Below are 129489 nucleotides of genomic sequence, written 5' to 3' on the forward strand. Positions count from 1 at the left end.
TAGTCAGTGAAATATTTTATCCATGAGATATTTAGTCTGTGAGATATTTTGCCTGTGAGCTGTCAAACTGAGGCCTCCATTCTATAGCAAGACCATGTCGTCCAGTGTTTCTTTCAGACTTTTTCTCTGGGGGAGGGGAGTGGGGGCACTTTTTAAAACTTTTGTGGTGGGGTGGACTCTAAATATTTTCCGGGGGGGGGGGGGGGTAAAGTAAATATTTTCCATATAAATTCTACTTAGTTTGGAGAAAGGGCAGTAGACTCCACCCCAAAAATGATCAAGTACAGAAGTGGTTATTCTCAACCTGCAGTTCCCCTAAACATTTCGTTTGTCGTAAATTACTTCTCGGCAATCCGTCTCCGTAGGCCTCATTCCATTTGTAGGCAAGCGGAAAAAGTTGCTAAAGGCTACGTCTAGAATATGAATTCTCAAACACAATAGGCAGAGATCTGGATTAGGTCAAAATTAATACAGATTCTTAATACAGTTAATCTCTATACGACTTACTTATAGTGAGTAGCTCAGACTTTTAAAACGTATAAAAAATGTGACGTTTCATGAGGCATAAATACAATATATTATCTTTTTGTAGACTATATTTCTGAGCACCATAAACACGAAAATATAATTTTCTTTGGCGATAAAGATAAACCTGAACCAAGGTTTGATTTCTTGCATAATGACGTCACACATTAAAAAAATCTTGGTTGAAGAAAAGAATATCTGAAACAAGGGGACGAAATCGAAAAATATATACATCTATCTTTTAACCAGTACCTGTCCCCTCCTCTCATCGGAGCATATGCCCGAAAGAAACCCTGTGTCACACACTAAATTCAGCTGGGTTTTAAGCCACATGAGCTTCAACTAGAACAGGGGTCTCCAAACTACGGCCCAAATGCGGCCCGCTCTTATCCGGCCCCGCAGAAAAAAATGATGATTTAAGTGAATCCTGCTCAAATTACGTGGACGTTGTGCTTTTATCGATATCAATGTGTTATCAATTAATACATGAATGAAATATTTTTAAAAAATAATTGACAACAACATCCATGTTTTGATTTTTTAAAATTTGGATCTTGAGTGTGTTGTCGGCCCCCGAACTGCTATTTGATAGTCAATGCGGCCCTCGAGTTGAAAAATTTGGAGACCCATAACCTAGAACAATAAAATAACTTATCCAATACAAAATATTGATATAAAAAACTACCAACACCCACAATTTTAGACTGATTAGTTTTAATGGTTAAAAATGCATCAGAAATGTAATTAATCAATCAGAAGACATTAATCCCACACATCCAACTGATTTGGACATAATACCAACACAACACAGAACTCATCATCTTCTTGTACAAATCAGCATGCAAACAAACAACAATCATGTCATCTATCAAATATAGTGACAAAATATCAATGGTGACAAAATATCAGTTGTACAACATGGAAAATAGAAGTTTATAATTATTTTATAAATTTGTTCACAATACATCTTTTATGTAAGTTTATGACATGATACAAACATAAAATCAATATTTCATTACACAATCATAAATCTTATTAAAAAAAATAGTATTCATTAAAACTACAGTATTTATATATTCAATGATAAAAAATACAAAATACAACTTCCACAAAAGGTTTTGTGCTGTTTACAGGATTATTACTTCAGTTCTCATTTTAAAGAAAAAGTTTTGACCAAAAAATAGAACACATCTAATTACATAGCATACAAGTGCTAATACTAGGTCAGTACTAGCAGTGAGGAAACCGGGATTTAGAAAGCATCATCCTGAGGTAGAAAGAAAGCACAAGTATTTTCTCCAAGATGCTCAAAATCTGGGGTTGAAGATAATTGTACTGTTGTAGCATTTAATCATCAATGGTCCTTATAAAAACACTGGCAAATAAATAACAGGCCTGCAGAATCATATCAAGTTATTCTTCTTCTTAGTCCCGCTTGTGCCCAAGACACATGGGGTAGATGAAATAGAGTTCATCTGATTCATTTACCTCGGCATATGAAGGGATAGTGTGGTCAGCACTATGCCCAGCCGCCTTTACTATCCCTAACGTGATGTAGGTACCCATCAGAGCTGGGTGGACTCAGGGACGTTCCACTGATTTGAACCGGATTTGAACTCGAGACTCTCGGGTTAGCAGTTTAGCTCTCTAACGCTAGGCCACGCGGTATTACTGTGGTAAAACAGTTACAGTTAAGATAATAAAATCAAAATTAATAGCCTTAAATCCATTCTGCCACTGTTTTAATAAGCACCTAATCTATGTACACCATTTTCATCATTGTTCATTTTAAATGTTTAATCAGAATTTTAAAAAAAGTCAATTTTAAATGCTTGTTAAAAAAAACATCAAAGACTACACTTTACATATCACGTATGAAAAAGCAGTACGTACATTGCAGGAGTAAGTTAAAATTAATACTAGAACAAGGGATGATCATTGAAACATACACACCCTCATACACAACAAGACTATGCTACAAGTAATACTAAAATAAGTGATGGGTTCATTCAGATAGTCAAAGCTCTCACACAAATAATTTATTGTTATAAATATACTCAGCCATGTTCATCACAGTAAACTTTGTACACATTTACTTCAAGGATGAATACACACTTTACAGTTATTACAGTAGTAAAATCTATTTGAATGCAAGTTTTCATTAAGGACATCACATTTAGAAATTAAAAAAAAAATTCTCAGAACAGTTAACACCAGGGGAGAGATAAATAAACACTACTTAATAATTCAAAATTCTTTTCGAAGTTCTGTACATGACTTTTTTCAAAGACAAAAAAAAAAAGGGTGAATAGTTCTTTTTTTTTTTAAGTAAAAATCTTATTTATATACATTAAAATAAAATTTAAAAAAAAATTGAAGAAAGGGATCCAACAAAAAAAATAAAATAAAGAAACAAACATGTTGTCTAATTTTTTTAACAAAAAAAAAAAGTTATCTATAGAAATCTCAAGATAAAAAAATTCCTTTTTATAAAAAATAATTATAATTCATGTCCAAAAAGTGTGAAGCATTCGCATCAAGCCTATCTTGTATTCCCACCCATTCCTCTGTGGGGTGTTACTAAGCTTTCCAGCTTCTCAAAATGTTTTCTGGCATTCTTTATGTTCAGCTGGGTTGCTGCAGAAGCTGTAACATAAAATGTCATAGAAAGACCTCATAAAATTTCAGAACATTTTTCTATTTGTTCAAATGGGTTAATTGAGTGCAGGGACAAAAGCTTCCTAGAAAAACCACAGTGCAATTTGTTTTTAAAAATTGGTTACTTTTATTTATGCAGTAGAGGGGAGAATGACTATTCAGAAGATGAATGGTCAAACTTGCTTTCACATTTAAAAGAAGTGCTATTTCATATTTATAAAAGTATTTATTTTAAGTATTTCCTACATATTTAATCAATTCTGATGAAATAATTTTCTACATGTTGTTGTCAGTAATTCTCTGGGATTGAGTAGGCTGATCTTAAGATAATATTTGGGGCTAATTGAATAATGAATAAACAGTGTGTTTAGTTTCTAAGGGTAATTCTTGAAATATAAGTAGAAATTTAAAAGAGGTCTTGCATACCCTAAACCTAATTATCAGCAATAACCACTATATGAATGTGTAACATTGGCCTATAAAAAAACAACCCCAAATCTACTTACGAATAGATGTGTCAGACATGACTACCATAACAACCATGTTGGGGGTGAACATCTCAATGAATGCAGCAAAGGAGGAGTTACGCACTTCCATACTCTCAAAGGAAGCCCCAATCTTGCTGCAGCTTAGTTTGAATTGTTTGATAATGTTGCTGATTTTCTCAAACCTATGGACATCTTTGTGCTGCTTTCTTTCACAGTATGAAATCACCTACAATTTAAAACAATCAGCAAATTAAAATTTTAATTAAATATTGGCACATTCTGAACATTTACAAAACTGATTTTTAGTTTCATCTAAAAACAAATTAAGAGCTAAATATATTTTTTAAATGCTTTTAATGTTACATTAATGTCACATTAATTATAATTTCATGTATGACATTTGTGAGGAATACCCAAAGAATGGGATCAATTTTGATTAAGCGACAAATATGCTGAAACTTTGCTACAAAGTTATAAGTATTAAGCAAATTATACAGAAAAAAAGTTTTATAAGTACTGAAAGTATTTCCGTATCTTCCCTTATATTAATTAATAATAATGTAAAAGTGAATTAATATCATGTAAACTACAAAAGGTAAAACAACTCACTAAAAATGTGGCTTTTTCAAACAATAACACTTCATCAGCATCTAAAATTTCAGCAAAGTTGGACAGATTTTCTTCTAGTTGTTGGACATTTGGAATGAGTTGATAAACAATGGATGACCAGGCCTGAAAATTGGGGAAACATGTAAAAAAAAACATCATAAAAATACAATCAGCATGCAGACTAAGTTAACAGGATAGTCAATTATTTTTTACCTTATACAAAGTTTCATCCCAGATAGATGTAGCGAAACAGGTACAGTCAAGTGGTTTTGATAAACGTTTCAGGTCTTCCTGGCGTTCATTAAAAATCTGGCAGAAAACATACAAACCATATTAAATGACCACTAATGTGTAGAAGAACTCAAATAAACTGAAAGAACAAGTCAGATTATATGATCTAGACACTATGCAGGCAGGTTTTCTTAGTGTTCATTAAAAATTTGGCAGGATTTGAGGACAAAACAGAGAGATAGTATAAAATGAGCTGTGTAAATATACAAGTAAGTTGAGTTGAAATAGATTCTGCTGACATTGAGCAAGAGATTGGTCATGTTAATAGTTTTAAGCAGCTTTTTTCCCTGAGACAATCTACAACTGAAAAGTATGGCAAATGAGAGACCAAAAATGATCTGATGGAACACAGTAGAAAGATTCAACATAACATAGCCGCATTGAACAGAACAAGATTAAAGATCAGTTTATTGAGCGCCAAATAGCAAATAATAACAAATAAGTTAGATCATTCAATATTAAGAGGGTGTGCCTTGGTTAGTCAGTAAAGCCCACGGTTGCTAAACAAAAAAGGTCCACAGGCTGATCAGGCTCAAAAGCTGGGGATAGCAACCCATCTAGCTGTGAAAACTCCAAAATCAAACAACCACTGCCTTGTAGTTTGTTCTTGGATGGACAAAGGCTACTGAAGCAAATCCAAAAAGAAAAAAAAATACAAAAGGCTGAAATTTGAGTCAACTGCCTATATGACGCATCACAAGTTGACATGTAATACTTTATTAAGAAGGAGAAAATTCTATCCAACATGACACTTAAGTACGAAGTAGGAGATATGTTAAATAAAACACTGTTCAGGTAAATATTTTGTAGAACGAAGTCAGCTTTCAAAACAAATGAAACTCACAATTTCTCTCTGATCATCCTGCACCAAGTCCATCTTGTGAATAAGGCAGAAAATTTTGGCCTCTGGTGAGTTTTGTAATATGGCCTCTAGGCATGACTGGTAGTAGTGGATGTCTTTCTCAAGCTCTCGGCTCTCAACATCGAACACATAAATCAAAACCTCGACATTACGGAATATGTTGTCTCGTTGTGAGGCAAAATAGTTCTCCATGAATGCTTCCTGTCTGAAAGACAAATTTTAAACAAATTCACATATTGCACAGGTGTTACTGAGACTGATAATGCTTGACAGAACTATATATCCCATGCAGTATAATGTTATACAGTTAAATGAATTCCCTACTTTAGTATTTATTAATACTTAGATTCAAAGTACAAAATTTCTATACATCTGTTAGGGAAAGTACTCAGCATAGTGCTCGCTTATATAATATATCAACAGAAGTTACAACGACTGGATTAGTGAATGCAGTACCTGTTTCTGATAATTCAATCATACTTACCCACCACAATCCCACAGATTTAAGACCAAATTGCCTAAAAATCTAACATGTGAATGTTCCACATCAACTGTAAAAAGACAAGTAAGCTTATAGATCACGAGGAAATATTTTAAAATATTACTTAATTTTCTTGAATATAATTGTTAGCAGTACTGATGCTGACTTAGCTTCTTTAGGCACAAAAGTAAAATAAGTATGTTAATTCTACACAAGCATATGAATATATTTGACATTACTAGTTTGAAACAAAGAGAAAAAGATGACAAAACATACTTGTGGCTCCAAGTCTTCTGGTGTCTCTTGCAATGTAGTTAGCAAAGATAATAGACCTCATACTGGTCTTACCAGACCCACTCTTGCCCATCAAAAGCACCTAGAAAAATGAGAAGACATTGTACTAAAATGTTTTATTGATGGTCATTCATCATCATCATTTCTTTGTGGCCCCTGGGGAGCAAAGGGCTGCAACCACATATCTCCAGCGGACTCTGTTTTGGGCTACCCCCTTTATTTGTGCCCATGTGAGCCCAGCTGTTTTCGCCTCTTCTTCAATCGTTCTACTCCATGTCTTCCTTGGCCGACCCACCCTCCTTTTTCCCTGGGGATTCCATTCCAAAGCATGTTTTGCAATGTTTTCTTTTACTTTTCTTAATGTGTGTCCGATCCATCCCCATTTACGGGCCTTGATATCTGTCTCTAATGGCTGTTGCTTTAAAGTTTGCCACAGGTCTTTGTTTGATATTTTGTCTGGCCATCTAATTTTAAGTATATGTCGTAAGGATTTGTTTACGAATGCCTGTAGCTCATCAGTATTTGTCTTCGTAACCCTCCAAGTCTCTGAGCCATAGAGCAGCACTGCCTGCTCCCCCCCCTCCTTGTTGATCACCATTGATAAACTTATAATTAGATCATATTTCTTGATATTGCATCAATGTACTGGTCATGACAATTTTTAACTCAGTGCCTTTCTCCTTAAGGGAAATAGAAACAAATTTTAGCCATAACAAAAGGGTTTGCCTATCAAATGGTCTCCATCAAGGATTCATTTTTCAACTATATCTTTCCATGTTTTTGTTTGCCCCACTTCATCCCAATATATAAAACCCATGTGCGCACTTCTCTCTCTCTCCGCGTGTCCCAAGCCTAAGATATCAGTATCTTCAGCGGTATACTGAGAACTTAATGATACTGACTTTTTTTGAAAATAAAACAGTGGATGTTTTAAATGTATAAACTAAATTTTATTTAAAGAAATAAAATAAAATGAAGCAATATTCTAATGTTTTTAACTTGTTTTTAATTATGCAACTGGAAAAGTGTTTATGGTTGTGACAAGAACGCAATAAACAAGGACATCACATGGCACATGTATAGACTAGGGGAAGAACCACCTTTTATTTGATACCAATTTTATTTCTCTAATTTAATCGGTAGCCTAGAAAATGATTTGTGAAAAAACGCATTTGTTTTTAAATGGCTAAATGATATGACTGAAATTCAGTGACACTGTGGGTTAGTTTTTAAGGAATGTTGTGACGTGATTGATCCTTCACCGCAGTTCAGCAGTAATGTGTCGTACTCCCATTCAAATACACGGCGGGCAAAATGCGCTTAGTTACCTGTTGTCTTGATCAAGTTATTATTAATTATTATTTGTATGTTTTGTTTTTATCCTGCATGTTTTTTAAAATAATCAATGAAATTATTTTATTAGGAAGCAATATAAAATTTTCTATAGTTTACAATATTTTGAGTAATATTAAATAAAGCAATTCACACTTTGCTTACTTTTGTTATGCCCTGCTCGATATCTCAGCGATTAGAACATTGTTTTAAACAAACGGAATCACTTTATCCTCATTTCCAGCAGCCATCATTACCATGACGATGGTAAAAAAAAAAGAGGTCAAGCGACAACCTACTCTATAGTATGGAGTTTAGGATCTACGGATACATTTGTCAAAGCAGATAAGGTAAGGGAACAATATGTATTTTTAGGTATATGGCGCTATACTTAAAACAATATGTAATTATCGTATTTTACAGATATCCATGAAAATCTTAAAATGAACATAATTTTCAAGAGTAAAAAAAACCCAGTTATGCTGAATAAGGAAGGGCCTACAACGACAAATCTTGACAAGCTCAGATAGCAATGGTCTTGCTATGACGTATGCTATACGCCTACACTATTCTCATCTAAACCAATCTGAACTCAGAGTGACCCTAGCTAGACGTATCGGTATTTTTCTCGTGCTGGCGAGAAAACGTGAGCGGGCGATTTATGGAGCAACCTAAATCTAGAAAAAGATATAGAATCTATTAAAAAAAAAGACACTTGTGCAAACAACTCAACGATAGAAAATTAAACTTAGTTAACTACACTTTACTTCTCACAAAAAGGATAGCTTAGAACCAGTATCTAACCAAGATTTGGGAGATATGACGTTCTCCACTGGGCCACGATGTCTTGCGAAATTTTGAAATATTTAATGATTTTGTATATAGAGCTAAATAGAGGGTATTTTTAAAAAGCGACACATGAACTAACGCTAGCAAATCCACATAACTAATTACAATAAAACAACAAAATAGTAGCAAATCCACAAGAAACTGAAAAATCAAATAAACATAAAAAGTATAATTTTTATACGGATTGTACCAGTGCATAACGAACTTAATGCCGGTTCTGAATAGTGGCCAGGCTATAGGGACCCGGGTCCGAATAGCCACTTAAAACAAAATTAAAAATCAGCCTAATAAAAATAGGCCCTAAAGAAGTAATGTTTTCCTGATGTTTGTTGTGTTCATTACATTAGTTTAGTCAGTTGAAAAATAGACTGAAGTGGAGGTGAAAATGAAGTGGCAAATAATTACACAAAATTGGAGCTTAACAGCCAAAACAACAGGTATAGTCGGTATAGCATAGCTCGGTAATCTATCGTTTTGGGTACGTAAAATCGCCCGCGATTTGTAATGTGAAAAACAGGTGACTCCTTAAATTTTAATAATTATTTCACATTTTGAGGAGGATTTATGTTTTAAAAAATTTAAAAATGTTTCCTTGATTCATTTATGTACCTGTTTTTAAACAATTGAATTAAAACTTTTCCGTAATAAATGAAGACTAGCGATGTTTCCAACAGATGCAACCATGCTCATTTACTGTAGCAGCCATCTTGTCTAAGTTTTATTTTTATAAGCTTTTAGCGCCAGATTCAGGGGGAAGCCACTCTATTTTACAAATGGCTGCTGTTTATATAGCAAATCTTGCTCTCAGACACTGCTGTTTAAAGTTAATTTCTGGCCTATATCGATATATTTAGCCATTGATTTAGGTTTATTATTCATTTATCTATAATATTTGACACAAAAGTATGACAATATACTTCTATTAAAGCCTTGACAATGAGGTAACGTTTTCGTACATAAAAAGCCGCGGGCGATTTTACATACCCAAAACGATAGATTACCCATAGCTCAGCCTTAGCGAGCTGCAACATCAGCAAAAGAATGATGATGTGAAAATAAAATATTCCAACCTCAAGCTTGTTCAGTACTCAAGTCTATGAATTGACACCAAAAGGTCGTAGATTAGCATCGCGCAGCGTATGATTGGGCTAACACTCGATTACACTCAGGCCTAACCAAACACTAAACACTGGTCTGAGGTCCGAGTTCGGTACTCTGACGGGCAAACTCCTCAAATTTGGTTGAAATTCAGAGTAAATTAAATCTAATTTTAGGCTAAATATCGTTAGTTCTCGGTATATTTGAATAAATTACATTCATGTGTAACTGTAATAACATACAATTACATTTAAAATGTCAAATATTACCTTCTTTTTCATGATGTCTTGATTTTAAAAACGGTGCAAATAAATCAATATTCGGTGTCACTGACTTCTGTCAGCTGAATGGTTCATCTAATGACCGCACTACGAGAGGTATAAGTATTTTACGGAACACAGCCTTGTCTAAGTCCCGGAATGTATGTAATCTATGTCTAGTTTATAATCATATGTAAGTACTGCAAATTCGTGCATTTCACACTGATAATACAGGCCTACTGTGCAGATTATTTTTATGCAGTTTATTCAATGTGAGGAACATGACAAAGAAGTATGTAATAAATATGGTTAATTTACTTTTCAGCTAGGCTTGTTGATTATTATTGAAAGATTCTTATCGACTAGTTTTGACAACAGTGTAATCAGTAAGCTTAGTAATAATGTATAAATATATATTATATATATATATATATATATATATATATATATATATATATATATATATATATATATATATATATATATATATATATATATATATATATATGGCATATTAAGTACAAGTTCTAAAATAAGTATAGTGTTCCTACTTTGCGGAAAATCAGTTTTTGCTATGGGTTTAAAAGAGGGAACACTGTAATTAGTTTTAGTGCATATTAATTAATGTGACAATTAACACCAGCTTGTCAAGTCACAATTATAATTGCAAATCCACAGCATTTCTCCATTTATAATTATCAACAGTAAGTTATCAATGTAGTCAAAGATTGCTTAAGAATATCTAAATATTTATGCCCATGCAGTTATGTGCCATAGGACTGCATTTTATTTATTAGGTAAATTTTGTTGTAAAATAGTATTTGCATAACAATGGAAAGTGTGTTATTTAATTAATAAATATTTATCTCATGTCACATGAACTCACTACATTTATATTTTATTAAATCACATTTTTTTTAACTTTTTCAACAAGTTATTTTGTGGCCCCCCCCCCCCCCCCCTCTATTATAATCATACTGCATACCAGCATCTGAGTATGACCTTCTTAATTTTTTTTCCCTTAAGTCACTTAGTTCCTTCATATTCATTTGTTGATTTCACCTCTACCACTACTTTCACACTTTCTGAAGAGGGAAATGGGAACAGAGAAAACCATCTATAATCAGTAATCATTTCTGAAAATAAAATGACTACACTTTTTCACGTTTTGTTATAAGAACTAAAATTAACATTCTTTTCAAAACCAAAAAGATAATATTCTCCTAAAATTACAGTATGCCATAAACATTGTTATCTGTTACTATTATTGCTGCACTTACCATATGACATATGTCTGACCTTAATACAATAATAATAAAAACACTTGTCACAAAATACAACACAGTTTAAGTGGTAAAAATTTCTTTTTGTATTCTTTTATTTGAATTATGTAAAGTGGAAATTCAATCAGGTAAGTAAAACACTGAGCTAAATTTGTTATAATTTTGAGAAAAAATAAAACACTTTCAGTGTAAAAACAAAAACAACAATAAAAACCACTCCATTTTGTCTTGTTTTAAAATAAAAATGTATAACTGCAAACTAGAGTATGTCCTTAAAAAAATGACAAAATACTAAAAAAAATTGCATAAACATTATTTTAAAATTTAGTAATTTCACACAAGTCACACAAACACATCTAAAATACATAAATATTTGTACATGTAAGATGACATGGTAGTACAAATTTAATATTAATAAATTTCAGCATTCAATAAACTTTACTTAACATTAATTTACATAATATTAATATTGAAGTTGTATATAGCTACATATCTTGTCACTGTCTGAAAATGAATGAACATAAAACAGAACAGGTGATGAAAATAAAGACCTGAGATTACAATAGTGGTTTAATACTCTTGATATGTGCATACAAAAATAGTATGCTTTACATGTTAATGTTTATAAAGAAAACTTATAACGACTTTAAAAACTAATACAAAATATTGATAAACTATCACAACATATTTGCATAGCATAACCAAATTAATTTCTAAAATTACAAAAAGTTTACATTATTAGCAATGTAAAAATAAATTTTGAAAATTAAATTAATGAGAAGATACAGTGTGCAATAATAACAGTAAAAATTATCTTACTCATGCATATTATTCTTCATTGTGATAGAGTCGCGCTTAACATAGTTACATTCGTTAAAACAGTGTTTATAAAGCAAGGAAAAGGGTATTTAACTCAGAAAATTTAGATTTTGAGAACCTCTGATTCCAACTACATCTATGAAGGAATTGTGTAGCTCAAATGAAGCTAGCTAGAATAGACGTATAGGTAAATGCATTTGTCACCTGAGTCAACAGGATTTACATAAAGACTAGAACCCAAGATTATTACTAAATTTTACTAATATTCCAACAAAATATGTTTTATAAGTGGGCATGTAATCTTATGAACCATTTGATAAATACATAAATAAGGAAATGTTCTGTCATTATCAAGCCTCTAACAATACAACTTTGTTTTTATTTTTGACAAATAAAGTTTGGAAAATAAAAACAACCAGAATTATGCAGACATGAATAGATTCATCTCTTGCATTCAGCGTTCATAGTTACCTAGAAACAACATCAAAAGTGTTAGTCTTTCTGCTAACATCATACAGAAAACTAAAGTTATTCCTCAGGGTAAATAGAAATTGCCAGTGTTAAGATTTATACAAGCAGAATGGAAATGGATGAAACAAAGCAGTGAATTTGCTTAATAAACCAAGATTTTAACAAGTAGAATGGCCCTGAATGAGACGACAGAAACATTTGTGTAAAAGACTCCATGAAGGTAAGCCCAAATGAGAAACGTTGACAGGAAAGACACATTGCTATAAGGCATTTGAGTTTATAGGGGAAAAACTTTACATTACATCATCATATATGGAAGATAAGAAACACAATAGGTCAAGTTGTGGGTAACTTCATAAGGAATTAGCAGAATTGATAAATGCTGTTTGCAGAATTTTTTTTGCTTAATCCAAGCTAACAGATTTCTTAATTCAGAGCTTGAATCCCAATTGAACTTGTTTGATGTGATGAATTTTTAGCCATAATGTTAAGACGGGCTCTAAATTTGAATGTCATTCAAAGTTGACCCACTGTATTTCTGGTATTTAACAGTCTAGTATATCCTTCCGTTACATTTCTTTTTCTTAAATAACTGCTAATTTTGCATGCTAAAACAAAAATCATCCTGTTTCTTCATCACTGGATTTTGAGTGTTTTGGAATAAAATACTGTGCTAAATTTATATCTTTGTTATTTTTATAGAGCTTTATAACACCTTTCTTGAGTTTCTGAAAATAAAGTTATCAAATGTTAAATGCTGAAAACACTATATAATGATTTGATTTTATGGTACCTAAAGTGTTAAAAAAGAAAATTCATTTCAATATTTTAGGGCCTGAAGCTACACTAAAAATTTGCCAATAACATAATAGCTAAAATGTATCCATTAAAATAAACATTTAAAAAAGTTAAAGCTGAACTTACTTTATCAGATATCTTGAATTGATCAACTATGGACTGTGGAATATTTTGTGATCTGTCAAGTATATCAGTGTGCATGGGATTTGATCTATGCACTCTGAAAACTGCTGTTACACCCCTGTAAAGAATAGATGAACACAAATAGTTTTTTACTCAGTGTTTCATTCTGCAATTATTAATTATGTGTGCATACATTTTTTAAACGTAAATAATTTACAAAATGAAACTAAACATACATTAAGCCTAAATTTTAATGAAAAGAGCATCTGAATGCAAGCCAGAAATAAGATGTTGATCATTGGGGACAATCAGGTCTTGCTTGGAGAAATAAACCAAATTTCATTTTTTGGAATAGTTGGGTTACTTGAAGTAACTTCAACATGCATGAAATTTGTCTTTAAAAATTTGTTAACACTAAGTTTTAGCGACACATCCACATTGCAGAGCTTCTTTTCTAGTGAAATTAAGCTTGCTTTTTGTTAGACATTTATGTTCTAGTTTTTTAAATTTAATTTTTCTTTCCAGGTGGGTAAATTTGATCAATCAATTGTCCCATAACCCTAAGGGGCGTTGGGACACTACAGCTGACTTTCATAACTCTTTGTCACATTTCTTGGTCTGTTGCTGTTTAAGCAATTATGCAACCGACAGCCCAGTCCACTCTTTGATATCCTCCATCCAATTTCATCTTTGTTTGACTCAGGCCTTATCCTCTAACAATGTTTCCTGCTTTAATTGTGTTTGATAGGCCATTGACAATGCTTAGAAAGTTCTCAAAAGGACCAGTGATGCTGGTGATTCTATAGCTGACCTCTTTATTTACATGATCTGTGTATGATCCCTAGAAGTCTGTGCAAACATCTCATTTCTAGTGCCTGGAATTCCGCATTGTGTCCATGCCTCAGATCCTTATATGAAGATGGTATGACCAGTGACTGTCACAACAAATGTGTCTAAGTACTCTGGTCATTTGGACAATTCTGGTAGTACTTCCAGCTAAGTTCCCTTGTCAGACAAGCTGACACCAAGGTACTTATAGGAGTAGCCCTCCTCTAATCTTTGACCTTCTTCTTCTTCTTCGTTCTTAATTTTTAGCGTTAGAAGGGATCGAGCCTTATCTGCCAGAGGGTTTGAACTCGAGACTTTTTCGCTTTTATCAACCATGAGCTTTTTGCTGACTCGACCACGCCTCCAACACAATTAAGTATACGTGTCAACTGGTTATGCGCCATTGAGACCATTGACTCCGATTTCAGCCTGCTTTTCTTTTTGGATTTGCTTCCATAGCCTTTATCCAACCAAAAACAAACTACAAGGCAGCAGTTGTTTGATTTTGGAGTTGTCTCTCCTAGAAGAGTGGCTGTCCCGAGCTAATGAGCCTCATCTGCCAGAGGGTTCGAACTCGAGACTTTTCGATTTAGCAACCATGAGCTTTACCAACTCGACAACGGCAACCAATCTTTGACCATTTACTTCCATATCTCCCCAGGGGCGGATTAAGGTTGGGCGGGGCCCCGGGCTGAAACTTTCTGGGGGCCCCTGATATATATATATATATATATATATATATAGATATATATATATATATATAATCCTAATCTGCATATTATTCAAGATAATAATGGATTATTTATAACTTATAGGAACATTCGACACCGATATTTACAAAACTGTTAATTTAGAAAGCTGTCAATTGTGTTCAATGAGCGGTAAATTGGATACAAACATCTAATCTTCTTCTTCTTCTTCTCTTCTTCTTCGTTCTTAATTTTAGTGTTGGAAGGAATCCCCTCCAACACAATTAAGTATACGTGTCAACTGGTTATGCGCCATTGAGACCATTGACTCGGATTTCAGCTACTTTTTTTTTTTAATCTGTTTCCATAGCCTTTGTCCAACCAAGAACAAACTACAGAAGATGTTTGATTTTGGAGTTGTCTCTCCTATAAGAGTGGTTACCCCCAGCTAACGAGCTTCATCTACCCGCGGGTTTGAACTCGAGAAATTTCGGTTAAGTATCCATGAGCTTTACCGACTCGACCACGCCGATCCCCTAACATCTAACCAATATGTACTCATTTTTAGCATAATTATATGTTGCCCCACCCCACTACCACGACTCACACACTAAAAACAAACACAGAGAGGCGAGATCCATCCGCTGCGTCAGCAGTACTAAACATATGACTGTTTACTTTAGGCCTGTAGAAGCTTTAGACCTCTGACCATCAACTAGCCAGGTGCCAGACGGTAGGACTATGTCCCGCGTCTGGTGGTGGGGGAAGTAAAACCTGGATAGAGCCTACGGATGAATAAGCGACCAACATATAGTGTTTCAAACCAACATCTTCGTGAGACTGATTTAGTCCACAATTTCCTATTTAGTTGGAGTTCACTATGTCGAGGCCTGCCCTGCTGATGGGAGTCAAACTCCTGAGCCACTATATGTGAACTGCAGAGGCGTAGCGATGGGGGGGGGGGGGGGGGGGGGGGGGCCAGGGGGGTACATATGTCCCCGGGCGCCGACATAAGGGGCGCCAAAATGGGTTGTAAAAACAAATTTAAATGTCATTTTAGCTTCATTTTTGCATTATAAATAGTTTGAGGGGAGGTGCAAATCGAAATTTTGAGGGGGGGGGGGTTTACAAATCGAAAGTTTGCTCTCGAGGGGGGCGCCAAATTGAAAGTTTGTCCCCGGGCGCCGGGAAGGGTCGCTACGCCTCTGGTGAACTGTCATTCACCTATTTATATTGGGCATGAGAAAGCTGGAAATGCAGACTAACATTGAACAAATATAAATATACGTGAGAATATTATAATGTCGTTATAGAGAAGACAACAAAGACTGCTGGCACTTGTTTGCATGCAGACGCAAAAGGAAAAAAAAAGAATTTCAAACCACTCTATGTAGGAAATTATTAATAACATACAGAGGTTAAACAAGGCCCAACTAAAAACAGTGAGCACGACATGAGCGTAAAAAAACAACACCTCCATCCTCTTTGGTGTCATCCATTTATGAGGCCCACAAAAAGTTGGATTTCCACTGGCGTCCACTTAAAGAACGTCATTCCTGGTTTGTACATCCGATATTAACTTTCACTAAAATTAAAAGCCTATAAGTGTTTTTAAAAGTTTAAATCATAGAGTGTTCACACCAGATTCATGTCATTAATGGGTCAGAATTCGACCACTGTTTGTGTTTTTAACTCTCAAAGTAACCCAATTTATTGTCATAAGCGAACGCTTTCCGAGCTGTATTTATATGAAAGTATGTGCTCGAATTTGATATTTTGAACAAAGATTAAAATAAACTTGTGATTCATATATTTAAACATTGGCTTTTATAGTAAAAAAAAAAACCCAAAAATTTCACTTTAAAGGGAAATTTACTATGATTGAAAAAGGAAATTTGGGGGCCCCCGAAAATCGGGGGCCCCTGGCTGCAGCCCCCTCAGCACCCCCCTTAATCCGCCACTGTATCTCCCATAATACAATTTGGGTTGTTTGTCATGAGCTTCATCTTCTCAGCGTTGCTTACCATATCATAAGTTGTTGATGTACTGCTCAATCAGGTATACTGATTTTATCAATTATCTTTCACTGCCTGTCATGAATTGACCTAAGAAAAAAAAAACTGTTGCAAACTTATTACTATTATTAGTAAAGAAAATACAAAATAAATGACCACTTACTCATTTTTAGATGGATCTGGCTCCAAAGTAAAAGTAATATTGTCACCATCTTTGTGGGGGAATTTGTATTGCAGTAACAGTCTTTTAGGTTTTTCATCATAATTTATGTCTAAAAAATTGAGTAATAGCAATAAGATTCTATATTTTTTACTGAAATATCTAGAAATAGAATGCTAGAATGGTTAAAAAATGTTTTTTTTTTTTGTATTGAGATAAAGGTCAAGACTTATCATAACACAAAAATGAGGCCTACATATTAAGATAGAACAAGAATATAACATATTCAAGGACAAAATTTCTGCTGTGATGCTTTAATTCATAAATAAGACAATGCATATTATTCATAAATAAAGCAATGCATTCTTTGATTATAATAATTTCTTATCATTAGGCCTACTTATATTACTTACCATCAACTGGATCTGCTTTGGATCCTATAGGAGTAACACCTGAGGCCATAACTAATTACTTCTTGCTCCTACTCCTATGGTCAAGCTTGGCTGACCGCTAGTTTGGGTTCATGACTGACATTTGCATTCTGAAAAAAGTCAATTATAACATGAAGAGTAAGAATATATTTTCAAAAAAAAAATATGTGCACACTTTTTTCTTTGATTATACACAATAAACAGGCCTAATAGTTTTATTTTACTATATTAGTATATTACCCATCACAAGAATTTTAGATCAGTACTGTAGAGATTATCATTAAAATAAACGAACAGTCAATTAGCCTACATTTTACAAAAGAATATATAGTACGAGCCGACCCGCGGCATATCATACGCCGGTATTTAGTTGTTTTATTTTCTACTTTTCAGTAATTCATAATTTGTGAATTCGACAGTACCAACGCTGCCACTGAAAATATTTGCTTTAAAACACTATCAGTAGGTCGTTAAGGACGATACTACCCCCACCCTCCTTTCCCCCAACCCCTACCCTACACCCCCCCCCCTCGTGAAAGCAGCCTCCTCTTAGTTACCTCCCCATAGTTTAAAATCGTTTCAGACTAAATTATCTGCCCCTAATAGCCGTCACTAAAACCTTACAAATGTAAATATTTAGCGTGAACCACAGCTCACCAGTAGACTGATCTAGATCTATTACTAGATCTAGATATTACTAGATCTAGATTATTTTAGTATCAATGCATTTCAATTAAATTATAATCAGCAGGGGTGGACTGGCAGTAATGTTGAGGGTTGAGTAAGGTGCCCCAACCCAGACTTGAATTTTCATGGTGCATTTTTTTTTAAAATTCCAACCACAAGGGCCAATCAGGCCAATGCCTATAGATTCTAGATAAGTAAAAGCCTATAACTACAAAGTCAAATTAAAATACGGCCTAATACTAATACTCTAATAATAAATCTAGATCTAGATCTAATACGTTTTAATAACAATAGAAGATCTGGCTAGACAAAGATAGAAGAATAATTCACTGAATTTTTCGTCCTGGTGCCCCCCCCCCATTTACAAAACATAATTTAAATTAAATTATTAATTAGGGCCTAAGGCCAGACCAAAAAGAGTTCTGGAAGAAAATCTTACCACTCATACAAAGACAAAATATTAGCAACTTTTTATGCCCAGTCAATATTCAAAGACAATACTCTTAAATATTCTAGACTAGGCCTAGATTCCAGTCATCGTTCATCTTTCTCTAGTAAACATAACAGTGATTTAAATTAGAGTAGTTTCCCTTGATTATCCTTTTTAACTTGTGCTTTAAGTGTAAGTGTACTGTCATGTGTAATGGGGGATTGTGTTTACTTTCAGTGTTTCTTTCTGACTTTTTTGTCCGGGGGTAGGAGGAGGGCACTTGAAAATTTTGGGGAGGGGGCGGACACTGGTACAAGTATTTATTTTCTAAATTCCATTTTGTTCGGGGAGGGGGAGGGTAGGTAGATTTTCTTCTTATAGGGAGAGGGCAGTTTTCTCCCCAGCAGGGGTCGATCGCCAGTTAGATAGGCCTACTATGTTCTCCACACAGCCATGATGTCCCATTTATAGTGCCATATCAATTTGTCAACACTTTGTAACGACGAGGCGGCTTCACAATTCGAGGACAACAGTTGATTTCTCAACCGATTTTTGTTTTCAGTTAATCCGAGTAACATACGCTCAACGGGCGCCAAAATGCCCTAGCATGTTTAGGTTGGAGGATGTGATCGTGCAACTTGTGATTCCTGTCGATAGTTAGTTGATGCTTCTCTAGCAACTTGGCACAGGGGACAAACCTGGTCCGAAAACAAAGTTGTTGCCGGGGACAGTGTTTCTTCCAGGCATCTCTTCAGGGGAGGGGGGGGGGGGGTCGGCGAAGAAAGTCGTGTACCGCTCCCCCCGCCCCCAAAAGAAATCGAATTTATATACAAAATATATACTTTTAACAGATAAGTCTGGAAGAAACACTGGCCGTGAAGGGGACCAAAGCCTGGTTTCTGGTCCCAAGACCACGTGGTTTGCTGAGTAGACGAAACTATTTAAAAGTATGCAGAAGTGCCCGCTTGTGTTATTTTTCCTAGGCTCTTTTAATGATACTAAACGCTTTATGTTATAGTATTTATCACAAAAAAAAAGATTATATGAGACTCTTAAGGGACTAGCCTAACCCACTGCACGAAGGACGGCACTGCAAGAGAACATCAATTTATCTCTGTTCTGTGACGTTTGCTCCAGTTCAGCAGAAGAATAAACAATCACATTTTCAAGCAATAACCTCTTGGTCTCATCGAAATAACGACCACGGTAGTCTTCTCATAATTTCCAGAATGGAACTTTTTTTTACGTCATCTACTTCCAATCATAGGTACGACTTGGTCTGGTGGTAGAGCTCGACTGCTAGTCTGGACGTCACCTTCTTATACTGTTACCATGATGGTCTTGAGTCCGGATCTCGGTCCGGACTTGTAACCGTAGGACATTCTTGAGTCCACCCAGCTCTAATGGGTAGGCCTACCTGACTCACGTTAGAGAGCGTAAAGGCGGCTAGTGCTGACCACACCATCCCTTCATTTGTCGAGATAAAGAGACCTATGAACTCTTCTTCGTCTGCACTATGGATGTCTGGGTATGAAATGAGAACTATGCTTAACATTATTCCAATAACAATGAATAACCTTCAGAAATATGTAATGCATTCCAACCAAAAAATAAATTAACACTACGTGCATTTAAAGTTAACTCTTGCGAGCTATTTTAATTCACAAATTTCCACTAATTTTCACTCTTGTAGGTTAAAGCTTGTGTTAAAGAAGGAATTTAGAATTGACTATCTAATTAGTCATCACGGCCGCATATTGAAAATGTGCAACTTTTTAAAGTTGGTACAAACACACTAAAAATACACTAAAACTCACTACAAACTCACTACAAACACACTTATTTTCGGATGAGGGATGAGGCCTATTGTAATGTACTCATACGTATACCAGATTTTGACAGTGAGTTCGCAGTGATCACCGACGCGTCTTAGCAGTTGTAATGAATATAGTGCGCTTTCTACAAAAGAGGAACATAGCATAGTGTTATCAAACAATTGCATCTCAGTTTCAGAAGGTAATTTTCTATACTGCACAAAGACCTGCTCACATATGCATACGTGGGAACTGAAGCAAAATCACTAAGAACCAATCACAGACCGGGGACCAAATGCTGGCACAATAAAAGTGGTGTGAAAATAACAAACTATTATGTAATTCTAAAAGTCATAAAAGTTCAATTTCTTTCACCAAACGATAATACAGATTTAACTGTAAAATAATATGACTGTTTCTGACATTTCCTTTAACTTAAACAGGAAGTTGGCTGATCGCCTTTAACCAGTTCGCAAAATAGCCGAAATCAAGAATGGTAGAGGTTTTGGTCAATGTGCACATCAACCAGCCATTGGTCGACTTTGCGCTTTGACCGTAATATATATATATATATATATATATATATATATATATATATATATATATATATATATATATATATATATATATATATATATATATATATATATATATATATATATATAAATCACACTGAAATAAAGACTAAAGTGCGTGCGCCAATCGGAATGACCTATTTTTTGAATGACTCTGCAATTTAGAGATCTTAATATAAAAAATGTGTACTCCTAATAATTCTTTTTATCTTGTACTTGTACAGTACAATTAGCCAGACTACTAAGAGATAACTCGCAAATGCTGGAATATCATGTGTTTGTGTGTCGTAAGATAGATAACGGGTAGCAAAATCAACAGCCCAGCACAAGTTATACGAAAGCTATCACAAAATGTAACTCAATCACCCACAAAGGTTCAACTATTACAAGAAAATTAAATACTTTTTCAAATAATTTAATTACAAAATCAAATTTCCAAACAATGGATAAACTTATATTTTTTTCCACGGAAAGTACACTTAAAAAAACCCCCACATGATTAAAAAAATAGTTTAACTTTAATCTTTGACAAAAAAAGCCTGTTATCATTTGAGAATCCCCGCTGTAATGGTTAATCAGATAACACTAAAATCACATACTTTGCGAGATATAGCTACCTAGCACGCGGTTTACGTGAAGCGTATGTCAGCGTGTAAAATCCGTAATATCAAGTTCGCATCATTGTAAATGTGCGTCGTGTGATAAGATAGCAAATAATAGATGCATATGACGGTGTGAAATGATTTAATAATTTAGTGTTAAGTTTATCCTTAATGTGATGTGAATATTTTAGCGATTTAAAACAATACTATATTATACATTGAAAAATGTTAATATTTAATATTTAAATAATTTGTTTTATTATGATGTTGACTTGTTAGGGATAGTAAAATATAATATTATAAACTTTAAAAAAATGTTAGAAAATTCAAACACACCATCTAAGGAGGATATTCACATTTTAAATGAAAGAGAAGGTAACTCTGACGCTCAAGAGCTCCATTATAGCGATCATAGCCATTCAAGGATTAAATATCTCGGTGCTTTTTCAAGGCGCAATGCCGAGGATTGTGATGAAGACGAAGTTAACACCAGCGAATCAGACTCGTTGGAAGAACCAACAGGAAGTGATGGAGGGGGCGGCACTCCTGGGGAGGAGTTTGACGTACCCTATGATGAAGGCTGGGCCTGGATGATATCTCTTAGTAAGTTTTCATTGTTGATTTAATGAAGCCACAAAGTAAAATGTACTTATGTGACAAATTTCATTAAAAAAAAGCTCCCATATGGGGCAAGTGAAGTAGAGTTCACCTGTTTATGTGACCATATTAGGGTATAGTGTGGTAAGCACTATTCTCAAACATAAGTTAGGTACCCATCTACCGCAAGGCCACTCCGTTCCCGTGACTTAGTTAAAAGAAAATAGTATCTGTCAAGTTTTTCAGTTTCTAATAACATTTCCTCGAACTAAATATATGCTACCTTTTGTGCATCTTTATTGGGTTTGGAAACATTTTCCTAGCATAGTTAACTTTCAGCCCCTCCTCTTATTGCCTTGATAAGCGGGGCAAAGAAGGGTTTTAAGTGTGGTGGAAACTAAAGGGTTAACACCGTCAGACAACGTAGGTATGGTAAATGCTCGGTTATTTTGAGATCTGGGTTTATAAAGTTAAGCCTTTTCAACTTTGTTAAAGACGTCTTTGTTTCTATTTTACAGGCTGTTTCGTTTTGTTTTTCGTCTACTCCGCGTACGATCAGCTGATGTCTGTTTTGTTGCTAGAAATCTCGGAGACTCTAGACACGACAGTCCCTGTCATCTCGGCCACGTTTTCTGTCGGGAGTTTGCTCTATTGTGTAGCTAGTAAGTTGGTCTTGTTTCGTTAAAACTTATTCAATACCTATTGTAAACCCCACAAAGGGAAACAACTGTTCTCACAAAGGGACACAATCACTAATTAATTTAGATACAAAAAGAGACACATTCATTTATTCATATAAACTGAAGGCGGAGAGTAGAGACCAGTAGTTCTTAACCTTTTTGTGGATACCAAACCCTACCAGTTTCATATGCGCATTCACCTAATCCTTCTTAATCCTTCTTGAGTTAATCGTGTGTCTTGACCTCCGCCGGACCCCCGAAACTGACTCAGCGAACCCCTGGGGTTCGATTGAACCCATTTTAAGCTTGTATGTTACACTCTAGTTTCATTAACTTTGAATACTTATTAAGTGAGGTCCAGTGTTTCTTTCAGACTTGAAACTTTTTTTTGGGTGGGGAGGGGGGCACACTAGTAAAAGTTAATATTTTCTATAAAATTCTATTTCGTTGGGGCGGGGGGCGGTAGATGTGCTTCGGGTGGAAGTGGAGAAGGAGCGCCACCCCCCCCCCTTTGTAGAGATACCTGAAAGAAACAGTGGTCTTGTCCACTCTGCCGCTAGTGGCTATGAAAAAAAGAAAATACCAAAATCAATGTACTGTAACCATTCATCTCATAACTGCACCGTTACTTAATAGTTAACAGTTTGTAGAGGTTTTTGTTTATCTCGATACGATAACCGTTTATATAAAAAAAGGAACGTCAAGTGCTAGCCTAAATACTACTGCTTCAACTAGTGTTTTTTGTCATTTTCTGTTCTATGGTCTTAGTTTTTATAATCTTGTAGTGGGAATGCGGTTAGTACAAAAATCAGTCAAGATCGACTTAATTGTACATTTTAAGCTTAACGTTGAATTGTTAGGATTTACAATTTTAGGTTTATTTAAAATTATTTAAAAGCTGGTTCTTTGAATTTGTACATAGGGCAATACAACAGCTGAAGCTTATTGTATAGTTTGTATGTAGTCAGTGGCGTAGCGAGGTCGGGTGTCACCCGGTGCGGCAATTAATGGTGTCACCCCCCTAGAGGCGTAGCGACGCTTCCCGGGGACAAAATTTAAATTTTCGATTTGCACCCCCCCCCCCCCAAACTTTCGATTTGCACCCCCCCCTCAAATTTTTCTCTATATATTTTTACTATTTTTTGCCTTGGTGTCACCCTCTAAATGGTGTCACCCGGTGTGGTCCGCACCCCCGCCCCCCCCCCTTGCTACGCCTCTGTATCCGACTAGTGGTCAGATGTTCTTTCAGGCATCTCTTTGAGGGACACTGCTCACCCCCTCCCTTACACATACGCTTTCAAATGAAATAGACTTTATAATTATGTGACGAATATATACTTTACTAAGTTCTCCCAACCCACGACCATTGGTGAACTACTGAAAGAAACACTGCTATTGATGTAACAGTAACAACCTCTAACTTCATTAGTTGATTTTATAACCGTGACACATTTACTTTTTATCCACTCGTAACATTGAATTTTAAGGCTCCCGAAAGAGCCGCCAAAATTTGCACGAGCCGACCTGTGAAGGTCGTCTGTGCGGGGTATTGGGAATAGTTTTCAACTAGCAATAACCACGCCTCGGTAAAACCTCATTGGCTATGGTACCGCCACTGCGCAAAGCTACATGTTGTTCAGCACAATTGACACCCACCGTAACACTTTCTGTTGGATCCGTATGGTTAAAGTTAATTGAATATATATGTAAATCAATATATTTTAACATTGAATATAACATATAGATGCAATTATTATCAATGTTAGAATAATGTTTATTTTATGCTTGCTACATAATAATGTGATATTTGCCCAATCATTTTTTAATGTGATAACTACCTATACTTTGTGTTATAATTATTTTGATCATAAGGTAGACAACTCTTTATAAGGGAAATAACTACTGAATATCACATTTTTAACCACAGAATAGAATCTACCGAATTTAAAACATCAAAAAGATAAGCAATTAATTAAAAGCAAGCAGACCATGTCACATAGGAGCTAGCCTGTTATTAGAAGTACAATTTCTGTATCTGAAACTTTTATAACATTTTTATAAAATTAAATTTTTTATATTTCTGAATTTTTTTTCAGGTCTGCGATTATTTTCCGGCCGTAGTAAAAGCAAAATCGAAAAAAACACGTATTTATTTTCCTTGTCAATAATAATGATGGAACCCATTTCATTAAGCTCGGCTCCCTCAATTCAACGCGTATACTGGCATTCCTTATAGAAGGGATAATATCAGAAGTGCTAAATTAAAATAGTTTTACTCATCACACGTAAGTGAAGTTTTAAAATATAAACCCCTGTATCCCACCAGTACACACAAAAATGTCAGCTTTACTTCTTATCAAATATTTGAAATACTGGCATTCCTTATAGAAGGGAAAATATCAGAAGTGCTAGACTTAAATTGTTTGACTCCTCGCACGTAAGTAAAGTTTTAAAATAAAACATGCTGTATCCCTCTAGTAAACTCAAAAAAATGTCACCTTTACTTCTCATTAAATATTTGAAAAATATATATCTAACATCCCAACAACAAACCTGCAGCGTTTGGTAGAGCTTCTTAGTTATTGATACAGTCGGTACAGCACGAGACTGGCCAGGTTTCTCTAAAAGTTGTTTACAAGTTACAGTACAGACGTGACGACGTGTGGTTTTTAGTGCAGTCAAGCCTCAACGAAATGTCCGTTTACTTTTTATTAAAAAAAAACATTTTTAAAAAAAATGTTTTTTGTTTTTGTTTTAGTATTCGCAATTGTCTTCCTTTTGTTAAAGCATTCACCATTTTCGTAACGGAAACTGTGGAGTCCCGGTGTCGACTGAGAGCCGCGTATTTTAGCGACTTCACAATATTTTTTAAAAATAAAATTGATATCCGACCAGTGGCAATTAATGGCCCCCCCCCAGAGGCGTAGCGACGCTTCCCGGGGACAAACTTTAAATTTTCGATTTGCATCCCCCCTCAAACTTTCAATATGCACCCCCCCTCTAAATGGTGTCACCCGGTGCGGTCCGCACCCTCCCCCCCCCCCCTCGCTACGCCTCTGTATGTAGTTATCACTGTTCAGATCGGGGTTAGGATTAATAACATGGATGATTCAGGATTAGGGTTATATGGCTGTGGCTAGACTCCGGTCAGAGTAGCAAAAATTGACAACTAAACAGTTTCTGCCTAGTATCTAAATCATTAATTACAATAATAATTATCCAGTAGTTAAATAATTAATCTACGAGTAATGATTAGCGTGTAATTATTGGACGGCGTGGCCTAGAGGTAGAGCGCAAGACTCTTAGAGGAGTCTGAAAGTAGGACGTCATTGAGTCTACCCAGTCGGGCAGATGAGGCTCGTTAGTTGGGGACAGCCACTCTTCTAGGAGAGACAACTCCAAAATCAAACAAGAGTTCTTGTAATTTGTTCTTGGTTGGACAAAGGCTATGGAAGCGAATCCAAAAAGAAAAGCAGGCTAAAATCGGAGTCAATGGCCACAATGGCGCATAACCAGTTGACACGTATCCTTAATTGTGTTGGAGAGGGATCCCTTCCAACACTAAAATTAAGACCGAAGAAGAAGAAGAAGTCCACCCAGCTCTGATGGGCATCTTATTTACAAAGGCGGCTGGGCATAATGCTGACCACACTATCCTATTGTAATAGTATCAGGACTGGTGCCAGGGCTAAGGTATCGATACAGGTGATTACTGTCAGCCTAGCAAAGCATTCTAAATCTTATGGAGGCATATCATATGTTCAATAAACGCAAAAATAAAGAATGTTTGAATTGTATTATAAAGGGAACAATTTTAATTGTTAGAATTGTATGACACAGGATGTATTTTTTCTTTCAACAGCTCAACTCTCGGCCAATTTCTTTCTACTCCACTTCTCAAATAGATGCGTGGAAACATGCGCCGCTGTTCTCAACGTAGGGGCGTCTCTCTTCTTTGTCGTCAGCCAAAATTTGACCTCGTTTTTAATTGCAAATTTTATCAAAAGTAAGTCGTGAACACTTCTTAACGATTTACCCAACCAAAGTATCTATACATATTTTGACATGGGGTAGATTAAATTTTAATTGCTTCTTGTATGTTAAACGCTAGGAGACACCGTGCAATTATTAGATCGGCGTTTTGTGAGTTATGAGAAGGTGGGAATAAGAAAACCTTAGGAGAAACTTAATAATACGTGTGTGGCGTGAAGGGCTTAAGGTGGACCCTATTATAATCATAGTGGATTACACTTTAAATACGAAAATAATGCTACACATTTTCGGTCGTCAATATTATAAGTATAGCAAAAGAATTTACGCTCATTGTTACTTTGAGTTTTGTAAGATTCCAAAGACGAGTTTCATGCTACGCATTTTCGGCCCAAAATATTATAAGTATAGCAAATGGATTTACGTTCATTGTTACTTTGAGTTTTGTAAGATTCTAGATACGAATTTAATGCTACGTTCCTAAATATCACAGGTATAGCAAAGGGACTGACGCTAATTGCCACAATAACATTGATTGGATTCTACTTCAAACGACGGAGAGCTCTTGCTATTGCATTTGGTCTCACTGGGGGCAGTCTCGGCATCGTAGCTGTCCCTCCATTGGTGCGTTATCTGCGGGAGAACTACGGGTTCCGGGGGAGCTTCTTGTTGATAGCCGGCCTTGAGGTGAGTCTAGTGGTTACTTGGTGCTAAGACAAACGCTAGTGGGGTATTGTAGTACATCAATGAGTTTTTTTCTGCTAGTATCGATTAAGATCAGGATTAAGGTCCGTAATTAAGTCAAGGATAGTTCAAAGGTTAGTGTAAAGGCCAATGCTAGGATAGCGATTCTAGAAACCAACAAAACGCTGAACTAGTCAATGATACGTCTTTAAAGTATTTAACAACATAAACGCAAAATAAAAACTGTGTCAATTTAATAGGACCAAAAGGGCCTAGATGGAAAAATGGTTTCAGTACCCAATATAACATGGCGTGGTCGGATGGTAGAGCATATACCGGCTAACCTGAAAATATAGAGTTCATATCCCGGCTTGAATCTGAAAGTAGTACGCAAGTCCATCCAACTCTGATGGCTACCTGACTCATCTTAGGGAAACCAAGGCAACTGGGCATAATGCTGACCACACTATATCTCAATCTCATATGGCAAGGTCATTGAACCAGATGGATTCTATCTGTCCCATGTGTCTTAGGCACGAACGGAAAAAGATGATGATGATATAAAAAGGCAGAAATTAGGATTTTGTCAATTTTAAAGGGACGTTCAGGTGTTTTAATTTTGTGTGTGTGTATAAGGTATATCTTTTGATTAATTTCTCTTCTAAATCTAATTCTATTACAAATTTTATTTCTTAGCTCTATCAGACATACCAATTAAACGTACAATACTGTATTGTCCTAAAGTTTTAGTTTACATTTGTTAAGAGTCTTAACATATTTAGATGTGAATTTTAGATTATGTCTAAATTACAATGTTTTGGTCGTCAGATGCATGGAATCCTGGCAACCCTTCTTCTGAGACCTCTGAGCATTTACCGGAAAAAGAAAATTGTCATTTCCGAGCAGAGCACGCCACAAGAAAAACAAATTTTACTTCCGTTTTCTGGACAAGATACCGAAAACTCCGAAAATACTCAACACACACAGAACAGCATAAAAACTCAAGATTCCTCGATCTTGTTGGAATGCGAACAAATTACTCACATAAAAACAGCGGACCAAATTTTTAAGAAAAAATTATATTCTCACCCCGTATTGACGTGCCCAAGTGTTATTCTTCCTCCTGATTGCAAAGAAGGTGATTATGAAATGAAAATAATCGACCAACCAAAAGATAGTGCTTTACAACCATTGACGCCTTCGGTAATTGAAACAAAATTTGATAAGCAGGGGTATATCAGCGAAATCCAAAAAATACAGCTTCAAAGCTATGATGACAGAAATATAGAAGATGGTAGTTTGACACAACATGAGCTCAACAAATTTTTTGCACCATTAGCCGTAGAGGAAGACAAGTCTGGTAATCGAACATCTATTAATTCTTCTACCAATAACGATTCATGTGTAATTAAAAAAGAATTAAATGAAACAACTTCCAGTAGTAGTAAAGCTATTTCGGTCTCTGAGAATAAAGACTTGAATGCCACAGAAAAAGTTCTGAATGTTGAAGAAACACATACCCTGCCTCCCGTATCGGCATCTTATACAGACAACATCGAGGCAAACCAAGAACAAATTTCTGATGAAAATAAGTTCGACAAACTAAATACCGAAAACGAACGTAATTGTCTGTCAAATGAAAATTCAAACTCGGAAATATGCACCCACGATTGCACTCAAGTTGAACAAATAAATTCGCAAAATAATTCAGATTCAATGAAAAGATCAAACCGAGATCTGGTTGACCTTCCAATGAAACGTCTCCCTCACGGTACATGGAGCTCCAGAGCGTCCTCTCTAGCAGACGATCAGAAGGCTGAGACTGAACTTTCAAAGAGTGAAACAAAATACAGACCGTGGCGATGTTCTTGGCTACGGATGATCATAGACGTCAACATAGTCAAGAACTATCTTTGTATACTCCTATTCATTACCTATAGCTGTTGTAATGCTGGTATACTCTCCATCATGTACATACCATCTCTAGCTCTTAAGGCGGGCGTGACTCCACAAAAGGCAGCTTATCTTCTTACCATCGTTGGTGCAGCGGATATGTTTGGAAGAATCAGTTCCGGTATTTTTGCGGATTTGAAAATCGTAAAACCAAATCAAATTATGGCTGTAACAACGCTTTCACTAGGAGTAATTAGTCAGTTTATTTCTTTTTTCAAAGAATTTGAACTGTTGGTATTCTATGCTACCATGCAAGGCTTTTTCGCCAGCATAAGCTCAAACTTAACCTCGATTTTGGTGGTTGATGTCATGGGAATAAAACATTTGGCCAAAGTTCTAGCCATGTGCAGTTTCTTTCTGAGTATTTCAATCACTGTTCAGCATCCTATTCAGGGTAAATATAATTTAATGTATTCTATAGGATCGTTTAGCAATACTAAATGAAGTGGGTAGGAGTTGCGTTAGTTAAAATTGTCAAAGCAATAATTACTAACTAGTGAGTAGCAGTTGTGTTAGTTAATCTTGCAAAAACAATAATTACTAATTCCATTTTTTAAAACTATTAAAATAAGAAAGATGAGTTCAAAAATTGTTATGTTATCAGTTAACGACGTTTTACTAAATTTTATAATTTCTAAAATATTATCTGAGCTGTTTGGGTAAAATGTTTTTATAATTTACAAAAATTGAGAAACCTGTTGTAAAATTCATTTCCTTACAATTTTAAACACAATCCCCACCTAGAGGAATCAGTTGTTATTTATTGACACCCCCTCCCATTGTCTATTTAAAACACTAGTTTCGTTACAGGGTTATGAAATAGATCTAGCTTAATATTAACATAACTTGGTAGATAGTGTTGCATCTTCTACAAAAATAATCGATATATTTTTAAAATTTTATTTTCCACATATCTAAACATATTATTTTAAATTTTTATTGCAGGTGCTTTGATTGCATACACCGGAAACTTCGTGGCGACCTTTCAGTATGTTGGTGTGTTAAATATAATTGGGAGTGGTCTTCTCCTGTCAGTGCCATTGGTCAGGAGGCTGCAGACGGCCAGAGAAGAGAGACAGCGTTTGAAAAAAGCTGCTCAAACAGACACATCGACTTCTATGAACTAAAACTTGGTTTTGAATTATTCATCTATACCTCGGTTTAAATAAACATCATAAATGATAGCATGTTATTCAAACCATTAACAAAACATGAGATTTGAATATCAAAATAGACCCCTTATCGAAGAATGTCGCCATACTTTTGCCTACAATTATATTTTTTTTTCGAAAGTTGCAATATCTTTCTGAAATATTTATTGGTATGGGTCAAGAATTAGTCATTAATTAATTTTTATAACCACTCACAAAAACTCTTTAGAAATAAAATTTAAATAATTAAAAAATTACTTTGGTTAACAATTACTTTGGTTTAAAAAATACTACTCAAAATGCCCATTTCCTCTTCTGTAATCACTATCAAAGATCAACCTACCTGGAGCGTGAAGTCATTTTTCTGGACAACCGCAATTTAAGTTTTATTATAATTTTGAAATTTGTTTTGGTCATGTATGATAATGAATTATGGGTTGGCTCTCATGTTAGTTGAACACATACATATTTTTTAAAATAATTTTTTAGCATGATCAGTATTAAATATATTTAAACAACAGCCGCCTTTTTAATATTAAACATTTTGTATCACTTCAATAGGTAATATTAAAATTGCATATTCATTATCAGTAGGTATTATGGACTTTTGGAGTCTCTTCAACTTTTCTTGTCTATCGATATAGGATTCATTATTTTTTATTTAAACATATATCTATGGTTTAAACATTTTAACTATTGGATTTGCGTTGAAATGCCTCTATGAAAATGCTTTTTAATTTCATTTGTATTGTCAGCTAATTAATATCTTCAACAAAACATTACATTTAATATCTTCTGCAAAAAATAACAATATACATAAAAATCCATGATTACAAGGAAACTAAAGTTAAAAATATATTTATCATTATAGTAGTTTTACCAATATAACACACATACAAATTTACATAGAAAAAAAATTTGAGCAGCTGATTAATACTACATCTTCCATTTGTATTTGTGATATGTTGAAGAACGGTTTCCCATTCACCGGGTTTTAATGTGATATTGCTTTCTGTTTTGGTTTCTATAGCCGTTTTTTTTTTACGAAAAAAGGTTGTTGGTCTTATCTTCAAACCCCCGACCTGGAGATACATATAGTCAAGAACATATTAAAATAAAAAACACACAAAGTAGTTGAAGTAAAAGTTTACACATATTTTGGCAGAACTCTCAAGTTTGAAGGAGAGTGCATCGCTGAAATTAAAACACGCATCTCGAAATACAAACAATCTTTTGCGCCCATGGAAACAACATGGCGGTCGAAGAAAAAATCCCCCCCCCCCCCAAGACCAGATGCAGACTTTTCAAAAACAATTTCCTCAAGCGTCCTATTGTATGGCAGCGAATGCTGGAAAGTAACAACCGCCACCAGCAGATCACTGGACTCTTTCCAAACTATAGTGTTTGTGAAGGATAAAAGTCATACACTGGCCTAACACCATCACTAATGATAAACTACAAGGAGAGATGGAAATGGAAAAAGTTTCAGAAATAATCGAAAAAAGGAAGATGGCGATGGATGGGGCACGTCCTAAGATAGAATGCAGATAATATCGCAGGAATGGTGTAAACTGGACGCTTCCAGGAAAAAGAAAGCAGGGAATGCCAAAGGGAGACGTTGATGAGTACGGCGGGGAAGCAGCTGGGAGAGGCAGGACTGTCATGGAGGACTGCCAAGAAAATTGCCGGAGACCGACAAAAGTGGAGGGAGTTTTCTTTGGCGTCCCCATGTTTCTTGGGCACAAAAGAAAAAAAAATATGATGAAACAATACTACACAGAAGCACGTAAGTCACAAAAAACTTCCACATATCTTGGGGCCTCTTGAGCTATGGTCTGAAAGTATTTTGATGACGACAGCGCATTTGCTTGTAGGAAAAGAGAATTCAGCCTCTACCACAGTTAGAAAAAGTATAATAACATTTTTATAAAAGAATTTTCAATCACCAATAATAAAAACGTGAGTGAGCTTTCCTAAACTTTCTCATATATTCTTATATAACAGTAATGGTTAGAATGGCCTTTCAGTAAAATCGGGCTCTAAAAATGATTTTAGGTTTTTGACGATATCATCGTTTTTCGATGAAAAACATTTTTAGAATATGCTGCTTAATGAGGTTACGATATAAAAATTATCACATTCTAAAAGGTTTTGAGACATTGGAAATAGAATATAGCACCATTGCCGGAACTCGTTTAAAATGGATAGAAACCTACGCATAAGAATTAATAATTATATATGGAATCTCGCAGCCTAAATGAAAGGATACACGGGTAAACAGGGTTTGGATCTGTAAAGCTCATGGTTGATAAACCGAAAAGCGCCGAGTTCAGATCATTGTGCTTGTTAGCTGGGGACAGCAACTCATATAGTTTGTTTTTGGTTGGGTAAAAGTTATGAAAGCATATCCAATAAGAAAATCAGGCTGATATTAAAGTCCTATATGGCGCATGAGAGGTTGACACATAATACTTAATTGTGTTAAAGGAAATTCCTTTCCATCATTACAATTAAGAACGTAATAAAAGCTCAGAGCTTAATAGAAACAGTACTCAGTTTATCGTGTAACATACACACACATATACACACGCTTGCCCGCGATGCACTCACACGCACTCTCACACGAAAGCACGCACACATGTACACACAAACATAAACATATGTATATATTATACACCCTCACGCATGCACCTGTTTTATATTATATCACGTGTTTATACTTTGTACGATAGATAATTTGTAGTAAAAGAAAGTGCCTTACATTGGTTTTAAGTACACTATCACAAACTACAGCTGGATCTCACAATGGTTTAAATATTCCAGAAAAATATTGGTACCAATAATTTAATTACAAATTACAATTTTGTACAAGTTATTTTTTAACGAAACGTTCACTTTAAAAAGTTTAAACAAATTTGTTTGTTAAAGATAGTTTAACTTAATATTGACAAAAAGCCTTTCTTTTATTTTTTTGAGAATCCCCGCTTTTACTGGTTAATCAGATAAAACCAAAATCACATTCTTGGTGAGATAACTACCTAGCTCCTGGTTTAAGTAAAACAGGTATCAGTGTGCTAAAACCGAAATACCAAGTTGACAAGATTGTAAATGTGCGTGATGTAATATAGATTAGGTACGTCACAGTTTAGTTTAGAAAAACATAATAGTTGCTTTTGGCCGTGGAAATAATGTAATCTTTAATTAATTTGCTTATAATTTATTATAATGTTAACTTATTAGGGCAATCTTGAAAAATGTCAGAAAATTCAAATATACCATCGAACAATTTTAACACTTTAAATGAAAGAGACGGTAATTCTGACGCCCAAGAGCTCCATTATAGCGACCATAGCCATTCAAGGATTAAATATCTCGGTGCTTTTTCAAGGCGCAATGCCGAGGATTGTGCGGAAGACGAAGTTAACACCAGCGAATCCGACTCGTTGGAAGAACCAACTGGAAGTGATGGAGGGGGCGGCACTTTTGGGGAGGAGTTTGACGTACCCTATGATGAAGGCTGGGCTTGGATGATCTCCCTTAGTAAGTTTTTATAGTTGATTTAACCATACCACAAAGTAAAATGTACTGTGTATCTTAATTAATTTATTACATAACTTTGAGCTATGAGTCAAAATAAAATTAAGAGTTATTTTTCTTTATCAATTACCAAACATCAATACTTAAAATCGTTCTTATATTATTTGTTAACATATTTTTTCTTTCATTTTACAGGCTGTTTCATTTTGTTTTTCGTCTACTTTGCATACGAGCAGTTGATTTCTGTTTTATTGCTGGAAATCTCGGAGACTCTAGACACTACAGTCCCTGTCATCTCGGCCACGTTTTCTGTTGGAAGTTTCCTCTACTGTGTAGCTAGTAAGTTTTAGTCTTGTTTCGTTTACTGTAATATTGAGTACGGTTTAAGTTTTTATCCGCCGATAATCACTTTACTTTTGCTTACACTAAACAACACATACTGTTGATTAAGAACTGTTGATCCTAACTCGACTTGCGGTATGTAATGTTCTGCATACACTGGAGCGATAAAAAAACAACTCGTGGAACAATCACTAAAGAATCACAAATATTTGGTCGGTAATTTAAAAAGCCGCAACATCCAACTTATTTTGTTGTGACAGTTTAATTAAAAGTGTAATTGAACATTACGGTATCTTTTGCTTCAACTGTTATAAAACTCATGTCTGTCTGGCCTTTAAAAGAACTAAATATTTCCTGATTAACATAAAAAGATGGGTGTTAAGATATTATTTTCAAACAGAGAATACAGGAGCGTGTCCGGATTATAAAACTATTATTTATGTCCGCTTTACCATTTTGTGGATATAAAACACAATCAATAATAGGGCATTCATATTATAACTACACTGTCTCTCCAATCTGTTTTTTAAAGTAATATTTCTTTCAGTTTTTATTGATAAGATAAAAGTTAATGAAAAAAATGTTAGTAAAATACGAGATCAACTGTTCTGCATCAGCTAGAATTATTTTTTCCTCTTATTCTGTTTTATGCGCATTTGTTAATGGACACCAGCGAGTTGACGAGATTCCTTCCATAATGTTGTTGACATGGAATAAAAACGTGCTTTTTAGATTTAGACCGTAAAAAAAATAAAAAATAAAAACTTAAGCCTAAAATTAATTTAGAAATTTTATATTTTTAGAATAAATGCTATAAAAGTTGCAAATCCAGAGAACTTGAAAATAATTTCTATTTATTTTCATCAAGCCTAAGTTATAACCGGATGTTTCACTTTCGTAAGACAAATATTGATTGGCTGTACAGTTACTTAGTGATCGATAACTATTTGTTTACAAAACTTTGCAGATTAAGTTTTTAAATAACAATGCAAATTTAAAACCCCCATGACCTAGTTTTCTATTTTTAGCTTACAATGTGTACAATAAAATGTATGGCGGCCTATCCAATAGCAGGATGCCATTGTTTATGTCGCCATTACACGTGAAAACCAAATTGTTTTTGCTTTTTTTAAATTTTTTATTTAGTTACCGAAAATATTAAAAACATCAAATACATCCAATCTTCAGTAAAGTCCAAAAAAAAAACCAGACAGGCAAGATTTTATAACCATATTAATTGTAACTACGCTGTGCATGATTTTTAAAGTAATTTATGGACCTCTCAAATACCTTTGAGACTTTTCTCGCTGGTGTCCATTGAGCTTCAACAATTCTTATACGTTCATATTAAAATGATTCCTTAAATTAGCACATAAGAAACATAATGTGTATTATATTGTAAGGAGTTTTTCTGCTGTTACTGTTTTTAAAACCAGGTTTGGATTAGGATAATGGATAAAAGGTCAGGATTAAGGTCATCGTCACGCTAGGGTTAGATTGATTCGAGCCAGGCTAGAGACACTTGCACGCAGTGTTTCTTTCAGACTTTTATCTCCGGGTGGACAATTGAAACTTTCGGGGGGGGGGGGGGGGGGCGACGACTAAATTTTCATCCATAAATGATGTAATGCTTTTAGGCAATTTTCACCCCCCCAACTTCTTTCGCATCATCAGGATAACTCAGACCGCAACCCTCACGTCTAAGCCTACACACCCGCCGCCCCCCCCCCCCGCTTAAAATGACAGTTTTCGTGTTTTTCTTTTAAAAACATTTTCTGATCTTGGTCAACATTTAGTACATTTATCAAAGTCGATCACAAGTTTCAAATTCTTTTAATTATGCGGAATAACGGCTAAAATTCAGTTTCATACATTAGTTTTAAAAATGCAAAAATGTGACATCGCACTTTCTGAAATCCCCCTTCTCCTACTTGCAGTAAACACAAAAGCAAATAATGTTTGAATTGTACATAGTGCATTTGTTTTTCAACAGCTCAACTCTCGGCCAATTTCTTTCTACTCCACTTCTCAAATAGATGCGTGGAAACATGCGCCGCTGTTCTCAACGTCGGGGCGTCGCTCTTCTTTGTCGTCAGCCAAAATTTGACCTCGTTTTTAATCGCACACTTTATCAAAAGTAAGTGGTCAGCTTTTCTTAGCAATGTCCCTCACACACAATCAATATCTTGGCCGAAAGGTTCTTAACGTTTTTTTTCTAATATTAGCCAGATATGGATAATGTTTAGCACTTTACGTTTTGCAAGGTACGCAGGGTGAGATAAAGAACATAATAATGTTTTCTATTTTAGCATTGGAAATTTTGAAGTTGAAATTATCTAAATAGTGTGATATAATGGTTGTTTGTTGAGCTTATTGACTTTCTACTTATATAGAATTTGTTGTATAGAAATGGTGCCGATGTGTAAACACATTCCCATCTTTGCTAAGTCATATTTGTTCCTGCACAGGTTATGATTAACCTAATTATTATTTAAACGTTTTTGGTAAGCGTTATAGTCAGGACTAGGCTTATGGATATCGTCTAGAATTTGGTCAGTGCTAGTTGATGTTTAGGTTAAGATTAGTGATAGGATTTAAGTTGTTGAACTATGTTTCTGTAATAGTAGCTAGCATTAAAAGTAAATACCCAAAAAGAAATGTTACAGCATGTGAATTTACACGAACGTTAAAATTAAGGATGTAACAAAGGCCTAATACCGCAGTCGTTTCTAAAGATGAATTTATTGCAATTTTTTTACGCTACTTAACAATAACATTACAGGTATAGCAAAGGGACTGACTCTAATTGCTACAATAACATTGATTGGATTCTACTTCAAACGACGGAGAGCTCTAGCTATTGCTTTTGGTCTCACTGGGGGCAGTCTCGGCATCGTAGCTGTCCCTCCCTTGGTGCGTTATCTGCGGGAGAACTACGGGTTCCGTGGGAGCTTCTTGTTGATAGCCGGCCTTGAGGTTAGTACATTGAAAAATTTTCTTTGGTGCTTAAACGCCGGTAGGATATTGAAGAATACTAATACATTTTTACTGCTGTTAAGTGTGCCTTTAATTTAATTCAACAGAATGCTACACACTTTAGTTGTTTTATTCAGTTTTATTTATTTACAACTGACGTCTAGACTATTCTAACCCGACCTACCTATGACCCGTAAGTTCTATGGTGATTCATCGGTTGAAAATATTATAGTGTAGGTTAAGGGCCAAGTTTACGGTACTTTTGCAGAAACAAATATAATATCTAACTCGTCGAATATAGATTGTCTCATGAAACATTATAAAATGAATAAAAGCTTATAAAAATGTTTTCTAATTCGCGTAGACCAGGGGTCTCCAAACTACGGCCCGCGGGCCGGATGCGGCCCGCGAGGTCCTCTCGTCCGGCCCGCGGAGATCTTTTTGTCCACGAAAAAAACGTTTGTTGGTGATGGCTGAGGAACTTTGCTCAGAAAAATCAAAGACATGCCTGGAAGAAACTGGCCCCCGAACTGAAATTTGATAGTTAATGCGGCCCTCGGACTGAAAAGTTTGGAGACCCCTGGCGTAGACAAATATGTCTTTAAAAAGTGTTTATCTCAGACTTTTTTTTCTCTCTGGGGAGTCACCTGAAATTTTCGGAGGGGGGGGGGGGGGGGGCACTGGTAGACACTGGTAAAAGTATATAAATAAATTCTATGTCGTTCATACACACTAAAACTATTCTTGTCAGACGGTCTATCAATATGTTAACACCTGTTTCCAGTACTGTTCCACATCCAAAACGTATACTTAACCCTTACAGCCATACTGACAAAAAAAAAATACGATACTATTTTCCGAAAGAGTTATTTCAATTTGTTAACAGCGTTACCAACTAAGACTTGCATATCATAATTAGAAGTGAATGTTAAAATATGTATTCGATATTTTGGTCCTCAGATGCATGGTATCCTGGCAACCCTTCTTCTTAGACCTCTGAGCAGTTACCGGAAAAAGAAAATTGTAATTTCCGAACAGAGCACGCCACAAGAAAAACAAATTTTACTTCCGTTATCTTGTCAAGATACTGAAAACTCAGAAAATACTCAACAAACAGAGAACAGCATAAAAACACAAGATTCCTCGATCTTGTTGGAATGCGAACAAATTACTCACATAAAAACAGCGGACCAAATTTTTAAGAAAAAATTATATTCTCACCCCGTATTGACGTGCCCAAGTGTTATTCTTCCGCCTGATTGTAAAGGTGATTATGAAATGAAAATAATCGACCAACCAAAAGATAGTGCTTTACAACCATTGACACCTTCGGTGATTGAAACAAAGTTTGATAGGCCGGGGTATATCAGCGAAGTCCCAAAAATACAGCCTCAAACCTATGTTGATAGTAAACATATAGAAGTAAGTGAATGTTCAGATATGTTAAAAACAGATGTTGCACCATTCGAGATTGAGAAAGAAAAGCTGGGCTGTCGACCTAATGAATCGGGAAATTCTAACACCAATTACGATTCATGTGTAATGAAAACAGAAGTAAATGAAACATCTCACAATAGTAGTACAGTAATCTCAATCTCTGAAAATAAAAACGTTGTTTGCACAGAAGAAGTTCTGAATGTTAAAGAAATATACACACCACCGCCAATACATGCGTCACTTTCTCCAAAGCACAACGATTCCATTTTAGAGCCACGTGTTGAGTTGACGCTGTATAAAATTTCACCCCAAACAGACAACACCAAAGCGAAGCAAGAAGTAATTTCTGAAGAGCACACGTTTGATAATCTAAATACAGAAAACAAACGTGTTTTCTTGTCAAGTGAAAATTCAAACTTACAAATACGTAGCCACAACAGTTGTTTGGTTAAAAAATGGAATTCGCAAAATAATTCAAACAAAATAAAAATATCAAACCGAGAACTGGTTGAACTTCCTATAAAACGTCTCCCTCACGGTACTTGGAGTTCCAGAGCGTCGTCTCTAGCAGACGATCAGACGACTGAGACTGAACTTCAAAAGAGTCACAAAAAATACAGTTGCTCGTGGCTACGGATAATCATTGATGTTTCCATCATCAAAAACTACCTGTGTATACTCCTATTTATTATCTATATTTGTTGTAATGCTTGTATTCTCTCCATCATGTACATACCATCTCTGGCAATTCAGGCGGGCGTGACTCCACAAAAGGCAGCTTATCTTCTTACCATCGTTGGTGCCGCGGATATGTTTGGAAGAATCAGTTCCGGTATTTTTGCGGATCTGAAAATCGTAAAACCAAATCAAATTTTGGCTGTAACAACGTTTTCACTAGGAATAATTAGTCAGTTTATTTCTTTTTTCAAAGAATTTGAACTGCTCATTTTCTTTGCCGCCATGCAAGGATTTTTTTCCAGTATAAACTCAAACTTAGACTCCATTTTGATTGTTGATGTCATGGGAATAAAACATTTAGCCAAAGTTCTAGCCATGTGCAGTTTCTGTTTGAGCATTTCACTCACTATTCAGCATCCTATCCAGGGTAAATATATTTTTAAGTATTCTAAGGGATCGTGCACATATATTTAAAGTATTTTTAATTTTTTTTTAGTTATTTGCTAATTAGAATGATGTTACACAACCGCTAATGACCCCCCCCCCCCTCCAAAAAATAGCCTATACGCTGTGTAAAATGGTTGGATAAGTAAGATGAAAACCGGCGTCGAATATATTTTTTTACATTATGCACATTTCTCCCTTAATTTAAAAATTGAGATTTCTTTAACAGTTATACATTTAGTATTGTTAGTTAAATTTTCAAAAGAAATAATTAATAATAAGTCTATTTTTGAAATTAAAAAAAATAAGCAAGAATGGTAAAAAAAAAATGTTTCAGACATAGTGTTCTTACTGTTTCATTTCGCTTTAAAACCTATGATAGTAATTCACAAATGACGTCACACTTTTGGGTGAATTTTACAACCCACTCCCATAATCACTGGTGAGCACAAAAGGAGGCTCCATATATATAATGATGCCACACTACAGACTAGTCGATATCCATGAATTGCAATCTTTGTATTTTGTTACAGTTATTTTATAAGTTTTCAAACATTAACTGAGCTGAGTCAGTAAAAATTTAATAATTTTCTAGGATAATTTAAAAAATGCTGGAACATAAATGCAAAAATTCATTTTAAAACTGTTTAAAAAAAATGTGATGTCATACTTTCTCTTCACACAAGTCCAAACCCACTTCCCTGGGAGTGAGATGTTATTTATGGACGTCCCAAGTGTCAACTAAAAATATTAATGTCTTTATTAGACATCAGTAATAGTAAAAGTAGCGCATTCTATAAGTATTAATAGCACTCGCGAGATAGTTTTGCATCGTCAACCAATATAATTCATTTTATAAAATTTTATTGTCTACACGTGTAGGCCTATAAACAATATTTTCTTGCAACTGAATTTTTCAGGTGCTTTGATTGCATACACCGGAAACTTCGTGGCGACCTTTCAGTATGTTGGTGTGCTAAATATAATTGGGAGTGGTCTTCTCCTGTCAGTGCCATTGGCCAGGAGGCTGCAGACGGCAAGAGAAGAGAGACAGCGTTTGAAAAAAGCTGCTCAAACAGACACATCGACTTCTACATAATAAAACTTGGCTTTGAGTTAACTATTAAAATAAATACACTGAAAATGTACAATTTAAAATATTTGAAGCAAATATTAGAATTTGAATGTTTATAATAATCATTTGTTTTGGGCTTGATCTGTAGGCCTACTGTATGTTGGCTAGTATGTTGTCCTAAATTTCACCCGCGATCCCTACGAACAGTCATTGCAATTTGTTTTTTTTTTCAAAATAAATAAATATCTTTTGGTTACCTTAATGAAGTATTATTAAAATATGTGAAGATTAGGCATATTGTTTAATTTTTACAACAATTAGCAAAAGTTTAAAAATACGAAAGTTCTTGTCAAATTCAATTTAGTAAGTCATCTTTCTTTACCCTCTCACCTCGTTGCAGATTGGCACTAAAGGCCTTCCTTAACTTAGGGGTCGTCCACAGAGTTTCTTCCAGGCACCTCTTCGGGGGGGGGGGGGGGGGCCCAAGCCCCGCCCCCCCCCCCGAAAGTTTTTTACCGCCCCCCGAACGAAATGAAATTTATATAACTTATATAGAAAATATATACTTTTAACAGTGTCCGTCCCCCAAAGAAAGTCTACCCCCCCCCCGAAAATTTCAAGTGCCCCCTCCCCCCGGAGAAAAAAGTCTGGAAGAAACACTGGTCGTCCATCACACTCGTAGGGGGGGGGGGGGTCAGTAATTTTCTGACGGTGTGTGATGAGGGGGAGGGGGTTCAGATGGTGTGACGTCACACATTTGCATTATTAAAAAGCAATGTTAGAAAACAAGTTTTATCCGTTATTTCGCGTTTTAGAAAACTGTTTTAATAAATTATAATTGTGACAGAGTTCAGACAAGATTTTGGAAAAATATCGATGTTTTAAGAAAAATTCAACTGCAATTTTGTAGGCTAAGGTGTGACTTCATTTTTAGGGGGTCTGGCTTTTTGTGACGATGTGTGACGGAGGGAAGGGGAGGGTAAAAATCGTCAAAGGAAAGCGTGACATCATTTATGGATGCCCCCTTACTCTAAGAGTATAACATCTATAATAAACAATTCCAATATTTGTTTGTAATCTTGTTAGTGTATCGTCATGAGTTCATAAGTTTTAGTTTTAACTCTAATAACACTAGGGTAAAACTCCATTTTAGTCGTACTAATATACATATATAGTTAGGGGAAGTTATGATGACTGGGCAAAAACTGAACACAATATCTCTTTATATGATGAGGTCACTACTGCATATACATCATTGCATGATTTAATGATTGATTTTAAGGTTGAAATGCTTCCATGAACATAATTTTTAATTTTATCGTATGTCATCTGTTAATAACTTGAAATAAAGAATTGAAAATTAGTATTACATACAATGACAAATACAAACATAAATTTCAAAATATATTTACAAAATCTTTTTTTGAAACATGTGAGAAAAATTCTTACAATATTGAGTATTGAAAACATTAAGTTTTGTAAATAAAGTCAATAATTTTTAAAGTTTACAATATAACTTTTAATCACACGTTTATTTTATAATGATTTATAATATTTTATATAATATAATATAAAGTAGTTTTATAAAAAAAAATATATTATTTTAGCCAAGTTTTTAACTTATGAAATTGTATGATGCTAACAAGGCTATTGCTTCATTAAAAAACCAATAACTATTTCTACAATCCTTTGAAAAATACAATGGGATAAAAAGAGTACATTTCACCTGCAAAATGCAAAACTATTTCATCTTTTAATTCCTTCTATGGAAATAAAAGCAGTTAAAATTAAAAGAAAAAGTTTAAAATATCATTTATCAAAAATTAAGCAATAAAAATGCAATAAATAAATAAAATATCAATGACACATGTAAAAAGTAAAAGACAGTAGCTTTCATTTCAACACTAAATAAGATTCCTACTTTTTTTTGCATCAGGTGAAACATTAGTGTATCTAATATTAAGGTTTAAAATTTGATATAAAATGAGTCAGCTATTGGCATTACTACACATACAATTAGAAAACAATGTTGATGAAATATGGTGTTTAAATGAGTTGCATGTAATAATTAAATAATCACTTCCATCTAGCATCAAAATAATGGAAATTTATGTTATAGAGTCATAACAGAACAAGACTGGTGTTAAGGTAACAACATTTTCTATATAAATAAATAATAGTGGGGTTGAATTCCGACATGCTGCACTTGGGTATCTCGAAGTATATTTCATCAAGTCTACTGCTGATTAGTGGAGTAGCTTTAAAATAAATAAAAAGATGTTAATAAAATACAAAATAGATCAAATTATATGATTTTAATATTACTATGCCACCCTATCACATATTTCTGTTCTATATAATAATACTATTTTTTAGAATATTGTCATTTAGTATCCAGGTTTATTGGATTATTTTATGATATTAGTAAACATAAACTTTTTGAAATTTTATTTTCTATTCTGTAGGTTTTAAATAAGTTAAAAATTATTTTGAGCTGTCACTAGACAACATCAGTATTTTGTTAGTAATTTATTTCTAAACTGTTAGTTTTACCAAATAGACATCCAATTGATATTAAAATTATCATGTTTGTACATAATATTGGATTGGGTTGACTATAACATCTTGAAAATACTGCAAAATGACAGGGGATCCAGCTTTTCCAAACACCTCATACAAGAAACATTAAACAATTTCAAACTTATGGCACAGCACTAAAAAGACATTTTTCCTCACCTCTGTAGAAGATTGTAAAATATCCTGGCTGGTGATGGATTATTAAAACATACAGAAAAATGTATTTTCATTTCTTTTTCAGAATCATTAAAACTAGTTTCCCATGAACAAGTTGATCCTCTAGTTTGTCTGAAAAAAAGTATTTTATTACTTTAGCTATTTAAAACTATTTAATGATTGAATTGCAAAATATCAAATGAATGTTCTTTCTTATTATATATTTATTTGATAAATTAATTTTGTATTATAATTTTTTACACTAAACACATTTTCAATATTTTTCATGTCAGATGTCAGTTCCATATAGATATTTAGCAAGAATAGTTTTGTTTGCCTATAGAATCTATTCTATGTATAAAAAGAATAATCTTATAGAAAATATCATTTAGATCATTTTTCTTTTTGCACTTGATCAAATACTTACAAATTAGTGATATCTCCTTTTTTAATAATTGTTCTTATGGTATTTATTTTTCCACCATCAAAACGCAGTTCATAATTTACACCATCTTTAGTTAAAGTAAGAGCTACCTTTCCAAAATCCTGTAAAAAACATTTGTTAATAAAGTTATTTTTTGTTCGAATCTAATAATAAAAGTTGTATTTTGTATTATTTATAATTGCTGATTTATTTTTCATAAGGTTTTATTTTAGAAAAAGTTAACTCATTTGAAAAAGTAAAAATAAAATAAACTGTAGAGAACCAACGGGAAGTTAGTATATCAATGAACATTACTTGAACTAGCTGTATTATCATTAATTATGTTGAACATAAAGTATCCAGAAATAATTTCGGTTGTCTGAGATTTGCATTACTACACTTATAATGTTTAAAAACTTTTTCTCATGATAAATTCTTGAAATTTGATGCAGTTTAAAAATAGTTATAAAAGCCACATAATTATTTAAAAAGTAATAATATGTTTGAATTACCTCCTTATTTTTAGAAAGTGTAACTTGTCTCTTAAAGGGTAAATTTTCATCACCAGGAAAATCACAAGCACCATGTTCTAAGGTGTCATGCTGATGCTGCAATTGATCATCCTGCATGGATTGTTGTGATTGGTTGTTTTGTGATAGATCTGCGCCTTGTTTTGAAGAACTGTTTTGCGATTCTTTTTTCTTTTTTAAATGGGCATTTTGAGATAATTTTTTCTGTTGTGATTGGCTGTTTTTCAATGCTGTTGCATGTTGGGAATGGCTGTTTATTGGCGACTTTCCAAGTTGCTTTTCATCACTGTTTTGATCCCTTGTATTCTGTTCTATACTTAATTTGTCTTGGTCTGTTACTACTGTTGATTGTTCATGAGTCTCATCATTTCTAATTATTTCTTTGTCCAGATGTGATTGTTGTGAGCTGCTGAACTTTTCTGTGTCACAAATTGAATCATTGTTTACTGCATCTTCAGTTGGCTGTTTTTCTTGATTTTCACCAAAACTTTCTTTCAAAGATGCATTTTTTGGTTTCTTTTCATTTTCATGATGACTCACATTATAGCTTGATTCAGATTTGTTTGTGTGCTCAGATTTTGGAAAACTATGTACTGAAACTGTTGTGTCTGTTGTATCTTTATTTTCATTATTTTCATAACTGGAGTCTTTTTTATCAGCTTGATGTTCTTCAGTAGTGGATGCTTTTTGTTTATCATCCTCAGTACTGTTTCCCTTTTGTACATTTTCATAATCTTTGGCTGCTTTTAGTTCATTTTCAGATTTTGTGGTAGGTCTACTGTGTACAATTTGGTCATTTTTATCTTTTTCATCACTATCTGATATTTGTGCATTTTTATCTTTATCAATACACTGTTCTTTAAGTTCATTTTCATTTTCTTGAACAATTAGTGTTTTTAGTTTATTTTCATATTCTTCATGGCTGTGTGATATTTGTTTATTTTCACCTTCATCATTGATACGTTCCTTTAGTCCATTTTTATCTTCTTCAGTGCTGTGTTCCTTTTGTCCATTTTCATCTTCTTCAGTGCTGTGTTCCTTTTGTCCATTTTCATCTTCTTCATTACTGTGTTCCTTTTGTGCATTTTCTTCTTTGCTGTGTTCCTTTTGTTCATTTTCATCTTCTTCAGTGCTGTGTTCTTTTTGTCCATTTTCATCTTCTTCAGTGCTGTGTTCCTTTAGTACATTTTCATCTTTTTCAGCACTGTGTTCCTTTTGTCCATTTTCATCTTCTTCAGCACTGTGTTCCTTTTGTCCATTTTCATCTTGTTCAGCACTGTGTTCCTTTTGTTGATTTTCATCTTCTTCAGCACTGTGTTCCTTTAGTCCATTTTCATCTACTTCAGCACTGTGTTGTTTTTGTCCATTTTCATCTTCATTTCTGTGTTCCTTTTGTCCATTTTCATCTTCTTCATTTCTGTGTTTCTTTTGTCCATTTTCATCTTCTTCAGTGCTGTATTCTTTTTGTCCATTTTCATCTTCTTCATTTCTGTGTTCCTTTTGTCCATTTTCATCTTCTTCAGCACTGTGTTCCTTTTGTTCATTTTCATCTTCAGCACTGTGTTCCTTTTGTCCATTTTCATTTTCATCAGCAATTTGTTCCTTTTGTCCATTTTCATCTTCTTCAGCACTGTGTTCCTTTTGTCCATTTTCATCTTCTTCAGCACTGTGTTCCTTTTGTCCATTTTCATCTACTTCAGCACTGTGTTCCTTTTGTCCATTTTCATCTTCTTCAGCACTGTGTTTCTTTTGTCCATTTTCATCTACTTCAGCACTGTGTTCCTTTTGTCCATTTTTATCTTCTTCATTGCTGTGTTCCTTTTGTGCATTTTCTTCTTTGCTGTGTTCCTTTTGTTCATTTTCATCTTCTTCAGTGCTGTGTTCTTTTTGTACATTTTCATCTTCTTCAGCACTTTGTTCCTTTTGTCCATTTTCATCTTCTTCAGCACTGTGTTCCTTTTGTCCATTTTCATCTTCTTCAGCACTGTGTTCCTTTTGTTCATTTTCATCTTCAGCACTGTGTTCCTTTTGTCCATTTTCATCTTCTTCAGCACTGTTTTCCTTTTGTTCATTTTTATCTTCAGCACTGTGTTCCTTTTGTCCATTTTCATTTTCATCAGCACTGTGTTTCTTTTGTCCATTTTCATCTACTTCAGCACTGTGTTTCTTTTGTCCATTTTTATCTTCAGTGCTACGTTCCTTTTGTCCATTTTTATCTTTAGTGCTGTGTTCCTTTTGAACATTTTCATTTTCAGTGTTGTGTTCCTTTTGTTCAATTTCATCTTCTTCAGCACTGTGTTTGTTTTGTCCATTTTCTTCTTCTTCAGCACTGTGTTCCTTCTGTCCATTTTCATCTTTAGTGCTGTGTGATATTTTTTCATTTTTATCTTCTTCATTGCTGTAATTTGTGTGCTCATTATCATCATCCTCAGCGCTGTGTGATTTTTGTTCACTCTTATTTTCTCCTGTATGATGTTCTTTTTGTTCATGTTCACCATCTTCATTGCTGTGTTTGATTTGTTTATTTTCATCTTTTTTAGCACTGTCTGATGTTTGTTCATTTTCATTTGTTTTGGAGATCTGTTCCTTTTCCTCATTTTCCTCTCCATCAACACTGGGTGATTCTTGCTCTTGAACATGTTCATTATTACTGTGTTCTGTTTGCTCTTTATTGTCTTTATTAGCACTGTATGATTTTTGTTTATTTTCATCTTCGTCAGTACTGTTTCCATTTTGTTTATCATTCCTGTGTTCTTTTAGCTCATGTCCATCCCTTTTAGAACTACATCCACCATCCACAAAGCTGGATCCTTTTTGTTCATAATTATTATTATTTGAGTTGCGCCAGCTTTGCTTTTGATTCCTTTTATCCTGTTTATGCTTGGTTTGCCCTCTTTTATCATCCTCACTGCTGGATTCTATTTCATCATCAGCTGATCTGGATTCATCTTGTTCACCTGTATTACACAGAGATGTCTGAGAATTTTGTTTTGTCCAACCCAGGTTATTAAATGCTACATCAGCAGTTTCACACTCAGACCTATGATAAATAGATCTACTTTCTTCCTGATCTCTGTATGAAGGTAGATGTCTGCCACGCTCTGACTGCTCCAGGCCTACACTACATGACCTTTCACTTTCAAATCTCTCCATTAAAATCTTTTTATCACCACGTAGTATTTCCTCCCTTCTGTTTTCACTCAATCTATCATTTATTTTCACCGTGGAAAGATCGTCACCTGAGCTGTAAGATAACAATTTTCTTTCCGAGTCCTGCATTGGTTGGCTTGAAAATATTTGACCAATGGGAATAGACTCTGAACCACTCTCTTCAGACAGCAAATCACTAGATGTTTCAGAGATGTTATCAAAACAACTACTTCTATTTGAGGGGTCGATTGTACAAGTGCATTCAACAGATACATTTTCATGTACAGGTGCCCGTTCTGATACTTGATAAAGCTCTCTTGTGTTTAGTGTTTCACGATGATTAGGCAATTCTGATACAGGAGCGCGTTCTAGTCCTTGGTAAAGCTGCCTTGTGTTTTGAGTTTCACCATGATTAGGCAACCGAGAATGTCCCAAGGTAACAGGACGGATATAGTCTTTAGAATAAAAAATAATTCTATCCCCTATAGCCATTGTTTCTGTTTCTTCTCCAGTGTAAAATTTTCGATGATTATTTTCTTCTGATAACCCTGTCATGGTTGAATCTGTTGAAGACACACTGTCATAGTCCATTGTATTGACATCCTGCTTGTCTTGTGCCGGCCAGAAATCTACAGGGCTTAATGAGTTTTGCTCCAGGTGAGGAGATGATGGCCCGCCACTTCCTGACTGATTTTGAAACACTAATTTTCTGCCAACTTGAAGTGATTCTTGCTCACTGTCGTCTGTCAATGTGTCACTGGATGTCTCACTACTGCTTGTTTTTGTTAGTGGAGTTGAGTCAGATTGTTGCAAAAAAATGCGTTTTGGTTCTAATTTAGGTTTAGTGTCATGACAAATGGGCGGGCATCTGTCTTGTTCGCTATCATAACCATCAGCGCTGTGTTCATCTTGTCTACTTTGATGTTGTAAAGTTGATTGAGTATTTCTTGTTGTCAAAACTTCATTAGAAACTGTAGAGTTAACAGGGTGAACAATAACTCTATCTTTATTTGGTAATTTATCTGATTCATCATCTTGATTTACAATATTGCGGTCATTTTCATCAGTCATCTCTGTAATAGTTGTATCTTCTGATACTTGACTCATATTGTCTTTACTGTCAGTATCTGGCTGAGGCTCATCACTATCTGTTTGATCTGAATCTGTAGAGTCTGCATGGTTTTCGTTGTAAGGTTTTAAATAAACTTCAGAATCTGGCTTAGCCTGAAACAAAAACCTTTGACCAGACTGTAGTGACCCTTGCCCAGTTTCTTGCGATGATCTCTCCATTACTTTTTTATCTTCATCTGATGCACAAGAAAGCAAATTATTTTCTGAGTTTGGCATCGCTTGGCTTGAAAGTCTTTGGCCAATACAAAATGACTTGTCACTCGATTCTTCACTCCAGTGTTCGCTAGATGTTTCAGTATTGGGATCCTCATTCATTCCACTGTTCCTTATGTTTACATGAGTCACTGTGTCTGTGTCTTGAGATGAGATATGTCCAGGTACATATTTCGGTCGTGTATCATAATGAGATGCTGGATGTCCATTTTGTTCCTCATCATAACCATCAGTGTTGTTTTCAGCTTGTCTACTTTGATATTGTAAAGATAAGTGAGTATTCCTAGTTGTCAAAGTTTCATTAGAAACTGTAGAGTTTATAGGATGAATGATAATTCTATCTTTATTTGATACTTGGTCTGTTTCATCATCTGGGTTTACAATATTGCAGCCTTTTTCATCAGTCATCCCTTCAATAGTTGTATCTGTATCTTCTGACGGAGTTTCATCACTATCTGTTTGATCTGTCTCTGTATCTGTAGAGTCTGGATGATTTATGTTGTTATTATGTTTTAAATAAACTTCAGAATCTGACTTCGCCTGAAACAAAAGTCTTTGACCAACATGTTGTACATTCTCCCCACTGTCTTGAGAGGATCTTTCCATTTTATCACTACTTTGATCTTCCTCTGATGCACAAGAAAGCAAATTACTTTCTGAATTTGGCATTGCAATGCTTGAAAGTCTTTGGCCAACATAAAATGAATTTTGGCTAGCCTCTTCACTCCACTGTGTACTGGATGTTTCACTGCTGATATCATCATCCAATTCACTACTGGTTCTGTTTATTGAGGTCATTGTGTCTGTGTGTTGAGCTGAAATGTGCCCTGGCACATGTTTAACTCTTGTATCATGATAAAAAGATGGGTGTCCATTTTGTTCCTCATCATAAACCTCAGCGTTGTGTTCATCGTGTCTACTTTGATGTTGTAAAGTTGATTGAGTATTTCTTGTTGTCAAACTTTCATTAGAAATTATAGATTTAACAGTAACAACAGGGTGAACAATAATTCTATCTTCATTTGATAATGTACCTGATTCATCATCTTGATTTACAATCTTGCGGTCATTTTCATCAGTCATCTCTGTAATAGTTTTATCTTCTGATACTTGACTCACACTGTCAGTATCTGGCTGAGGCTCATCACTATCTGTTTGATCTGAATCTGTATCTGTAGAGTCTGCATGAGTTTCGTTTTTATAAGGTTTCAAATAGACTTCAGAATCTGGCTTAGCCCGAAACAAAACCCTATGACCAAACTGTAGTGACCCTTGCCCAGTTTCTTGAGACGATATCTCGTGTTCATCACTCATATCATCCTCATCAGATGTATGAACAGACAAAAGTCTTACAGAATCTGGCGCAGCTTTGTTTGAAATTATCTGGCCAACTTGCATAGACTCCTTCCTGTTTTTGGCCTCTCTCTCTTTAAATGTTTCACCACCTTCATCTAACTCACCACTTTCTGTGTTCAACTTAACTCCTGTAGCGTGATCATCTTCTTGCTGTTTTTTAGAAGATAAACTGCTTACTGGTATGACTGGGCTCACATTTTTCACCCCATCAATGGGTATTTGCTTCTTACGCTCATCTAGAGAATTACCATCTGATCTTTTACTGTTTCCTTGATGACCCGTAACTTTCATGTTCTGGCTGTCCACCTGTGGTGATTGAAACTTAGCGTCTGTGGTAGTACTAATCCCCTAGAACAAAATAAAGATAAATGAACATATCATCAATATATCGTTTTTAAAAGTATTCAAATAGTTTTTTTTTAAAAGGTGATGCCTTTTATTGATGAAGATTTGTAGTAAGTTCATAAGTTAAAACTTGATGCATGCTAAAGTGTCAAAACTTGAGCAATTTTTGAATAAGTTTCAACTATATTTTTATATAACTAATGGCTAATTAACTTACGAGGTTGGTTTAGATATAATTAGAGTTAACACTCACCTTGTTCATCACAGGTGATGGACCAATTTGGGGAGTTTCAGCTCCATCTGCAGTACTTTCAGCAGATGATTGCACATTTTGTTCTGTATTAGGGCTGGCTTTTTGCTTTTGTTCTGAGCTAGGGTTGACTTTTTGCTTTTGTTCAGTATTAGGGCTGGATTTTTGTATTTTTTCTGAACTAGGGCTGAGTTTTTGCTTTTGTTCTGTATCGGGACTGGCTTTTTGCTTTTGCTCTGTGCTAAGGCTGTTGTTTTGTTTTTGGTTTATTTCTTGAGTTGCAATGTTTTTTGGAGACACGACAGTAGGAATATTGTTAGCAGTGGCTGGTACTAAATTCTCTCTCTGTACAGTGTCGGTAGCTGCTGCTACTAAATGTACTGGTTTTGTGTCTCTTAGATCGCCAGTTGGACCTTGAGCAGGAGGTGAAACGTTAATGTCAAAACTAGCTGGTTTAAGCACAGTTTTGTTAGCCTTTGCTGCTGCATTACTCGATGTTGATTGGCTATTGGATTGAGGTGACATACTTTGAGTTGTAGCAGCAGTAGAGCTAGTGCCAATTTTTGATGTTTCCACTCCAGGTTTTTGTTGACTTGCTGCATCTGCTACATTGGTTGAAGTTGGCTGTGATCAAAATAAGTAAATTATTATTTAACCTAATGCACTTTATACAACAAGGTTTGAAATTTTGAATGGTAAAATGATAACTGAGCTTACTATGATACTCTAAGTTTAGATTTTAAAAAAATTATTAGCATTTACTACAGTGTAAAATTTTTATAGATTAAATCACAAATAATCATCATATTTTCCCTGTCGTGCCAAAAACGCACGAGACAGATGAAGTAGAGTTTATCTGCTTCAGAGACTTTGACATATGAAGGGATAGTGTGGTCAGCACTATTCCCAGCCGTCTTTGTATCCATAACGTGAGTTAGGTACCCATCAGAGCTGGGTGGACAAGGACATTCTAGTAACTAGAAGCCAGATTCGAACTCGAGACATTCGGGTCGGTAGTCTAGCTCTCTACCTCTAGACTACTCCATCCCATAAAATCACAAATAAAATTATTAAAAACTTTAAATAGAATTAAATGAATTAAAATTTGTTGGACAAAAACCTTTGTTGTATTGAGCCCTTTATCAGCAGCTTTGGCTGCACCAAATTGAAAAATTGAAGACTGCTGGTGAGTTAGAGCAGAGCTGACATTTGTGTTGTTGATGTTGGTGTGCTGCGCTGTACCAGGTACTACACCAGGTGTAACTGATGAAGCCGGGCTTTGAGTTATTGTGTTGCTTACACTTGAAGGTGTCACAGCATGTTGAGATTGTCCTGTGTTAAATCCTACCCCAAAATTAAAGTTTGTTGTCGGAGTTTTAGCTGTGCCGGTACTTGACATATTCAATGGTTCATTTTTATTTTGTGTCGCTGTTTGTTCTTGTCCTGATGTAGCCCCTGCACTGATATTTGAGGATGTTGCTTTGCTTGGAGTTACATTAGTGCCAAAGATTGCGTTGTCTAATTTTGCCCCGTTAGTTGATGTCGCAGTTTGTCGAGATGTAATTCCTGCACCAAAAGTAAAGCACGGGGCTTGAGTTAGAGATGTTACTTTAGTAGTTGATGTATCCACTTGTCGTGAATTTGATATATTTCCTGAACCAAAATAAAAAGCACTGGGCTGATTTGCTGTGGTGCTGGTACTTGTATTGGCTGGGGGTGCAACTCTATCAGTACATGGAGCAGAAAAGCCTCCTGGTTCTGTACTGAATTTGAAGGTTGTTGCTTGAGTCTGGACTGCATCTTTTCTTGTATTTGTTGGCATTGCTGTGCCTATCTGTGGAGTTGAGATGTGTTTTTGATCAGAAGCAGGTTGTGCACCAAAAGAAAAAATTGATGTCTGGCTTTGATTAACAGTTGGGTTCAAATTTGTATTGTTTAGTATAGCTCCACCAGTAGAACTCAAATTTGTATTGTTTAGTGTAGCTCCACCAGTAGGACTCAAATTTGTATTGTTTAGTATAGCTGCATCAGTAGATCTCAAATTTGTATTGTTTGGTATAGCTCCATCAGTAGATCTCAAATTTGTATTGTTTGGTATAGCTCCATCAGTAGATCTCAAATTTGTATTGTTTGGTATAGCTCCATCAGTAGATCTCAAATTTGTATTGTTTGGTATAGCTCCATCAGTAGATCTTAAATTTGTATTGTTTAGTGTAGCTTCATCAGTAGATCTCAAATTTGTATTGTTTGGTATAGCTCCACCAGTAGATCTCAAATTTGTATTGTTTAGTGTAGCTCCATCAATAGATCTCAAATTTGTATTGTTTAGTGTAGCTCCACCAGTAGATACTGCACTTTGTCCATGTTTTGATGGCTGAGTTACAAGGAGGACACCATTAGAAAAGTTTTCTTGTTGTGATATTAGTCCCTTGAAGGATGTTGCTAGACTTTGAGTTACAGCTGGGGTGGCTATGTGATCTGTAAAGGCTGTTTCAGCATGTTGAGTAGAAAAAATTCCTTGTCCTAACGTTACTTGACTTTGATTTCCAGCTGGGAAACAAGTAGAGGTATTCAACAGTGTTTTATTTTGTATTGGTCCTGATGCTTGTCCTGTTGGGTTAGGGTTAGTTGCCACATGACTTGGAGTTAAGTTAATGCCAAAACCAAGTTTTGTTCCATATTCTGGTGTCAGCATTTCTGCTTGTCCTATAGAGTTTTCTGTTCTTATCTAGAAAATAAATAAATATAATTTAACAAGAATGAATTAAAGTATATAATATTTTTTAATTCATAAGCATTGACTGTTATATAAATTACCTAGTAAGAAATACATGTCACTATACTTTTTTCTCTCTATGTGAATAGGCTGATTTGTTTTAATAAAACTTCAACTTAAAAATGTTTTTCAGAATTAGAATACAAATCGTGAAGAAAAAAACAATCAAACCATTAGAGTGGGCTTATTCAAACCACAATTCTAGTCAATGGTTGGAAATTTAAACATTGTGTGATTGGTAAAAGGTATTTAGTGTCAACAAATTGTTACAAAGTATGGTGTTAAAAAACTATTTTAAAAATGTGCTTTACCTGGCAAGGAGTGTTTGGGTTAGTTAGATACGGTGGCTGACCATGGATATTTGTTGCACTTGTGTAAGGATTTGGGTAGGGATGAGAATATCCTTGCTGAATTTGGTTCGTATTATGATACTGCCATAATGGGTTAATTTGTAGTGGTTGTGGGTAATCAAGGGTTACAACATGTGGTCCATTTGTACTTAGGCCTCTAGGTTGTCCCAAATTAATGTTAGCCCCTTGTTGATTGCTGTCTACTTCATCAAGTGATTCAAACATTTGGGATTGATTTTGACTTGAGGCATATGGAAGTTGAGGCGATGAAAATTTGGACTTCAAATCAGATACTTCAGCCTATTAAAAAATATAGAAAAGTTGCTGAACAAAATTAAGTGAATTATTCATTCAAAAAACCTTTCATCTTTGAACACAAAAAAAGCAAAGCTAATACTATTTACACATTATAATTAGAGTTAGACTATTGATGTTACTACTATTTTAAAATTAGACTATTGGTAAAAGTACATTGGAATTAGACTATTGGTAAAACTACATTAGAATTAGACTATTGGTAAAACTCCATTAGAATTAGACTATTGATACCAGTGATTAATATGTTTACAAAATAACAATTTACCTTTAACTCATGAAGAATTGACTTGTTCTCCTGCAATAACTCCTAAATATAGGAGAAAAATCTTATGTTAAATGTTAGCCTTGATATGTGCAAAAGCATGTAATTTAAATAAAGTTTTAATTTTTTCGTTTAAACTTTAAAGACACTAATTCATATTTTAAATAAAATTTTCTATTTTTCTTCTAATTAGGAGAGAAGCTTAAAGAATCATTAAAATAGACAAATAATTAAATGACTATGAGTAATCTATCAACAGCTTATTAGAGCTATTCTTTTTTGTAAATTCATGCAATATGAGAGAATAAGTAAACAGAGGCGTAGCGACCCTTCCCGGCACCCGGGGCGAACTTTCAATTTGGCGCCCCCCCCCCGCTTATTTATATATATATATATATATATATATATATATATATATATATATATATATACATATATATATATATATATATATATATATATATATATATATATATATATATATATATATATACATACATATATATATATATATATATATATATATATATATATATATATATATATATATATATATATATATATATATATATGTGTGTGTGTGTGTGTGTGTGTGTGTGTGTGTATAATTATGTGTGTGTGATAGTGTGTTTATATATAAGCTTGTGTGTGGGTAAGAGTGTATTTGTGTGTGTAAGCGTGTGTGTAAGCGTGTATGCTACAGTCCGGACAAGGTTTAATAATTACATTGTATGATTTTCATTCCTTAAAACTTTACGACAATCTAATTCCCATTAAGATGCGTTTAACTTTTTTTGCGAAAGATTAGTAATGTCAGTTAAAAAAAATAAGCCTGATCTGTGTTAGAGGGTAGTTTGTAGCTAACGCTAATATGTTTAGACCAACCTTTTATGTTCTAGTTTTGAACGATCTCTGTTGTGATATGGTACATAGTTGGATTCGAAGTTTGTTAGAGTAAGGACACACAAGTGACATACAAGAAGAAGTTATCAGAAATATTTATTGTTCACATTGGAATACGACATGGGTATTTCGTTGATTGGTTGATGGTATGACAAAACAAGCTAGAGAAAACAAACTGGAATCCAACGGATGTTAACAGCTCGTTGTCTTGGATTTCGCAGATTTGCCCTGCCTTCTCGCACACAGTTTCTTCCAGGCATCTTTTCGGGGGGGGGGGGGGGGGGCGAAGCCCCCCGGAAAAATTTTTTACGCCCCCCCCGAACGAAATGAAATTTATATAATTTATATATAGAAAATATATACTTTTAACAGTGTCCGCCCCCCCCCGAAGAAAGTTTACCGCCTCCCCCCTCCCCCCCGAAGATTTCAAGTGCCCCCCCCCCCCCCCCGGAGAAAAAAGTCTGGAAGAAACACTGATCAAAAGTATCTGATCTCTCACGTTGAAGTTGAGAGAATCGTAAGAATCTTACAAAGAACTAGTCGCGTCTTTTTTTTAACAAAACTGGCTATTGAAATTGTACATTACGCGTTAATACACTTGGTTTCTTTACTAAGTGTTAAGAGAGTTATCTACTCACCAATCCAGTACAAATACTTACGATTTTTGTTAGCGAAAAAAGCGCCCCCCCCCCCCACCCCCACACACACTCATCACAACCATCTTGGACAAAGTTTGTAGAGCGGTTTTTAACGTAACTAACTTTTTAAAAAAAAAATGTTACACAATTATACAATGCACAGTACAATTCGTTTCTTTCTGAGAGCTAAAGGTTGTTTACTCAGAATCCTGTGTAATTTTGCTATTTTATTTAGCCTAAAAGCGCCCCCCTGCACCATCTTGATAAAAGTCACTAACGTATTTTACAGTTCAACAATCGTACAATACGTTTTAATACAATTGGTTTCTTTTAATAGTGGTAACGTTTATCGACTCAACAATCTAGTGTAAATTCTTCCGTTTTAAGTCTCGAAAAAGCGCCCCCCCCCCCATCTAGGATAAGCTTCAAAGCGGTTTTGCCGGTCACTGTTTCTTAAGAGTATATGTTTTACATTAAGAAATCAAGATAGAAAACAGTTAAATCAGTATGTAAATGCGTGTAGCCATTACATTTCTTAACTTAGACAGTTTATAATTCAAAACTGCAGCATAAAATCAGCTTTAAAAAAATTTTCCCACCCCTTTTGGCGCCCCCATAGGGTCGGCGCCCGGGGCGGCCGCCCCCCCCCGCACCCCCCTAGCTACGCCTCTGTAAGTAAACAGTAAACATTTTAAGCGATCTTCTACTTCAGGTACATTGTGTCTGGAACTTATCAGATGAAGGTTCATGTGGGAAATCAGATTTTATTTTATTTTTCATGAAAAACCAGATCAATTGGCTTAAACTAGGCTAACTACATGGGATGGTATGGTTATATGGTAGAACGTGCAGATGCTAACCCTGAAGAGTTTGGGTCCCTTGCCTTAATCCGTAGATCATCCCTGAGTCCACCCAACTCTGATGGGTACCTGACTTAGTAAGGGAAGGAAATATGGCTGGGTATAGTGCTAACCACACTATCTCTTCATATGCCAAGGTCACAAAAACAAATGAACTTTACTTCTTCTGCTCAATGACTTCCAGGTACATAGGGTAACTTACGCTAATTACAAATGTAAATGGGCTTAACAGTTATTATAAGCAGCTTTTCCTCATTAAATAAATAAAATAATTTTGTGACTAAACCTACCCTGAAAATTGTTGAAGATTCGATATTTTGCTCAACAACAATACGTAGCAGTCTTGAACTTTCACACACTTGCTCAGCCATTTGTTTGGTGTTTTCTATGAGAGAGTCATACACCTTCAACACCATGTCATGGTTAAGCCCAGTATCACCACCATTGGCTAAATCTCTGCTTAGGGCATCCTGGTGCTGGTAGTGCCTTTGTGAACGTTGTGACCTTAGAATTACAGCACTTTGACTGTCCTCATCATCACCAGGCTGGACATGCATGTTCTGTACAAGTTTAATTTAATAAATAAAATATAATAATTAAGAAGATGTATAGGATAATTTAAATAAAATAAAATAAAACAGAAAAAAAAACATTAATAAAAAAAGCTTTACATAATTTTGTACTGATATGTTTTCTGAAATTGCCTGAGTTAAAAAAAAATCTTTGTCATAACCTTTAAGATGGAAGTGATCTCCATAACTTTATTTATCTTCAGAGCTTAGTACTATTTAATTTGTCTTTTTAGAGAACCATAACATGATTTCCAAAAAGATATTAACATTTATTCTAAAAACTTAAAAAATTTTTAAAAAAATCCAGCAGTTTTAGGTTAATTATATTAGAAATTTACTCTTCAAAAAAACCGAGCAAAAAACTTGAAATTTATCTTCAGCATATTTGGCTTAATATTACTTTTGTTAAACACATATAGTTCTTAAAGTTATTTATTACCTGTTCTCGCCCAATATTAGAGTGAGTTTTAAAAACAGAATTTGGATTTCGTCTGGCACTGTGCACTCTGTTGCCTCTAGCCTCAGGCTGATGGGAGGTTGAAGAGCAGCTATAATAACTACACTCTGACTTGTCATCTGTAATAGTAAAAATAAATTAATACAAAGTTTGATGGTAGGAAAGGAATCAACGAGTAAAGCCTTAATTTATCTATTCAGTGTCTAGTAAAGAGGATGTATTAGATGCCCTGCTCTGGTGGGTAAGTGACATGAGTTGAGGAAAGTACATGAAGTTTCAATCCGCTATTTAACAAAAATAAATACCCTACTTCTTCTGTTTTTAAAACTTCAGCATAAATAACTTACACACAATACAGTATTTCAAAAAATATAAAAAAGTATTTTATATAAAAAATTATATAAAATACTAAATTAAAAGAAACTTAAAACATGAAGGTTGAGACTGAAAAATCATTTTATGATAACTATTAACAGTTTTATTTCTGCGTGTACAGTTTAAATTTAGTTAAAGATGAATAGTTTTAAACAAGAACTGACCTTCCTGATTAGCATGAATAATTTGCTCAGTTTCATTCAGTTCACTAATGACAGCTTCCTTGAAATCCTAATGATCATAATCAATATGTGCATGTATTAAAAAAAGAAGATGCTAAAGTCTACTATCTTTTTCATGAATTAAAATAGGAATATTGTAAAAAAAATACCAAATTACTAAGTTCTAGGCTCCAATTAAATTTTTATTATAAAACACAAAGTATTTAAAAAGTCAGTTGTTTTACTTTTGTTATTTAATTTAATTCATATTATGCTGTGTATTGATCTATTAACTGTATTTTTTAAAAATTAAAAGAAATTAGAGAATAAAAACAAAATAGTCATGTACAATATTTTATTATAATGTTACATTTGAATTGTTAAGAATAAAATTATTCATGATTAAATTGGTTACACAATGCATTATGGAAAAATTGTACATCTTACTTTGTCACTTGAGTCAATATTAATTTCATCCAATAAGTTATAAAGAATATTTCTTCCTTCTAGAAGCATATCTTCTCTTTTAACCAGTCCTTCTTCATAATTCTCCTTGTTGGTTATTTCTTTCTCTGCCCAAAATCTAAGAGTCTAAACAGGATTTACGAAAAATTATAAATAATTACTGTTACTAAACATTAATCAAGCCTTCATGAAATGTGCGGGTGATTGTAAATCATTTGTAAAGGCAACTAAAAATCTGAAATATATTATTATGTAGGCTTAAAACTAACATTTACAAATATAAATTTGGTCACAATACAAAATTTAATTGGTACGTAGCAGACCAAATGATTTTTATTTTTAAGGATGAAAAACATCATATTATTATTTTTAAAATATTTTATTCTCACATTAATATTAAAAGTAAAAAAAATTAAGTGCATATTTCAAACCTTGGCCATGTTTAGCTTAGATTCAGGAGTGTTTATTTGCCTAAAACCATCAACAGCTCTACTGTATTCTGATTTATTCATTGCAATCAGAGACATAGCAAAAATAACTTCAGATTTCAAATGGTTAAAGCTGTCTAGGGTGAACTCTGTGTCTCTTGGCTCTTGAAACAGTCTGGTTGGTGGGAGCTCATACTTGTTTTCTCTAATTAAAAGAAATGAATAAAATAAACATTCATAAAAAAAATCCACTTAAACTGATCTAACAATGTATTAAATTAAATACTTTTGCGTTATGTCTTATAAGTTAATGTTATTTATTTTGTATTGGTTATAACATCCTTTATATTACAGTTATGTCCATTGAGTGTGTTTTATAGTGTGTGTTCATCAATCAGTGACTGAGCATAGCAAGTGATGACTTGTTCGCAAGAGCAGGTTATTTACCTGTTTAAAGTTCTTATGTAAACCTGATGGCACCTAGTGTTGTGATCTAAATGATTGTTCTCTTTAGTGCAAAATTAAAAATTAAATTTTGGAATGCATAGGTAATCCAGACAATTTTTAACAGTGCAAGGACTAACTCATTTTCAGTTTTGGGAAAATAAGTTATTTTCACCAAATTTGTAAAAAAAAATACTTTTATTCGAACTTGAACAAAATTGTTTGAACATCTTATTTCAATAACACAAGCTGGATAGAAAATAAAACAGCTGCTAAAATTATTAAAGCTATACCTTTGTATTTTTTCAATTACAAATCTGGCATGATTCCAAAAACTTGTAACCCTATTTTCAAGTGGTTTAAGTTCACTGGCAGTGCTCTGACGAATTGTGGTGCATTTTTGTAAGTCTTTCAGCTGCCAATAGTTAAAAATTAGTCAATGTACTCAATTTGTCAGCATAAATACTTAAAATAATAATCCATAATTCTAAGTACAGGTTCAGTTGACAATTTCTTATTTCAATTTAACAAAATGTCCTAATCTCAGAAAAAAATATTTATTTCTTAAACATTGGGTAATCTATTTTATTCTTACAATATGTTGTAACTTGTTTAATAATAAGCTAAGATTAATTTAATGGAACAATACAATTCTGTTTTTTCTATGTAGCTTTTAATAGGCTGGTAAAAAAAATGTAGATAAAGTTAAAAAAACTTTAAAGAAATTACCTTTTCATTCAGAGATTTGGCAATATGGACCAAAAGCTGCAAAGACATTCCATGAATACCAACAAGTCTTACAGTCTCCAAGCCAAAAACAAGAGTACATCTTAGGCTAGTCTGCTTAAAACTTAAATAAAATAAAAACCAATATTGCTTTTAGACTATATTTTAAACATTATTTAAAAAAAATAATAATAAGGTATGAGAAAAATCTTCCTACTTGAATGAGTTAGTGAAGAATTGATAAGCTGCTGACCACCATTTAGCCTGGTCATCTGTACACAATTGTTGTTTAAGACAAACAGGAAAAAGAAAGCTGTGCACAATTCTTGTTTCTTCATTTGGATAGTCTGTACATTTGATTCTACTGGCTGTGCATTGAACAGTTGCCATCAAGAAAACCTGAAACATTTATTGTAAAAATAACAATGGGCAGAAATCTACATCTTTTAGTAAACAGAAGGCTATTTGTTAATAATGAACTATAGATAAAAGTTATTCATACTTTTATATTGTCAAGTTATAAAATATTATAAAGCCATTTAATATAAAAATATTTTGATGTTTTTAATAAAAAATCTCTGGAAAAATTAGTCTCTGATCTCTTAAACCTTTATCTGCTATACTTTTGTTTAATATTTACCAAAATATCCATTTGACACAATGAGTCCATCACACCATTTTCAATGTTTATACCAAAAGGTATATTTTCAATGAGAAAAAATGGATCTGTAAAGGTAACAAGTAAAATGAAAATTTTTTTTTGTAAACAGAATATATTTAGGCTGCACAAAGAAGAGAGGTATGCTTGGTTGTCTGCTTGATGCATACAAAACAATAATCTTTTCAAAACTTACTTAAAATAAAAAATCTTCTGTTTCAATGCAATCTTATTTAAATATTTTTTACACTTTATACTTTGCATAAATAATAAGACACAGTAGCTGTTAAATAGAGACAATACATTTTTATTTAATTAACAATTCTTTTTATAATCCCAATGAATACATATAGACCTACATATATGTATAAACAAGCAGATATTTAATTATTTTTTAGGCAAAAAAATTAACTTACAGTTGGGCTGCACATGCATGTCTGGTGTGTAGTACTGAAGACAAAGCCATACAAGGCATTGAAGATTTTTTATGTTCAGCTTAAAAGCCACTGAAACAGTTATGAAATGGCATCAATAAAGAATTTTCTTTTTAAATGTATATAGGCCTATATTTGAAAAACATTTTTAGTGGTCACCATACATAACATTTGAAAAATATTCCAAACTCTTTTAGATAGTATTTGATAGATTTATTCCAATTTATCAACACAGAATAAACAATTGTTTGCTTTTTTTTGTCCAATTTAGGTTTTTAGAAAATTGAGATTCTACCCATTAAAATAATACCTTAAGTATCTACAGGTTGGATAGAATAAATGTGCATTTTAATCATAATTAAAAAAAAAAATGCACATGTTTTCAACAGGAATTTATTCTTTACTGGAAATCTTTACCTGTATCAACTTTCAGAAGACAACTTAGGGTTATTGGCTGTGAGAGACTGGAACTTTCAAACATTTCTCTGGCCTTGCAAAAAAATGAAACCTCCACAAGAGCTTCATTGTAATTTCCATACAGAACTCTACAGACATTTTTGTGGCCTTCCACTGTCATTATTTGCCTTTTGATGCTTTTACTCCAGTCTAAAATATTTCCATTTGCCAGCTTGTATAGTACATGGCCTAATAAACAATACAATTATAATTATTGGTACTTTAAAAAAAAATGAGAATTAGCAGAGAAAAATTGAATGGTCTTGAACAAATTAAACATAGTCTAAATTCTAACTAGACATCTTTAGTGATATGTATTTTTCTTCTAGATTAACTAAAAGGAGTTTAACTAATTTGAAATATTATTTGTTTCTTATATGTGTCTGTTAACAAATAATGCCAAGGCAATACATTTAAATAAAAGTCAATAAAGATTTGATTTTAAATGTAATATTTCTCTAAAGCTCTTGCATACTATTTATGAAGATATCTTTTTCTGATATCACTTTCAGTGTAGTGTAAAAATTTGTAAAATAAGATTTTCTACTAAATGTTCATATTCCACAGTCAAATAAAATTATCAACATACCAACTTGTGAATATCGGTGATAGCTTTGCATGCCCCACCACTTGTATAACTTTCTTTCCCTGATCCATGTACTCTCAGGTAGAATTGGGTCAAAACTTAGACTTGCCAGGAAACAGGCACCAGAAAACTTTTTAGCATCCTCCCAAGGAATCAAAAACTGTTTAGAAAATTTAAGTATAGTGGTTATCCTTTTAATATTGATTAGCATACATCTGACATAAATAAATTTTCTTTTTTTTTATGACTGTTGCACAAATGTATTGATAATTTTCATGAACATCCCTAGTATAAATCTCAGACAAGAAATATATATGTCTCCTTCAATACTTATTGAGAGATTAATTTAGTTAGTCAATAAGATTCTGCTTCTGTCATAGACTTCCTTATATAAACTCTCAGGACAAACTTCAATTGTGTATGTGTGGTGGTGGGGAGGGGGGCAAGGGGGGTTATTGTCAAAGGGGTCTATGTTCAGGGTGTTGTGTACATGAGGTTTATGTCCAGGGTGTTGTGTACATGGGGTTTAAGTTCAGGGTGTTGTGTACATGAGGTTTATGTTCAGGGTGTTGTGTACATGAGGTTTATGTTCAGGGTGTTGTGTACATGGGGTTTAAGTTCAGGGTGTTGTGTACATGGGGTTTATGTTCAGGGTGTTGTGTACATGAGGTTTATGTTCAGGGTGTTGTGTACATGAGGTTTATGTTCAGGGTGTTGTGTACATGAGGTTTATGTTCAGGGTGTTGTGTACATGGGGTTTATGTTCAGGGTGTTGTGTACATGGGGTTTATGTTCAGGGTGTTGTGTACATGAGGTTTATGTTCAGGGTGTTGTGTACATGAGGTTTATGTTCAGGGTGTTGTGTACATGGGGTTTAAGTTCAGGGTGTTGTGTACATGGGGTTTATGTTCAGGGTGTTGTGTACATGGGGTTTATGTTCAGGGTGTTGTGTACATGGGGTTTATGTTCAGGGGGTTTGTGAGCTGACACCAAAAGTGTCAATTAGGGCTTTTACCAATACACCTTAAAATTTAAAGTTATTGTTCAATTAAATTTACCATCTGAGCTTTCTTGAGTAGCAATGATCCAGCCAGAAAAAATAGCTGAGACTTGGACTCTTGTACAATAGCGTACAGACCAAAGATCACCATACTCCTATAGGGAAACATGTGGTGAAATTAAGATTTATTTATATGCATAAGACAATTTGACCATCTAACAAAAAATTATATAAATATATATGTAAACTAAGGGCAAAAAGAATTATATATGTACTTATAAATATATATATATATATATACATATATATATATATATATATATATATATATATATATATATATATATATATATATATATATATATATATATATATATATATATATATATATATATATATATATATATATATATATATATATATGTATATATATATATATATATAATTTTATATGTATTTATAAATACCTATATATATATGTATATATATTTTTCCCCCTGTGTGTATTTATTTTAAATAATTTGGAACTCACCATAAAAAGAGTTTGCAAACACTTAAACCAACTCAGCTCATCTTGAAATCTTGCATCATTGTTAATGCTTAGGGCCATATCATATGCTTTTTCCCATTCATTTGCATCAGTGTAAGACTGTATAAGGTTTATGTGTAGCTGGAGGTCACACTGATCAATGACTTGCACTTGCTTAGATTTAAAAATAATAAAATTAAATCATGTATAATTAAGTTAGTTAGTGTATTGGAAAGGTACATCTAATACAAGCAATAGAGAAATTAAACTTTAAAATAAAACTTATTTATACATACTTAGTTATAATTGAAAATAATGTATTCTATTGATAACTACAATGTTTCTTAATGCAGTTTTATGTTAAACCATGATAATTATTTGAATACAATTTTTTATTTTAAAACTTGAAACTTATTCAACATAAGAAATTCATATGAACATAATTTATTATAATTTAAAAAAAAACAATTCGTTTACTGATCATGCTGTCGGGATTACACATATCCTTCAACAGTTTGATTAGAGACTTATAAAAATTGTTAAGTTCAGAACCCTAGGATTACTTTATATGTCAGAAAAAATACCAAAACATTACCTTGAGCCTGACTATGGTGCAGCTTTTTGGGTAGAGACCTTCACACTTTTGAAGCCAGTACTAAAGAAGATTAACATTTTACGAAAAACAAATAGTTTAAAACAAGCCCAGGTGGTCTCTAAGTATGAAAACATCATATCATATTTTTAAAATACTTAACCCCCCCCCACCTCCAACATTTAAATAATATTTACAAATATAATTCATGTCATTGATGATTGGATGAATTAGCCCTAGGAATCAAAATACAAAGCCTGGGCTGCAAATTGAGGTAGGCCAGATGACCCCCAATCTTCACAGAGCTGATTGGCCCAAGATATATATATATATATATATATATATATATATATATATATATATATATATATATATATATATATATATATATATATATATATATATATATATATATACATAGGCCCCCTTATAGTGTGTATGTATGTATGTGTTTTTGTGTATGTTTGTGTCTGTTTGAAAATAAATACCTTTAAGATTTGAACATCGGCTCCAATGTCACAGTAAGTTTCACAGACTAAAAAAATAAATAAAGAAACATGTATGGATATTTAATTGCAATTTTTCAAATTATCTTCTTGAAAACATACCATAAAATAAACTGTCAATAGTTATGAAATTAATTAAAACTAGTACTGCGAAAACAAATTCATAATAACTAAAAAGTGATAATAAGCCTCTATTTATAAACTATATAGTTGAACCAAGGAAAACCAGTACTAAGACAAACAAGTTTTTAAAAATAAAACTATTAAATGTAGCCCTATCTTCAGTTGTCTTTAAGTTTTATACATGTAATGACTTACTTTTAAGAACAACTGGGTTGTATCTAGAGTCACCGCTCTCAAATGCTCTTAAAGTAAAAAAAAAAAACAACAGCAAAGAACATTAGTTACAACTTAAAAAGGAGACTGATATACAATTTGGTATTACAAAAACTAAACCCAACAATGCTGATGTGAGTTTAATGTTAACTGGTATCATAAATGTTATAAAAGTTATAGCCTATTACAAATAGTTTTTCTTTTACTTGATTATTACTCATAGGGAAAAAACAAAATACCATACCTTCATTGGAAGTTTTATATTTTAGTTTCTTAAAAAATTAAGTGAATGTTTTTTTTTATTTACCCCTGAATGAGTTAATTAAAAGTATTTTAGTTGTTTTTGGAAAAGGTTGTACTTGTACCAAGAGTATTATTTAGAGATACAAAGACAAAATTCCAATGTAGTAGGCTACTATCATTTTCACCCTGAGCTTACTTTTTGTAGCACTCCACAGCATCTTCCATGTCCTCAAGAGCTTCGTGTATCTCACCCAGAAGCTCATTAGCGCGAGGATCTCTGGGTTTCTCAACAAGGTAACCTCCAACATACCTGTAAGAAAATTGCTATCAGATTGAATCGCCGTACAGTTGAGAGTCACCCACAAATGACGTCACGCTCTTGGCAGTTAGTTAAAAATAGAATGTTATTTGTTTAGTTACATCCCTTTGTTTAAGAACGACAACTTAATGTTGTTAATATAAGTTATAAACCATAGTCTAAAATAATAAACAAGAATGACGTTATTAATTGTGGGTCCTTTTAGGGATTATGCATTAATTATATGCTACACAAGACCTGATGTTTGGAAAAAAAGATGTATGGATGAAAATTGAAATTATTTAAAACTAGCTTGTTATACGTTAAGTGAGAAAGGTTAATATTGTGTTTTAGTCAGTTTTTATTTATAAATCGAATAAACTGTTCCTCGATAATTTAGTAGAAATTTATAGACAGTTAAACATTTAAGTTATATAATAAAAATAGGTATATATATATAATTATATATATATAGGCCTATATATATATATATATATATATATATATATATATATATATATATATATATATATATATATATTGAGGAAAATTCTATTGAACAACAAAGCTTACTGTTTAGCTAAGCTGTATTCTTTAATATCAAAGTACAGTTTGGCAATGATATAACCCTGTGCTCGTTGCTGAAATATAAAGGTAATTTAACATGATTATTATCTTTACACACGTAAACGTAAAAAAAACCAACAAAAAAACCAACATTGGATACATTTCGACAACGGTGTTTATGATATTTCTCGTCACTTGGTATTCAGTAATGTCTGCATTCTGATACCAATGCTGCTTAATATCTTACACGTATGTTTTAGCTTATACAACCCAAACATCAGTGGTTTATATCCAGTGTTTCTTCCAGACTTTTTTCTCCGGGGGGGCACTTGAAATCTTCGGGGGGGGGGGGCGGTAAACTTTCTTCGGGGGGGCGGACACTGTTAAAAGTATATATTTTCTATATAAATTATATACATTTCATTTCGTTCGGGGGGGGGGGGGGCGGTAAAAAATTTTCGGGGGGGCTAAGCCCCCCCGAAGAGATGCCTGGAAGAAACTCTGTTTATATCTAGGGGCTGCTTCTTAACTTTTCGTCAACAGATTAATCTCATCCAACTATCTACCTTTTCTCCCATCTAACAAATCCTCTATTTATCCTTTCATCCTGTCATGCCTTTACTCTCACAACAATCCATTTATTGACCAGGAGTTTACCTATTTGCATACTATTAAACGATATCTTCGATAGACGCAGAGGATTAACGACCCATTGCAGTATCCGGGACGAACTATCTATTTTGCTCCCTTCCCTACCTAAGCTACTGCGAAAGGGAGGAAGTTTGTCCAGATAATTCGAGAAATAAGAGATAATTTTTAAGAAGTACTTATCAAAGCTTTCTGATATAGTTGATTTACAATTTAATTATCTATACTATAAATTATTTTAAAAAAAATTACTACTTGCTTAGAGATTAATATTTCACAAAGGAGAGTGCACATATTCTAAAAAAAAATTAATGAGTGGTTTTTCATATTTTTATTTAGCCTAACTTTTCTTTATAGTTCGAAAGGGATGGTGACTACTGCAAACGTTGCATAATACAGTTTTGTAGTATTAGGGGTACGAAGTAAGGTCAGTATTTTTCGTAATGATACATTCACGTTCCCACATTTTTACAGTGTTTAAAAAAATACAATTCATACAGTTCTCGCCCTTTACAACGTGTACAAACATGATGGGACGATATCTGCCTACACAAGTTATAATAGCACACCCTGCTAAAACCTGTCACACGATTTATTTACACGCCGTAATTCGCTTCCTTCCATTATCTTTGTGTTGGCCAATAAATAAAACACAGTATCGGCCCCTGACACAAGTGCTGAAACATATTCAGGACAGTGTCGTCTGCGACTACGCTGTTACCTTTGTATATGTGTATGTATGTACAATGTGTATGTATCTCTCTATGCAAATTTACGTGCTTAAAATGGAGTAGTCAACCCCATGGACCCTGCACCTAATTAAAATTTTGAATATCATAAAACCAGGGTATTCCCAGTTATATTCGTTTCGGAAAATATTTATAAGTTAAAAAAAATTACATAAATTTATAAAATAGGCCTATGTATAATGTATATACACACACACACACACACACACACACACACACACACACATATATATATATATATATATATATATATATATATATATATATATATATATATATATAATATATATATATATATATATTTGTATATACGTACATAGGCCTACATTCATACTTACACACACACACACAAATGTGTAAAAGTGTAACATAAAATGGTTATAACCAGTACACGAATAAGAGCTGATTACGCTACTGAGCCTACCCATTAACACAAGTCTTATCTACAATGCATTTGAAAAACAACAAACAAAAAACTGAGCCAGAGCATCTTTATAAAATGTGCTTATCTTCAAGACCGACAGCAGCCTTAGACAACAGTTTAACATTGTCAATTTACCGTTGAATCTTTTATAATCACCAACCAGTGTTTCTTCCAAGCATCTCTTCGGGTCTCTTCCTCCCCCCCCCCTCCCAAAAAAACTTCTACGCCCCGAAAGAAATAGAATTTTATATAGAAAATATATACTTTTACCAGTGTGTGTCGTCCCCCCCCCCAGGGAAATTTTAGCCCCCCCCCCCCTCAAAAAAAAATTTCTAGTGCACCCTCGGAGAAAAAAGTCTTGAAGAAACACTGTCACCAACCCCCACCTCTCTCAAATCACCACAAAACACGCTCACATGTTTATGGCAAATTAAACTACAAAAGACATTTAAAAAAAACAATATTACCTGCACATCTGTCCGATTTCTGGCTAGAATAGATTGCACTTGTTTATCAACTTTAGCTTTTCTAGACGCCATGAACGACTGTAAGCTATTTGAATCTATGTTGATAACGCCACTGGGCTATTAAGTCAACGGCTTTCGTGCAGCAGCGAGTGAAACATTATTGTGAAAATGAAACTACAGGCTAGGCCTTTCCGGGAATTGTAAAAACTTACTATAAAAAACTAACTGATTCTTTGTAAACACAGCAAGACCTGTACCAACCTATTTCACAATCTGATATTTTTTTAATCAATGTGACCTAATTACTGTAGTCTGTTATTTATCCATACATTATGAAATATTCTTGGGTCTATTTATTAACAGTTCCATTTAATTGATCATTGTTTACTTTATTCATCGATGTATATTTTTTCATCAATTTTCTCAATTATTCATCCCTCCATCCATCCACCAAATCCATCATCAGTTTGTTCATCAATTATTCATCCATACTTCCAATTATACATTTATTGCGTCAGTTATAATTCTATATAGATCCTCTTCTATATTCATTCATTTATAAATCCTTTATACATCCTGTGAAAATATAAAATTAAACGTTTATTTTTGGTTAGAAAATTGTTAAAATGTATGTTATAGAAAACAGTGATATTGCAGAAGAAAGTGTTAAGTTATTGTAAAGTCTTAGCTGGGAGAAGGCATCTACTTTTAGTCAGAGGCATCTCGAGGCGGGGCGATGGGTGTGGACCGCACAGGCTGAACATCGTTTAGGGGGGGGGGGGTGACACCAAGACAAAAAAAAGGAAAATAAATAGAAGAAAAATGCTTTTGCCAATTCACTTAATGGTTAATTAGAGTTTTCACGTAATGATTAATTAGAGTTAAAAAGTCTTTTTTAGTACAAACTTAAGATTCTGACATGGGTGTGTGTGTGTTGACACCATGACTCAAACTTGTTAGCTATACGGAAAACAATGTTACATACTGTTGTAATAGTAACTGACTAGAAAAAACATCGTTACTATTGACCAAGCACAATTTTATATATATATATATATATATATATATATATATATATATATATATATATATATATATATATATATGTACTTTTTGGTGAGGGGGAGGGGTTGACACCATGAGTACCGCACCGGATGACCTAGCTACGCCGCTGCGTTTAGTTATCTCTTCAATATAGTGTTGACTTGTAATGTTGTCTCAAGATAAAGTGCCCCCTTCTTTGTCTGAAAGTGATACATCGAGATTGTATGTTAAATCAATCATCAAATAACACGTGAATAGTCAAGATCTTCAGTGATATATCTCATTCCTTGACGTCTTGTGTACTCAAATCTCGAAGTCACCTTCATCACAACCTGTGAACATTCACGTTCTCCTGTGGTAGGGCCCCCCCCCCCCCCTTTCTTGGCGACCTGTGTACCCAAATCTTAGTCAAATAAAGTTAGTAAAAAAAAAGTAAAGTTTCCCTTTCAAAACCTGACGGTGTATGGGGCAAGTGAAGTAGAGTTCACTTGTTTCTGTGACCTCGGCATATGAAGAGATAGTGTGGTCAGCACTATGCCCAGCCGCCTTTACTTTCCCTAACGTGAGTTAGGTACCCATCAGAGTTGGGTGGACTCAGGGACGGTCCACTGACGAACGTGGATAAAGTTAGTAGTATGGTGGAAATTCCTCTAACAACATCTGTCGCTCAGCTTTTGATAAAAAAAAATTCCTGTAACGGTAGCATGGAATCGATCCCCGTACCTCTCGCATCTCAAATCGGCAGTTTCTTAACTTTTGGTCAACAGATTATCTCATCCAACTATCTACTTTTTCTCCCATCTAACAAATCCTCTATTTAATCTTTCATCCTGTCATGCCTTTATTCTCCCATCAATTCATTTATTGACCTGGATTTTACCTATTTGCATATCTTAGATAGTTTCAGTTTATACACACGATAGCAAGATTTATCATACTTCAAACAAGAGTTACCGTACTTTAAATAGTAAACACGAGTTACCGTTCTTTAAATAGTAAACACGAGCTGCCTAACTTTAAATAGTAAACAATAGTTACCGCACAATAAATAAATAGTTAACAAGAGTTACGGAACTTTAAATAGTTAGTTTGAGTTACCGTGCTATAAACAGTAAACAAGAGTTACCGTACTTTAAATAGTAAGCAGTTATTTTCGTGCGTGAAAATCAATCTAATTTATATTCGCTAATTGCGGTAAGAAACGAGGACAAGATACGACCCCCACTCTGACATTGACTAGCATTTGCAGAAATCTTCGCGTGCAATGAAGCGATAATTGTTCCAATCTCACATTGATCCACTTTTCCAGGAAACGCCGAGTGTGCTTTAATCACGCAAACCTTGTTGTGTTTCGATTTTTCAAACCGCAACTGAATTTCCCATAATGGAATATGAGATTGCAACAGCATACACACACATACAGGCATATACACACGCACATACAAATACACTTACGCGCACACACATATATAAACACGCACGCACGCAAAATCACATTGATGTTTTAGTTTCATTATAAGCATGTAATTGAAATTACACACAGATACGCACACACAATAACACACGCACGTACACACATGTACAGACATGTACACACACAGACACACGGGTGTTTCGTTTCATTTTAATTAATGATAGTATCGGCTGTGAGAGGGTCGGGTATCAACGCTTGAGCGCTGTATTGATTAACAAAGGAGGAGATGTGGGGGGGGGGGGGACTGTTACGGGGAAGTTGTAAGTCATTCCCTTGGCTTACACATAGGAATTTTTATTTCCCTTAGCCAGCTAGTGATGACAGGCGTGTCATTATATGCAATCATTATAATGCATGCATTGCCTTGTTTGATTTTAAATCATTGACGGAAAAAAGACGTTTTTTTTTTCAACGTTGTGATCAATTAATGTCCAGGTTAGTTAAAACGTCTATAACGACTATGTAATATGGAAATAAATGGTGTGAGACGTTGGCGTATCAGTGTTGTTTAACAGTGAGTATACACTACGTGTATTGCTTTTGGGACCTTATAGAGTTAAACAGGGTGAATGCAGTTTAGCTTTTTTTCTCTTCTCTTGGTACTTGTGTTTCTTTCAAAGGGGTGGGGGGGGGGGGGGGAGGCGGGGCGATTTTAATTTTCGAGGACGGGGGTCGTATTAAATAAGGTAATGCCCCTCCCTCCTTTCAGAAGATGTGCCTGCAAGAAACTCTGGTAGATTTTGTAGTAAGGAGATTTCCCCCCAATTAAAAGACCCCGTCGACATTATTTTAGCTGAGCTCACTCAGAGGCGTAGCTAGAGGAGGAGGGGGTGGGGCGGCCGCCCTGGGCGCCAACCTGGGGAGGAAAATGAAATAGAGATCTCATTCTGATCTGCTTTACTTAATTATTTATACTCAGTAGAAGTAAAGAAAATACTGCTACTTGACTTTACGGCTTTGTATTCTGTTTTCTATATCACGTGTGTGACACAAAAATAACTGTTAAGATACAGTGACTGGAGCGCCCCACACTTTTTCAAATGGCTGGAGGGGGGGGGGGGGAAGGGGGGCTTTTTCGCTATTTCTAATAACAATATATATAACTGGTAGGTGCGTTAAATCGATATCTCACCCCGGGCGCCGGACTGGGTTGCTACGCCCCTGAGCTCAATTGGGTGGTCTACAAATGACAAATCGAACCCGAGGCTTTCAGCTTTTTTAGTGGTCACGCGCTCTACCTTTCTACCACGCTGCCACCATGTCTCTCTAAACAATACCACATACCCACAGCCCTCTTCCTCTCCACGTCACGCCACCCTTCAACTACGTAGCATATTCAATAGTTCAGACTAAACACCGCGTGTTGTAATTCTGTCACCAACACACTTGACAAACCTTTTTTTTTATTATTTCCTGGTTGAGTTGTGATCTTTTCATGGTTCGGTTATCTTTCACACATGGCTGGGTTATATCCCTTCCTCAAAGACGTGTGATATGTTTTTCGGCATGTAGGCCTACTGATTCTTGTAATCAGAAACCTGGATACTATTACCAGTCTTTAAATACAGCTGAGATAAAGCATTTCTTGTTTTAGTGTTGTGGGTAGGCACATGCAACATAATTCAACATGTGTTTTAGTGCCCCTAGTCATAATGTACATAAATGACGTCACACTAGTATGGGTAAAAGGTCAATTTTGACGTGTGATGAGGGAGAGGAGGGGGGGGGGGGGGGTGACAGTGTGACGTCACGCTTTTGCACCGAATTATTAGAAACTGAATTTTAGCCGTTATTTAGTGCTTTAGAAAACTGTTTTAAAATTATTGTAACAGAAATTGACTAAAATACTCTTTGTTCACCGAGCTCAGTCAATATTTTAGAAAAACAAAATCGATGTTTAATTTTTAAAACAAAAATTCAACTGCAATTTTTTTTGGGGGGGGGGGGGGTGTAGACTGTGGTGTGACGTCATTTTAAGTGTGTGTGTGTGGGGGGGGGGCTTTTTGTTACGATGTGTGACGGAGGAAAATGGAGAGAAAAAGAAAATCGTCAATAAAAGCTTGACGTAATGGATGACCCCTAAATACATGCCGATTTCCATTAAAAAAAATATAGTTATTTTAAAAGGGGGTGGTGATAGTGGAAAGTAGAAGGTGGGTGAAACTTTTAAAGTTGTGCAGGGGGTGGCGGGGGGGGGGGCGACTTTTCTGATGTGTTACAGTAGTCAGTAGGGTGAGAGGTATTGACAGCTCCTTATAAAATACACTTACGAGTATTTTTTTTTTCCTGATAAAATGCCAAAAAGAAAACAAAAACGACTGACCAAAAGGTAGTCCAAATCAAATGCTTTATTTTTTTAAAAATAAAAATAAAATGCCTTGTCATATTTTTAAAACACAACCCCTAACTTCGTCGATAGACCATGACCGACCAGAACTACATAATCAATAATCGATAATCGATAACACCCGCAGATATGTGTCGATTCTGGGTATACGTGCAACGTGAAAGTGAAAGTAAAACCTACGTTTAATAATTGATTATGCACTGGTATTCTTCAATCAGATTCCTAACCTGAGATAAAGATCTAGTGTAGATAAAATGTTAATGATTTTGTTAATGGGACGCGGCGTGGCCTAGCTGTAGAGAGCTAGACTGCTAACCGGGAAGTCTCCGTGTTCAAATCACTAGTACGTCACTGAGTCCACCACGTTAGTGAAAGACAGGCTGCTGAGTATAGTACTGACCATATCATCCCCCTCTGTGCCGAGGTCTTTGAAACACATGAACTCTACTTCATCTGCCTTGGACACAAACGGGAAACAAAAAAGAGAAGAAGAATATTTTGTTTATGAAATATATCTATGAAACATAAAGGCGTTGTAGATGATTTATATGTGTACGATTACAAACATTTTTTAAAACGTGATGCAATTTGAAACAATAAAAGCCCTTGAAAAACCTACAAAGACACGTTGATTAACAGCCTCGGATAAGATAACATGTTTTCGTGGAAACCACTTTAGTTTCATTTTCAAATTCAGAATATTTCACGCACTACCCTTTACCCTCAAACTGCTGTCGTGTAAATTGATCCCAAACAGTATTATAAAACACCAGAAGTAAGCTACACAGATCAAACGTAGTAAAAATATACATTCTGTTCTAACTGGAAACGTTCAAGGGGTCGATGTATTAGTTCGGTTGACGCAGTATTGTGAAACAGGTTAGTTATATTAGCAGATATATATTCTGTTTAATATTCTATTAGCTTGGACATCCCGGCAAGTTCGCGCATTGGCCGGTTAATGTACGAAATTTACTGTCAATATTAAGCTCTTTGGACATTGGTCAAGAGAGTTAGCCAATACGAGAACTGGCATTGGTCGCACTTTGGGGTAACACACACATATACACACATTTTGGCCTTATAAATATTGCACCAATATGTTCATTATGTACTGACGTTTGATGGATCTATCCATATCGCTGGTTACACACTCACGGACACAAACACAAACACTTCGACACCTACACACACACTCATTCACACACATACTTACACACAGACACTCACACACACATTTTTTCATAGACCCATATATATTTATATATATATATATATATATATATATATATATATATATATATACATATATATATATATATATATATATATATATATATATATATATATATATATATATATATATATACATATATATATATATCTATATATATATATATATATATACATACATATATATATATATATATATATATATATATATATATATATATATATATATATATATATATATATATATATATATATGTATATATATATATATATATATGTGTGTGTGTGTGTGCCTACATCCTGAGATATCAAACAAGACATCTCAGGATGTAGGCTCGTGATGACGATTGAATATTGATAGTTGTATCCAGTCGGACACAGTCCACTTACTCGGTTTTATGCTTAGCAACAGAAGTGGAGACTCCACGACTGTCTGCCGCCACATGCTACTCACGTTCTTCTTTAAAAGATCTTTGTGCAACAACAAAAATAGCTCTGGTCTGCATGAGGATTTGCTTTTCTTCGAGTGTAGGCCTACTTGCGACCCATGCTTTCTTAAGTGGAAAACCTCAAGTCCATTGTGTCTGTTATTTTTAATATATATACATAAAATATCGATATATATATATATATATATATATATATATATATATATATATATATATATATATATATGTGTGTGTGTGTGTGTGTGTGTGTGTGTGTGTGTGTGTGTGTGTGAGTGTTTGAATACATTTAGTTAAAACAATAAATGGATAGATTTTTAATAATTACTTGACTTTAAAGACGAAAATATTCAGAACAAAAATTGAAACTTCTCACCAAAGAGGCATAAATTTAAAAAAAAAAATCTTCGTTGCAATTAACACAAAACATACAAAAAATAATTCAGTTGTGCAGGGGGTGGCGGGGGGGGGGGGGGGGCGACTTTTCTGATGTGTTACAGTAGTCAGTAGGGTGAGGGGTATTGACAGCTCCTTATAAAATACACTTACGAGTATTTTTTTTCCTGATAAAATGCCAAAAAGAAAACAAAAACGACTGACCAAAAGGTAGTCCAAATCAAATGCTTTATTTTTTTAAAAATAAAAATAAAATGCCTTGTCATATTTTTAAAACACAACCCCTAACTTCGTCGATAGACCATGACCGACCAGAACTACATATTCAATAATCGATAATCGATAACACCCGCAGATATGTGTCGATTCTGGGTATACGTGCAACGTGAAAGTGAAAGTAAAACCTACGTTTAATAATTGATTATGCACTGGTATTCTTCAATCAGATTCCTAACCTGAGATATAGATAAAGTGTAGATAAAATGTTAATGATTTTGTTAATTGGCCCGGCGTGGCCTAGCTGTAGAGAGCTAGACTGCTTTCTACTTCTCACTTATTTCTCTTATTCGTAACATACATTTCTACCATTTCCCCCTTCCACCCATGTTTAAAAAAACAGAATCGTCTATGGCGGCAAGGAAAGCTAAAATTGATAAACAAGTGCAATCTATCCTAGCAGAATATCGGAAAGATGTCAAGGTAATATTATTTTATTTGCTTTGTTCTTTAATACGTCACTTGGTATTTTTTTTTTAAACACAACCGATTGGTTGTGGGTGGTCGACATAAATCCTCTCCGCTAGTGGATTGGGTTAGATCGAAACAGCCACACAATCAGTGTTTCTGTCAGACTTTTTATCCCGGGGGAGGGGTGAGGGGGGGGGGGGGGGACTTGAAACTTTCGGAGCGGACATTTGGGAAAGGTTATATTATCTATATCAATTCGATTTCATTTTTTTAAACGTACCCCGAAGAGATGCCTGAAAGAAACACTGCATACAGTAATTCACCCAATGTTAATTTACTGGCAACTAGTGTTAGCTCAGTCTAGTATTTGTTCTGATAGATGCACATTTACATTACGACTTCTGTTTCCATTAATTCAAATAAAATAAGCGAGAAAATGGTTACTGAAGTATTTTTATTGGTTGTTGCTCTGGTGCAGGGGTCTCCAAACTACGGCCCGCGGGCCGGATGAGGCCCGCGAAGTCCTCTCATCCGGCCCGCGGAGATATTTTTGTCCAAGGAAAAATAGTTCGTTGGTGATTGCTAAGGAACTTTGCCCAGAAAAATCAAAGACATGCATGGAAGAAATTGGCCCCCGAACTGAATTTTAATAGTTAATGCGGCCCTCAGACTGAAAAGTTTGGAGACCCCTGCTCTGGTGTAATGCACGTTCGCGAAAGGCTATTAGATATCTTATTATTTTATTAAACATTAGCTATCCTAAACGCTTATTCATTACAATATACATGCATATATATATATATATATATATATATATATATATATATATATATATATATATATATATATATATATATATATATATATACATATATAAATGTGTGTGTGTATGTGTATATTACCTAACATATATATATATATATATATATATATATATATATATATATATATATATATATTTATATATATATATATATATATATATATATATATATATATATATATATATAAATTGTCAGAAACGTGGTGCAGGACTTGCTATTGCTAAGCTTTACATGACTAAAAAAGATTATGTCACAGCCAAACGGTAAGCTAAAATCAATTGCACCGTGTCAGTTACACTTCCTCACTCATTAACTCCGGCCATTAATCCCAGATAAATTTATATTATATATATATATATATATATATATATATATATATATATATATATAATTCCATCCTCAAGCTTGACCCTAACCCCATCAATCTTTTCCTTATCCGTATCCTTTATTCTTATCAAATCCATATCTCTATAACACTTACACTTTCACTGAGGGTGAGGAATTTCTGTGTGTATGCGTGTGTGTGTGGGTGCGGGGGGGGGGGGGTGAAAACAGGTAATTGACAATATTTTTAAAAGGCAACAGATTAAAATATCAGTAGAGTTGTCAGCTTGGACACAGTTGTTTTCTTTTTGTATAGGTCTTTATTTAGATTACACCCCCACCCCACCTATCGAAATAGAAAAAAAAATTCATGTATATACACAACGATGCATCGGAAGGCTGGTGCTCGAGTAAGCACAAGCAACAACTCGAAAAGTATAACATAAACTTGCCTACAGCATTAGTAAACACTGAGTGCATCGTCTAAATATACTTAAACAAAAAACGGCTTGAGATATTTAAAAAAAAATTAATTAAAATAAATCTTTCAGGTACGTGGAAGGATTCCTTCAGGACGAATCTAACAATCCAGAAGGTCATGAACTTTTGGCCGAAATACACGAAGCTCTGGGAGACAAGAAAAACGCTTTGAAATCCTACAAAATGTAATGTAATGTGCTGTTTTAGACAAAATGTAATGTAATTTGAGTGTCGTGCTATTTTAGGCAAAATATAATTTATATTGGGTATCGTTCTATTTTAAACAAAAATTTAATTTATTTAAGAATCCTCGCTATTGTAGACAAAGATTTCTGCATCAACCAAACCGTCACATAAAAAGCCTTATAACTTTTAGAACATAAACAAATTTACCCCCTCCGCCCCCCCCCCCCCCACAGCCATTTTCGCAATTCTTACACATTTTAAAAATCATTTTTAATGAGATACAAAATGTCTACCGTATCAAAAATAGTTTTCTCTCCCATCCCATGCCTCCAGATAAAGCTGAAATTAAAACACAGTAGAACTCCCCTACCCCTAATGCGCACTGTCAATTATGGACGCCCTCATTTTTGTTTCTATTTTTCTAGCTCTAAATTACTAGTTTAAATATATTATACACTTTATTAAGATATCAATGATAAAATTACATTTAATATTTCTTTGTTTTTTCACACACAGAGCATTAGAAAGTGGTGGTTCCAGATACAGAAGACTACTACTAAAAAGTAATATAAATATGATATATTTAACACAAATTACTGGAGTCAAAGAACTTAAAGTATGGTCAATTTTTATTTAAAAAAGAAATTTTATTTCAGCTATTATAACAAAAAGATTGTTAAAATTATTTTACGTTTTCAGTAAGTGAATTAGTCTGTGACATAGAGTCTGATGTAATCATTCTGCAGGTAAAGTATTTATAAACAGTATTAATATTTTAAATACATTTCTATAATTTAAATTCTATGTTAAAATAAAATGTGTGTGTTAAAGCCTAAACTTTTAAATAAAATAAAACATAAACAGTTTTTTTTTATTTTAATGTAATTTAACTGTGGTTGGTTACTTTCTCATATAGTACTGGCTTAGTGAGTGTGAGAAAGAGTACCCGAAAAGTTGCACAGCAGTCAGACTCAAGGTACTGATTAAAATTTAAAAAAATTGCTGTTAGTTAATTTTAACGTATTCTCTAGATAAAACTGAAGATGACTGTTCTATTTCAACTGTACTTTGAAACATTATAAGCATAAAGCAAAAAATGTTTTTAAAAATTTCCATGAAGTATTAAGTTATTCAACTAATTCAGAACTTTTTTGAATAAAGGGGTCATCCATTAAAAACGTTGAACTTTTTGGAAAGGTTTTTACCCCCTCGAAATTGCAGTTTCCATTTTTTTAAAACATCGTTTTCTTTCTAAAATATTGACTGAGCAAGGTTAGCATAGAATAAATTAATCGGTTTCTATTACAATTTACAAAAACAATTTTCAAAAGACAAAAAACAGCATAAAGTCAGTTTCTAGCATTACTTAAAAATCACACATCTGCACAGGATTACGCCCCTCTTCTCCCCTGCGTAATTTATTGATGTCATTTATTGAAGATCCCTATTTATCTTTCTAGCTTGCTAAAACACAAAATGTAATAATTATCTATATTGTTCACAGGCACACATACACAATATGTCAAGATCAGAAAATGTATGCAATGTTTAAATATATTTATTTTTGCAATATCTATGTTCAGGTAGACATAAAACTAGATGATAATAAATTTAAAAAATTGAAATAATAAATTATATACTTTTAAAGTTATGTTTTGTTTCTTAAAATAAATAAATAAATTCATTTGCATGTTTGTATCAAGTAAAATATTTAAAAACTTTCCTTTTATAATAAACAACAATTCAGATTCACAAAGAACAAAACACTATTAACCCATATCTTATTTCAGAGTGCAACAGCAAAAAGTCAGCTAGATATGCACCTCGACCTCATCAGTTCCTACACTAGTTCCAACCAGTATGTCTTGGCGTATGATGCAGCTTTCACCATCAACAAAGAGACAAAATTTCAAGACGACCTGCTTTGGTTTGAGCAAGTGCAGTATGTCTTTATGGTGAGGTGCTTCACATTCTGCTAATATTCTTGATTAATAGGTCCACACATTTTTATTTTAAATGATTTGTTAAAAGTTTATAAAACGAACGCATAGTGTATAAAGTTATCAGGTTATTTTAGAACTAGCATTTGAATTTACTAATAAATTCAAGCGTTACTTTACGTAGATTTAATAAATTATATTAGAATATTATTAGACCCTTTCTGTGTTGACACAATAAAAGATAAGAAAAATTAGATAACTACGAGTCTCAAAGTTTAAATATTTATCAAAACCTGATTTAACAGATAAATTAGAATTCATGTATTTCTGTTAATTATGTTGTAATAAGAATATTTTACAAATATTTCATAAATCTTAGTTTATTTCCTCAAGGAGTATGGCGAGCTTTGGTCTGAGATGAAAAAAGATCGTAACTACAACTTACAGTACTTGTACATCTTAAGAAACTATGCTTACTTGTGTATGGGGACATCAGATGTTGAAGACTGTGTTTTTGCCGTACAAAGGTATTCATAACAGAAGCATTAACCTAAACCTTATTTTCCCACTTTAATTAGCAACACAGATTAAATCATTTGAATTAAGAGGGAGTTATCTCCCCTAAACGTTCTCGAATCTTGGTATATAAAACTTTTAGTGCAATCGGGATATAGAAATGTTTTTACTTTTTTGGATACGAAATTTATCGAAGTATTGTAATATTACGAAAAATCGAAATATAAATTTTCACAAGTCTCGACGTTTTATACCCCTCTTGGGGTTTTTCAATCTTGTCCGTCTGCCAGTCTGTGTGTGTGTGTACAGGAACACGATAACTTGAGTACCATTTCAGCTAGGTTGACGAATATGGTAACTGGAAGTGGCACTTATTCTACTTGAAAAAAATGTATAGTTACTTAAAATGTTACTTAATTAGATGATTAACTAATTTTTTAGAAAATCAATCAAGGCTTTTTCAAATAAAGTACTAAATTTCTCCACTATTAAACACAATTGCTGTTCATTTGGTGCATAATTATTTTTTCTTTGTGATTTATTTCTATTTAAAAATTGATAAGAAACATGTCTATAGCCCGAATAAACTGTATTTGCCAATCCCTTCAGTGTTGTATACGAATATATGAGAAAGTTCATGGGAGATCAATCCCGCTTTATTTTATATTATTTTCTAATACTTAAAAAATAGTTGCGCACCAAACTAATGCATACAATACGTGTATAATAGCTCAGACAGTTAGTACGTTATAAAGGAAACATTGATTAATTTTTATATAGTTAATTAAACATTTAATTAAGTCAAACATTTTATATCATTGAGTATTTACCTACATGAAAAGATTGAAAAAAATCGGTCCAGTAGAAGTGATATTTTTGAAAAAAGGGAAATGCCATAAAGTAGTACTCACAGTCTTCGAAAATATCTCAAGAAAGATTTAAGATAATAATATCTCATATCTTTGAATAAAATTTAGTTCACCTAAATAAAAACGATACTTACGTTATTAGAAAAAGGTAATAAAAAGGTAATAAAATAAAGTAACACTTCCAGTTATTGGAGGTTATTTAAAAATTGAAAATAATTAAACATTAGATTTTTTACTTACAAATTAAATGTTATCTAACTGAAACAGTACTTAAGTTAAAATGTTCACTAGGAAATAGGGTAAAGTACCACTTCCGGTTAGAGGAAATCATTCAAAATTTGATACAGAAGTACAAATTTGACATAATAGTTTTATATGAAATTCCATCGATGGTACTCAGTTATCCTGTATAAGCCTACATACACATAGACAAAATTGCAAAACCAACTTTTTTTTCCGTTCTTGAAGGTTGTAAAACGTTAGTCTGTCAAAACCTCTATTAGATTTTTTGCACTGTAACAATAAGCCCTTTATGATCTGTATATAATAAAGTAGGTGGGGTGTAAAACGGCGAAAATTGTCAAAATATCCTTAATTATTCAGTGCGATTACAATACTTCCTCTATACCCTGTTTACGATAAAGCAAAAAATAAAATGTTGTTTTTCTTTAAAAGAAAGCATATTATGATAATGAGCTATAATTAATAAAAAAATTTTTTATTCTGTTGTAAAATAATGTAAAACTTTGAAAAGATGACAAGGCAACAAAAATTAAACATGTTATAAAATAATATCTAAAATTATACAGTTTTGACAAACAACTAAAGAACGCATTGGAGCTCAAATTCAATGACACTGTAATGGAATTCAATAGTACAAGAATCCAAGGCTCAACTATTCTTTCTGGCTGGTGTATTATTGCTTAAAAAAGCACAAAAGGTATAACTAATTTAGCCAATAAATTTTATTGAAAAATGTAAAGTTTATGCATATTTGTTCTCACTGAAAAAGGTGATAAATTATGTTACCCTCGTAGTATTAAAAAAGATATTGACTCTAAATTGTATAGGAAAGTTAAGCACAGGATTAATTAGATTATATTTTGTAGCATATAAGGTTATTATTAAGTTTTAACTATTATTTTTGATATAAAGAATACAAACAGAAAAATGTTACAGTAAAGCTACAAAATATAAATATAACAAGTGTAAATATTATATAAAATGAACAGTGTCTTCTACATTGGGAGGCTGCTGAAAAGTTTTCTGGTGCCTGTTTCCTGGCAAGTCTAAGTTTTGACCCTATTCTACCTGAGAGTACCGTGATCAAGGACAGAAAGTTATACAAATGGTGGAGCATGCAAAGCTATGCCCGATATTCACAAGTTGGTATGTGGATAATTTTAAAGCACTTTAATTTCCAAGTTAGTACAATATAATATGCATGTATTAATAAATTGAAAAGCTGAAATTTTTTTGCAAAAAATGATGATTATTACATGTTTTGTAGAAATGATTTAAGTTTGTTTAGTAAAATAATTTTTTTTAAATAGGGCCTACTCCCTGGATCATAAATTAAATATATAGATACATTGATATAGACACTATAAACAGCAGTGACAAGTTCTTTTCTTTTCTAAGTGTTGAAAATCATTTCTTCAATAATTGTTTGTTAAATCAATAAACATACAGTAAAGATCATATTAAAACAATGTGCATAAGTTAATATTTTTACCTCTTAGAAACAATATTTATTATTTACAATGCTAGGTCATATCCTACACAACTTGGCAAATGGAAATACCCTAGACTGGAGCAAAAGTATTGAGGCAGAAATATTAACAGTGGAAGGGCACAAAACTGTCTGCCAAATTCTCTATGATGAACATTATGATAAAATCATTCTTAAAGATTCGTACCTTTGCAATGCCAGTGAAAGATTTAGAAGCACTAGTTTCTCACAGCTAATCACCGAAAATCTGCTTCCGAAGGCTGATGAAGGTGATTGTATTAGATTAACAAAAACAAAACAAACACATAATGACTACCAACATATGCTCAAATATAATATATGTATATATAATGTAAACATAAATAATTAATACATAAATTTTTTTAAACTTATTTTTAAATAACATTTTCTTTCTAATTGTAATTTTTTTTCTAAATTTTAAAGCTGTTTTAGCAAACATTTTAAGTTTAAAGATTTTTGTAAAAATTCAAAACACCTTAAAAAATGCTTTATAGACCTCTTTAACTAAACAAAAAAGAAGAATCTCAAGAAAAAAAAGTAAGGCATAACTTGTTCTGTTAAAAATATTAATTTTTATAAAATTTCTTTTATCATTTGAAATTTTTTTATTATTTAACACATATATGATTATTTTGAGTTATGTCAGCCATTTTTTTTTTTTTTCAGTATCGTTTGAAGTACACATAAAAGATCTTTCAAGTCTTGTTTGGTTGTGTCTTCAGTACTACACAACAGACATGCATATGCAACCTTATTGTAAGCTATATAAATATCTATCTCTTTTATATATATATATATATATATATATATATATATATATATATTTATATATATATATATATATATATATATATATATATATATATATATATATATATATATATATATATATATATATATATATTTATAAACATGGTTTAGATAAAAAAAATTGTCATAAAAAATATAGTAAAATTCAATAATACCTTCTATTTGTCAAACTAAGCTTCTTTCACTTACAGATCCATTTTTTCATATTGAGAATTTACGATTTGGTGTGTCAAACATTAAAACAAGTGTAATGAGCTCTCTCTGTCAAACAGATATGTTGGTGAATATATTGATAAAAAATGTGTGAAATTCATTGAAAATCATATATTGCAACAAGAATTACTACAATTTAAAAGCCAACTTGTTTAGTTAACTAGATAAAATTCTATTTGTATAAAAGATAAAAAATACTATTTTGATCAAAATATATTTAGCTAATAACTGAATACAAATATGCAAAAAGCGTTTCACATTTTTAAACATATTTTTTTTCTCTTTAAATTGTTAGGTATTTCTTATGGCTACCATTCAATGCACAGCCAGTAGAATCAAACTTACAGACTATCCAAATGAAGAAACAAGAATTATGCAGAGTTTTCTTTTTCCTGTTTGTCTAAAACAACAATTGTGTACAGATGACCAGGCTAAATGGTGGTCAGCAGCTTATCAATTCTTCACTAAATCATTCAAGTAAAACCTTTTTTTTCAATTTCATTAAAAATTATTAAAAGACAAACTAGACCAAAAGAAATTTTTTAACAAGTATTCTTTTCTTCATACATAAAGTCCTAAGGAAATGAGATTCAGACACAGACTCATTCAAGGCATGGAGACTGTAAGGCTTGTAGGTACTCATGGAATGTCTTTGCAGCTTTTGGTGCACATTGCCAAATCTCTAGATGAAAAGGTGTGCTCATTGTTGATATTTATAATTTTTACAATCGCCAGCTTCATTATCATAATCAATAAGTATTATAATTATTAATAATTGATCTATACACATTTTCAGGTAACCTGAAGAAATTCTCAAAATAAAATTGCATACTCTATACAGCTTTCAAAATATTAGATGTTTAAACATATTGTTTTAAGAGAAATAAGTAGCTCTAAAAGCTATTTATTTCTAAATTTTAGAAAAATAAGAAAAATAAATATTTTTAAAGCAAAATATATCCTTATATATATATATATATATATATATATATATATATATATATATATATATATATATATATATATATATATATATATATATATATATATATATATATATATATATATATATATATATATATATATATATATATATATATATATATATACATATATATATATACATATATATATATACATATACATATATATATATACATACATATATATATATATATATATATATATATATATATATATATATATATATATATATATATATATATATATATATATATATATATATATATATATATATATATATATATATATATATATATATATGCTTATCAGTTTCTCTGACCTGAGCATATTTATGTTTTATTAGTTGAAAGTGTTACGCCAGGCTAAAACAAGTGCTGACTCCTCCTCTAGTGAGATCATAGCTCTAGAAAACAGAGCTGCTGTTTTCTGGAACCATGCCAAATCTTCTATTGAAGAAATCCAAAAGTAGGATTTATTTTCCATCAGTTGTTTATATCTTGTTTTATCTTGTTACCCCCTCCTCCACCATAAAAGCCATATATTTTTTTAATGACACAAAACATCGATTATGTTTCTCCATTTCCAACTACAAGAAACACCAAATATGTTTTTTCACTTATAAAAGAATCAACTTTATTTACTCCATCGACAAAAACAATACATTTGTTTATTCTTCCAACCAAAAAAAGAAATATAATACACACTTTATTTCACAAAAAAAAAAACAACTCATTTATTTTTTCATTTGCTACTACTACTCTTGTAACTATAATTACTCATTATTTTCACTGACAGAAAAAACAATTACCAGCTTCAATCAGCCAGGATTTTTCAAGAGCCAAGAGATAATGTGATCTCCCAAGAAAGTATTAGCCATATCAGATCTGAAGTTATTTTTGCTACGTCGCTGATAGCAATGAGAAAATCAGAATACAGTAAAGCTGTCGATGGTTTTAGGCAACTAAGTACTCCTGAGGCTAAACTATTTCAGGCAAAGGTATGCAGAATTGATATTTGTATTTTACAAAAAAAAAGTTTTTTTTTTATTTCATTCTTTTGTATTTCAAAAATAATTTGGCTCATTCTAAAAATAAAGAGTCAATTCTACCTATATGATCATGGGTATAGCAATTTTTTTTGTATTTACTAGTTTTGTTAACCTACACTTTACTAGAGATTTTGACATACTTATAGCACGTTAGCTACAATACAATGCTAGCCATTAATGGCTCAAAGAAGGGGATCCCTCGCTAGCTAGGTAGGCAGGAACAGGGTTAAGGATAAAATATTTCTCTGACCTATCTTACCAACTGCATAACATGTGGGCTTCAACAAGGATTTTACATCGTGCCGCAGTGCATCACATTACCTGGTTTGGAAATAAGGGAAACTTTGGCCATGGGACACCGTGTGGTGTTCAGCCTAGGATTTGACATCATAACTTTAAAGTTAGAAGCCTGCTTTCTATTGCTAGACCACACAGGTCCCTAACAATACTTAAGTATATGAAATGACTTGGTAAAACTATTATGATACAAGCTTGAAAATATGAAGTATCAATATTTTTTTTCAGGCGCTAAGGAAATGGTCAAAGAAAAACATTGCTGATAAAAATCATAACGAAGGAAATAATTTGCTTCAGGAAGCTAGAGAAACTTTGTATGAACTCTTGGAATCTATAACTACAAACCCCGAAGCTAAGGTGAGTTCCCTTAAAACAATTTATCTCTCATTAAATCCTTTTTAAATATGTTTCATTTCATGCTTAAGAAATCCAATAACATTAGTATAAATCCTTATTTAAAAACACAGATTACATTTGGTTTTTAAGTTCAACTTAAAAGTCATAATTTAATAGCAAAAAAAAAAAAATTATACATAATCCAACAATTAATAAAAATAAATTTGTTTTTGGAAATACATGCATGTACAAATACGACACATACATGTACAAATAAGACTTATAATTTTAATTAACATTTTATGAATATTTTTGTTAGGAGTTTACAGAGCCTGCTAACAAAGAATTGGACAAAATTGATCAGTTGATGCACCATTTGTTTAGTAAGTTTTTTTAACTTTATGTACAGAAGAGTGAAAAAAAAAATTAAAACAATTTTACATATATAAAAAAAGATTACCGAGTTTTTAAAAGACCATCAGCAGTATAACAGTTTTTAATCACATAAATATATAGGCTATAAAAGCATACATACAAATACTTTCTCATTTTTTAAAAAAATAGTACAGGAGCAAGATAAATAGCTATTCTTTTGTTAAACCAAAAGTATATAAAATATGAAGTTTTATTGAATGTATTTAACAACCATTAGCCCTGATAACAAGATTTATATTTCTTTATATTTAGAAGACCCCAGTGAGACACACCCTTTCAGAATTTATTCAAATTTATCTAGTGTGGGCCCAGAATCCAGCAAGTTAGAAACTGGTGGCTTTAGAATAAACACTCAGCCCTTTGCCAGCACTTCCTTGAAAAGCAATCAGCCAACACATGTAGGATATTACTGTGAATTAATTTCCAAGCTTAAATAGACTGGCTTACTTTATTTGAGACTATCAATCATAAAAAACATGTAATGTTTAAAAATATTTTGATACAGCAATTGATTATGTTGAATACTCTAAATTTTTTCAATGGAAATTTACAGATAGTAATGAGATTACAGGACCACAAAGTGGGCCCAGATAAATAATAAAACTAAAACAAATAATAAATTACCCTTATTTTTTAATGTTTCTCCTTTTATATGTTTGTTATATTGTTTAAGATAAATTAGTAAATCTTAATGTCTAATCTTTCAAACATCTTCTTTCTTTTCTGTTCTTTAATAGTTTAAAAACTCAACATTGCAAAAAGTAATTTACTGTTGTGTATTACAGGAAAGCTCTAAAATGGACCAAGAAACTCAGTGTTACACTATCATTCAGCAGCATCCACCTCATAGTCTGCCATCGCAAATTAACATGCTCAATCAGAATTGTCAAAAGTTGAGAAAAGAATTTGAAAAAAATGTGGATGAGAATAAAAAGAATGAAGAATTTCTGGTTGAATTTATCACTGGACAGTGTGATACTGTAGGCCTATTTGAAGACACCAGGCAAAAAGTCGAGCAGTTCCGCCAGAATAATGAAGAGTTAAAAGTTTTGGTCGAACAGAGCAAAAACACTACATGTGCTTTAATGGTAAGTTATTTTAAGGATGACTAGTTTAATAGGAAACATTACATTGTATTGGTCTAATAATATTTTTCAATGCAATCTCTCCTTTAAAAAATAATTAAATTTCCCTTTTGGGCTTGATGGTCAATAGGGCAGAAGCAGTAGAGTTCTGGAAACCAAATTCAAAACATTTTGGCTAATAATAGCACATTCTACTACTTGACATGTCAGTTTCTTTGATGCATCTCTTCTGGGAGCAGAGCCCCCCAAAGAAAGTCTACTGCTCCCCGAACGAAATGGAATTTATATAGAAAATATATACTTTTAACAGCGTCCGCCACCCCCCCCCCCGAAATTTTTTGTCCAACCCCAAATTTCAAGTGTCCCCCCTGCAAGAAACACTGCATGTTGTCCATATCTCTCCATCTTTATTAATATTTTTAAATAGTCTTTATTTACAATATAAGTCGCTTTTTAAATATCAACTTAGAAAATCAAGTTCTTTTTTAATTTTTGAATCTTTCGTTAATTTTTTTAGGATTCCATGAAGGAAGAGACAACAGTTTTAAAAGAGTTAAAGGTGAATTAATTTTCATTATTGAAGCAAAATGGTCATAAAAAAAAAGAAAAGCAAGAAACTATTCAGCTTTGCCTTTAGCTGCATACACTGAAATAAATGTAAATATAAAGTTGACTATTAAATGACAAACATTGCTATCGATTATATTTGGCAGATAAGTAAACAGCTATATACTCTTTAAACAATGACCAGTTATCAAATATATTAGTGATGAATGAGTAATAGAACTTGATTTAAAGATGGTATTTTTGGATAGAATCGATTAGAGAAATACTGTCTCAGCTCTATGTTAAAAATTATAAGTGAATACAAACTAATACAAAAAAATGAACTTTAAAATGAACTGTCGAAGAGTTATGTAATTATTGCTGATGATTTGTTTTATTATATTCTAGTCACAGGTGAAAGATATGATATTTAAAGTTTCATCCCCACCTCCGCCAACCGATGACACAGCTCCAAAGTTTAAGGAGGAAGAAACTTCTAAAGGACCAGAACCTGGCCAGAACAGAGAAAAAAGCCAACATAGAAACAATACACAGACTTCCACAACTAACTCTGGTAAATAATTTAGTGCATTTGGGTGTAACTAGTTAAATGTTACTTGGGATCAGAGTGGTTGAGTTGGTAAAGCCATGGTTTCTTAACAGAAAAGTCTCTAGTTCGAACCTCCCGGGCTGGAGATAGCAAAAAGCCAACACAGAAACATACACCGACTTCCACAACTAACTCTGGTAAATAATTTAGTGCATTTGGGTGTAACTATTTAAATGTTACTTGGGATCAGCGTAGTTGAGTTGGTAAAGCCGTGGTTTCTTAACAGAAATGTCTCGAGTTCGAATCCCTGGGCTGGGGATAGCAACTCTTCTAGAGAGACAACTCTAAAATGAAAAAATAAAACTGCTGCCTTGTAGTATGTTTTTGGTTGGATAAATGATACTATGGAAGCAAAGACAAAAAGAAAATCAGGCTAAAATCTGAGACAACGTTATTCACAGAGCATAACACAACTTGACACGTAACATTAATAACGTTAGAGGGAATCACTTCACACATTGAAAATTAGGAGCGAAGAAGAAGAAATGTTACTATTGAATCATTACTTTAATTTTAGTTATGGTAGGATAATCATTCATCACATCTAAACAGAAACATATACAATAGAAAATTTTAAATAACACAACAAAAAATAAAAGTACTTCAAAATAAAAATACGTCTCTTGCTGTGAAGAAAACCAATACTTTAAATTATTGATAGAAGGCGATACATACATTTAAGGGCTACATAATGATTAGCTATGTATATAGTTATTTAATTTTTCTTATTTTAAATCAAGGCTTTAAAAATAAAATCACTTGATTATTTTAAGGCTAATAACGATTGCTTTACTTTTTTTCACATAAATTGTGTAACGTTTTTAGATCATCAAAACGAGACCAAGCCTCACAGGCCTTTTCCAGATCTATCAAGTGTGGAAACAGCAACTAAATCTGTAGAAACTGATAGCCTTAGAAGAAACCCCAAACCATCTTTCACTACTACTTCAGTAAGTACTAGACTTCAATTTATAATATGATTAATACATTTCTTAACATGAGTAGATGGAATTATTATATTTTGGTAGTCAAGTAAAAGCATCCATTCAAATTTGTTTAGGAAAATATAATCTCAGCATTAATTAAAATTTGAAAAGGAATCACAAAATAATGAAATAAAACTTTATGAAAAACATACACGCAATATAAAAATATTTATCAAGCTGAGAAATATGTGATTTGTTTATTCTAGTCACAGATGGGAGATGTGAAAGTTGAAGCTGCACCTCCTCCTGTTGTCGTTGATGCTAAAGTTCCAAAGCTTGAAAACACAGCACCTAACCAGAACAATGCAGAAAGCAGGCCAATATACCTCACACAAATTTTCACCAAATCTAGTACTTTAAATTACCTATTGTATTTTGGTGTAACTATTTTGATATTATTTTTGTATCCTTGCTTTTTGTATTATTTTACGGAGTAAAAGTTACCACTATAATTCAAGTGTTAGTTAAAATAAATTGCAGAGAACAAATTATGGATGACTTGAAAATAAACTTAAATTATAATATGCTGTGTGATAATGCTAGAGATGGATATATAATTCACATATAAAATAACGGATTCTATTTTAAGTAAGTAATATAATATTTATATGAAGGAATAAATGTGTTGAATTGTTGCAAATTTAGTGAAACTTTTGACACATTAAAAAAAATTGCAATTGCTGCTGGTCTGTGACCATAGTTTTTATATATTTGGACTCAGTGGAGGGGCTGCCTTTAAAATTTGCATATAAATATAGGCATATGTATATGCTTTTGCATATATATATATATATATATATATATATATATATATATATATATATATATATATATATATATATATATATATATATATATATGTGTATATATATATATATATATATATATATATATATATATATATATATATATATATATATGCAAAAGACTTAGTATACTACATGTTGTTTAAAATAATCTAGAGCAAACAATGTGTTTAGTATATCTAAAGAAAAATTTGTTTATCTTTTTCCCAGTGCAGTTAAAACGTTATCAAAGGTTTTTTTTGTTTTAGTTATCATGAAAATTATGATGTGGGTGAAGATTTTCATTATTCTAATTTTATGCACATGGTTAAAAATTCATTTTTATCATCATTAGGTTTTTTTCAATTGGTAATTATTACTTTTTTCCCTACATAGTCTGCATATTAAGAATTTCCCATTTTGTATGAAGTAAACCACAATTTCCTTAAAAAAAAACATTTCAAATAAAAATGAAAATAGGGAATACATGATTTGTTATAATGTCTTATTTATTATTGAATAGTTAAACAATATAATTATCAAACTTTTAAATATGAAAAAAGACATTCTTGTAATATCTTTTATGTTATTTAGTTGCACTATTATTGTAAAAAATATATGCTAATGAAGGCAATGTTGCTAGCAAAAGGGTAAGGTAATTAGGTGTGCCTATATTACAAATTTAATTGGTCTGTAATTTTAATTGAATGAACATAAAATATAAATAATTAATATAGTTTGAAATGTAATTAGCAAAAAAAAATTGTAAAGGTAAAAATATTTTTTGAAAAATTAACTATAAAAATAAATAATTTTTACCTGGTGAAAACTAACACAAGCCACACAAACAATACTAAAGTTATAAAGCAATTAAGAAAAAAAACAATATCTAATATTTCATTCAGCTTTCACAAAAGGACTTCATTTCTGGAGCAATATCAGCGAGTATTAATTTTCGTCCAATTGATACTGTGAAAAAATGTAACACAGAATTGTTACAATATATTAATGTTTAGTTTGCTGCTCATAATTATGTAAATCATGCAAAAAGTTTATGAAATGAATTAGTACTCAGACCTTAATTGTTATTGATTTATCATCACAAAAATCAGCTGGTAGTCTTAAATAGATAAACAATAAAATGTTAAGTAAGTAAAAACTAAGACCTTACAAGAGGATCATAATAGTGAAATAAAACAATGAGATTTTTCTTTACCTTTTGGAATTTTTTTATAGATTGTTTAAAAAAACAGCTGCCTTTCTAATAGCCTGGTGAGAAAAATATCAAGCACATTACAATATATCAATATTAAGGTGAACGTCAATTTAATATTTATTGTCATTTAAGCAAAAAAGAATTATGAAACCAAAAGAATCTAATATGATTGAATATATGCTGTCTATTTAATTGTAAAAAGAGGATTTATGATAACAACATTTAAACATATTTAGATGTTTTGAATCATCACTAAAACTGCAACACATACATTTTTGTTACAATTACTTCTTAACTAAAAGCATTTTAAAATAAGTGTAACTATTAGTTTTCTTAATTATAATTTGCATTATCTTCATAACATTTGATATATATAAGTAATTTTAACCTCATATTTAAATTTTTTGCTAATGAACTTATTCATGCATACACGCAAATCCTTTAATTATGACATAACTATTTATTATAGAAACTGTTAACAAAGTACTTTTACCTTAAACGAAGCAATAAAATAATTGGGCAGAAACACCACAAATGTTAACTGTTACGTATATATATATATATATATATATATATATATATATATATATATATATATATATATATATATATATATATTCAAAATAATTTAATAAATGCCACAAATCGGAGTATTTGCACGAAAATAATCTCTATTTTAAAAATGTACCCTGTAGTAACCCTATAATGCATGGACTGAAATTAAAATAATGTATTTCCTATGTTTATTTTGCTGTTTAGTGGTTGTTTTATTCTAGTTAAAGCTTGATCTTGTTTTTTCTTTATTCAAGCCACTGTCGTGCGAGGTGGGGGGGGGGGGGATGGATGGGTTTATAATAACAAGCCAAACCATTTTAAACTTTAAAACTGTCGGTGTTCTTTACTAAATAAAAATGTATACATCCTTTAAATAATGGTCCAATGAACAGGTACGTAGACATAAGTAAAATATTTCGGATTGGAATATTTTGTAAAGGTTTAAACAATGATCAAATATATTCATTCAGAGATAATTGAAAATAACATTTCATTTTTTAACTCTGCAAAGCTAAAAGTGTAGAAACATTTTGAGAGACACATACGTCTCTAAGCTGTGAGGGGTTATCCAGTGAGACAGTTACTTTCTCCGTGTCCTGTGATCCAACTTTAGTTCCCGTCCAGGTGATTCTGCTTTTCCCAGTAGCCCGCTTAAACTTCAACTCTCTGATGTCATGATGAAAGAGTAACTCTCTAGTGTCACCCATCATCAAGATGGTGGCACGATTGTTGTGGGTGTCCACTAAAATCTACACATTAAAAGACGTCAACATTGTCATTACCTCTTGTTACACAAATAAGTCTTACAAACCACCTATCTATTTATTGCTATGTAGTAAATTAACAAAGATACTTATGATACATAGTTAATTTACTTAATAACAATAGATAGATAAGGCAGAGGCGTCGCGATGTGGAGGGGGGACGGCGGACCGCACAGGGTGACACCATTTAGGGAGGGTGACACTATGGCGAAAGTTGCAAAATATATAGAAGAAACATGCTTTTTGCCAGTGCGATTAGTGATTAATTAGATTTAATGATTTAATACACCTATATTAATAACTGACTATAGAAAAACATCTTTACTATGAATTGCATGCACTTTAAAACTATCATCCTGGGGGGGGGGGGGGGGGGGGTTAAGGAGTGTAACAATAGCTACAAACTTTACAGAAGAAAAAAGGTTTTGTTGAGTATTTTGAATAACTGACATCAATAAAAGACTGATGAGGAGGTGACACAAAAAGTCTAATAAATTATGATGAAAACGATGCTTTTTCCACATGAATTAATCGGTGGATTAATATGCTATGCGCACAAACCGACGCCATTGTGCAAAATGAAAGGGGTGACACCGATTGCAACTATATTTACAGGCCTATGTAGACCTTATGGGACGGAGTGGTCTAGCGGTAGAGAGCTGGACTGCTAACCCGTAAGTCTCGAGTTCGCATCCGGGTTAAAGTCAGTAGACCGTCCCTGAGTCCACCCAACTCTGATGGGTACCTAACTCACGTTAGGGAAAAGTAAAGGCGGCTGGGCATAGTGCTGACCACACTATCTCTTCTTATGCCGAGGTCACAGAAACAAGTGAACTCTACTTCACTTGCCCCATAGGCCGTCAGGTTTGAAATGGAAACTTTACTTTTTATGTAGACCTTAATATAAATAAATAAATATATATATATATATATATATATATATATATATATATATATATATATATATATATATATATATATATGCATATATATGCATATATATATATATATATATATATATATATATATATATATATATATATATATATATATATATATATACAATTTTTTTTTTGGGGGGGGGGGGAGGGGGTGACAACGTGAGGTTCCGCCCGACCTAGCGACGCCACTTAGATACGGTACTTATGATACTCATGTTCTTATTAATTTGTTTTAAAATATATGGAATTCGACCAAGATAATCTTGTTTTTGAAAAACATCAACAAAAACTAATGCTTTAACTTAAAAAACAACACATACTGTGATTTCCCCTTCAGTCTGTTCAGGTGACTTTTTTGCTCTAGTACAGAAAAAAGTTTCGACTCCTGTAAAAAAAAAGTGAAAAATGTGTGAGAGATTTGATTCATTACTCGGGTGTTGTTTAACTATCGGCATGCAATGGGACAGACAATCCAATTTCAGAGGCCCCTATAAAAATAGTTGATGTCTACTTTTAAATATGTATCATAAATAACGTGGTAAGGAATGAATGTGGAATTACAATTCGCAAGTAGTATGACTGGGATTATCTTAAGTAAAAGCGGTAAAAATAACTAGAAAAGTAAATTTAAAGTTTTGGAGGCGTTTTTGTGAGTGGTTAGGATGTAGACTTAGTACCTACTCGTTAGATCTAGTAGGGTCTCAGAATTTGGAAGAAGTATGTATGGGAATTTTAGTATGTAATTGAAAAGAGCTTGAGAGTTCGTTGTTCATTTTAATTTTAGATGTTGTATTGCTGTTGTTTAATTTATCGTATTCGCTGTAAATAAATAAAAAATGTGATTAGGTGAATTAAGTGATCCTAACAGTTGTGTGTCAAACAGCTTTAAATCCTTAACGAGTGTTCCATACAACATATGTCACAGGCTACTAAATCTGTTGTGATTGATCGTCTAGAAACTGTAGATGATATAGGGGTTATTAGAGTTAGTAGAGGAGGGGTTGTTGATGATATTAGAGTTTTTATTGTTTGGTAAAGTGCTTGATGATGACGACGTGGCTGTTGATAATTCACCGGCGTTATGGTAATTTAGTTGCTGTGGTTAAATCGGGTTACTCTAATAAACTCAAATTACTAATTTCATAAAAACAAAGGGCCAATTGTGGCTATAGATTGAAAAAAAATGTAATTTTTTTTCAATACCTGCAGTAATAGATCTCTGGCCAGAAAGGGCTGACAGAAGTGCAGGGGATGATGTAGTATCAGGTACAGGACCTTTAACATTAGACACAGCTATGGGAGTGACCTGCATAAAACAAAATAATTTTATTTTCATCTGTTTATTAAATGGCTTGATTATAGGAATTTCTATTTTTAATGCAAGAATTGCTTAAACAAATAGAGTTGGACTACAATGCTAAGAATAATTATTGTAATTACAGGTGCAGCAATCACTGGAGCAGGAACTACTGATGGCAGCGGAGTTGAAAAGAATCCTGGTCCTGGGGTGGGTTTTACCTGTGGAAAATTTAATTTCTTTGAATAAAAAAAATCTTAAATAATAAATTTGAAAACACTTTAAAGTTGTGAATGTGTGTACACGCCAGGTTAATATTTAATAAACAGATACTAAATTATTTATCTCTTTGTTGATGTACATCAAAGTCTGATGAGCCTGGGACTACTGGTGTCTGCTGTGATTTGACTGGGGACTTGGAGAAAGAAAACTGGAAGCCTTGTGTTGTTGAAGATGTGGAAGGGGTGACACTTCCAAAGACTGTACTCCTGTCAGCTAGGTTAGCAAAGCAGAATCCAGAATCTGAAAATTGGTTCATCAGAATTTTTTTTTTCAGAAATGAGTTTTTATGGACTTGATATTTTGTCAGTTGAATATACAGTGATACCTCAAGATACGAATTTAATTAATTCCAGCGATCAAAATTCCACAACTGAACATAGTTGAACTAAAATACTACTTGATAATTTAAGGTGTTTGTTTCTTCCTCCCTTTCAGAATGTTCATAAAATGAGTCATTAAATAACTACGATAAAAGATCAATCGCAACATTTTGGGGTGTTTCTTTTCCATAAACTGTGAAATCCGCGGATATACCACTCTATATAGATTGAATTGTCCACTTATATTGAACAAATATTTATAAAAACAATTATAGTTTAATAAAAACACGTTTTAAAATTGAAAAATACTAAAATATAAAATACCTTATTAATAATAAGCTTTAAAAATTAATGAACATTTAAAAATTAATCAAACAAACTTGCTTAATTTTAAAAAATCATTGGTTGATATTTTATGTAAGAGAATTTATGAACGACTAATACTTTTATTAAAGAAATAAAGTTTGTTTTATTATTAATTTTTAATGTTCAATGACTTTAAAATTTTTTATTATAAAGGTGTTTTTTATTACTCTTTAATAATTCGTCTAAATGAAGTCAACTCCACACGCGACAAAAGATTTGCTTTATAAAATTCGATCAGCAGACTGAGATCTCTAAAATACAGTTATCTTCCCAATGTTACTCCGTGGTCGACTCTCATGCAAAAACCAACCAATTGTCACCAACAAATCACCGTCGGTTCCTAGTTGATTTGAGCGATCGCAGGTACTTAATCTTGTTATCTACCAATTTATGATCGAGCTTAGTAATATTTTAATTGCACTTTTATGACTAATCTCGGGGCTAGTTAGATCAAATAATAGATGTTCTTACATTGTCATCTGAGAAATGTATCCGGAAACCAGATCACTGCATTAGAAGTGGGTTAAAATTGAGTTATAAATTGTCAAAAACCCGCTTACCAAAAATAAACAAACACCCAGATAATGAAATTTAAAAAGAAGCTTGTAATAAGAAAATATTTCGCGTTAAGAAAGATGATACACAAGTAATTTTTCTTACTGAAATTATTCGTGCCGAATGGTCCATTGGAAGTTGATGGCGTTGACGTAGTGTTGAAAGCTCCATTTATCGCTAGCGGCGTGTTAAAAGATCTTATTGGATTTTGGCTAAACATATTAGAAGTCAATGTTGCAGAGGTTGTAGATATTGGTTGTGCAGTAGTTGTTGATGTAGAAGTAAATGTTGGCTGTCCAGAGGTTGTTGATGTAGAAGTAAATGTTGGTTGTCCAGTGGTTGTTGATGTAGAAGTAAATGTTGGTTGTCCAGAGGTTGTTGATGTAGAAGTAAATGTTGGTTGTCCAGAGGTTGTTGATGTAGAAGTAAATGTTGGCTGTCCAGAGGTTGTTGATGTAGAATTAAATGTTGGTTGTCCAGTGGTTGTTGATGTAGAAGTAAATGTTGGTTGTCCAGAGGTTGTTGATGTAGAAGTAAATGTTGGTTGTCCAGTGGTTGTTGATGTAGAAGTAAATGTTGGTTGTCCAGTGGTTGTTGATGTAGAAGTAAATGTTGGTTGTCCAGTGGTTGTTGATGTAAAGGTAAATGTTGGTTGTCCAAAGAATGTTGAAGTAGAAGTAAATGTTGGTTGTCCAGAGGTTGTTGATGTAGAAGTAAATGTTGGTTGTCCAGAGGTTGTTGATGTAGAAGTAAATGTTGGTTGTCCAGAGGTTGTTGATGTAGAAGTAAATGATGATTGTCCAGTGGTTGTTGATGTAAACGTAAATGTTGGTTGTCCAAAGGATGTTGAAGTAGAAGTAAATGTTGGTTGTCCAGAGGTTGTTGATGTAGAAGTAAATGTTGGTTGTCCAGAGGTTGTTGATTTAGAAGTAAATGTTGGTTGTCCAGAGGTTGTTGATGTAGAAGTAAATGTTGGTTGTCCAGTGGTTGTTGATGTAGAAGTAAATGTTGGTTGTCCAGTGGTTGTTGATGTAGAAGTAAATGTTGGTTGTCCAGAGGTTGTTGATGTAGAAGTAAATGTTGATTGTCCAGAGGTTGTTGATGTAGAAGTAAATGTTGGTCGTCCAGAGGTTGTTGATGTAGAAGTAAATGTTGGTTGTCCAGAGGTTGTTGATGTAGATGTAAATGTTGGTTGTCCAGTGGTTGTTGATGTAGAAGTAAATGTTGGTTGTCCAGAGGTTGTTGATGTAAAAATAAATGTTGGTTGTCCAGAGGTTGTTGATGTAGAAGTAAATGTTGGTTGTCCAGAGGTTGTTGATGTAGAAGTAAATGTTGGTTGTCCAGAGGTTGTTGATGTAGAAGTAAATGTTGGTTGTCCAGAGGTTGTTGATTTAGAAGTAAATGTTGGTTGTCCAGAGGTTGTTGATGTAGAAGTAAATGTTGGTTGTCCAGTGGTTGTTGATGTAGAAGTAAATGTTGGTTGTCCAGTTGTTGTTGATGTAGAAGTAAATGTTGGTTGTCCAGTGGTTGTTGATGTAGAAGTAAATGTTGGTTGTCCAGAGGTTGTTGATGTAGAAGTAAATGTTGGTTGTCCAGAGGTAGTTGATGTAGAAGTAAATGTTGGTTGTCCAGTGGTTGTTAATGTAGAAGTAAATGTTGGTTGTCTAGTGGTTGTTGATGTAGAAGTAAATGTTGGTTGTCCAGAGGTTGTTGATGTAAAAATAAATGTTGGTTGTCCAGAGGTTGTTGATGTAGAAGTAAATGTTGGTTGTCCAGAGGTTGTTGATGTAGAAGTAAATGTTGGTTGTCCAGAGGTTGTTGATGTAGAAGTAAATGTTGGTTGTCCAGAGGTTGTTGATGTAGAAGTAAATGTTGGTTGTCCAGAGGTTGTTGATGTAGAAGTAAATGTTGGTTGTCCAGTGGTTGTTGATGTAGAAGTAAATGTTGGTTGTCCAGTGGTTGTTGATGTAGAAGTAAATGTTGGTTGTCCAGTGGTTGTTGATGTAGAAGTAAATGTTGGTTGTCCAGAGGTTGTTGATGTAGAAGTAAATGTTGGTTGTCCAGAGGTAGTTGATGTAGAAGTAAATGTTGGTTGTCCAGTGGTTGTTGATGTAGAAGTAAATGTTGGTTGTCCAGTGGTTGTTGATGTAAACGTAAATGTTGGTTGTACAAAGGATGTTGATGTAGAAGTAAATGTTGGTTGTCCAGTGGTTGTTGATGTAGAAGTAAATGTTGGTTGTCCAGAGGTTGTTGATGTAGAAGTAAATGTTGATTGTCCAGAGGTTGTTGATGTAGAAGTAAATGTTGGTTGTCCAGAGGTTGTTGATGTAGAAGTAAATGTTGATTGTCCAGAGGTTGTTGATGTAGAAGTAAATGTTGGTTGTCCAGAGGTTGTTGATGTAGAAGTAAATGTTGGTTGTCCAGAGGTTGTTGATTTAGAAGTAAATGTTGGTTGTCCAGAGGTTGTTGATGTAGAAGTAAATGTTGGTTGTCCAGTGGTTGTTGATGTAGAAGTAAATGTTGGTTGTCCAGAGGTTGTTGATGTAGAAGTAAATGTTGGTTGTCCAGTGGTTGTTGATGTAAAAATAAATGTTGGTTGTCCAGTGGTTGTTGATGTAGAAGTAAATGTTGGTTGTCCAGTTGTTGTTGATGTAGAAGTAAATGTTGGTTGTCCAGTGGTTGTTGATGTAGAAGTAAATGTTGGTTGTCCAGTGGTTGTTGATGTAGAAGTAAATGTTGGTTGTCCAGTGGTTGTTGATGTAGATGTAAATGTTGGTTGTCCAGAGGTTGTTGATGTAGAAGTAAATGTTGGTTGTCCAGTGGTTGTTGATGTAGAAGTAAATGTTGGTTGTCCAGTGGTTGTTGATGTAGAAGTAAATGTTGGTTGTCCAGTGGTTGTTGATGTAGAAGTAAATGTTGGTTGTCCAGTGGTTGTTGATGTAGAAGTAAATGTTGGTTGTCCAGTGGTTGTTGATGTAGAAGTAAATGGTGGTTGTCCAGTGGTTGTTGATGTAAAAATAAATGTTGGTTGTCCAGAGGTCGTTGATGTAGATGTAAATGTTGGTTGTCCAGTGGTTGTTGATGTAAAAATAAATGTTGGTTGTCCAGTGGTTGTTGATGTAGAAGTAAATGTTGGTTGTCCAGAGGTTGTTGATGCAGTAGTAAATGTTGTTTGTCCAGTGGTTGTTGATGTAGAAGTAAATGTTGGTTGTCCAGAGGTTGTTGATGTATAAGTAAATGTTGGTTGTCCAGTGGTTGTTGATGTAGATGTAAATGTTGGTTGTCCAGAGGTTGTTGATGTAGAAGTAAATGTTGGTTGTCCAGTTGTTGTTGATGTAGAAGTAAATGTTGGTTGTCCAGTGGTTGTTGATGTAGAAGTAAATGTTGGTTGTCCAGTGGTTGTTGATGTAGAAGTAAATGTTGGTTGTCCAGTGGTTGTTGATGTAGATGTAAATGTTGGTTGTCCAGAGGTTGTTGATGTAGAAGTAAATGTTGGTTGTCCAGTGGTTGTTGATGTAGAAGTAAATGTTGGTTGTCCAGTGGTTGTTGATGTAGAAGTAAATGTTGGTTGTTCAGTGGTTGTTGATGTAGAAGTAAATGTTGGTTGTCCAGTGGTTGTTGATGTAGAAGTAAATGTTGGTTGTCCAGTGGTTGTTGATGTAGAAGTAAATGGTGGTTGTCCAGTGGTTGTTGATGTAAAAATAAATGTTGGTTGTCCAGAGGTCGTTGATGTAGATGTAAATGTTGGTTGTCCAGTGGTTGTTGATGTAAAAATAAATGTTGGTTGTCCAGTGGTTGTTGATGTAGAAGTAAATGTTGGTTGTCCAGAGGTTGTTGATGCAGTAGTAAATGTTGTTTGTCCAGTGGTTGTTGATGTAGAAGTAAATGTTGGTTGTCCAGAGGTTGTTGATGTATAAGTAAATGTTGGTTGTCCAGTGGTTGTTGATGTAGATGTAAATGTTGGTTGTCCAGAGGTTGTTGATGTAGAAGTAAATGTTGGTTGTCCAGTGGTTGTTGATGTAGAAGTAAATGTTGGTTGTCCAGAGGTTGTTGATGAAAAAGTAAATGTTGCTTGACCAGAGGTTGTTGATGTAGAAGTAAATGTTGGTTGTCCAGAGGTTGTTAATGTTAAAGTAAATGTTGGATGTCCAGTAGTTGATTGTGTAGTTTTCAGTGGTTGCTCAGTTGTTGTTGATTGTACATTGTTTGTTGTTGTAGTTGATGCTAATTTTACAGTGAATGTTGATGGCATAGCGGTTGTTAATGACTGTGGAGGGTCAATGGATGACTTAAGATCGGTTGATTGTTTCTTTGTTGCTGATTTTGTCCCAGCAGTACCATTACATTCTGTAGTAATTTCACCAAAAGAAAACTCTTTTGCGCTCGTAGTTTTTCTGTTGGCTGTTTTCTGATTATTACTGGAATCATTTGGATACCCAATTCCATGGGTTGGTGCAGTGGAGGTGACAGTAGCATCAAACTTGAGTCCAACATCGGTTAATACATTAGTAGCAGGTACTATAAGTGGCATATCAACTGATGTAGGCTCTAAAAGTTGTGAACTAGATGCTCCAAATCCAAGTCCAATATGGACTGTTGGCATACTGGTTTCATTTGTTGTAAAAATAAATCCATCTTTTGTAGACATCAAGGTTCCACAACTAAAGCACTCCATAACGCCAAAATTGTCTTTCAGCATACAATCACCACACTTCCAGTTCCATTGTTTAGTTTCAAAATGATCACTGTAATGTCCCAGTCTTGCATCTTGGGTAACTAATGAAACAATTTGAAGAGCACTTAAAATGAAACTTGAAAATTAGCTACAAAACAAAATATATATGAACAAAGGCAACTTTAAGTTTAAAAAAATAATATGTATTATTAATATGTATTTAAAAAAATAACTATTCATAAGCGAACGAAATAAGGTGCAATAATTGACGAACCTGCAGGTCCAGCAGAGAGAGAAGCACCAAAAGAGATTCCACCCGCGGCAGGTTTAGGCACATCCTCAGGTTTGGTGCCAGCCTTCAAAGTTCCACAAGCTGGACACTTGACCACATCAGAGTTGTTTCTCACCAGACAACCATCACATTCCCAGCTCCCAGCTTTAGGCTTAAACATTTCACTCAACGATGAACTTGTAGCAGAGCTGGCTGGTTCATCTAAAATTATGTTTTGTGTTCCTTTTATAATTAGCAAAATAAATTTTTTAAATGTTCCGAAATTCTACTGTAAGTACTTATATTTTTATAGTTTTAATCAAATATCTTATAATTCACATAAAATCAACACAAACAGACTGGTTGGGAAGCCTACTTAGCAAGGTACAAAATGCTTTCAAATATGTAGATTTTAAATTACATTAACAGATTGTTTTTTGCTATAATTTGTCAATTAAGTTCCACAGAAATAAATATATTATGAAAGAATCTAAATATTTTAAAAAGTAGGCAAATTTATGAACAATATGGAAACGACAGTGTCATATGAATAATTTATAATGCACTATGGCAATGTTATCCTTGTTATTTAACAAGGATTTGGTTTTACAGTCGCAACAATTTTAATAAATTAAATTAAAACAATTATGAGTACTAAAATTAAAAAGAATAATACCCTGATTAGGTTCTTGTTCATCCTCTGAACTGTCCACATTATCAATTAGTGTCACAGATGAAGCTGTGGCATGAAAAATAACTCGGTCTCCAACATTTAATTTCCCTAATTCATCACCTGTCTTAAAAACTTTACAGGTAACTGCCATTTCACTAGTGCTTAAAACTGCTGATGTCAGATTGATATTGTCTATTTCTTTATAGGTTTTATTTGTATGTGACTCAGTACTGTTAGTGCGGATTTGATTTCTTTTTACTTTTGGTAAATTTGCTTGAAAATCTTGTTGCGAGTTTATAGTTTTTTTTTCAGAAATTATCTCAGTTTCATCATCTTCGTCTGAGTCTTTACATTTGTAAAAAGACTTTTTAGCATTTAAATCCTCTCTAAATTCCATTTTGAAAGTAGCTACATTGCTTTCAAAATCCGGCTTAGTTTTCGTCAATAATTTTTGTTTAGAATTCACTTCATGGCTTTCAACAAATTTCTCTTTTGATGTTTCAATTGTAACATTTTCATTCAGTTTCCTACAACACTGATTGAATATTTCAGCGAATTGTGAAGCTTTTTCTTTGTTTTCAAACTTGACTTGCAAACATTCCTCTTTTAGATCAGTCTCCTTGATCTTTGTCCAGTAAGTGAATGATCGCTGTTTGGAATCTTTTGGTAGTAGTTTCATCCCAGACTTAATTAGATGATTAGCACAGATAGTGTCGTTCTAAAATATTAAAACCTCAATCAATGGAAAACACAATTAAAATATAAAATTGTAAAACAAAATGTAAAAATAAAGACATAACTAAAACAAATGATACATTCGAAAAGATACTAAGGATATTTATAGATTAATTCAAAGGAAATTAAAAAGAAACTCATAAATTTCGTTACGTTTGAAAAATAATTAATAATAATAAAAGGTTAAAGACTTTGTATATTTATTAAATTTTAATAATACGTTAACTACCTTATAATGTTTTATATTGACCCAATATTGACCAACATCTTCCAGGATTCTGAGAACTCCTATGATGGGTTCTGTCCACTTATTGCATTCCTTATCATAGTGACTAAATTGGGATTTTTGTGCAAAAATCTGCAAAGATTCAGGTTTTTTTCCAAACTCATTAATTCAAAAGTATGTGAATACATTAGTTACAAAACAATGAAAAAAAATTAAATGGGATAGTTAATTTTATTACAAATATCAAAATAAATATGTAAGATATATTCAGCTTTATTCATTTCACGGTGTTTTAAATATTTAATAAAAATATTAAAAAGGGAAGTAATTTCAAACATTACAAACTTACCTCCCGGAAATCCAGATCTTTACTAGAATTTTCCTCACAAGAAGCGGGAGTCACGTCTGGACGGTCGTTTTGTTCTCGATTAAGATCTTTCATTTTCTGCACCAAACGGAAGCTGAACCAATTAGCAGCTTAACATAAGAATTTATTTATTAATAACTTTTATCAGAAATAACAAAATAACATTGTTACATTAAAAAAAATTTCAATGTCAGTTCTTATTTGAAAATTACTGTTTTACAGATAATTTACCTTAATTTTCTTCTTTATATTTTTAAATGATTGTTTGAATTTAGAAAAGTAGTGGATTGGTTTCTGATAATTAATTCCCCTTTAAATATATAGATCAGTTAAAAAAATATTCAATACTAAATTGAATTAAATCCTCCTTAAATATTTAGTAAAAAATGTGGTTAAAATTAGGTTGGTAATGAATTTACAGGAAGCTCCAAGACTCATGTATATAATGATGATGATGTATATTAATGTATATTGGTTTTATTTCTGTTAAAAATAAAGCAGAAAAAATTAAAAAAAAAATATATCTAGTATCCAAATTTAAACCCGGGGGGAGGGGGTGGGGAGAGGTTGACCTCGGAGGCCCGTGGCTTTAGTCCACCTTGGTCTCACCTGGTTGTTACGCCACTGCCTTTAGTTAGTAGGCTTAATATGCTCATTAACTGTCTTTTGGTTTCATTTTCATTTTCAAATCATAATCCTTAACGCACTGTCTGTCAAAATCTATCAGGATGCTAGTAGGTTAAAAAAGTAACAAAGTTAATTTAAATTAAATTGATTTACCTGCCCAAGTGACGAACATTTAAACCAACTTGGCAATTAATGAATTCAATAGTTTCTGATCACAACCCTTTACACCCAGCTTGTGTACACGAACATCCTGGTGTTAGCGACGACGTAGGGTATGCCCTTGTGTCACACAATACATTGAAAACGAAACTAATTCAACAGAAATTTCAAGGAAACGGCGGCATAGCTACATACTGTAACTGTAACTGGGAAAAGCTTTGATCGTTTAGAAAGAGGAAATTTTTAGGTAAAATAAATCAGAAAAACAGATTGGGTAAGTGACAATGAGATCTTTTTATCATTTAACTTTGTCTGATTATGAAAAAAAAACAACAGTTACTCTTAATATCGCATCGAGGTGTAGGGATAAATTCTAGAGTTAGCGGCGCGTTTGAAATTGAAAGTAACGCATTGGAAATTCATGGAAAATATTGAATATTGCTCACTTTCAAGAAATATAGCGTGACGGTGTTAGTGTATATATATATATATATATATATATATATATATATATATATATATATGTGTGTGTGTGTGTGTGTGTGGTGAAACAGTGGCGTGCAGAGGGGGTGGGGCGGACGGGGCCAAGGCCCCGGGCATCCACTTCAGAGGGGCATCCAATGGGGGTGATTATTATTTTTTTGTTGATATTTTTGGTTAATTGAAAAAGTTGCGGTATGTTGTGTCACTGTGTAATCATAAATTTTCATCTGCCTCCACACTGACTGCTGGCTGATTTATTTATTTACTAATCTCACCCAAAACAAATTGTAATACTCAATCGTCTATCACTGTATGTATAGCACAACTTTTATGGAAAAAGTGGGCTTTAGTATATAAATGGTAATTAATGTTTCTTTAATAAATGCGGTCTTTATATTAAAGTGTTTTTCTGGTATTTTTTTAGTATAGTCTAGGGGCATCTTTTAGAATACTTTTGCCCATTAATTTCTATGCACTGTAGGCGCATCTTTAAAGTAAAGCAATTATGCCCATATTCGTTATTCATAGTCAAGGAGATCCGTAGAGTAATTATTTCCATAATTATTTTTATACACTGCAGGGGCATCTTTGAAGTAAGTATGGTTATATTCATATAATATATTTGAAGACAATCCATACAGTAATTATACCCATCATAATTTTAAATTTTTAAAAAATTTGGGGAAATTTGGGTAAAATTTAAGCGCATTTGCAGAGTACTTAAACCCATATTATTTTTGATAAATTGTTAGGGGCATCCTTAATTTGTTTTTATGTATTATATGAATATACTAAAGAATAAGAATGCCCATATTGTTTTTGAGACACTATAAGGACACGCCCAAGAATATGCATCACAGTATTGTTTTTTTATACATTGTAGTGATATCAATTAGAATAATTGTGCCCATATTGTTTTATATGAATTGTAGGGCATGGTAAAAGTCGCGCTAAAGTTTCAAAGTTTTTAAATGCAAAGTAGAGCTATCTGTTAAGTAAATGGGCGCTTAACATAGAACTGTTTTTATAAATAGTAAAGCTATCTGTAGAGTAAGTGAGTCCACGTTGATTTAATTAATTATAAAGGCCCTGGTAGCCGTTATGCGTGGAGCCTAGGGGCCTAGGGCCGACCATAGCGCGGGGACCAAGGTTTACCATTGGTGTCTTCAACATGTACAGTAAGGCTGTATCAATTCAGGGGAATAGTGTACGAATTAAGTATTCTAAGTGTTCGAAACCTTTATCTCCAATTTGGAAAAGTAGTGTTTTTTTCTTCTCCTCAAAGCGAATTAATTTTATGACGACGATATAATCATGTCGTTTTCCTTTCATATTACCTTCATTATCATGTATCTGACCTCGACATTCATTGATCTCTAAGCCATATTTCTCGAGTGCTGCTGGCAGTCAGCTAAACATCTTTGCCTGTTGTGTCTTTAGCGATACAAAAGTTCAATGAAACATTCCACAGGTTAAAAGTCACAACGTGAAACATCGACAAAGCGCACAAGCAGAAATCGCTGTTCTCTATGACTAGTATCGATATTTTCTCAATGTATCGAGTTTTCTTTTCTTTTACCAAGACGAGACGCTTTATTCCTACGTATCCGACTACTTCGACGTACGAGACAAGACTAGCATTTCTAAGGTCCGTAACTTGTACAGGTATTAAAAAAAAAAACTTCTACATTGTTCCGAATACAGTAGAGTATCAAATTGCGTGGTTTCCCAAATTTACATACCAGGCTTAATGTGGGTGGGATGGGGTGGGATGGCTCACTCAAGTTCACCCATCGCCAGCCATTTCAGGTCAAACAATTACCCGGCGATCCATCCGGCACACACTGAGGTGTGACACTAATGTCTTCCTGTTGCAGTTCAGGTGGGTGATAACTCACATCAACCGTGGCCTCAGTTGTAACAATCAACAATGGTGAACTTTGACCCTTAGTTTTTTTTCCCAGTTTAGCTCAACAAAGTATACCCTACCTCTGCGACCGCAGCTCGGTCCGCTAGGGCAATGTAAAAACTCTTTTGTAGGGCATGAAAAATAGCCCCCCCCACACAAAACTTTCGGCATGTCCCCAAACTCCCCTCCCCGAAATTCTACCTATTATAACATTTGTTGAGTCGCTTGGATTTATTTGTAAGCAGTGTTTTCAAGAGTTTAGCTAAGTACATTTTTTAATACTTTTCTATTTGTTTTCTGTTTGATAACATAATGTATGTAGTAATTTATCTTCGATTGTACGGCTAACACTTTTAACACCGTATGATATATATATATATATATATATATATATATATATATATATATATATATATATATATATATATATATATATATATATATATATATATATATATATATATACATATATATAATGTATGGGGGCATCTTCCCTTGTTTTTGCCCCGGGAATCAACATAGCTCTGCAAGCCACTGGGTGGGAATTACGAGAACGTTTATCTCTCCATATATAAAGCAAAAGGTGTGTGTGTGTGTGTGTGTGTGTTTCTGTCTTTTGTGCATTATTACTCTTTCATCCTATCGTGAAGGGTTTGAAAGTTATTGAGAATAATCTTGGGGAGGTATCTGCGAAAAATTATTTCAAATTCGCAAGGGTGGAGCCCCGGTAGGGGGCGATTCGATTCTTCTTTATATACATATATTTAAAAAAGTCGTATGCGATTCGACCCCGTTCATCCAATTGCCATGAAACTTCAGAAAACAGATAGGATACTCCCAAGAAGATTTCTGCGGAGAAAAAAAAAATTCGTATGGGTGGCGCCAGGGAGGCGGCGTTTTTCGTCAATTAACTCTTTGGCGCCCAGAGTGCCAGAGCCGCTATGTTAGCACTTAGCTTAGTTAATCGGGCGTCCTGCATAGAAGTAAGGGGTACTACTATTTTCAGCGGTAAAACCGCAACAGACGCAGCCGCAAGCGCCCAGGTGATTGCCTGTCTCTCAGCGTCCTGTGCTTCCCTGTGAGCACTAAGGCACCTAAGTTCCTTTTAAAAAAATGTATACTAATAACATGATGGGCAACAATAATCTTTGACTATATCGAAATAGGCGCGTCCTTCGGCGCCCCACATAGTGTTATTTTGGCTCCCCGGGTTTTCCCGTGAAAGTTATGGCTCATACATTCGTTTTAAAGGGTGCGATAAATGGATAAAATATGGTATTACTAAATTGATTCAGGCGCGTCCACCGGCGTCCGAGTACTGTTCAATTTAACGCCCTGGGCTATCGCGTGAACACTATGGCGCCTACATTAGTTTTAAGGAGCACTCTATAATACTGACGCGGCGACACGACATTCGTTGATTAAACTGAGCCAGGGGCCGTACGCGATGTATGTTTTAACTCACTATTACTAAGAATGATTAATATACACTGAGGGTTTTCATAATCAAGCCCGGAGGCGTGCTGGGCGGTAGTGTAGGCAAACCAGTGCCCGACAAACACCCAAACAATGTAAAAATGATGCGCAGGCATTGTTTACATTTAAATAACTAAGTTTTAGAAAACAAGGTCACGCGTCTAAGAATATAGGATTGGAAAAGTATTGATGAAACTCACTTTAAATATTTCGTACGAATTTCTTCTAGACACGCGGCAACGCGCGGGGAAGGGCACGCTAGTAGAGTAAAAATGATACGAGATTTTAATAACATAATTACATAAAGTTAAGTGTGTTTACAAGCTGTGTGTGTGTGTGTGCGGAGGGTGGGGGGGGGGGGGGGGGGTTGTCAGCGCGATTCCGTGAATTGTTATACAAGACGAGGAAATGATATCTATAGAAATGTTAAACAGCGTCAGACGTGTTATGATGTGGGTCAAATGTGTTGAATTTTACAGTTGTCAGTCCACGAAATGTATTGATTAGCTCGAAGAAGTTTAGGAAGATCAGCCAAGTTGTTTTGCTAATATGTGTATACATTATATGGCTAAATGCCGATTTGGAACTAAGAATTTTTATGTTATATTGGATTATTGAAGGGCTTCTTAATGAGAAGGTTGGTGGTTACGAAATTGTGTTTTGTGGGTGCTATTTGCGTTTATTGAAAAACGTTTATTTAATAAATCGGTGATTTCTTTTATAAATGTTTGGCTGATCTGCGGAGTGACAACGGTATGGCAACGGTTTTTATCAAAACGTCTCGAGTTCGGATCCCCCATTTGATTCCTTAGGACCTTACTCAGTCTATTCAGTTGGAACGAGATCGCTACTAGCTTTAAAGAAACTAAAGGCGGCCAGTACAAATAACTGAAAACGCAATCCCAACATATGCCGTGATTACATAAAAACACAACTTTATTTGGAATTGTAAATTAACAAAGAGCTTGGTGTTAGATTATGACAAGTTGCCACTTACAGTTTCTAGTTGATGTGGGGTAATGTGTCAAATTGCTAAAGGTCATCAGTATGGTGCACCATTTTCACATCATTTCTAATGATGCATTTTCTTTACTAACATGAGATCAAATTATTTATAGAGCAACCAATTGTCTAACAACTAAAGCTAAAGAAAATGTATGTTATATTTTTATGAAGCTGGTTTTTATAAACGTTTTAGGGGGTCGGCGTGGTCGAGTCGATAAAGCTCATGGTTGCTAAAGCGACAAGTATCGGGTTCGATAGCTTAGGACAGCAACTCTGCTATGAGAGACAACTAAAAAATCAAACAACTGCTGCCTTGTGGTTTGTTCTTGGTTGGACAAAGGCTATGTAAGAAAATCCAAAGAGAAAAGCAGGCTGAAACGGTTAATAACAAGTTGACAACTCAATTGTGTTGAAGGGAACCTCTTCCAACACTAAAATTAAGAAGGAAAAAGAAGATTAGAGGTTTTATATATAGTCTATTATAATCAAGTATTCGATTTTTTACTCACTTGTTTAATTTAAACAAATGGTTTAAAATAGGGGTTTTTTTTTGGGTGTATTTTTTATGTTAGTCTGAATTGCTGTTTTTTACTTTTTCGTATACAAAGTATAGAGGAAGTATTGTAATCGTGCTAAAAAAGGGGTACTTTTTACAAATCTCGACGTTTTACACCTTTCTGGAGTCGGCGTGGTTGAGTCGGTAAAGCTCATGGTTGCTAAACCAAAAAGTTTCGAGTTCAAACCCTAGGTCAGAAGAGGCTCGTTAGCTGGGGACAGCCACTCTTCTAGGAGAGACAACTCCAAAATTAAACAACTGCTGCCTTGTAGTTTGTTCTTGGTTGGACAAAGGTTATGGAAGCAAATCCAAAAAGAAAAGCAGGCTGAAATCGGAGTCAATGGCCTCAATGGCGCATAACCAGTTGAAACGTGTACTTAATTGTGTTGGATGGGATCCCTTCCAACACTAAAATTAAGAACGAAGAAGAAGAAGAAGTCGAAGACACAACTCTGAGTCGGAAAAACATAGTTTTGCAATTTTGTCCGTATGTCTGTGTGTGTATGTGTATATGTTTGTGTGTGTGTGTGTATACGTGTGTCTGTGAACACGATACCTTGAGTACCGTTACAGCTAGGTTGATGAAATTCCATGCACAAGTATTATATCAAATTTGTAATTCTGTATCAAATTTTCAGCGATTTTCGGTAACTGAAAGTGGAACTTATTCTACTTTTAGTTTTTCAAAAGCCTATAACTTGAGTACTGTTTCAGATAGATTAATGAAATTTCACAGGTAAAAATCTTATTCTCTGCCTTCTGTCAAATTTTGAGTAATTTCCTTTTTCCGGAACTAGTAATTTACATTATTTCCGATTTCTCAAAAAACGCATGTGAATTTATAAAGTGCTAATAATATTCGGAACTATTATACACCTATTGTTTGGCGTTCATTTGGTGCGAAATTCTTTTTCCACGAGATTTTATTCTATTTTAAAAAGTTTAAGTAATTAAAATGGATTAGAAATTATGTTTACATCCCGAGTCGCCATCCCCCGTAGTGTTATATTAGAATATTCGAGAAAGTTTAGAGATCACTCCCGGTTTATTTTCGACATGTCCTGCATGCTGATACATACACACTTTGTCAGTGTTTCAAGATATTTATTTTTACAGTGTAAAGTAAAATTTTGCTGATAGTAGCTTTAAAAAAAGGAAAAAAAAAACATAAAAAAATAAAAACAACTTTTGAATACCATTATAGATATTTATTGTTTCCAAAATTAGATTAAAAAATGTGTAAATAATTTTATTGTATAAGGCAATATAGCTTGAACAATGGAAGTCATATATGTTTTATCCGTAATTTTTAAGAATGGGACAAAACATTAAAAGAGAATTCAATCGAAGATAGTTTAATATGAAAATAATCTTTTTTTCAAAAACCTTTTTTTTTGCATTAAGAAGTAACAAACAGTTATTTTAATTGTAACAACACACACAAGACAAATGCAAAAAAAAACTACAACTCTTATAAAGTATTTTAGATAAAGAAATTCAAAAGAAATGCACACATTAAAAAAAAATAATCTTGCAAAATCTAATATCACAAAATATAAAGCTAATAAATAACTATGAAAAACAAAAGAGATAATTATTCAATTTAGCTTCCACAACAACATAACATTGTTGGAAAACTATCACCACTTAGTACTTTTTGTGATTTACTCCAAATTCTAATCATGTAAAGATATTAAAAATAAATTTGTTAACTTATCATGTTTAACCACATAGTACAATACATTGTAAGGTTTAGTGTGATTAAATAAGTGTAGTCATGTTCCTTGTCAGCTGGGGATATTGCTTGATCACACTATCTCTTTATAAGCCGAGATCAAAGAAAAAGTTAAACTTTATCTGCAATATCGATTATAATATCCAAAAGAGTATTTAAATATACCTTGTAACCACAAACTTTGTCAGTATATTTTGATTCACATATTCTTACTAAAGCTGGATAAATATTGTAGACTTATTGAAATTGCATAAGGCATCATCCATAAATGACGTCACGCTTTTTTGACGATTTTTACCCCCCCCCCCCCCCCTCCGTCACACGTCGTCACAAAAATCCAGACCCCCTAAAATGACGTCACACCCCAGCCTACAACCCCCCTCAAAATTGCAGTTGATGTTTTTTGAAACATAGATATTTTTCTAAAATCTTGTCTGAACTCTGTCATCACACACCGTCACAAAATTAAGGACTACTCTACCCCCTACGAGTGTGACGTCATTTATGTACGACCCCTAACAAACAGATAACAAATATTTAAAAAAAACAACATTAAAAAAAATACTGCATGAAAGCATACGTAATTCTTTAAACAATGTAATTTTTATTTTACCTCCTGGATGCGTTAACTTGCCTTAAATAAGGGATGTTGCTTTTATAATGGCCTGGTGAGGTTATGTAAAAATATGATATTAGGAACTTAAAGAGAGCAGCTAAAGAACAACAGCAAAATAAATAGTTGCTATAATGCTTTTAAAAGCATTTATGTTTTCAGAAAATATAACTGTTGAATGATAAAGGCACATAAAATGTGAACCTACTGAGTTTGAACAAAATAATATTATGTATAAGTTCTGTAATGAAGTATCAAATATTATAAACATTACAGTTTTTTTTTATTTCCAGTTAAAATGTCAAAACAAACGTATAGATTTAAAAACAACAGCTTACATCTTTTAATTGTAACGCAAGTGATGAGCTTTCCAGTGTGATGGTAACTTCCTCTAGTTCCTGTGATCTATTTTTAGGTACCATCAAAACAACATTGTTCTCTTCTGATGACGGCTCAGTATTTAACTTTGTTATGTCCACCGTGTGTAATATCTTTCCTCTCTCGGTGACCATCATACTAGCATGGTTCTTGCTCTTGTCCACTTGTATCTGGACAAATGCAAACAACAGCGGAGTAGAGAGTAGGGAATTATGGAAGGTTAAAACTCACTCCCTTATTGACCCCCAAAGTGAAAGTTTTGTCATGTCTCTACAGATGTTGGTGACTGTACATTTGTATTGCTTAATGACTACAATTTAGAATTTTGGATGTCATAAAAAACTACTTTACATTCTTAAATTTTTTTTTAGAATATATATATATATATATATATATATATATATATATATATATATATATATATATATATATATATATATATATATATATATATATATATATATATATATATATATATATTTACTAAAGGCTTACTGATAATACCCCTTTGATTCTCGTATCTGGTTGTTTTTTTGTAATGACAGCATAATGAGAGAAAAGGCTGTTAATTCCTGCAAATAATAATATAACATTATTTTAATTTCTGTTAGCAGTTCAATATTCAGATATTGTTTTTCTTTCTTGCTGTCTAAAACTTACTAGTAATATAAGTGAGATTTAAAGATTGCAGATGATACAACATTTTAAAATCAATATTAAAATTACTGTTCTTATTTTAAAGATTGTAGATGTTAGTATACAGTATAATCTGTTTAATTTGTAATAACTAAGAGTCTATATTAATCATAGATAAATTATAATTTAAGAACTATGATACATATGTTAAAGACAAATAATGATCAAAATAAAAACTAGAAATGAGAGTGTGATATGAATAGAAAAAAAATAAGGGTTAGAAAAAAGTGATTTCTGTACTTCTATTTTTTAAGTTTGGGTGTAAGGGTGTGGATGGAGCACCAAACTTGAATCCTTCAGTAACTAAGGCTGTTGTAGATGAAATCAGTTGAAAAGTCAGAGTAATTCATAAAACTTACTGGTAATAAATGTGAGATTTTAAGATTGCTGTTCTTATTTTAGAGATGATTGATGTTATAGCAGAATCCTTACAGTTTGTGAATTTTAAGAATGTTTATAAATCAAAGATCTATTACAATTAAAGCATTATATGTTAAAAACAAATAGTGATTAACATAAAACCTAGAAATGAGAGAGGGATATGAATAGAAAAATGAGAGCTAGAAAAAAAAGTGGGTTCTGTACTTATGTTTTTTAAAAATTTGATCCAATGACTGTAAGAATTATTTCAGTTTATTTAGAAATAAAAAATCTCCAATTTAAACAATACAAGCAAAAGCATAATTAAACTAAAATATTACTTACTCTTTTGTGAGAGTATTGATGGTCCAGTTCTTGTTGATCGTCCAGTGGATTTTGATTTTCCGGTGTTTGTTGATTCTCCCGCATTCGTTGATGGATCAGTGGATGTTGATTGTCGAGTGTTTGATGATGGTTCAATGTTTGTTGATTGTGTAGGGTTTGTTGATGGTTCAGTGAATTTTGATTGTCCAGTGTTTGTTGATGGTTCAATGTTTGTTGATTGTCCAGTGTTTGTTGATGGTTCAATGTTTGTTGATTGTCCAGTGTTTGTTGATGGTTCAATGTTTGTTGATTGTCCAGTGTTTGTTGATGGTTCAATGTTTGTTGATTGTCCAGTGTTTGTTGATGGTTCAATGTTTGTTGATTGTCCAGTGTTTGTTGATGGTTCAATGTTTGTTGATTGTCCAGTGTTTGTTGATGGTTCAATGTTTGTTGATTGTCCAGTGTTTGTTGATGGTTCAATGTTTGTTGATTGTCCAGTGTTTGTTGATGGTTCAATGTTTGTTGATTGTCCAGTGTTTGTTGATGGTTCAATGTTTGTTGATTGTCCAGTGTTTGTTGATGGTTCAATGTTTGTTGATTGTCCAGTGTTTGTTGATGGTTCAATGTTTGTTGATTGTCCAGTGTTTGTTGATGGTTCAATGTTTGTTGATTGTCCAGGGTTAGTTGATGCTCCGTTGTTTGTTGACTGTTCAATGTTGTTTGATGGTTCAGTGGGTGTTGATTGTTCTTTGTTTGTTGATGGTCGTTTGTTTGTTGATGGTTTAGTGTTTTTTGATCGACCTGTGTTTGTTAATGGTCCTGAAGAATTTGATTGTCTAGTGTCTGTTGTTATTTCAATAAATGTTGATAGTCCAGTGGATAATGAGTGTCTACAGTTTGTAGATGGTCTATAAGGTGTCAAAGGTCCAGTGGGTGTTGAGAGCACTTTTAGTGAAGGTACAGTATATGTTTGCGCTTTAGTGTGTGACAATACATTTAGCGATAGTCCACTATTTGATGATGGTAAAGTAGATTCATGTTTAGATTGTAACGTACAGGATACTGAGACATTTGAGTTTGATGGTGTCGTGATTGTTCCATCGCTTAATTGTGTAGAAGCAGTTAGCCTTTCAGTTGGTTTTTGAGCTTCATGGCTTTTTGAGGCTGTTGTGAAAGATGCTTTTGTCAATTCATCAGTAACTTTTTCTGTTAAAGCTGGTGCTGTTACAGTACAGTTAGACTTGAATCCATCATTAACTGGCGGTGCTGTTGCAGGAATACCAAACTTAAATCCATCATTATCTGTGGCTGTTGTAGATTGTTTGGTTTCTTGACTACCAAACTTAAATACATCATTAACTTTGGCTGTTGTAGATGTTGCTGTTACTGGAATACCAAACTTAAATCCATCATTAACAGTGGCTGTTGTAGATGTTGCTGTTACTGGAATACCAAACTTAAATCCATCATTAACAGTGGCTGTTGTAGATGGTGCTGTTACAGGAATACCAAACCTAAATCCATCATTAACTGAGGCAGTTGTAGATTGTTTGGCTACTTGACTACCAAACTTAAATACATTTGTATCTGCGGCAGATTCAGCTGGTGTATTTTTAGTAGCCCTTAAGTTAAACACATTAGTAACTGTGGCTGCTGGAGCTGTTGTAGATTCAGGAGCAATATACATTAATTCATCACTTGCTTTGGCTATTGTTGCTGGTTCTGTTATCGGAACATTGAGGTGAATTCAGCAATGACCTTCTCTGCCGTATCATTTGTTGTATGTAACAAATCTCCTGTCGAAGGCAGTACAATATTTGTATTGGAATCACCAAACGTAACTCCAACAGGGACTGCATGCACTACGGTAGTGGGTACCGTAAAAAGAAATCCATCCTTTGTAGAAATTGATACTCCGCACTCAATACACTCCACGGCACCAGCTGTCTCTTTAAGCACACAACGACCACATTTCCAGCTCCAAACCTTTTCACCAAAAGATCTTATTGATGATGTTCCATCTTGGGCTATTGGAAAAATGGATTTAACTTAAAAACAAACAAACAAGAAAATAACCTATAATACCAACTGTAATCGCATTATTTGGTATTAAAACAATAATAAATAAATAAATAATAATAATTTCTGCAATAGCCATAACAAGTGTCATATAAGTCTTCATATATATATATATATATATATATATATATATATATATATATATATATATATATATATATATATATATATATATATATATATATATATATATATATATATATATATATATATATATATATATATATATATATATGTGTGTGTGTGTTTGTGTGTGTGTGTGTAAAATGGATGTGTGCAACCTACGAACCTGCAGGGTCAGCAGAGAGAGAAGCACCAAAAGAGATTCCACCAGCTGCAGGTTTAGGCACATCCTCAGGTTTGGTGCCAGACTTCACAGTTCCACAAGCTGGACACTTGACCACATCAGAGTTGTTTCTCACCAGACAACCATCACATTCCCAGCTCCCAGATTTGGGCTTAAACATTTCAATCAATGATGAACTCGTAGCAGTGCTGGCTGGTTTTGATTCTGGTTCATCTAAAATTATGTTTTGTGTTCCTTTTATAATTAGCAGAATAAATTTTTTAAATGTTCCGAAATTCTACTGTATATACCTATATTTTATATAGTTTTAACCAAATATCTTATAAATCAGCACAAACGTACTGATTGGGAAGCCGACTTGGAAAGGTACAAAATGCTTTCAAATATGTAGATTTTATATTACATTAACACATTTTTTTGCTATAATTTGTCAATTAAGTTCCACAGAAATAAATATATTATGAAAGAATCTAAATATTTTAAAAAGTAGGCAAATTTATAAACAATATGGAAACAACAGTGTCATATGAATAATTTATAATGCACTAGGGCACTGGTATCCTTGTTATTTAACATGGATTTGGTTTTACAGTCGCAACAATTTTAATAAATTAAATTAAAACAATTATGAGTACTAAAATTAAAAAGAATAATACCTTGATTAGGTTCTTGTTCATCATCTGAACTGTCCACAGTATCAACTAGTGTCACAGATGAAGCTGTGGCATAAAAAATAACTCGGTCTCCAACATTTAATTTCCCTAATTCATCACCTGTCTTAAAAACTTTACAGGTAACTGCCATTTCACTAGTGCTTAAAACTGCTGATGTCAGATTGATATTGTCTATCTCTTTATAGGTTTTATGTGTCTGTGAACCATTACTGTTAGTGTTGATTTGATTTCTTATTACCTTTGGTAAATATGTTTGAAAATTTTGTTGCGAATTTATAGTTTTTTCTTCAGCAATTATTTCAGTCTCATCATCTTCATCTGAGTCTTTACATTTGTAAAAGGACTTTTTAGCATTTAAATCCTCTCTAAATTCCATTTTGAAAGTAGCTAAATTTCTTTCAAAATCTGGCTTAGCTTTCGTCAATAATTTTTGTTTAGAATTCACTTCATGGCTTTTAACAAATTTCTCTTTTGATGTTTCAATTGTATTTTCATTCAGTTTCCTACAACACACATTGAATATTTCAGCGAACTGTTAAGCTTTTTCTTTGTTTTCAAACTTGACTTGCAAACATTCCTCTTTTAGATCAGTCTCCTTGATCTTTGTCCAGTAAGTGAATGATCGCTGTTTGGAATCTTTTGGTAGTAGTTTCATCCCAGACTTAATTAGATGGTCAGCACAAACAGTGTTGTCCTAAAATATTAAAACCTCAATCAAGGGAAGTAAATGAAATGGAAAACGCAATTATAATGTACATTTTTAAAACAAAATGTAAAAATAAGAAAAAAATTTATATTTTTCACAAAGATTCTAAGCACATTTATACATTAATTCAAAGGATTTTATATAGAAATTTATAAATTTTCTTACGTTTGAAAATAATTAATAATTATACAAGGGTAAGGACGTTGTATATCTATTAAATTTTAATAATTAGCTAACTACCTTATACTGTCTGACATTGACCCAATATGGACCAAGATCTTCCAGGATTCTAAGAACTCCTATGATGGGTTCTGTCCACTTATTGCATTCCTTATCATAGTGACTAAATTGAGTTGTTTCTGCAAAAATCTGCAGGGATGCAGGTTTTATCCGAAACTAATTAATTCAAAATTATGTGAAAGTTTTAGTAACAAAATACAACATACAATTTTTTAAATGGGATAGTTTATCTGAGCATTAAGTAAATTTGGTTAGAACTGCATTGTCCGAATTGGCTGATTCAAATAACGTAAGATTGCAACTAAGTCATAGGTCAAATAGCTTTAATATACACAGAAAAAATACTATTCATAACAATTAATATTGATACATATTTTGTATGTAGTAAGTTTACATTATTTAAACAGAAATAGATACGTTGATAAAAAAGGTCTTTAATCATTAATAAGTAAATGACAATGCAATATCTACTGAAATAACTATTATAATGAACTAAGTGTTATTTCATCTTAAAAAGCCTTATATTACGTTTTATTGCATACATCACATTTAAATTGTACGATATATTAAGCTTTATTCAGTACACAGTGTTTATTATACAAAACTTAGAAGGGTAGTAATTTCAACCATTATTACCTCCCTGTAATCCACATTTTCACTAGTACTTTCCTCACCAGAAGGAGGATTTTCTGGATGGTCATGTTGTTCTGGACTAAAATCTTTCATTTTCTGCAATAAACAGGAAGTTGAACCAATTAGCAGCTTAAAACAATAATTTATTTTTATAACTTTCATCAGAAATAACAAAATAATTTTTTTTTCAGTTTGTAAGTTAAAATAACTATTTTCAATAAAAGCTCTTATTTGATAACTAGCGTTCCCGGCCCCCGCCACGTTGCCGCGGGGATAGAAGAAAGTCTGACAAAATATATAAGTAGGGTTTCATCAATGTGTTACCAATCCCATATTCTTAGACTCGTGACCTAGTTTTCTAAAACTAAGTTATTTACATGCAAACAATGCCTGCGCGTTGATTATATTTATCGATTATATTAACCTTTTTAATGCCGTGTGCCGCCTTGTCAATATAGTATGTGCTCCTTAAAACTAAAGTAGGCGCCATAGTGCTCATAGGACGCGCGTTAGTATGTTTAGTAAAGTAAAGTAAAGTTTTCCTTTCAAACCTGACGGTCTATGGGGCTAGTGAAGTAGAGTTCATTTGTTTCTGTGACCTCGGCATATGAAGAGATAGTGTGGTCAACACTATGCCCAGCCGCCTTTACTTTCCCTAACGGGAGTTAGGTACCCATCAGAGTTGGGTGGACTCAGGGACGGTCTACTGACTTGAACCCGGATTCGAACTCTACCGCTAGACCACTCCGTCCCATATGTTTAGTGAACGACTCTAAAACTCAATCTTATGTATTGTCTTTCGAACTATCCATAGTCTATTGCACTGTTTAAAACGAACGTAGGCGCCGTGGCGCTCACTGGGTAGCCAAATTGCAACCTGCCTGAGCGCCTGCGAACGCAACTATTTCAACATAATGAATTACTATAACGCCCCATCTTATCCATAGTCTATCCACTGTTTAAAACGAACGTAGTCGCCTTAGCGCGCCGATTCGCACCCTACCGAGGGCCGCTTGTGCGAATATATATATATATATATATATATATATATATATATATATATATATATATATATATATATATATATATATATATATATATATATGTATAATTTATATATATAAATATATATCACTGTTTGTCAGATAATTAACCTACTTTTCTTCTTTGTACTCTTAATGATTGTTTAAATTTAGGAAAGTAGTGGATTGGTTTCTGATCATTTATTGCCCTATAAATATATAGACAAGTTAAAAAAAATTCAATGGTAAGTTAAATAATATCCTCCAAAATATTTAGGAAAGAAATATAGGGAGCTGAATGTAAATTAAGTTGGTAATGAATTAACTGGAATCTTCAAAATTCATGCATTTTATAATAATAATGTATATTCGTGGTTGTAACAGTGGAACCCTACTTCACCTGCCCCGTGTGCCGCTAGGTCCAAAAGGGAACTTTACTTATAATGTGTAAAATTTAGCCACATCATAGATCTAAGCATTGAGAGTGGTGATTTAGATTAATGTTAGGATTATGCTTGGGCTAAACTTTAAGGTTAAAATATGGTTATCATTGATATCAGCCATAAACATGTATGGAAATCTGAAATTCTGTTATAACAAGATTGTCAACTTTACCTTTATCTTTACCTGCAAAAAACAAAAATAAACAAAAAAACCGGGTAAAACAATATAAGGTTCTTGCGTCGTAACAACTTTTTGTTGTATTTAAATGCCCCGGGAAACTTGGACCTCGGGGGACCGTGGACTTAGTCCATCTTGATTACCTGGTTGTTACGCCACTGCCTATAGTTAGTGGACCTAGTATCCTCAATTTGCCGCCGTTCGGTTTCAGTCCATAGTTTTCGTAGCGGTCAGTGTTTCTTCCAGACTTTTTTCTCCGGGGGGAGGGGGCACTTGAAATTTTAGGGGGGGGGGGGGGGCGGTAGACTTTCTTTCGGGGGGGGGGGGGGCGGACACTGTTAAAAGTATATATTTTCTATATAAATTATATAAATTTCATTTCGTTCGGGGGGGGGGGGGGGCGGTAAAAATTATTCGGGGGGGGGGGGGGGGGCGATGCCTGGAAGAAACTCTGGTAGCGGTCGAACCCAATAAGATGTTAGTAGTTTAAAAAACTTAACAAGGTAAATTTATATTAAAATGATTTACCTGCCCCGCTGACGAACGTTTAAACCAACCTGGTAATTATAGAGTTCAATAATTTCTGATCACAGCCCTTTACACCCAGCTTGTGTCAACAAACATATTGGTGTTAGCGACGACGTAGGGTATGCCCTTGTGTCACACAATACACTGAAAACGAAACTAACTGCACCGACATTTCAAGGAAATGGCGACAGAGCAACACATTGTAAATTTAGCTCATGAAGAAATACTTGGATCGTTTAGAAAGTGGAAATTTTACGTCAAATAAACCCGAAAACAGATTGGGTATGCTACAATGAGGTCTATTTATCATTTAATTTTGCCTAATTATGAAAAAAAAGTTACTATGAATATTGTATCGAGGTGTAGGGCTGAATTATAGTGTTAGCTGCTACTGTGAAATTGAAACTAATGCATTGAAAATTCATGGAAAATATTGAATTTTGTTCACTTACAAGAAGTATAGTGTGATGGTGTGTGTGTTTCTGTGTGTGCTTGTGTTCCACACTAGAATGAAAACGAAACTAACTCAACCGAAATTTCAAGAAAACGGTTTCATTACTACAAACTGTAGAATTAACGCACCGGGAAATGCTTGGATTATTTAGGAAGAGGACATTTTAAGTCAAATACACTTGTGACAACTGATTGAGCAGGCTACGATGAGGTCTATTTATCATGTAACGGTGTCTGATTATGAAAAAAAAACACAATTATTCTTAACATCACATAGAGGTGTAGGGCTGAATTCTAATGTTCGCTGCTACTGTGAAATTGAAACTATTGCTTCGGAAATTCATGGAAAATAATGAATTTGGATCATTTACAAGAAGAATTGTGTATTTGTGTATGTGTGTGTGTGTGTGTGTGTGGTGTGGATTACGAGAACTGTCATACAATCTGAGGATAAGAGATCTATAGAAGTGTTATGTAACGCTAGATTGTGTGTGTGTGGTGTGTGTATGTGGGAGAGGGGGGGAAGACTGCGCGATTCCGTGAACTACTATATACAAGACGAGGAAATAAGATCTATAGCGATGTTAGCGTTAGATGTGTGATGAGGGGGGTCAAATGTGTTGAATTTTGAAGTTAGCGGTGTACGAAATCTATTGATTAGCTGAACGATTGTTAAGGAAGGACAACCAAGTTGTTTTTGCTAATAGTGTGTATAATTGCTATGTGTAAACGTCGATACTGAACAAAGAATATAAAAAATTCTTTATTAGATGTATAGAAGGGCTAATTGTATGAGAAGGTTGGTGGTTGCAAAATGGGGACTGTGGGTGCTAAATGTGTTTAATGATAAACGTTTATTTAACAAAAGGTGATTTGTTTTATAAATGTTTGGCTGATTTGGCATAGTTTCGAGGTAGAGCGCATTATTGTTAATCTACACGTTTCGAATTCGGATCCCCCATTTGATTCCTTAGGAATCCTCAGTCCACCCAGTTGTGATGAGTTGCGACTAAGCTTTAAAGAAAGTAAAGGCGACCAGTACAGATACCTGACAACGTGATCCTCTCATACGCCGTGAGTGCATAAAAAACAATCTTGTTTTTTTCAGAATTGTAAATCCACAAAATGCTTTAGATTTAGGTTATGATACGTTGCCGCTTGCAGTGGCTAGTTGATGTGGGGGGATGTGTGACAAAATGTAAAAGGTCAACAATGTAGTGCGACATTTCTTCGTAATTTTCTCAAAGCTATTGGAATGTGTAGAGCTAATCAATGAAATACATTTTTAAACTGCTGAGGTTATAAATGAGTGGTTATAAATAGTATTGTTACATCCACTAAACCAGGGTATATATAAATGATAACTGATGTTATATATTAAAGCATGGAAGTAAAATCTTGATGTTATATAATTAGAGAATAAGGAACAAAATGTTTATACTTAAACCATGACAAGATGGTCAAAATTTTCGTTACTTTTATTTTACTTTACTGGAATTTTCAAAACTAGATCTAGAATCTATAATCTGTTTTAAAAATCCAACATGGTTTTTAAAATCCTCCACAAATAGTTTTTTAGAATTGTTTTTTAAAAATAAATTCAAACATGAGGTGATGAGATAAAATGTTGCATTTAAATTACAAAAAGAATTTCATTTTTTTACTCGACTACTGCATGCTGTTTTATTAAATAAAAAAATACCCGATTTCCAAATCTCATTCAATATATTTATTTGAGACATGCGTATAAGCAGAAATAGACACACGTTGATACATTTTTTTAAATTATTTTTTTAGCAGTTAATTTACTTTCCTGTGAATAAGCTATACTTCCTAGACATAACTCTTGTTTCAAGTGTTTATTACATTGCTTAAAACCACATGTAATTAAAAATCTTTACTTTTGTAGACAGCAAGGGAATTTCCATCTAGCAAGACTCAAATATTTAGTTTATTGAAAGAGCATAAAAATAAAATTCGTTTTAGCAACATTGTAGTAAGTAACAGAGATATAAAAATAGCTACATAACAAATGGAATAATAGACCTGTGATTTTATTTCTATACCAAATAATACAGAAAAAAACATGTACATTTCCAGAACTCAAGCTGTAGTGAACACAGGATGGATTTAAACAGACAAAAATTAATGCATAGCATAGTTGGTTCATATACAGCCTCAAAGTAAAATAGAAATCAACCTAACACAATTTCAAGCCATCTCAACAATTTTATCTTTGAAAAGTTATTCTTGTAAAACAGCTGTTTTACATCCATAAAAATGAGTAAAATAAATTGCAAATATTTAGTGTTCCTTCATCAATTGAGATCAACTTTTAAATTTGGATAATATTGTAAAAAAAACAACACTGTACAGTTTTGTCCTATTCGTGAATTAATCTTTAAAGGATTTCCCCTTCATCTGAAAGCAAACAAAGATATATATATATATATATATATATATATATATATATATATATATATATATATATATATATATATATATATATATAATTTAAATTATTTTTACTGTTATTAAAACAGATCAAAAGTTAAAATAGAAAATTAAAGCATCCATCAAAACAACACAAAAAGATCAACTGTAATTAACAATGAATACCCTCTAAAAAGAACTGAGTTTTATTTACTTTTTAGTTTCCTCCAGCGGAATAAATTTCTGGATCATCAATATCTGTCGGCACTTTTTCTGAGATTTCAGAATCTACTGCTAGCTTTCGGCCCTGAAAATGTTTTTAATGGTTTACTTTCAATAATAGAGGCCAAAACAATTCATTTTGAACACCGAAATATAAACTATATCCAAAAGCTATTCTTTACAATATTTTTCATCATAGCTATTATTTTTCAAAAAAGCAATTTATATAACTAACCAATTAGGCAATTTCACAATTAAAATATTAAAATTTTGTGATAAAAAAATGTCCTTTCAAATGTTGATAAAGCAACTCTATAAAAAGATGTTTATTATTCTTACCGCATTAAAAAGTTTGACAAACTCCTCAGCTGCCTGTGGAGAACTAAATGCAGCTGAGAAATGTTTTCTGATTGGCTCATCTGTTGAATAGTCAATGGGCTTCCATTCACAGACATTACGCTTGGGATCACTGTAACAAACATATAGTGGGTTAAAAACATTTTAAACATGTCTTTAAAAAACCATTCACTGTTCAAATGGTCCTAAAACATTGGATATGGGAGAGTTTCTCAGATACCTTAACCGTTACATTACAACAGAGTTGTTTATTAAGATACTACATTTAACTAAGTGAGACAAATTTTCATTCTCAAAAAATTTATTATTTTTTAAGAATGAAAAAAGCTGCCAATAATCTAAAAAAAACAACAACAACAACAACTTAACTTTGTATGATACAATAAAGCTTCAAATGACAATGTAAAATTGTTTTATGAATGTATGAGGTAGTGTTTTTTTAAAAAAAAAGACGTTAAAAAATCACTTTAAAATTTATACTGTATTTATCTAACCATAAGGTCAAGAGCTCGTCTGTATGACAAACTAGTCCACTTCAGGGTATCTGACCTGAGTTGGCAATATGGAAATATTCATAGAAGCGGTCAGAGAAACAAAATCTTCTTCACTCGCCCCATGGAGTAACTGGCAGCCCCATGGAAATAACTGGCACAAATACATTTCTTTTTTTCTTCTAAAACTGTTTTAAAAAGTTTGGACTGACAAGGGTTTTACATTTAACATTTGAACAGACTTTCAAGTTTCAACTCACAAAGAAATGGTGTGCTCCAGACAGATAACATGGCTGCATCTTGTGGCTCCATCATCTGTTTTGAAGACTATACTGTTGCCATTGAGGTCTTCATTGTACATTACTTGGACATTACCCAGGCCAATTCTCTAGATGTAAACAAAAAACATCAGAGTTAATTAACATTGGCTTAGCCTTTCACAATTGAATACATAAGCAATTTTTAAATAAGGAGTGATAAAAATCTCTCTTAGTTAAGCTTAAAACGTAGACAGGATCATAATGTACTTTAACTAAGCTAACAAAATTTCAACATCAATGGGGTTTAACAAACAACCAGATCACATTCTTATATATAAGCTGAGCTAGATACATTTCAATTTATATAAATATTTACCGTCAGTGTTCCATTCTCATATGAACTTAAGGTAACTCTCTTTTCAAACAGAATGTTTTCACTGTCCTCTTCTTCTTCATCATCTTCTTCTTCATCCTCGTAAGCGGATGACTGAACTGTGGGTACAAATATTAATTTACTTTAATTATTTCAACATTCTGTTAGACATGTAAAGTTTTTACTATATTTACAGTTGCAGTGGTTGAGGTACTACTTGGACAGCAGTTGAGTTTATTACAGAACGTACAGCTATGTAAATTGTAGCTTTAACCTCTTTAAAAAACAAAAACAAACTAGAACTAGTCAATTGCTTATATAACTATTCTTGTTTTTTCCCACGTTTTCTTTAACTTGCTTTCTCTGTGTGTTTGTTTGTCTTTCCAATCCAATCTTGCGATCGAAATTTCTGGCACTTCCCAGTTAGCTAGCGCGCTGAAATTTTCAGGGAAGCTTTGTTTTGGATGACAATTGAATATTCTATTGTTTTTATTACTAAATTAATCCATGGAAACATTTTATTGATCATTTTAGACCGCTATATAATTGTACCAAAAAACGTGGGGAAAAAGGGACATTACCCAGTAACTGTAATTTGATGAAAACAAGGTTCGGCACTCCCCCTCTTTTTGCTTACTGAGTAGTTGTCACGCGGTGTTTGTGTACAAACAACCATAACGTAACAACTGGTGGCCAGTATGGGGGAGACGATATGGTCGAGTGGTTGGGCACACGATTGCTATCCCACTCGACACGGGTTCAAATCTATGTGTTCTAGTCAGTAACGTATTCACACAACGTGTTTTTTACGAGTTGTCTTTTTACGAGTTGTCTTCGTTTACCCAAAAAAAGTGAAAAGATAAAATCGATAGCAAGATTTTAATGCAAACAAACAGACAAAGACTAAAAAGTAGAAAATAATAATCATTAAAAAAGTTTTAAAAAACCCACGTTTTCTGATTGAACTAAAAAGTAGAAAATAAATGCTATACATCACAATAATGCAAGCGATCACTCTACTATAAGCGATCAAAAACGTGGGGCGCCGTGATTTTCTTAAAGTTTCTAATACTGTTGACTCTCTACAAGCTCCCTAATAAAAGTCAATAGTATTATCTAATCAATAGTAATATAACTTTTACTTCGGCGCCCCACGTTTTTGATCGCTTATAGTAGAGTGATCGCTTGCATTATTGTGATGTATAGCATTTATTTTCTACTTTTTAGTTCAATCAGAAAACGTGGGTTTTTTTAAACTTTTTTAATGATTATTATTTAAAAAAAAACAGACCCATATACTTAAAAAAAAACGAGCTAAAAAAATCAAATAGCTTAGTTAAATTCAATATAATGAAATTAACATTTTTAAACTAACTCACTACAAATGTAAACCTATTTTTTTCAAAGCATATAGTGTAAGGTTAATAAATCAGTGCTTTGCCTCTTTAGAATATATGTATACAAAAGTATAAATTTTACTACACATTTACTATAAAATTGATTATATAAATGGGTACAATGAGTGGTTTAGTGCTTTACGTTTTGTGTATACATAAACTAAAAAAGCATTATTGTAGGAGTATGATATATACAACACAGGTAATTAGATAATTACATTTTTTTCACTAGCACAAGTCAAAATTAGAAATAGCCCAGAAGGAAATTACAGACAGAAAATACACAGTGGTACCCAGTAGTTCTCAATTTAATTACGTTGCATACTGAGTAAAGTCCCAAAGGTATTGACTGTTTACAAATAATCTTCCTGAAGGAAGATAGCATGAACTTGAAACAGCAACAATATACAGTTTTAATTTGAGCAAATACCTCTATAAAGTGTAAGCATGCTACATCTAATCACACCATCACATTATATTATTAAATTGTGATATTACTATTATAAGAAAAAAAAATGACCCTATTTTAAAAATAAAAAACAAGGTGCAGTTTGAGCATGAAATAAATTTAAGAAGTATCAAGGAAAACTTTCAAAGAGTAAAAAATACTGAGAGGGTTTTCCATAATTTATGTTTAATTTTAACAAAACTAAATCCACTTGGGTAGATTAGCTACCACTAGCTTAATGTGTCATAAATTAGTGGGTTTTTTTAAAAAGAGTTAAATAGTTGTAACATCACAGATGTATAAAATCATATTGTTCCAGAATAAAAACTAAAATAAACACAGAGAATGATGCCAGGCTGCACATACAACCTTAAAAAAAAAAGCCAAAATAAAAACAACCCAGATATTAGATAAAATAAAAACCCCATATTTGATAAGTAACCTACATAATTTACTGATCTACAAAAGAAATAAGAACTTCTACCAGTGGCAATAGCATCAATGCTTAGATGCTATGCTTTATTTGGTCTACTGACCGCAACTGCTGTAAATAAGATTTTAACATGGTTTACAGCAAGCATAATACCTTTAGCAACTAATTTACCTTCAAATTTTTGTATATATACAATATCATATATTATAAAATCTACA

General features: G+C 33.3%; 14 protein-coding genes and 1 non-coding gene across 16 annotated transcripts in view; 4 read left to right on the plus strand and 11 right to left on the minus strand.

The window, feature by feature from the left end:
* Window positions 1–1235: 1235 nt before the first annotated feature.
* On the minus strand, window positions 1236–9853 carry LOC131951212 (ras-related GTP-binding protein A). The gene is made up of 8 exons (XM_059313550.1): window positions 9757–9853; window positions 6191–6290; window positions 5918–5984; window positions 5416–5638; window positions 4494–4589; window positions 4281–4403; window positions 3690–3897; window positions 1236–3171 (listed from the first exon to the last, which is right to left on the minus strand). The coding sequence occupies exons 1-8, from the start codon at window positions 9766–9768 to the stop codon at window positions 3068–3070; spliced, it is 933 nt and encodes a 310-aa protein (XP_059169533.1). The 5' UTR covers window positions 9769–9853; the 3' UTR covers window positions 1236–3067.
* A 1582-nt stretch (window positions 9854–11435) lies between these two features.
* On the minus strand, window positions 11436–18606 carry LOC131951188 (uncharacterized). Its single transcript, XM_059313526.1, has 5 exons — window positions 18491–18606; window positions 17347–17474; window positions 16937–17045; window positions 13245–13359; window positions 11436–13048 (listed from the first exon to the last, which is right to left on the minus strand). Exons 2-5 carry the CDS (start codon window positions 17393–17395, stop codon window positions 12941–12943), a joined length of 381 nt encoding a protein of 126 aa, XP_059169509.1. The 5' UTR covers window positions 17396–17474; window positions 18491–18606; the 3' UTR covers window positions 11436–12940.
* A 2933-nt stretch (window positions 18607–21539) lies between these two features.
* On the plus strand, window positions 21540–30735 carry LOC131951227 (uncharacterized). 2 transcript variants are annotated; one of them, XM_059313566.1, is made up of 6 exons: window positions 21540–22075; window positions 22588–22731; window positions 26612–26755; window positions 27233–27426; window positions 28252–29770; window positions 30322–30735. In XM_059313566.1, exons 1-6 carry the CDS (start codon window positions 21787–21789, stop codon window positions 30501–30503), a joined length of 2472 nt encoding a protein of 823 aa, XP_059169549.1. In that variant the 5' UTR covers window positions 21540–21786; the 3' UTR covers window positions 30504–30735. The 2 variants fall into 2 exon arrangements, with proteins under 2 accessions (XP_059169549.1, XP_059169550.1); XM_059313567.1 differs by lacking the exon at window positions 21540–22075 and adding an exon at window positions 22453–22496.
* Window positions 24238–24376, minus strand: LOC131951229 (U4 spliceosomal RNA). The gene has a single exon (XR_009388402.1). It is a non-coding gene; the product is annotated as a U4 spliceosomal RNA (small nuclear RNA).
* Window positions 30736–33781: 3046 nt separating the features above from the next.
* On the plus strand, window positions 33782–41040 carry LOC131951189 (uncharacterized). Its single transcript, XM_059313527.1, has 7 exons — window positions 33782–34067; window positions 34260–34403; window positions 36400–36543; window positions 37189–37382; window positions 38343–39651; window positions 39751–39924; window positions 40862–41040. Exons 1-7 carry the CDS (start codon window positions 33782–33784, stop codon window positions 41038–41040), a joined length of 2430 nt encoding a protein of 809 aa, XP_059169510.1.
* Window positions 41041–41830: 790 nt separating this feature from the next.
* Window positions 41831–64140, minus strand: LOC131951228 (uncharacterized). The gene is made up of 21 exons (XM_059313568.1): window positions 64076–64140; window positions 63021–63177; window positions 62393–62620; window positions 61958–62047; window positions 61524–61609; window positions 61101–61282; window positions 60887–61007; window positions 60451–60572; window positions 59717–59918; window positions 59268–59411; window positions 58824–58890; window positions 58267–58403; window positions 57546–57815; window positions 54858–54899; window positions 54236–54574; window positions 52269–53876; window positions 51152–51772; window positions 44686–50901; window positions 44177–44295; window positions 43753–43881; window positions 41831–43274 (listed from the first exon to the last, which is right to left on the minus strand). Exons 1-21 carry the CDS (start codon window positions 64076–64078, stop codon window positions 43253–43255), a joined length of 10905 nt encoding a protein of 3634 aa, XP_059169551.1. The 5' UTR covers window positions 64079–64140; the 3' UTR covers window positions 41831–43252.
* Window positions 64141–65117: 977 nt separating this feature from the next.
* On the minus strand, window positions 65118–69484 carry LOC131951190 (RANBP2-like and GRIP domain-containing protein 8). The gene is made up of 6 exons (XM_059313528.1): window positions 69377–69484; window positions 67095–67162; window positions 66420–66533; window positions 65963–66009; window positions 65627–65673; window positions 65118–65201 (listed from the first exon to the last, which is right to left on the minus strand). Exons 1-6 carry the CDS (start codon window positions 69446–69448, stop codon window positions 65118–65120), a joined length of 432 nt encoding a protein of 143 aa, XP_059169511.1. The 5' UTR covers window positions 69449–69484.
* A 5488-nt stretch (window positions 69485–74972) lies between these two features.
* Window positions 74973–83502, plus strand: LOC131951222 (RANBP2-like and GRIP domain-containing protein 2). The gene is made up of 12 exons (XM_059313563.1): window positions 74973–75120; window positions 76936–77015; window positions 78023–78090; window positions 78703–78816; window positions 79334–79380; window positions 79517–79563; window positions 79734–79793; window positions 80322–80354; window positions 80608–80772; window positions 81151–81284; window positions 82952–83082; window positions 83375–83502. The coding sequence occupies exons 2-11, from the start codon at window positions 76944–76946 to the stop codon at window positions 83067–83069; spliced, it is 858 nt and encodes a 285-aa protein (XP_059169546.1). The 5' UTR covers window positions 74973–75120; window positions 76936–76943; the 3' UTR covers window positions 83070–83082; window positions 83375–83502.
* Window positions 83379–91742, plus strand: LOC131951221 (E3 SUMO-protein ligase RanBP2-like). Its single transcript, XM_059313562.1, has 16 exons — window positions 83379–83531; window positions 83913–84143; window positions 84562–84651; window positions 84897–84985; window positions 85214–85395; window positions 85492–85612; window positions 86246–86367; window positions 86698–86899; window positions 87476–87604; window positions 87903–87966; window positions 88271–88416; window positions 88804–89106; window positions 89621–89662; window positions 90058–90223; window positions 91085–91209; window positions 91452–91742. Exons 1-16 carry the CDS (start codon window positions 83501–83503, stop codon window positions 91680–91682), a joined length of 2274 nt encoding a protein of 757 aa, XP_059169545.1. The 5' UTR covers window positions 83379–83500; the 3' UTR covers window positions 91683–91742.
* Window positions 91743–92904: 1162 nt separating this feature from the next.
* LOC131951184 (uncharacterized) lies at window positions 92905–98587 on the minus strand. The gene is made up of 8 exons (XM_059313520.1): window positions 98432–98587; window positions 97165–97325; window positions 96947–97024; window positions 96710–96812; window positions 95827–95891; window positions 94347–94550; window positions 93247–93299; window positions 92905–92999 (listed from the first exon to the last, which is right to left on the minus strand). The coding sequence occupies exons 1-7, from the start codon at window positions 98544–98546 to the stop codon at window positions 93261–93263; spliced, it is 765 nt and encodes a 254-aa protein (XP_059169503.1). The 5' UTR covers window positions 98547–98587; the 3' UTR covers window positions 92905–92999; window positions 93247–93260.
* Window positions 98588–98702: 115 nt separating this feature from the next.
* LOC131951191 (nuclear pore complex protein Nup153-like) lies at window positions 98703–106111 on the minus strand (the record flags this gene model as incomplete). Its single annotated transcript, XM_059313529.1, has 8 exons — window positions 106054–106111; window positions 105256–105383; window positions 104910–105038; window positions 103949–104663; window positions 103276–103494; window positions 102404–103102; window positions 99378–99472; window positions 98703–98762 (listed from the first exon to the last, which is right to left on the minus strand). Coding segments are annotated over exons 1-8 (2064 nt in total), but the record flags the coding sequence as incomplete, so codon positions are not given.
* Window positions 106112–112744: 6633 nt separating this feature from the next.
* On the minus strand, window positions 112745–117403 carry LOC131951180 (uncharacterized). The gene is made up of 5 exons (XM_059313514.1): window positions 115616–117403; window positions 114710–114786; window positions 114175–114384; window positions 113837–113888; window positions 112745–113345 (listed from the first exon to the last, which is right to left on the minus strand). The coding sequence occupies exons 1-4, from the start codon at window positions 117279–117281 to the stop codon at window positions 113859–113861; spliced, it is 1983 nt and encodes a 660-aa protein (XP_059169497.1). The 5' UTR covers window positions 117282–117403; the 3' UTR covers window positions 112745–113345; window positions 113837–113858.
* On the minus strand, window positions 117320–119115 carry LOC131951181 (nuclear pore complex protein Nup153-like). Its single transcript, XM_059313515.1, has 3 exons — window positions 118637–119115; window positions 117963–118193; window positions 117320–117621 (listed from the first exon to the last, which is right to left on the minus strand). The coding sequence occupies exons 1-3, from the start codon at window positions 119028–119030 to the stop codon at window positions 117320–117322; spliced, it is 927 nt and encodes a 308-aa protein (XP_059169498.1). The 5' UTR covers window positions 119031–119115.
* A 71-nt stretch (window positions 119116–119186) lies between these two features.
* LOC131951186 (uncharacterized) lies at window positions 119187–120351 on the minus strand. Its single transcript, XM_059313524.1, has 3 exons — window positions 120237–120351; window positions 119601–119729; window positions 119187–119348 (listed from the first exon to the last, which is right to left on the minus strand). The coding sequence occupies exons 1-3, from the start codon at window positions 120324–120326 to the stop codon at window positions 119190–119192; spliced, it is 378 nt and encodes a 125-aa protein (XP_059169507.1). The 5' UTR covers window positions 120327–120351; the 3' UTR covers window positions 119187–119189.
* A 4310-nt stretch (window positions 120352–124661) lies between these two features.
* The window catches only part of LOC131951193 (E3 SUMO-protein ligase RanBP2-like), an 18335-nt gene continuing 13507 nt past the window's right edge, over window positions 124662–129489 (minus strand). The window contains exons 12-16 of the mRNA XM_059313530.1: window positions 126997–127112; window positions 126621–126748; window positions 125852–125981; window positions 125505–125597; window positions 124662–125278 (exon numbers count right to left, since the gene is read on the minus strand). Of these exons, the coding sequence (XP_059169513.1) occupies window positions 125508–125597; window positions 125852–125981; window positions 126621–126748; window positions 126997–127112 (464 nt within the window). The 3' untranslated portion in view covers window positions 124662–125278; window positions 125505–125507. The remainder of the gene's footprint in view (window positions 125279–125504; window positions 125598–125851; window positions 125982–126620; window positions 126749–126996; window positions 127113–129489) is intronic.

The sequence above is a fragment of the Physella acuta genome, unplaced genomic scaffold (assembly GCF_028476545.2).
Source record: "Physella acuta isolate Inbredline_101_S28 unplaced genomic scaffold, ASM2847654v3 ptg000804l, whole genome shotgun sequence".
NCBI classification, from domain to species: Eukaryota; Metazoa; Mollusca; class Gastropoda; family Physidae; genus Physella; species Physella acuta.

Excerpts from the sequence above, each read along its gene's own strand:
- LOC131951212 (XM_059313550.1), bottom strand. Across the intron at positions 5,985-6,190 it reads CAGAAGACTTGGAGCCACAA|TTGATGTGGAACATTCACAT; the intron begins GTATGTTTTGTC and ends GTCTTTTTACAG. Across the intron at positions 4,404-4,493 it reads GGGATGAAACTTTGTATAAG|GCCTGGTCATCCATTGTTTA; the intron begins GTAAAAAATAAT and ends CCCAATTTTCAG.
- LOC131951188 (XM_059313526.1), bottom strand. The coding sequence starts at position 17,395 with ATGGCCTCAGGTGTTACTCCTATAGGATCCAAAGCAGATCCAGTTGAT. Across the intron at positions 17,046-17,346 it reads CAAAGCAGATCCAGTTGATG|ACATAAATTATGATGAAAAA; the intron begins GTAAGTAATATA and ends TCAATTTTTTAG. Across the intron at positions 13,049-13,244 it reads AATTCAAGATATCTGATAAA|AAACTCAAGAAAGGTGTTAT; the intron begins GTAAGTTCAGCT and ends CTTTATTTTCAG.
- LOC131951227 (XM_059313566.1), top strand. The coding sequence starts at position 21,787 with ATGTTAGAAAATTCAAACACACCATCTAAGGAGGATATTCACATTTTA. Across the intron at positions 22,076-22,587 it reads GGCCTGGATGATATCTCTTA|GCTGTTTCGTTTTGTTTTTC; the intron begins GTAAGTTTTCAT and ends TCTATTTTACAG. Across the intron at positions 29,771-30,321 it reads TGTTCAGCATCCTATTCAGG|GTGCTTTGATTGCATACACC; the intron begins GTAAATATAATT and ends TTTTTATTGCAG.
- LOC131951189 (XM_059313527.1), top strand. The coding sequence starts at position 33,782 with ATGTCAGAAAATTCAAATATACCATCGAACAATTTTAACACTTTAAAT. Across the intron at positions 34,404-36,399 it reads TTTCCTCTACTGTGTAGCTA|CTCAACTCTCGGCCAATTTC; the intron begins GTAAGTTTTAGT and ends GTTTTTCAACAG. Across the intron at positions 39,925-40,861 it reads TATTCAGCATCCTATCCAGG|GTGCTTTGATTGCATACACC; the intron begins GTAAATATATTT and ends TGAATTTTTCAG.
- LOC131951228 (XM_059313568.1), bottom strand. Across the intron at positions 61,008-61,100 it reads TTCTTCACTAACTCATTCAA|TTTTAAGCAGACTAGCCTAA; the intron begins GTAGGAAGATTT and ends ATTTTATTTAAG. Across the intron at positions 58,891-59,267 it reads ATATTGACTCAAGTGACAAA|GATTTCAAGGAAGCTGTCAT; the intron begins GTAAGATGTACA and ends TATGATCATTAG.
- LOC131951190 (XM_059313528.1), bottom strand. The coding sequence starts at position 69,448 with ATGGCGTCTAGAAAAGCTAAAGTTGATAAACAAGTGCAATCTATTCTA. Across the intron at positions 66,010-66,419 it reads GCTGTGGAGTGCTACAAAAA|AGCATTTGAGAGCGGTGACT; the intron begins GTAAGCTCAGGG and ends TTTTACTTTAAG. Across the intron at positions 65,674-65,962 it reads CAACCCAGTTGTTCTTAAAA|TCTGTGAAACTTACTGTGAC; the intron begins GTAAGTCATTAC and ends TTATTTTTTTAG.
- LOC131951222 (XM_059313563.1), top strand. The coding sequence starts at position 76,944 with ATGGCGGCAAGGAAAGCTAAAATTGATAAACAAGTGCAATCTATCCTA. Across the intron at positions 78,091-78,702 it reads GATTATGTCACAGCCAAACG|GTACGTGGAAGGATTCCTTC; the intron begins GTAAGCTAAAAT and ends TAAATCTTTCAG. Across the intron at positions 79,381-79,516 it reads CAGAAGACTACTACTAAAAA|TAAGTGAATTAGTCTGTGAC; the intron begins GTAATATAAATA and ends TTACGTTTTCAG.
- LOC131951221 (XM_059313562.1), top strand. The coding sequence starts at position 83,501 with ATGCAAAGCTATGCCCGATATTCACAAGTTG. Across the intron at positions 85,613-86,245 it reads CCAAATCTCTAGATGAAAAG|TTGAAAGTGTTACGCCAGGC; the intron begins GTGTGCTCATTG and ends ATGTTTTATTAG. Across the intron at positions 91,210-91,451 it reads CATCTTTCACTACTACTTCA|TCACAGATGGGAGATGTGAA; the intron begins GTAAGTACTAGA and ends TGTTTATTCTAG.
- LOC131951184 (XM_059313520.1), bottom strand. The coding sequence starts at position 98,546 with ATGTTTAGCCAAAATCCAATAAGATCTTTTAACACGCCGCTAGCGATA. Across the intron at positions 95,892-96,709 it reads CCAGAGATCTATTACTGCAG|GAGTCGAAACTTTTTTCTGT; the intron begins GTATTGAAAAAA and ends TTTTTTTTACAG. Across the intron at positions 94,551-95,826 it reads AGACTGAAGGGGAAATCACA|ATTTTAGTGGACACCCACAA; the intron begins GTATGTGTTGTT and ends TTTAATGTGTAG.
- LOC131951180 (XM_059313514.1), bottom strand. The coding sequence starts at position 117,281 with ATGTATATTGCTCCTGAATCTACAACAGCTCCAGCAGCCACAGTTACT. Across the intron at positions 114,385-114,709 it reads GAATCAAAGGGGTATTATCA|ATACAAGTGGACAAGAGCAA; the intron begins GTAAGCCTTTAG and ends GCATTTGTCCAG. Across the intron at positions 113,889-114,174 it reads TTGCGTTACAATTAAAAGAT|GCCATTATAAAAGCAACATC; the intron begins GTAAGCTGTTGT and ends TAACCTCACCAG.
- LOC131951181 (XM_059313515.1), bottom strand. The coding sequence starts at position 119,030 with ATGGAATTTAGAGAGGATTTAAATGCTAAAAAGTCCTTTTACAAATGT. Across the intron at positions 118,194-118,636 it reads TGAACAAGAACCTAATCAAG|ATGAACCAGAATCAAAACCA; the intron begins GTATTATTCTTT and ends ACATAATTTTAG. Across the intron at positions 117,622-117,962 it reads TCTCTCTGCTGACCCTGCAG|CCCAAGATGGAACATCATCA; the intron begins GTTCGTAGGTTG and ends TTTTTCCAATAG.
- LOC131951186 (XM_059313524.1), bottom strand. The coding sequence starts at position 120,326 with ATGAAAGATTTTAGTCCAGAACAACATGACCATCCAGAAAATCCTCCT. Across the intron at positions 119,730-120,236 it reads AAAATGTGGATTACAGGGAG|ATTTTTGCAGAAACAACTCA; the intron begins GTAATAATGGTT and ends GCATCCCTGCAG. Across the intron at positions 119,349-119,600 it reads TCAATGTCAGACAGTATAAG|GACAACACTGTTTGTGCTGA; the intron begins GTAGTTAGCTAA and ends TTAATATTTTAG.